Source organism: Jaculus jaculus, chromosome 7 (assembly GCF_020740685.1).
Source record: "Jaculus jaculus isolate mJacJac1 chromosome 7, mJacJac1.mat.Y.cur, whole genome shotgun sequence".
In the NCBI taxonomy this organism is placed as follows: domain Eukaryota; kingdom Metazoa; phylum Chordata; class Mammalia; order Rodentia; family Dipodidae; genus Jaculus; species Jaculus jaculus.
The window spans coordinates 29,389,075-29,510,970 of NC_059108.1; the positions used below are offsets into that span (position 1 = coordinate 29,389,075).

The 121,896-nt window shown below is 44.1% G+C and overlaps 1 protein-coding gene and 2 pseudogenes across 7 annotated transcripts; 2 read left to right on the forward strand and 1 right to left on the reverse strand.

Moving 5' to 3' along the window:
- Positions 1-32,052: 32,052 nt before the first annotated feature.
- On the forward strand, positions 32,053-32,276 carry LOC123462294 (annotated as a pseudogene).
- A 735-nt stretch (positions 32,277-33,011) lies between these two features.
- On the reverse strand, positions 33,012-33,771 carry LOC101616490 (annotated as a pseudogene).
- An 8,445-nt stretch (positions 33,772-42,216) lies between these two features.
- On the forward strand, positions 42,217-121,104 carry Lats2 (large tumor suppressor kinase 2). 7 transcript variants are annotated; one of them, XM_045154853.1, is made up of 8 exons: positions 42,217-42,340; positions 60,456-61,024; positions 108,463-108,595; positions 109,405-110,801; positions 113,519-114,101; positions 114,810-114,992; positions 117,082-117,188; positions 120,459-121,104. In XM_045154853.1, the coding sequence occupies exons 2-8, from the start codon at positions 60,662-60,664 to the stop codon at positions 120,963-120,965; spliced, it is 3,273 nt and encodes a 1,090-aa protein (XP_045010788.1). In that variant the 5' UTR covers positions 42,217-42,340; positions 60,456-60,661; the 3' UTR covers positions 120,966-121,104. The 7 variants fall into 7 exon arrangements, with proteins under 7 accessions (XP_045010788.1, XP_045010790.1, XP_045010789.1 ...); XM_045154855.1 differs by having other exon boundaries at positions 109,489-110,801; XM_045154854.1 differs by having other exon boundaries at positions 60,456-61,000.
- The last annotated feature ends 792 nt before the right edge of the window (positions 121,105-121,896 follow it).

Genomic DNA, 121,896 nt, shown 5'->3' on the forward strand with positions numbered 1-121,896 from the left:
CATTATAGGTGTGTGTGTATGTGTGTGTGTGTGTGTGTGTGTGTGTGTGTGTGTGTGTGTGTATTTTAGTTTTAGGTTTTGGTCTTTTGAGACAAGGTCTCACTATTAACCCAGGTTGGCATTGAATTTACAATCCTCTTGCTTCAGCTTCCCGAGTTCAGAGATTATAGCCTGTATGCCTGGTTTGAGTCTTCCTTCCTTCCTTCCTTCCTTCCTTCCTTCCTTCCTTCCTTCCTTCCTTCCTTCCTTCTGTTTCTTCTCTTTCTTTCTTTTCCAAGGTAGTGTCTCACTCTAACCCAGGCTCACCTAGAATTCATTATGTAGTCTCTGAAAGGCCTTGAACTCACAGCAATCCTCCTACCTCTCTGCCTTCTGAGTACTGGGACTAAAGGTGTGTACAACCATGCCTGGCTTGGATTTTTCTTAACAAAGCATAGGGATTGACTTTGATGAGCTCAGTAATTACATGATGAATGTAAAAATAAACCTATAAAAGGGCTGGAGAGACAGCTTAGTGTTTAAATTGCTTGCCTGTGAAGCCTGAGGACCCAAGATCAACTCCTCAGAACCCACGCAAGCCAGATGCACATGGTGGAACATGCATCTGGAGTTGGTTTGCAGTGGCTAGAGACCCTGGCACACCCATATTCTCTCCCTCCTACACTCTAATAAATAAATAAATAAATACATTTTTAAAAAACCTATAAGAAAGGTGAAGTAGTGACATTAACACTAACGACTTATAAGAAGTTCAAAACAGTCTTCTATGTGTTAGTCTTACCTATAAATCTTGTTTCTTTTCTCTGCATTATAGCATTAAAAGAAAATCAGGATTATCCTTGAATCAGAATCCCAAATTTCAGATTCGCCATAACACAGTGCTCAATTCTCACCAAACAAAATATTTTTCAGGCCTTAAAATGGCTTAGAATTTATTGTACAGCTAAAATTATGATGTTCAATTTGTGGTGTTCCTTCCTAAAGTTAGGGAAATTCCATTTAAAGTCCCCAAATTCTTTTAGCTTTTCTTGGCATGTGCAGCCCATGAATTTAATATGGTTGAATAGTTTTATTTAAAAAAAAATTCAATAGCTGCAAGATGTTTGCCTTACTTTAAAAAGAAATTACCCCAAGGCAGAGGTAGAAGGATCACCATGAGTTCAAGGCCACCCTGACACTACATAGTGATCAGGTCAGCCTAAGCTAGAGTGAGACCCTATCTCTAAAAACTGAAAGAGAAAAAAATTACCCAAATTACTTGTTTAAGCTGTTGTGTGCATGCAGCGGGGTGTGTAAGCGGCACACACAATACCACCATCTTCTGCGCAATTTCATTCCCCTTTTCAAATGTAATGCTAATTATCTGATTAATGAGACTGAAAATTTGTGCAAAGCTTACTGTCTTTATGTTCCCTTCTAGAATATTCTTCCCATTCCTGATATTTGGTAAGTTGTAGCTCTTCACACATTTTCCCTTAGATAAAAGGTTTACTTACTCAAAAACACCTATTCCATGACAAGAGCTTCACAAACATTGTCTTGCTTGATCTTCTTGAGCCTAGAGACACTTAAGAATCTCTGCTTTACACATTAGAACAAGATTTAAAAGTTTTAAGAGCCAGCCAGGCATGGTGGCACACGCATTTAATCCTCGCACTCTGAAGGCACAGGTAGGAGCGTAGTGAGTTCAAGGCCACTCTGAGACTACCGGGTGAATTCCAGGTCAGCCTGGGCTAGATTTGAGGCCCTACCTCAAAGAACCAACGAAACAAACAAACCAACCAACAAACAACAACAACAACAAAAAACAGTTTTAGGAAACCTGGTAAAGATCTCACTGCTGGCCATCTGGCTATGTTGGCTTCAAAGCTGGAGTCCTTTTCAGACATTTATCTGCCTTCCAAACCAGCAGTCATATGCCAACACTCCAAGGTCACAAAAAAGCTTCTTGAGCAGGGTATGGTGGCATACACTTTTAATCCCAGCACTGTTGCCATGAGTTTGAGGCCGCCCTGAGACTACATAGTGAATTCTAGCTCATCCTCAGCTAGAAAGAGACCCTGCTTTGAAAAAAACCTAAGTAAATAAATAAATAAAATATTAAAAGAAAAAAAGAGGGCAGCTAGGCATGGTGGCACATGCCTTTAATCCCAGCAGTTGGGAGGCAGAGGTAGAAGGATTGCTGTGAGTTCAAGGCCACCCTGAGACTATAGATTGAACTCTAGGTCAGCCTGGGCTAGAGCAAGACCTTACCTTGAATAACAAAAACAAAACCAAGCCGGGTGTGGTGGTGCATACCTTTAGTCCCAGCACTCAGGAGGCAGAGGTAGGAGGATCACCATGAGTCTGAGGCTACCCTGACACTACATAGTGAATTCCAGGTCAGCCTGAGCTAGAGAAATAAAAGGCTTCTTAGGACTGGAAAGATAGCTCAGTGGTTAAAAGCACTTGCTTGCAAAGCCTGATGGCCTTCGGATTTGATTCTCCAGTACACAGGTAAAGCCAGATGCACAAAATGGTACATGCATCTGGAGTTTGTTTGCAGCAGCAGGAGGTCCTGACCCAACTATTCACTCTCTTCCCTTCTCTCTTTTCTTCTCTTTCTCTCCAATAAATAAATATTTAGCTGGTGTGGCACCCCATGCCTTTAATCCCAGCACTGTGGAGGCTGAGGTAGGAGGATCACCATGAGTTCAAAGCCACCTTGAGACTACAAAGTGAATTCTAGGTCATCCTGGGCCACAGTGAGACCCTACCTTGAAATACCAAAAATAAATGAAAGAAAATTTTAAAAAGAAAAGGCTTAACAACAACAACAACAAAAAGGCTTCTGGGCTGGAGAGATGACTCAGCAATTAAGGTGCTTTTCTGCAGTGCCCAATGACCAAGGTTCGATTCTCTAGTACCCATGTAAAGCCAGAAGCACTAAATTGTGCATGCATCTGGACAAACCATTAGTGAAACTATGCAATGGCTAGAGGCTCTGGCACACCCATTTTCTCACTCTCTAATAAATAAAATAATTTTTTCAAAAGGCTTCTAGAAGCCAGGCATGGTGGCACACACCTTTAATCTCAGCACTTGGGAGGCAGAGGAAGGAGGATCACTGTGAGTTTGACGCCACCCTGAGACTACATAGTGAATTCCATGTCAGCCTGGGCTGCACCTCAAGAAAACAAAACAAACAAAAAAAGGCTGGTAGAGGGAGAGGTGTTCTAAGTGTAAGGTTCAGGAGTGACCAAGACCACACAGATCACTCTGAGGCAAAGATGGAAGCTTCTATTGGGGGAGGGGGTACAAGCTGCCAGGACTGACTTTCAAGAGCTGAGCAGTCAACTTGGGGTTACAGATAGTGGGCTTTATAGAGCTCTTCAGTTGGGGGAAAGGTGAGGAAAGTGGAAGTAAAAGAAAGGGAGATTTAAGATAACCAGGTGTGACACCAGAACAGTAACCTGGTGTCCTGAGAGATAAGGGGGCAGGACCCCTAGACCTAGGGCATTGTTAGGCAAGGAAGGGATAATAGCTGGGCAGTTTCTTGAGGAATGTGGATGACCTACTTCCTTGTATCTGTGGCCATCCTGCTATCTTTGGTGACTCCATTTTGGGGAAGCCCATCTTGTCCTAACATTCCAGCCTTCTGTTAATGATAAGAGTCACAAATTAATTTTTTTTATGTTGACCCTAAGGGCAATAAGTTCTTATGGGAGAGGTAGTTGATGGGTCCCTCTTCAGGGCAGGTGATGAGGAGGCAGTTTCATGGTGGCTAGAGGTGGCAGAGTGGTGAGATCAATAGCACCAGTGTAGCATGTTGTTATGAGTTGGTCCTGAGTGAAGCAGAGACTTCTCTCATACCATCCCTGTGCTGAGCTGGCTTCAGCACAGTCGCTGGCAGACACGTTATAGAGAGGTTGAGGGAGATGGGCTCTGTGCACCCCGTGAGAAGACACAAGGGAAAATAAAGGAGCTTGTTATTCTTGTTAAAGCGCCAGGTTGGGCTGGAGAGATGGCTTAGCGGTTAAGCGCTTGCCTGTGAAGCCTAAGGACCCCGGTTCGAGGCTCGGTTCCCCAGGTCCCACGTTAGCCAGATGCACAAGGGGGCGCACACGTCTGGAGTTCGTTTGCAGAAGCTGGAAGCCCTGGCATGCCCATTCTCTCTCCCTCTATCTGTCTTTCTCTCTGTGTCTGTCGCTCTCAAATAAATAAATAAATAAATAATTTAAAAAAAAAAGCACCAGGTAAAGGAAGGATGAGCAACTGGGGTGGTGGTGTACTTATCTCTGGATGAGCTAGGGTCAGGGCTAAGGAAGGAGGAGGCCTGAGGAATAGCAAGTGGGAGGGGCTGGGGTCAGGGTAGGTGAAGTTAATCAGGGACAGACAGAGGTAGAAGGCATGAGTTAATATTCGAGTCTAATATTTTAAGTCAGCATCAGACAGGGGAATCTATTAGTCCAAATTATTGTTTATATTGTAATTGTATTTTTCTCATTGGGTGATTAAGACCATATAGACTGTCAGAATTAAGTGTATACTTTGGAGGTCAATAATGGTGCTGTAGGAGAGACTTTCAGGGACCTGTGAGGAGTTCTGTGATTCTCAGCATTGTCATCTGCTAGGCTAAGTCAAGGCTGTGTTGACCAGGTGGCTCTCCCTCTTTTGGGAATCCTGGGGGATCGATTTTCCTCCAATGTGACTCTCCTGTTGCAGATATACTGACTTGGAATTTATTTCTGGCTCCCCACATCCTCTCTGATCAAGAAGACAGGTAACTAACCAGAGGCTAGAAGTTCAAGTGTCGCATCATCTCCTGTGGCCTTTTGACTGGGAGCAGGAACCAAAATATTGGTTATCTTTTTTTTTTTTTTTTTTTTTTGAGGCAGAGTCTCACTCTAGCTCAGGGTGACCTGGAATTCACTATGTAGTTTCAGGGTGGCCTCAAACTCACAGCGTTCCTCCTACCTCTGCCTTCGAGTGCTGGGATTAAAGGAGTGTACCACCATGCCCGGCTTGGTTATCCTTTTTTATTTTATTTTTGTTTCTTTGACTATTTTTATTTATTTATTTGAGAGCTACAGACAGAGAGAGAAAGAGGCAGAGAGAGAGAGAATGACTGCACCAGGGCCTCCAGCCATTGCAAATGAACTCCAGATGTGTGTGCCCCTTGTGCATCTGGCTAATGTGGGTCCTGGGGAATTAAGCCTCGAACCCAGGTCCTTAGGCTTCACAGGCAAGCGCTTAACCACTAAGCCATCTCTGCAGCCCTTTGGTTATCCTTTTTAACTCCATTGTTTCCAATTGATTTTGGCTTCTACATATGGTTATTAATCACTTAGAGAGACTGTACATCTGATTAGCAAAACAGATTAGTTAAAAAGGGTGCAGAACATATCTCGTTAGCAAAGCAGATCTGGTTAAAGAATGACACAATAGTTTAAAATCATTCTGATTAATATTTAAGTTTAGTTGTCAGGTGACAGTATAGCTGTATCTGGGACATAGGAAGCATACACATTTTATTTTATTTTATTTTATTTTATTTTATTTTATTTTATTTTATTTTATTTTATTTTTTTGAGGTAGGGTCTCACTCTAGCCCAGGCTGACCTGGAATTCACTATGTAATCTCAGGGTGGTCTCGAGCTCATGGTGATCCACCTACCTCTGTCTCCCGAGTGCTGGGATTAAAGGCATGTGCCACCACGCCTGGCCACCTTTTATTTTTTAAGTATCTGTCAGTTATAAGTATAGGCAGAACATTTTAGTAGCCTTGAAAATGATATTTTTATCAATAACTTTAAGTCAATTGATTTAATCTAGAATTTGTATGCCAGGAAAAAGACAAGACAGTATAAAATTTAGCATCTGTGTTTGAAAACAACTTTGGTTAGTTTGTATACCAATGTAAGTACCAATTACCTCCCAAAATGGAAGTAGAACAGCAATTTAAGATTTTTTTTTAGGGCAGGAAACATGTTTTAAGTATCAGTCTCTATAAGCAATAAACTTAAGATACTAAAAATGAGACAATTAATTAAGTGAAACCTTGACTGAGACTGATTATTCATAGCTCAAGAATAAAATAAAACTTGGAAGCTGGGCATGGTGGCACACACCTTTAATCCCAGCACTCAGGAGGCAGAGGTAGTAGGATTGCCATGAGTTCGAGTTCACTCTGAAAATACAGAGTAAATTCCAGGTCAGCCTCGACTAGAGTAAGACTTTACCTCAAAAAAACAAACAAAAAAAATAGTATGCGACAAAACTTGGTCATCCTTGAGTTACATTAGACACAATATGACAGACACAAAGCAATTTCTTAAACAAGTACTTTTTTACCATTGAACAATTTTAAGACTTAACTAAAGAAATATTTGCCAGGCCTGGTGGTGCACGCCTTTAATCCCAGCACTCGAGAGGCAGAGGTTGGAGGATTGCCATGAGTTCGAGGCCACCCTGAGACTACAGAGTGAATTCCAGGTCAGCCTGGGCTAGAGTGAGACCCTACCTTGAAAAACAAACAAACAAACAAACAAAAAATTATTTATGATGGCGATCCTCCAACCTCTGCAAATATTTCTAAATTTAGACAAACTACATTAACATTGTTTATATAAAGTGGATTTTTAGAAGACATGGGGAGCTTTTTTAGTTTATCTAAGAACAAAATCACAATAAGTCATGTTTTATAAGACTTAGATGATAACCTCAGTGATTATCATCTAGCAAAACCAGCATGAATAAGACAAGAACCACCTTAAAATTACAGAGTTTTAGGCAGGCATGGTGATGCATGCTTATTGATAACTAAACATAATGGACTTTGTATAAGCCCAATTACAATATTCTGATATCTTGAAAATTCTGATACTAATAAAAAGTAGAGTTTACATATTTGAGGCACATGAGGCTATAGAGAGTAAATTATGAACAAAAGATCTGCTGACAGAATTTAAAATAAACAAGAAATCTATATTATGTAGTAACATTTTAGGCTTAAATATAAAGACATGATATATTAGATAATTTTTTAGGCTTATCAGAATTGGGATATCTTTATATACATACTTTTTTGAGATTTAGCACTCTTAAAAACTAGACAAGATGTCCATTAAGTTAGTTTTTGAAATTAATTTAGCTATATTTAATATACCCAAAGAATAGAGGAACTGGTCTAACCTGACAGGATTTAATGAAAAAAAGAAAAAAGGAGACAATCATGGTGGCCTCAAACTCTCGGCAATCCTGCCTCTGCCTTTCCTGTGCTGGGATTAAAGACATGTGCCATCTCTTGATCCTCCAGCCTCCACCTCCTCAGAGCTGGGATGGTAGGCATGTGCCACCTGCCTGGCCCTCCGAGTTCTTTCTCTGTGGCCAAGGATTTGCACAAAGCCATTTCATCAGTTAAGATTCTTGCGGTTGCAAGTGACCAAAACTCCTAACGGGATTACATGAAAGGAGAATTTTATTGGCGTGGTGGGAGTGCGGAAGGCGGCCAGGAGTAGACTCCAGCTTTAGGCACCGCTGGCTCTCAAGGATGGAAATGATAGCATCAGGCTCAGATTTTCCCCTCCTGGCTCCTCAGTGCTCCCTCCTCATGGCAGCAAAGGGCTCATTGTCCCATCCTCTTGAGTTCAAAGCCGGGGAGAGAGACTCAGCACCAGCACCCCAGCAGAAAGCTCCCGGCCTCTCTTCTTGCCCTGACCCCCACCCATCACCACGGGTGGCCCAGAACGGCTGCAGGGATCTGGAGAGAAAGGCCCAGGCGGTACCAGACCTCTTCCACCTCCAGCCCCGGCTGGGAGGGTGACCAGTAGTTTCCACAGGGAAGCAAGCTGTGGTGCTGAAGTTAAGGCTGTCTTCTACAGTTACCCACCTCCCGCTCCAAAGTGGACAGTGAAGGTCAACTCTGCAGTCTCTCAGAACAGCATGGACTGCACTTGGACTGTGCAGCCAAGCCAACTAGTGCCAACAAAAGTTCAAAGCTGTCATCTGGGCTGGAGACATGGCCTAGCAGTTAAAGCATTTGCCTGGGAAGCCTAAGAATCCAGGTTCGATTCCCCAGGGCACACATAGGCCAGATGTCCAAGGGGCACATGTATCTGGAGTTCATTTGCAGTGGCTGGAGGCCCTAGAGTGCCCATTCTCTCTATCTGCCTCTCTCTCACTAATAAATAAATTTTTTTAAAAGCTGTCAAAAAAGAAAAAAAGGAGACAAATCTGATGGAAAAGAGAGGGCATCGGCATGCCAGAGCCATTTGCCACTGCAAACAATTTCCAAATGTATGCTACACTATGTGCATCTGGCTTTGCAAATAAGCACCTTTAACTGCTGAGCCAAAAAAAAAAAAACAAAACAAAACATTTTTAATCTCTTAACATACACAAAAGTTTTATGACACAATCTTTAGCTATTTGACCCTTAATCAACTCTATAATTCTGTCTGTGGTACTTTGGTAAACTCGTTCAGTAATGACGTAAGTTAAATCTAAAGTATTAAGACATTGTTGGAAGAATTGAGGAATTACATCTTTTTAGAATTTTTTACTGTTCACCATTAAATAAATAGTTTTTTTTTCAAGGTTTTAGAGATAATAACCTTAGGAGATAAATTAATGCGTGAATTTTAAAGTTTTCTTTCCAGTTCATCTTTTTCAGTCAGTTCATCTCATAATTGCCAACAAAAACCTTCATTGTTCTTACCATAACACTTTTTTTTTGTTTTTCTTTTCATAATTTTTATTAACATTTTCCATGACTATAAAAAATATCCCCTGCCGGGCGTGGTGGCACACGCCTTTAATCCCAGCACTCGGGAGGCAGAGGTAGGAGGATCATCTTGAGTTCGAGGCCACCCTGAGACTCCATAGTGAATTCCAAGTCAGCCTGAGCCACAGTGAGACCCTACCTCGAAAAACCAAAAAAAAAAAAATAATAATAATAATAATAAATATCCCATGGTAATACCCTCCCTCCCCCCACCAACACTTTCCCCTTTGAAATTCCATTCTCCATCTATTACCTCCCCATCTCAATCACTGTACTTACATATATACGAGACCAACCTATTAAGTACCCTCCTCCCTTCCTTTCTCTGCCTTTATATCTCTTTTTTTAAAATTTTTTTTTGGTTTATTTTTATTTATTTATTTGAGAGCAACAGACACAGAGAGAGGAAGAGAGAGAGAGAGAATGGGTGCGCCAGGGCCTCCAGCCACTGCAAATGAATTCCAGACGCGTGCGCCCCCTTGTGCATCTGGCTAACGTGGATCCTGGGGAATTGAGCCTCAAACCGGGGTCCTTAGGCTTGACAGGCAAGCGCTTAACCGCTAAACCATCTCTCCAGCCCTATATCTCCTTTTTAACTTACTGGCCTCTGCTACTGAGTTTTTTCCTTCTCATGCAGAAGCCCAATCATCTGTAGCTAGGATCCACATAGGAGGGAGAACATGTGGCGCTTGGTTTTCTGGACCTGGGTTATCTCACTTAGTATAATCCTTTCTAGATCCATCCATTTTTCTGCAAATTTCATAACTTCATTTTTCTTTACCACTGAGTAGAACTCCATTGTATAAATGTGCCACATCTTCATTATCCACTCATCAGTTGAGGGACATCTATGCTGGTTCCTTTTCCCAGCTATTATAAATTGAGCAGCAATAAACATGGTTGAGCACATACTTCTAAGGAAATGAGATGAGTCCTTTGGATATATGCCTAGGAGTGCTATAGCTGGGTCATATGGTAGATCAATCTTTAGCTGTTTTAGGAACCTCCACACTGATTTCCACAATGGCTGGGCCAGATTGCATTCCCACCAGCAGTGTAGAAGAGTTCCTCTTTTTCCACATCCCCGCCAACATTTATGATAATTTGTTTTCATGATGGTGGCCAATCTGACAGGAGTGAGATGGAATCTCAATGTAGTTTTTAATCTGCATTTCCCTGATGACTAGTGACGTAGAACATTTTTTTAGATGCTTATATGCATTTGTATTTCTTCCTTTTAGAATGCTCTATTTAGCTCCATAGCCCATTTTTTTGATTGGCTTGTTTGATTCCTTATTATTTAACTTTTTGAGTTCTTTGTATATCCTAGATATTAATTCTCTATCAGATATATAGCTGGAAAAGATTTTTTCCCATTCTGTAGGTTGCCTCTTTGCTTTTTCACTGTTTCCTTTGCAGTGCAAAGTCTTTGTAATTTCATGAGGTCCCAGTGGTTAACCTGTGGTTTTATTGTCTGAGCAATTGGGGTTGTATTCAGAAAGTCTTTGCCAAGACCAATATGTTGAAGGGTCTCCCCTACTTTTTCCTCTAGCAGTTTCAGAGTTTCAGGTCTGATGTTAAGGTCTTTAATCTATTTGGACTTAATTCTTGTGCATGGAGAGAGAGAAGAATCTATTTTCATTCCTCTACAGATATATATCCAGTTTTCCCAACACCATTTGCTGAAGAAGCTGTCTTTTCTCCAATGAGTATTTTTGGCATTTTTATTGAATATCAGGTGGCTATAGCTACCTGGACTTACATTGGGTCCTCTATTCTGTTCCAATGATTGACATGTCTGTTTCTGTGCCAGTACCATGCTGTTTTTGTTACTATGGCTCTGTAGTATAGGTTAAAATCAGGTATGGTGATACCACCAGCCTTATTTTTGTTGCTCAGTATTATTTTAGATATTTGAGGTTTTTTGTGATTCCAAATGAATTTTTGGATTGTTTTTTCTATTTCCATGAAGAATGCCTTTGGAATTTTGATAGGGATTGCATTAAATGTGTAGATTGCTTTAGGTAAGATTGCCATTTTCACAATATTGATTCTTCCAATCCAGGAACAAGGGATTTTTCTCCACTTTCTAGTGTCTTCTGCAATTTCTCATTTGAGTGTTTTAAAGTTCTCATTGTAGAGATTCTTTACTTCCTTGGTTAGGTTTATTCCAAGGTACTTTATTTATTTATTTATTTATTTATTTATTTATTTATTTATTTATTTATTTATTTATTGATGCAATTGTGAATGGGAGTGATTCTTTGATTTCAGCCTCTGTGTGTTTGTTTTAACATATATGAAGGCTACTGATTTCTGTGTATTTATTTTGTATCCTGCTACATGGCTGTAGGTTTTGATCAGCTCTAACAGTTTGCTAGTAGAGTCTTTAGGGTCCTTTATGTATAGAATCATGCCATCTACAAATAATGATAACTTCATCTCTTCCTTTCCAATTTGTATCCATTTTATGTGTGTCTCTTGCCTTATTGTTATGGCCAACACTTCTAATACTATATTAAATAAAAGTGGGGACAGTGGACACCCTTGTCTTGTTCCTGATTTTAGTGCAAAAGCTTCCAGTTTTTCCCCATTTAGTAATGTGTTGGCTGTAGGCTTGTCATAAGTAGCTTTTATTATATTGAGATATGTTCCTTCTGTTCCCAGTCTCTGTAGGACTTTTATCATGAAGGGATGTTGGATTTTGTCAAATGCTTTCTCTGTGTCTAATGAGATGATCATGTGATTTTTGTCCTTCAACCCATTTATATAATGTATTACATTTATAGATTTGTGTATGTTGAACCATCCCTGCATCTCTGGGATAAAGCCTACTTGGTCAGGGTGAATGATCTTTTTGATATATTTTTGTATTCTGTTTGCCAATATTTTGTTGAGAATTTTTGCATCTATGTTCATGAGGGAGATTGGTCTGTAATTTTCTTTTTTTGTTCTATCTTTGCCTGGTTTTGGTATCAGGGTGATGCTGGCTTCATAGAAAGAGTTTGGTAGAATTCCTTCTTTTTCTATTTCCTGGAAAAGCTTAAGAAGCAATGGTATTAGCTCTTCCTTGAAGGTCTGGTAAAATTCAGCAGTGAATCCATCTGGGCCTGGGCTTTTTTTAGTTGAGAGATTATTGATAAATGTTTGGATCTCCATGCTTGTTATAGGTCTATTTCGGTGATTAATTTCATCTTGATTTAATTTAGTTAGGTCATATAAATCAAGGAAATCATCCATTTCTTTCAGATGTTCATACTTTTTGTGGAGTATATGCTTTCATAGTATGTCCCTATGATTTTTTAAATTTCTCTGGAATCTGTTGTAATGTTACCTTTTTCATCTCTGATTTTATTAATTCGTGTCTCTTCTCTCTTTCTTTTGGTCACAATTGCTAAGGGTTTATCAATCTTGTTTATCCTTTCAAAGAACCAACTTTTTGTTTCATTAATTCTTTGGATATTTTTTTTTTTTGGTTTCTATTTCATTAATTTCTGCTCTAATCTTTATTATTTCTTCCTGTCTACTCATTTTTGGTTTGCCTTGTTCTTCTTTTTCCAAGGCTTTAAGGTGAAGCATTAGGTCGTTTACTTGTGACCTTTCTAATTTCTTAATATAGGCACTTAAGGCTACAAATTTACTTCTTAGAACTGCCTTCATTGTGTCTCAGAGATTTTGGCATGTTGTGTTGTCATCATCGTTTGACTCTATAAATTTTTTGATTTCCTTCTTGATATCTTCATTGACCCATTCATCATTTCATAGTGTATTGTTTAGTTTCCATGATTTTGTGTATGCTCTATAGCCTTCCTTGCTACTGATTTGTAGTTTAATTCCATTGTGGTCAGATAGTATGCAAGGAATTATTTCAATTTTCCTGAATTTGTTAAGATTTGCTTTGTGTCCTAATATATGGTCTATTTTAGAGAATGTTCCATGTGCTGCTGAAAAGAATGTATATTCTGCAGCCTTTGGATGAAATGTCCTGTATATATCTGTTAGGTCCATTTCTTCTATGACCTCATTTAGTCCAGATGCCTCTCTGTTTATTCTTTCCCGGGATGATCTGTCAATTGATGAGAGTGGGCTGTTAAAGTCACCCACCACCACTGTGTTTGGTGTTATCTGTGACCTTAGTTCTAATAGTGTTTGTTTGATGAATTTGGGAGCCCCCATGTCAGGTACATATATGTTTAGAATTGTAATGTCCTCCTGTTGGAGTGTGCCCTTAATCAATATAAAGTGACCTTCCTTATCTTTCTTGACTAACATTGGACTGAAGTCTACCTTGTCAGATATTAGGATAGCAACCCCTGCTTGTTTTCTAGGCCCATTTGCTTGAAACACCATTTTCCAACCTTTCACCCTAAGATAATGTCTATCCTTTGTAGATAGGTGAGTTTCTTGGAGACAACAAATTTTAGGATACTGCTTTACCCAGTCTGCAAACCTATGTCTTTTGGTTGGGGCATTGGAGCCATTGATATTAAGAGATATTATTGAAAAGTGTGTATTTATGTTTGCCTTTGGTGGTTCTGGTTGTACCTTTGCTCTCTTGTGTTAACTAGTATTTGAGTATTGCTTGTTTTTTCCAGGTTCCTTATATGTGCATTTTTCCTTTTCTTCAGCATGGAGGATTCTATCAAGTATTTTCTGTAGAGCTGGTTTTGTCTTCAAGTACTCCTTTAACCTGCTTTTGTCATGGAATGTCCTTATTTCTCTATCTATTTGAATGGATAGCTTTGCAGGATAAAGTAACCTTGGTTGACAGTGGTTATCTTTCAGAACTTGGAATACATCACTCCAAGCCCTCCTGGCTTTTAAAGTTTGTGTTGAATAATCTGCTGCAATCCTGATGGGCTGGCCTTTGTAGGTAACTTGATTTTTCTCTCTAACTGCTTTCAAGATTTTTTCTTTGGTTTGTGTGTTTGGTAGTTTGATTATAATAAGGCGAGGAGAGGTGCTTTCCAGGTTTTGTCTGGCTGGGGTTCTAAAGGCTTCCTGTATCTGCATTGGCACCTCTTTCCCAATTTGGGGGAGGTTTTCTTCTATGATTTTGTTGAAGACGCCTACTATGCCTTTGGAGTGGAATTCTTCTCCTTCTACTATGCCCTGAATTCTTACATTTGATCTTTTCATAGTGTCCCGAATATCTTGAAATTCCCACTCATACTTTTCTACAAATTTGTCTTTCTCTTTGTTGGCCTGTATTAGATCTGCCACCTGGTCTTCTAGCTTAGATATTCTGTCCTCTCTTTCATCCATTCTACTGGTGAGATTTTCTACAGAGTTTTTTATTTCATTAACTGTGTTCTTCATTGCTAGTAATTCTGACTGGTTTTTCTTTATTATTTCTATTTCCTTCTTTCTGTCTTGTATTGCCTTCTTTATTTCATTAAATTGGTGTCCTGCATCTTCTTTGATTTCCTCTTTGATTTCTTCTTTGATTCCTTTGATTTGTTCTTTGACTTCTTTGAACATATTTACAATCATTCTTTTGAAATCTTTCTCAGGCATTTCCTCTAACTTGTTCTCACTGGAGGTCATTTCTGATACATTAATACTTTTAGGTGGATTTATATTGTCTTGCTTTTTAGTGTTTCTTGTGTTATAATGAATATATTTTTGCATCTTGGATTAAGTTAATGCTTGGAATTTCTAGCTAGCTGGGTATTCTTAGCTGTATCATTTGATTTGATGTTATATATCTTCAGGGTAGGAGCTTAAGGTGTAAGGTGTAGCTCTTAAGACTCTCAGAGTATCTACAAAGGTGCTCCTAGGGGTTGAGTTTCCCTGCTATGGGAGTATTCAAGTAGGCTGAGTGGAATAAAATACAGGTAGATTCTAAAATTTAACTAAACACTGTACATATTCAATCAAAAACAGCACTGAGTATTTATGCAAGAGTAGTTAATATAACAACCAGATCCTCTATCAACAAAGAGCTTAAGATTTCTGGTCTGCTGAGGGATCTAAGTCAGCTTGTGACCAAGTGAGATCCTTCCCTGGTGCAATCCCAGTTACCTTTTGGGATGATTTTTGGTCTCAGTCAAGTCGCTGGCTGGGTCATTGGGCTGCTGTCCTGATTTCTGGAGCTGGGCACTGGCTTTTCCTGTGGGGCAAACCAAGCCTGGCAACTGTGGCCTGCAGATCGGCACCCCCGCTGCTGGAATCGCTACTGCTGTTGCTGAAGCTGCTGCTGCTGTGTCCATTGCTGCTGCTGCTGTAGCTGCCACTGCTGGATCCACTGCTACTGCCTCTGAAGCTGCCGCTGCTGCCTCTGAAGCTGCTGCTGCTGGATCTGCAGCTGCTGCGGGATTTGCCACTGCTGCCGCTACTGTATCCACCATTGCTGGGGCCGCTGTTGCTGGTGCTGGAGCCTCTGATGTTTCTGCCAGACTCTGCTCCTGCTTTGGTCCCATTGTTTGCTCAAGTTGGCATGGCTGGGTCCCGGGACCGCTACTCTGTTCACTGGAGCTGGGCACAGGCAGTGGGGGAGGGGAGGGAGCCGCAGCTGCTCTGGTTGTCTCGCTGCTCCACGTGTGCTTCTACCTCGCGGTCTGCTCCTCCGCTGCTTGCTGCCGCTCTCCCCTCACGTTTCCCGAGTTGCGGAGAGCGTGGTGTGAGGGGAAAATCCCGCACCTGGCTTTTCCTGCGGCTCGAGCCGAGCCTGGTGGCTTTCTGTTGCACTGCTGCTGCTTTGGTCGGTGGACCTGCCAGAGCCGCTTTTGCCAGCCTGTGCAGGCTCTGGATGCTCTGGATCTCTCCTACTTCTCTGCTGCCGTTTCAATTTCCTATACACCTCACTTTTTAGTAAAAGTGTGTATTTTGCTGATTTTTTTTTTGGTCTTTTTCCCCCCAGGCTTCTTTGGCATGGTACCTATGCCGCCATCTTAACTGGAAGTCTAACCCCATAACGCTTTTAATATGACCATTTTTTTTTCTCAAAAGGCCTTTTGAAATAACTGTTTTTAAAAAAGATTAGATTTGACTTATGCTATTTACCCAGAACAAACATAGATTTTGGAACTTTGTTTCTTATAACTTTCCTGAAACATATTTTTATTTTTATTTATTTATTTATTTTTATTTATTTATTTTTTTTTGGTTTTTCGAGGTAGGGTCTCACTCTGGCTCAGGCTGACCTGGAATTCACTATGTAGTCTCAGGGTGGCCTCGAACTCTCGGAGATCCTCCTACCTCTGCCTCCCGAGTGCTGGGATTAAAGGCGTGCGCCACCACGCCCAGCTCCTGAAACATATTTTTAAAATAGGAAAGCAGACTTAAACATTATTAGAAATTTTAGAATTTTTTTTTTTACAAATTCAGTATCAAGTACATCTAAATTTAAACATAAATCTTGAGACTGTTGTCTGTCAGTAATTCCATAGGAGCATGTAAAGATAAAGTAAACATAAAAGTTACAAATTTCTTATAAGTGTAAAACAGTTACAAATTTCTTAGAAGAAGTCCCCATCTTTTTAGAGCGACTTGGCATTTATTTATCATCTTGCTGGGCCAGGATCCTGAGATTCCCTGTGCTTGTGGTTCCCTGGCTCTGCAAGGCGGGGAAGCTAAGAAAGAGCCATTTTTATCCCTAAATTCCAGGGAGAGTTTTGATCTTCTCTCAGGGGTATAGGCTGCTTTTTGATCCTGCCATTTTACAACTGTAAGAGTAGGAGAATCTTGCATTTTTTTCTATGATCTTAATTACTTTTAGTGTTCCTTTTAGGGGACACTCAACAGTAAAAATTGGCTGTGCCATCTCATACAGTGGGCTTGGTGGAAAACATCCCCGCAGTGAAATGGCATTGCTCAGAACAGAACTCACTCTGCAGCCTTAGGCTGTGAACCACGTACATACTCACACGCACACATTTATTTCAAGTGCACTTTTTATATAGACTCTAGACAACCATTTCCCCTTCACACATTCATTCATTCATTTATTTATTCAGAAGTTATGCTTTCTCATTTTAAATTTGTATTCTACTTACAACTCCAGAGACTAAAAGCAAACTTTGTTACCAGGCAGGGTGTTGGGAGAGGTTGAGAGAGCTGGAGGAACAAGAGGAGATGTTGGGGTGAGGTCCTCTATGGCGTCTGGGTCAAAAGCAAAGGGTGAGGATGAATATGGGAGAAGTGCTAGAAGGACCTGATAAGAAAAGCATTTAGGGCAGAGAGAAGGCCATCCATGCAGAGTGAAACAGGGCATTTCGGACCATTTGCCTGTACATTGGCAGAAGTTGTTTTTTTTTTTTTTTTTAATCAGTGAGAATTTGGAAATCAAAAGTATCATTCTCAGGCCATTTGGACCCATTGTCCAGCCTATGTGTATGGCCAAGCAGGGTTGCAGAGGAAGATAAGATGTTGTAAGGAGACAGGAAAAGAGCAAAACAAGGGTGAGAGAAAAATAAAGCAGGGCTTAAGCTGGGTTTACACAGAACACCAGTATGACCTCCATTAGGGTGAATGGGGCCTGCACCTCCCACGTGGGCAGAGGCCACGCAGGTCACAATTGTCATCTTTTTAGCCTGTTAGTGGACGAGGAGGGTGACTGTGATCACGAAGGCAGAAGCAGTTGGCTGTGGAAGATGAGAGCTCAGGAGGGATAGCAGGGAGGGAGAGGGGTGTCCTGAGATGGTGCAACTGAACCAAAAGGTGCCCCTTAGAGTATGGTAGACCAGAGAGAAAGAGACCCGAGGTGTCCAGAGTGCGTCTTTCTGGAGACCTGGGGTTGGGCCTAGCGGCCGAGGGGTGTAGCCTGGCATGTCAGCAGGGCTTCCCTGAGACAGGCCAACCCAAGGGGACACTTACTGAGAAGGAAGAAGAGACGGAAGAACAGTGAGGCGGAATCGTGGTGGGGTGAGAGCCTGGATGGGACACAGATGGTCCAAGGCCTTCAGAGGGTCAAATGGCAGCTTGGTGGTCTGGTCAGGGGAAAAGGAGGTCTGGCCACCCAAGAGGGCAACTGGGAGCCTCCTCCGAGTCACAAGCACCAGGTGTAAGGTTCAGGAGTGACCAAGACCACACAGACCACTCTGAGGCAAAGATGGAAGCTTTTATTTGGGAAAAAAACATGAGCTGCCAGGACTAACTCTCAAGAGTGGAGCAGTGAACTTGGGGTTTCAGATAGTGGGCTTTATAGAGCTCTTCAGTTGGGGCAGGTGATGAAGCGGAAGTAAAGAAAAGGTCTCTTCAGGGGAGATCTAAGAAAGCCTGGGTGCGACACCAAAACAGTAACCTGGTATCCTGAGAGATAAGGGGGCAGGACCCCTAGACCTGGGGCATTGTTAGGCAAGGAAGGGATGATGGCTGGACTGTTTCTTGAGGAATGTGGATGACTCACTTCCTTGCATCTGTGGCCAGCCTGCTGTCTTTGGTAACTCCATTTTGGGGAAGCTCATCTTGTCCTAACACTAATATCAGGCAAGTAGAATCTTTCAGAGAAATGAGAAAATTATGAAAGATGAAAACCAAATGGTAGCCAGGAAGAGTAGTGTGTACATAAAATCCCAGTACTTAAGAGGCAGAAGGGTTGCCATAATTTTGAGGCCAGCTGGATTCTGCCTCAATAAACCCAAATCAAACAGAACAACAAAAACTCACATGGAAAAGAAATGGAAAAAATACATGCACAGAGTTCCTGGGTACCTTACCTAACCATGAACTGATGCTACTGGTCTGACTGACCCTAGAGAAAATAGTTCATTTCAATTGTTCTATCTCATTTGTTGAGAAGCTTCAACTTACCTGGCCCTGGTCTGATAAAATCATCTCTGTTGTGAAGGGTTGAGCAAAGTGAGCCTTTTCCTTCCCATCTTCATTCATTGTTTCATTTATAACCTCCTTCTAGGAGAGAAGACCCTGAGAGAAGCCTCAGAGGAGATCCTGGCTGGGTGGATAATCCCAGAGAATCAGAGGCACCCATAAGTATCAAATACCAGCAGCTGACCTTGTACCCAACCCAAGATGGGTGGCAAGTACCAGCAGGCTGGCAGAGGGAAGTGACCCACTTACACAGGTTAGCTTCCTAGTCTCTGAAGGACCAGCAATGTCTCCATTTGTCCCTTTGTTTAGAGTGTGGTTGGCTTGGCCCGTGGGCCCCAATATGCTTCACACACTGTGCAGGCCGTGCTCATCTCCTGCAAAAGGTACTGCTTCCTACTTTCCTCTCCCTAACTCAACTGCTCTGCCAAGGAGAAGCCAGCCTCTCTCCCTGCACCTTCCTAAGGTAAGGCTACAAAGGCTCGAGGGACAGAAGGACCCAAAAAAGCTCAGAGAAGATAGGAAAAGAAAGCTTAGCTGGAGAGATGGCTCAGCAGTTAAGGTGCTTGCCCGCAAAGCCTAATGACAGGGTTCAGTTCCCCAGTACCCACGTAACGCTAGATGCACAAAGTGGAGCATGTATCTGGGGTTTGTTTGCACTGGCTGGAGGCCATGGCACACCCATATTCATTCATATCCCCCCCTCTCTCCTAGCAAATAAATAAATTAAATCAAAACACAAGTATTAGAAAGCTCAAGAAGAAACACCAAGAGTATTCAGAAGGGAAGGGGAAAGTGTTGGTTAGCACCAAAGGGACAGGTGTGTCACTTTTGTGTTCTTACAACACAGTATGTAAGCCTGAGTAATTTATTTTTTATCTTTATGTTTTGGCTTTTCGAGGTAGGGTTTCACTCTAGTCCAGGCTGACCTGGAATTTACTATGTAGTCTCAGGGTAGCCTTGAACTCATGGTGATCCTCCTACCTTTGCCCCCCAAGTGCTGGAATTAAAGGCGTGTGCCACCACACCTGGCAAGCCTGAGTAATTTGAAAGAAGAGAAACCAGAGCTGGGGAGATGGCTCAATGAGTAAGCGTGCTTGCTGTACAAGCACGAGGACCTGAGTTCCCGAGTTTGATCCCCAATACCCGCATTAAAAACTAAATACAAGTACAGCAGTGAGGGATCAAAGCCTGTTCCACGCTATGGATATAAGCCATCCCCACCAAATGGCCGTGGCTCTGCATTGTTTGGTATTCATCTTCACATTGGCGTCTCTTACCTGACCAAGTGACCAAGAGACCTGCGGTAAGAGCAAGAATGACTGAGATGTGGAGTCCCAGAATTAGGATCCACCGAGAAGGACAGAAGACACTGCGCTCGCTCAAAACGTTCAGGCACGTGAAACCACGGTGGAGCTCTTGTTTGACAGTGTTAGACATCTAGGCCATGAACCGTACCTGGACAGCCAGTGAGCTGCGTGTTGGTGTCGTTATGAAGAAAAAACAGATCTTTAAACATACTGACAGCTGTTGGACAAACAAGGGCAGAAGAATATGATGTTTGCCAAAAAATAATTAATGTTTTCACAGCATAAAGCTGCCTTATTTTGGGGAAGGGTCATTTTAAGAACTTAAAAGAATGTATTTTGATTTTAAAACCTCAAGAGTCTTTTTAAAAAGTGGGGTGGGGGAGGAAAAATAGCTATTTTCCTGGATGTTGCTGTCTCAGCAGCCATGTTGAATTGACTAATCTCAAAACGGTTGTGTTAAGGGGAAGGAAAAAAAAAATTTAAGATTTATTTTTATTTTTTTATTAGAGACACACACACACAGAGAATGGGTGTGCCAGGGCCTCCAGCCACTGCAAATGAACTCCAGATGCATGTGCCACCATGTGCATCCAGCTTACATGGGACCTGGAGAATCAAACCTGGGTTCTTAAGCTTAGCAGGGCATGTGCCTTAACTGCTAAGCCATCCCGCCAGCCAGGGAAGAAAAATTTTGAGGAGTATGTAACTTAGTGCTCACAACCAGACTTTAAAAAAATGAGACCAAATATAAAATTCATTGTAAGATCTATTCAGCATTGTCTTATTTCAAAAAATAAGAAAACCTTTCTTAAGAAGAGTTTGTTTACTATGAGATTTACATTTTTGTCTGGGAGGAAGTGTGTTCTTTTTTTCCCCTTTAATTACATGGTATGTTTCTCTGCAGACCACTAGAGCTTTCAGATAAGTCAAGCTAGTTAAAAGAACAAGGCTTCCGTGTCTGTCTCTCGTGCAGTTGGATCCATCACCTGGTCCGCTTCAGGGGTAAACAAAGGACAAGAGTGAACAGCACAGCACTCCCATGGTACGAGCCACTCTGATCACACATGTCTCCTTTGCTGTAAGTTAGAGGAAAGATGGGTTTAAGGAGGCAAATGATCAGTTTAATGTAACAGAAGAGCACTGTGTGCGGTTCTGCTCTGACGTTTATTCCTAGTGCCTGTTCCTCATCCTAGTGGTAGAATGTTTTTAAGGCTACCCTTTTGCTCATTGTGATCTTAATAAAAATTAATCCTTTTTGGGGGGGAGGTTGGAGGTAAGGTTTCACTCTAGTCCAGGCTGGCCTGGAATTCACTATGTGGTCTCAAGGGTGGCCTCGAACTCACAGCGATCCTCCTACCTCTGCTTCCCGAGTGCTGGGATTAAAGGCGTGCGCCACCATGCCCGGCTAAAAATTATTCTTGATAATTAAAAAAAAAGTTGCCTGGGAATGGAGAGATGGCTTAGCAATTAAGGCACTTGCCTGCCAACCAAGCCTAAGAACTCATGTTCAAATCTCCAGGTCCCATATAGACATATGCAGTGACACAAGTGTGCAACATCACACATACGCCACAAGGGGGCTCACACATCTGGAGTTCATTTGTAGCAGGCTGAAGGGTCTGGTGAGCTCATTCTCTCCTCTCTTTGCCTCTTTCTCTCACTCTCAAAAAAAAAAAAAAAAAAAAAAAAAAGGCTGGAGAGATGGCTTAGCAGTTAAGGCACTTGCCTGCAAAGCCAAAGAATCCTGGTTCGACTCTCCAGGACCCACATAAGCCAGATGCACAAGGGGGCACACACATCTGGAGTTCGTTTGCAGTGGCTGGAGGCCCTGGGGTGCCCATTCTCTCTCTCTGTCTGCCTCTTTCTCTCAAGTAAATAAATAATATTTAAAAAAATTTAAAGCTGCCTGTATGTGGTGGCACACACTTTTAATCCCAGCACTCGGGAGGCAGAGGTAGGAGGATCACTGTGAGTTAAAAGCCACCCTGAGACTACATAGTGACTTCCAGCTCAGCGTGGGCTAGAGGGAGACCCTACCTCAAAGGCAACAGCAAAAAGTTGCCTGTAACCCCAGGTCCAGGGTGCAGGAGTATTAGAGATGGGAAAATTGTTGGGGTTCTCTGGTCACATGGTCTGATGGAACAATGGCAATTCTGGACTCAGTGAGACTTTCCAGGGAATACACTGGAAAAGCTACAGAGCAGGAGACCTGGCAACATCCTCTGGTCTTCACACACACAATGCAGAAGAAAAATGCATTTCTCAGTTCTAGAGGCCTGGGAACCCAAGCTCAAGGTGCTGACATCTGGCCTGTGCCTCTTGCTGTGCCATAACCTAGTGGAGGGCATCACCAGGTAAGCGAAGAGGGGTATAGAGATGCAGGTCTCTCCCCTCCCTTTTTTTTTCTTCTTTGAGGTAGGGTCTCACTGTAGCTCAGGCTGTCCTAGAATTCACTATGGAGTCTCAGGGTAGCCTCGAACTCATACCGATCCTCCTACCTCTACCTTCCAAGTGCTGGGTTTAAAAGCATGCGCCACCACACCTGGCTTCTCCTCCCCTTTTTATGAAGCCATCAAGACTATCATGGAGTCTCACTCTTGTTCCCTTATCTAACCCTCATCACCTCCCAGAAGCCCTTCCTCCAGGTACCATCAGCAAGTACATTGGGGATTAAGTTTAAGAACATGTGCTTTGGAGGGGAACACATTGAAACCACAGTAAGAAGTGCCCCCGGGGTTCAACTGCTATAAGGTTCCATCTTCCACCTTTAAAAGCTGAAGGGCTTCTAGGTACCAATCAAGTTTGAGTGGTGGCCCGGCAAGTAGGCCTGAATTTGATTTCCAGATATGTCCCATTTCACCTGCATAATGTTTCAACAGCAAAAGGATTTGCAAACAGTTTACAGAAGGCCTGGCTCCCTCTACTTTGTACATGAGTCCACACAAGTTAATGTTACTGGCTTATTGGTCTCTTTGGGCATGTGCACACCTTAGACTACATGGTAATGTGGGGAGGGCTGTGCTAGAAAAGCAGACGTCATTGACACCTTCCTCCCTGTCATCTTCTGCCTCCTCTATGCCACATTGTGTTGATCTGACCTTCTTAATGACTCTCCCATTCATAGATTTTTCCATGCCTGCTCACATGGCTCACATGCCTTTAATCCCAGCTGTGAGTTCAAGACCAATTTTTTTTTCCAAGGTATTTCAAGGTAGGGTTTTGCTCTAACCCAGACTGACTATGTAGGCTCAGTGTGACCACGAACTTACCGAGATCGTCCTACTTATGCCTTCCAAGTGCTGGGATCAAAGGCGAGTACCACCACACACAGCTAACCATTTTTTTTTAACCTTCCATACATATAGACAATATATCATGATCATAATTCCCTGCCACTACTTTTCTTTTTGCCTGTTCCCAAATCTCCCCCCTACTGAATCCATTCTTCCTAACTAGTCTGTCTTCTATGTTTATGTCATCATTTTTTCCTCCTTTAAAATTTTTTTTTATTTTTATTCATTCATTTGAGAGAGAGAGGGAGAGAGAGGAAGATAGAGAAAATGGGTGCTCCAGGGTTCAGGGCATCCAGCTATTACAAACAAACTCCAGACACATGCACTACTTTGTACATCTGGCTTATATGGTTCCTGGAGGAAATGAACTTGGGTCCTTTGGTTTTGCAGGCAAGTGCCTTAACTGCTAAACCATCTCTCTAGCCCCCTTTTCTTCCTATTATGCAGGTCTTGTGTAGGTAGCATCAGCCATGATGAGGTCATGAATATCAAGGCCACTTCGTGTCTGGATGACAGCATTGTTGGCAGTCCTTCCTTTTCCTTTGGCTCTTATATTCTTCCTGCTACCTCTTCCACAATGGTCCCTGAGCCCTGGAGCTTGTGATAAAGAAGTCTCAGGGCTGAACACTCCACTGTCATTTCTCAGCACTCTGGTAAGTTTTCAGTCATCCCAGTGGTCACCGCCATCTTAAAACAGCAGCTTAGGTCCGGAGAGATGGCTTTAGTAGGGAAGGTGCTTGCCTGCAAAGACTGCGGACTTAGGTTTGATTGCCCAGTGCCCATGCAGGCTGGATGCATATGGTAGTGCGTGTGTCTGTGTGTCTGGTGTTTGTTTGTAGTGGCTATATGCCCTGGTGCACCTTCTCCTCTCTCTCAAATAAATAAAAACTTTAATGAAAAAGAAAAAAGAGCCAGGTGTGGTGGTGCACACCTTTAATCCCAGCACTTGGGAGGCAGAAGTAGGAGGATCGTAGTGAGTTAGAGGCTAGCCTGAGAATACATAGTGAATTCCAGGTCAGCCTGAGCTAGAGTGAGACCCTGCCTCGAAAACAAAAAGGAAAGGGGCTGGAGAGATGGTTTAGTGGTTAAGGCACTTGCCTGCAAAGCCAAAGGACCCAGGTTCAATTCCCCAGGACCCACACTAGCCTAATGCACAAGGTGGCGCACGCATCTGGAGTTCATTTGCAGTGGCTGGAAACCCTGGCGCGCCCATTCTCTCTCTCTCTCACTCTGCCTCTTTCCCTCTCTCAAATAAAAGTAAAAATTTTTTTAAAGGAGAAAAAAAGAAGCTTCTCTAACCAAAAGTGAGAGTAGCATTCAAATATGGACATAAACCTAAGTGTTTAGGAGCAGTGTTGTGGGACATAATATATCCATTTAGACAGACAGCAGTAGCAGTTTCCCCCTAGGGCTTATCATTTCTTCAGCCACAGGGTTTTGACAAGGTTTTCAGAACCAGGTATGAATTCCCTTCTGTGGAATGAGCTTTCAAACATGTCACCATTGTACCAGTTTATACATTTGGCCTGGCTGGCCAGCTGTAAAGCTTGCAGGGTCTGCTGCTGGTCAACACTGCTAATGACTTATCCTCACAAAGGCTGCACCCTGTATCACTCTTTCTATTATCCTGACAGCTAGTTAACTGGAGGAGGCTTCCAGCTGAGCTTCAGCTTGATTTCTTAGTGACCTACAACCCAGGTATGTGAGGTCTTTAACAATAAGGTCTTACCATCTAGTTCTGGTGGGCAACCAATAGCCTTGGCAATGGCCTGTAATGTTTGGGAGGGCATCAGGGACCTTCCTGGCCACCAACTCAATAGAGGTACCCCACTCCTAGCACTAAAAATTTTCTAACAACAATCCATGGCTTCTGGGCACAACATGATCCACAGGATACTGGAAACTTCTGCACAAATTTTCTCTCTCTCTCTCGGGTTTCCAAGGTAGAGTCCTGCTGTATCTCAGGCTGACCTGGAATTCACTATGTAGTCTCAGGGTGGCCTTGAACTCACAGTGATCCTCCTACCTCTGCCTCCTGAGTGCTGGGATTAAAGGCTTCTGCCCAAATTCTCTAAATATCACTGGATAAGATTTGGCCCAGGGCCTACAATTTGCTGAGTCCTTGTTATGGGTTGACATGTGGTTTTCCAAAAATGCATATGATGGAATCCTGACTCGCAATGTCTCAGAATATTATTTAAAGATAGGGTGTGTGTAGATACAATCTAACTGAAGTGAAGTCATTAGGGTGGGCCCAACTCCAGTCGGGCTAATTCCTAATACAAAGTGGGGAATTTGCATCAGACATACAGAAAGATGATCGGCTAAGAAACAGGTAGAAGATGGCTACAGACATGTCTGGGGCTGACAGTAGCAGAGGAAAAGCTCAGGAGAGATTTGCCTTTGTGGGAACCAACCTTCATGACACATTGATCTTGGATTTTCAGCCTCCATGAGTGAGAGAGAAATCAATTTCTGTTGTTTAGGTGTTTTATGGCACAGATTTTCCTCAATTTATGATGGAGTTCTGTCCCAGTAAACACACAATGAGTTGAAAATACCATAAAGTAAGCTAGGCATGGTGGTACACGGCTTTAATCCCAGCACTCAGGAGACAGAGGTAGGAGGATTGCTGTGAGTTCAAGGCTACCCTGAGACTACATAGTGAATTCCAGGGGCTAGAGCGAGACCTGCCTCAAAAAAATAAATAAAATAAATAAAAAAGAAAAACCCGTAAGTTGAAAATACATTTAATAACTTAAATTGTCAAGCATCATCACTCAACAACAGAGCATTCTGTTTCTCCTCATGAGTGCAAGGCAGACCACTGGCCACTACTGCTGCCCAGCACAGAAAGAACATCATACAACATGTCACTAGCTCAGAAAAGATCAAACTTCTAATTTTGAAATACGGAGCCAATGTATGTGCAGCACAAGCCTTTAATCCAATCACTTAAAAGGCAGAGGTGGCAGGGTCACCATGAGTTCAAGGCCAGCCTGGGACTACAGAGTGAGTATTTTCAGGTCTGCTTAGGCTAGAATAGGACCCTGCCTCAAAAAAAAAAAAAAAAAAAAAAAATTGGGAGCTGGAAAGATGGCTTAGCAGTTAAGGTGCTTGCTGGCAAAGCCAAAGGACACAAGTTCAATTCCTCAGTACCCATGTAAAGCCAAATTCACAATGTGGTGCAGGTGTCTGGTGTTTGTTTGCAGTGGCTAGAGGCCTGGTGCATCCATTTTCTCTTTTTACCTGTCTCTCTCTCTCTCAAATAAATAAATAAATTGCCAGGTGTGGTGGTGCACACCTTTAATCCCAACACTTAAGTGGCTGAGGTAGGAGAATTGCTGTGAGTTCAAGACCAGACTGAGACTACACAGTGAACTTCAAGTCACCTGAGCTAAAGGGAGACCCTACCTTAAAAAATAAAAAAAAAATTAGAGCCAGGCGTGGTGGCACATGCCTTTAATCCCAGCACTCAGGAGGCAGAGGTAGGAGGATCGCCGAGAGTTTGAGGCCACCCTGAGACTACATAGTTAATTCCAGGTCAGCCTGGACCAGAGTGAGACCCTACCTTGAAAAAAACAAAAAGAAAAGAAAGAAATTGATTAATTAAATTAATTAATTTTTAAAAATTGCCAGGTGTGGTGGTGCATGCCTTCAATCTCAACACTTGGAAGGCAGAGGTAGGAAGATCATAGTGAGTTCAAGGCCAATCTGAGACTACACAATGAATGCCAGGTCAGTGGCTGAAGAAATGGCTTAGCAGTTAAGGTACTTGCCTACAAAGGCTAAGGACCTAGGTTCAACTCCCCAGAACCCAAGTAAGCCAGAGTACAAGGTGAGTTCCAGGTCAGCCTGAGCCAAAGTGAGATCCTACCTTGAAAAAAAAAAAAAGAAGAAGAAGAAAATTAGAAGTACGGTTTCTACTGGATGAATAATACTTTCACACCATTGTCAAGTTGATATATACTATCAATAACCATGGGAACTCTGTTAGGCACCTGCTCTGAGGAAGCTCCATCATCTTCATCTCACACTACCTCATAGCTGCTTGATCTTCCCATCTCTGCTCCATCCCTTCTCAACCAGTAAGGTTAGTTTTGGTTGTCAACTTGACTAGATTAGAAATGAGAAGGGGACTCAAAAGATGGCTCAGCAGCTAAGGCTTTTGACTGCAAAGCCTAACACCCCAAGTTCAATTCCCCAGGACCCATAAAGCCAGATGCACAAAGTGGTGTATGCATCTTGGGTTCATTGGCATGGGCTAGGGTTTCTGACATTCTGACATGTCCATTCTCCCTCTCTTTCTCTCTATGCAAATAAATAAATCATATATATATATATATATATATATATATATATATTTTTTTTTTTTTTTGGTTTTTCAAAGTAGGGTCTCAACTCTAGTCCAGGGTGGCCTTGAACTCATGGTGATCCTCCTACCTCTGCCTCCTGAGTGTTGGGATTAAAGGCATAAGCCACCATTCCTGGCAAATAAAAGATTTTAAAAAGAAAGGAAGAAATAAGAGGGGGCTGAAGAGATTGCTCAGTGGTTAAGGCACTTGCTTGCGGAGCCTGACAACCTGGGTTTGATTCCCCAGTACCCACATAAAACTAGATGTACAACGTGACACATGCATCTGGAGTTTGTTTACAGTGACAGGAGGCCCTGATGGCCCTGATGCACCCGTTCTCTCTCTCACTCTCTCTGTCTGCCTCTTTGTCTCAAATAAATGCATACTTATACACAGATGCACACACATATAAAGGTTTTTCAAGGTAGGGTCTTGCTCTAGCTCAGGCTAACCTGGATTTCACTATTACTCTCAGGCTGGCCTTGAACTCACAGTGATGATCCTTCTACCTCAGCCTCCCAAATGTTGGGATTAAAGATGTGCACCACCACACCTAACACTCACTCTCTCTCTCTCTCTCTCCATATATATATATATATATATATGTGTGTGTGTGTGTGTGTGTGTGTGTATGTATGTATAATATATATTATACATTTATAAATTTATATTTACATATAAATAAATATATTATGTATATATATATATTTTTGTTTGTTTGTTTGAGGTAGGGTCTCGCTGTAGCTCAGGCTAACCTGGAATTCACTATGGAGTCTCAGGGTGGCCTCAAACTCACGTCAACCTTCCTACCTCTGCCCCTGAATGCTGGTATGTGCCACCACCCCTGGGTCCAGTGTATTTTTTTATATACCCAAATAACCAGCTATATGTAATAGGTGAAAGAAGGACAATAAAGCCGGGCGTGGTGGCGCACGCCTTTAATCCCAGCCCTTGGGAGGCAGAGTTAGGAGGATCACCGTGAGTTCAAGGCCACCCTGAGACTCCATAGTGAATTCCAGGTCAGTCTGGGCTAGAGTGAGACCCTACTTTGAAAAACCAAAAAAGAAAACAAACAAACAAACAAAAAAAAGGACAATAAAACAGACTCAATTTCTTAAAGCAACTTATGAATTTACAACATACTAGTGAACTTGAAAAATGTAGATAGAAAGAATAAAAGGAACTAATTTTAAGTTTTTACTTATTATTACATGATTTTCTGTTGGAGAGAAGGGGGTGAGTGAACACTGCTGCAAGTAAAATCCAGATGCATTGCCACGTCATGCATCTGGCTTCACATGGGTGACTTGGGAATTAAACCAGGAGGTGAGCAGGCTTTTTACGTCAGTGTCTTTAACCAATGAACCATTGCCCCAGCCATCGGAAATTTTTATCTTTTCTGAATTTTATATTTATCTATATTTTTTTTCTTGCTTATTTGATGGAAAGACATATATGGAGAGAGACAGAGAGAGAACATGCCTAGATTAAAGGCATATGTCACCATGTTTGGCTTTTATTGTTGCTGTAGTTATTTGCAAGAAGAAAGAGAGAGAGAAAAAATGGACATGAACCCTTGCAAGCAGGCAAGATGAACATCTTCCCCCAAAATATATATATTTTAAAGAAATGTATGACCTAGGCATGGCGGCACACGCCTTTAATCCCATTGGGAGGCAGAGGTTGGAGGATTGCTGATATTTCGAGGCCACCCTGAGACTACATAGTGAATTCCAGCTCAGCCTGAGCTAGAGTGAGACCCAACCTCAAACACACACACACACACACACACACACCAAAAAAAAAAAAAAAAAAAAAAAAAAAACCCGAACAAAAACAAAAAAAGTATCTTGGTTCTGGATAGATGGCTCAATGGTTAAGATACTTACCTGAGAAGCACAAGGATCCAGGTTTGACTCCCCAGAACCAATGTCAGTCAGATGTACAATGTGGCACATGTATCTGGAGTTCATTTGCAGTGGCTAGAGGCCCTGGTGCACAAGTTCTCTCTCTCTCTTTCTTTCAAACAAGTTAATAAAATGTTTTTAAAGTATCTTGTTCTCCTTTGGAGTCATCTTTCCATGTAGACACATCCTGCACTCCACCCTTGGTGTTCTGTCAGCACTGGCCATGTGATACTATCCCCAGAGTACAGCAGGAAAGCCTCATCTCTCTACTGGAGTGCAGGTTAATTCCTCTTCCCTCCTGGAGATATATATATAAATAAATATATATACATATACATATACACATACATATACATATATATATATATATATATATATATATATATATATATATATATATACACACATACACACTTTGCTCTTCTTCACGTACCGGTTTTGTTTCATTTTGCTTTGCTTGTTTTGTTGAGATAGTCTCATATAGTCCCAAGCTGGGCTTGAACTCTTGAACTCAGTATGTAGCTGAGGATGACCTTGAACTTTTGATTTTCCTACCTCCACATTTCAAATGCTGTGATTACAGGCATGCTTACCATGTGCAGTGTTGGTGGTGGTGGTAGTTACGGTTGGTTTGTTTAGCCAGGGTGTATGTTACCCAGGCTGACCTTGAAATCTGTGCTTAAGGGATCTTCCCACATCAATCCCCTGAGTAGCTAGGATTAAAGGCACATACCATAGTTACCGTGTTGGCTTTTATTTTGATAGTACTTAATGATGGAGCTATGGTATCTCATTTGCACACTCCTGTTTACTTCAGGTCCCTGTTGCTCTAAAGTACTCCCTACTCACCCACAAATCCCATTCTCTGCATGCCTCAGATACCAGCTTTCTTCCAGACTTTGTTTCTGCCCCTCTGCCCTCTCAGGTAACTCTATTTCAAAGACTGGACCTTCATTTCACATCTGTTTTTCTGAAGGGTATCAGCTGTGGGGCGTTTTCAAACCCAGGAACTTTTGTTGGCCTGGGGTTACCTATGATCAAATAAAAGCTGCAACTGCTTCCTGGTTGGCATGCCTTTCCTTTGCTTTCTCTGGCCTGCTTACATTCTGCATGAAGAATCACCCCACTGCCTCATCACGGGTTTCACTGTCAACACCTGGTTTATCAAGCACCGGAGGGCGATAACATTCTCAGTTTTCCTCTTTCTGATGTGGTGAATAAAGCAAAAGTAGAAGGCAGAGGTAAGAGGATCTCTGTGAGTCTGAAGCCACCCTGAGACTACATAGTTAATTCCAGGTCAGCCGCTACCAGAGTGAGATCCTACCTTGAAAAACAAAAAAACAAAAACAAAAGCTCTCAGATAACAATTCAAATAGTATATATATCTTATTTTATTTTATTTAAAATTTTTTATTTTATTTATTTATTTATTTATTTTGGTTTTTGAGGTAGGGTCTCACTCTAGCCCAGGCTGACCTGGAATTCACTATGGAGTCTCAGGGTGGCCTTGAACTCATGGCAATCCTCCTACCTCTGCCTCCCAAGGGCTGGGATTAAAGGCGTGCGCCACCACGCCCGGCTCCTTAAAATTTTTTATTTTTATTAATTGAGAGGGAGAGAAAAAGGCAGAGAGAGAGAGAGAGAATGGGTGCACCAGGGCCTGCAGATGCTACAAATAAACTCCAGACAAATGCGCCACCTTGTGCATTTGGATTATGTGGGTCCTGGAGAAATCAAACCTGGGTCCTTTGGCTTTGTAGGCAAGCACCTTAGCTGCTAAGCCATCTCTCCAGCCAGATTTTATTTTTAATTTTATTTATTAGAGAGAGAGAGAGAGAGAGAGAGAGAATGGGCATGCCAGGGCCTCTAGCCTCTGCAAATGAACTCCAAAAGCATGTACCACCTTGTGTATGTGGCTTACGTGGGTTCTGGGACATGGAACCTAGGTCCTTAGGCTTGGCAGGCAAGCACCTTAACCACTAAGCCATCTCTCCAGCCCTATTTTTTTTTTTTAATATTTATTTATGAGAGAGAGAGAGAGAGAGACAGGGTGTGCCAGGGCCTCCTGCCACTGCAAACACAAACCCCAGATGTACACACCACTTTGTGCATCTGGCTTTATGTGGGTCCTGGGAAATCAAACACAAGCTATCAGGCTTTGCAAGCAGCGTTAACCACTGAGCAATCTCTCTAGCCCACTAAAAATGACCTGAATAATAGGAGGGGGAAATGTTGACATCAAAATAAGAGAGACTAGTTAGAAAAAAGAAGGGATTCAGTGGAGAGGGGATTATGATCATGGCATATTGTTTATATTTATAGAAGTTGTCAATAAAAATTGTCAATAAATTTTAAATCTTTTATTTATTTATGAGAGAGAGAGAGAGGGTCAGGGGCTGGAAAGATGGCTTAGCGGTTAAGGCATTTGCCTGTGAAGCCAATGGACCCAGGCTCAATTCCCCAGGACCCACGTAAGCCTTACGCACAAGGGGCACATGCGTCTGGTACATTTGCAGTAACTAGAGACCCTGGTGTGTCCACCCTCTCTCTGTCTGTCTCTCTTCTCTCTCTCTGCTTGCAAATAAATAAAATTTATTTAAAAAAGAAGAAGAAGAAGAAGAAGAGCTTTTCCCTCGTTGGAATTCTGAAGGCAAGATGGGTCACCAGCAGCTCTACTGGAGTCACGGGCGAAAATTCGGCCAGGGTTCCGCTCTTGCCGCGTCTGCTCCAACCACCACGGTCTGATCGGGAAGCTCGGGCTGAACACGTGCGGGCAGTGTTTCCGCCAGTACGCAAAGGACATCGGCTTCAGAAAGTTGGACCAAGCGGCCTTCCTAGAATGGAATATTCCAAGACCATCCAGTGAAAGATCGTGCTAGTCCTTGGTACATAAATAAATTTTGAAACCTTCAAAAAAATAATAATAAATAAAAAAAGAAGAAGAAAATAAAGAGCCTCGGACACATGGCAATCCTCCTACCTCTGCCTCCCGAGTGCTGGGATTAAAGGCATAATGTCACCACACCTGGCTCTGCTACCAATTTCTATTCCAATTCACATATAAGTTTAAACATTTGTAGCTAGGATCCACATATGAGAGAGAACATGTGTCATTTGGCTTTTGGACCAGGGCTACCTCACTTAGTGTAATCCTTTCCAGATCCATCCATTTCCCTGCAAATGTCATAATTTCATTTTTCTTTACTACTGAATATACTCCATTGTATAAATGTACCACATCTTCATTATCCACTCATTAGTTTAAGAGACATCTCAGCTGGTTCCATTTCCTAGCTATTGTGAATAGAGTTGCAATAAATATGGATGAGCAAGTATCTCTAAGGCAGTGAGAAGTCCTTAGGATATATGCCTATGAGTGGTATAGCTGGATCATATGGTAAATATATTTTTTTTATTTTTTTTACTGTTTAAATTGTTTTATTTGCTGTATCCAATTTACAATATCCTCTCATAAATTATTTACAAACAGCAGAGCACATGTAAGAGTTATTACAAAATTGTAAGTCAGTTGTTTTCTCACCCACACAAATTCTCACTGAAAAATATCTGTATCATAAGAGGGAGCCCAATTTAAAACAAAAAAATTTCCATTCTTACTAGGTAAAGAAATTGTTCAGTAATCATTCACTTATGCACTCACATCCTCTGTATTTTTTCATGGTCAACAAACTGATTTAAATAGTTCAAGTTATCCCACCATTTAAAGAGAAAAGTATTTACAATAATTTTAAACCATGGAGTTAACTTAATTTCACCATTGGCTGTTTTTTTCACAATTTCTTTCAGTTCTTCCTTTGACACATAGCAATAGCTTTTGATCTCATTGGGATCTGGATTCAAGGTTACATTCTTCCTCAAAAATAAAATATAATCAATTTCATGTTCACCCCAGATACCATCTGATTGTGCCTTATAGTAAATTCGCATTAAGTACTTCATTTCATCTGGATGAACCTCGTCCAAGGATATTCCCAGTTCAGCTTTTAAACACCTCTGTGTGCTCATTTTACACCAATGGTATTGTTTTCTTCAAGCTCACCTGGTTTACTTAATGGATGACTACAGCAACTGTTGGTAAAACAACCTGGAAAGGTAATTTTAGCATCTTATCTCTGCTGTAGCAAAAGCTTATTTTCAGTGTTAAATAAAAAGACGCTAAAAGCTCGATGTAATAATAATCCTTTCTCAATGTTTTCATTTAGATGACAATTCTTCTTGGTGTCAGCCCCAATTTTATCGTCATTTTCATCAATAAGAATACACATCTCTGCCAGAAGTTGAACTTGTTGCTCATCAAGATGGTTGGTATTTATTTCAGGCATTGTGACAAAATGTCTGATCTGTCCTACAACAGCATGGTCGGAGTAAAGCGCTCCATCCTGCGGAGGTGCTCCCGGTCCTGCGCAGCCCCAGGGCCTGCTCAGCCGCCTCACGCAGACCTTCCGGCCCACACGGTCCCCGTCCCTTCATTCCCATATGGTAAATATATTTTTAGCTGTCTCAAGAACCTTTACACTGATTGCCACAATGGTGAGCCATCTCTCCAGCCCCTTAAAAATGATTTTTTAAAACTTATTTATTTATTTGAGAGCGAGGGTGTGAGAAAGAGGAAGACAGAGAATGGGCATGCCAGGGCTTCTAGCCTCTGTAAACGAACTCCAGATACAACCTTGTGTATCTGGCTTACATGAGCACTGGGGAATTGAACCTGGGTCCTTAGGCTTCCTAAGGCAAGTGCCTTAACCACTAAGCCACTTCTAAAACCCCCTTAAAAAATGTTTTTAGTGCCGGGCATGGTGACGTACGCCTTTAATCCCAGCACTCGGGAGGCAGAGGTAGGAGGGTTACAGTGAGCTCAAGGCCACTCTGAGACTACATAGTGAGTTTCAGGTCAGCCTGAGCCAGAATGAGACCCTAGCAAAAAAAAAAAAAAAAGTTTTTGGTGAACCAAATGAGGTTCCTAATCTGTAGCCCCAGTACATAGGAGACTGATACAGGAGGATGGCAGGAGTTTGAGACCAGAGTGGCCAACAGAGTCACTAGTTGACTTACTTTATTATTGTAAAGTTGTGGAGTATATAGAAGTAAAACTTCACCTTTTTTTTTTTTTTTGGTTTTTCGAGGTAGGGTCTCACTCTGGTCCAGGCTGACCTGTAATTAACTCTGTCATCTCAGGGTGCCCTTGAACTCATGGCAATCCTCCTACCTCTGCCTCCCGAGTGCTGGGATTAAAGGCGTGCGCCACCACGCCCGGCTAAAACTTCACCTTTTGAGGGCATTTTTTATTTATGTTTTAATCATTTATTTATTTATTTATTTATTTATTTGATACAGAGGGGCAGAGAGAGAGAGAATGGGCATGCCAGGGGTCTAGCCATTGCAAATGAACTCCAGATATATGTGCCATGATGTGCATCTGGCTAACGTGGGACCTGGAGAGAATTGAACCTGGGTCCTTAAGCTTTGCAGGCAAGTGCCTTAACTGCTAAGCCATCTCTCTAGCCCCATTTATGTTTTGAAGTAGGGATTTGTTGTAGCCCAGGTTGACCTGAGACTATGTAGTCTCAGGGTGGCCTCAAACTCACAGTGATCCTCTTATCTCTGTTTCCCAAGTGTTCAGGAGCACTTTTCTTCCCAGTTTTATTTATTTTTTAACATTATTTATTTATCTGTCAGCAGATACACACACACACACACACACACACACAGAGAGAGAGAGAGAGAGAGAGAGAGAGAGAGAGAGAGAGAAGGAAAGGATGGGGGAGAATATGAATGAATAGATGTGCCTGGACCTCCAACTGCTGCAGACGAGCCCCAGAAGTATGCACCACTTTGTGCATATAGCTTTACATGGGCACAAGGGGATCAAACCGGGGTCACCAGGCCTTGCAAGCAAGCGCCTCAACTGCTGAACCATCACTCCAGCCCTCTGCCCAGTTTTAGACATTAACAGCATTCTTCTGTTCATGCTGCTTATGAAATAGAGGTTGTAGCAACCATGCATATCATTGGGAATATGCAAATAACCTCACTCAGCAAGGGGGGTGGTGAGATAACAGGGGACATGTTAGAAAGATTTGCTGCAGCAATTCTCAGACTAATGTGAGGTGTCAACAAAAGAAGCCTTTAAATGCAGTAGTGCTGCTTTAAGCTTTTCTGGGAACAAAATCTCTAAGTCTTAAGCAATGCTGACTTAATGCAACCCTGTACTTTATTACTCACTGGAGAAGCAGAGCAGTTATTCAGAGAATGAAAAAAACCTAACACCCTGGGAGGTTGGGGTGGGGGGGAAAGGCACATCTGAAGGGCCTTGCCAAGCACCCCTGACACCTTCCTGGATCCCGGCCTCCCCTAGTTATAGACACAGGAGGCTTCTGTCCATTTTCCAGGCTGTTCTGTCTTCTAAAATAGCTAAAACAGTTAGAAATAACTTAAAATCAGAGAAAAGTTTCCACTCTCATGATTTTAACATTGGTAAATAAATGTAATAACTGATATTTAATACTGAAGATTTACCCCTGATATCCAAGTTGGTTTTATTACTGTGAAAAATTGAAAAAAAAATGCTTAAAAATGGTTAAGGGCTAGCAGTTAAGTGCTTGCCCGTGGAGCCTAAGGACCCTGGTTTGAGGCTCAGTTACCCAGGACCCACAGTTAGCCAGGTGCACAAGTGGACACATGTGTCTGGAGTTCGTTTGCAGTGGCTGGAAGCCCTGGCATGTCCATTCTCTCTCTCTCTCTCTCTCTCTCTCTCTCTCTGCCTCTTTCTTTCTGTGTCTGTTGCTCTCAATTAAATAAAAAGAAAAAAGAAAAAAATTTTTTAAAATGGTTAAGGTCTAGGGAAATGCCTCAATGAGAGCTCTTCCAAGGTCTGGGTTCAATTCCTAGCATAACAAAACAAAGTAGAGGGCTGGAGGGAATGGCTTAGCGGTTAAGCACTTGCCTATGAAGCTTAAGGACCCAGGTTCGATTCTCCAGGTCCCATATAAACCAGATGCACATGGTGGCATATGCATCCAGAGTTCATTTCCAGTGACTAGAAGCCCTGGTGTGCCAATTCTCACTCACTCTTTCACTCTCTTTCTCTAATAAATAAATAAATAAATAAATAAAAATTTAAAAAAAACAACAAACAACAATAACAACCCCCCCCAAAAAATAAAAACAGTACTTAAGATTATTTTTTAATGTGAACCACAGGTTTGATATTGTTGTTGCTGGTTTTTTTTTTTCCTTAAGATTATTATTATTTTTACTTTTTGGTTTTGTCAAGGTAGGGCTTCACTCTAGTCCAGACTGACTTGGAATTCACTATGTAGTCTCAGAGTGGCCTCAAACTCACGGTGATCCTCTTACCTCTGCCTTCTGAGTGCTGGGAATAAAGGCATTTGCCACCACACCCAGCCTTAAAGATGATGATGATGATGATGATGGTGATTATTTTGGTTTTTCGAGGTAGGGTCTCACTCTGGCCCAGGCTGACCTGGAATTCACTATGTAGTCTCAGGGTGGCCTCGAACTCATGGCGATCCTCCTACCTCTGCCTCCTGAGTGCTGGGATTAAAGGTGTGTGCCACCATGCCCAGTTTAAAGATTATTTTAAAAGATTTATTTTTATTTATTTACTAGAGACAGAGGGAGAGAAAGATAGAGTGAGTGAGAATGAGCATGCAAGGGCCTCTAATCACTGCAAACTCCAGACATATGCAACACCATGTCCATCTGGCTTACGTGGGACCTGGAGAATTCAACTTGGGTCCTTGGCTTCACAGGCAAGCACTTTTAACTGCCAAACCATCTCTCCAGCCTGGTTGGTTGGTGTTTTGCTTTTTTTGTTTTGTTTTTGTTTTTCAGGTAGGGTCTCACTCTAGTGCAGACTGACCTGGAACTCACTACGTAGTCTCAGGGTGGCTTCAAACTCACGGCAATCCTCCTACCTCTGCCTCCCAAGTGTCAGGATTAAAGGCATGCGCCACCATGCCCGGCTGGTTGGTTTTTTTCTTTGTTTTTTTCGAGGTAGGGTCTCACTGTGGTCCAGGCTGACCTGGAATTAACTCTGTAGTCTCAGGGTGGCCTCGAACTCTCGGCGATCCTCCTACCTCTGCCTCCCGAGTGCTGGGATTAAAGGCGTGCGCCACCACGCCCAGCTGCTGGTTGGTTTTTTGAGACAGGGTTTCAGGTATCCCAGGCTGGCCTTGAACTTTCTTTCTTTCTTTCTTTAAAATATATTTTTTAAGGGCTGGAAAGATGGCTTAGTGGTTAAGGCTCATGCCTGTGAAACCTAAGGACCCAAGTTTGATTCTCCAGGTCCCACATAAACCAGATGCACATGGTGGCACATGCGTCTGGAGTTTGTTTGCAGTGGTTAGAGGCCCTGGTGTGTTCATCCCCACCCCCGCCCCGTCTCAAATAAATAAAAATAAAATCTTTTAAAAATATTTATTTTTTTACTTTTTTTTTAAATTCTTTTTGGTTTTTCAAGGTAGAGTTTCACTCTAGTCCAGGCTGACCTGGAATTCATTATGTAGTCTCAGAGTGGCCTTAAACTCATGGCAATCCTACCTCTGCTTCCTGAGGGCTGGGATTAAAGGCATGGGCCACCACGCCCGGTATTTTTTAACTTTTCAACAATTTTATTTATTTGAAAGACAGAAAGAGACAGAGAGAGAAAATGGGCGGGCCAGGGCCTCTAGCCACTGCAAATGAACTCCAAACACATGTGCTACCTTGTGTATCTGGCTTACATGGGTACTGGGGAATCAAACCTGGGTTCTCAGGCTTCATAGGCAAGCACCTTGTATATAAAAAATAGCAGTTAGCTAAGCCATCTCTCCAGCCCTCTAAAAATACATATTTTTTATGTACAAGAGAAAAGAGAGAGTGTATGGGTGCATCTGGGCCTCCTGCCACTGCAAAGGAACTCCAGACACATACGTCACTTTGCGCATCTGGCCTTACATGTGTACTTGGGAACTGAACACACAGGCCAGCAGGCTTTGCAGCCAAGAGCCTTTAACCATTGAACCATCTCTCCAGCCTTGGCCTTGAACTTTGTATGTAACAGAAGATGACATTGACGTCCTGATACTTCCTTCTCCACCTCCCAAGTGCTGAGATTACATCCTGTACTAACACACTCCAGGATCTCTTGCAAATGAACACCAGATGCTTGCACCACTTTTTTTTTTTTTTTTTTTTTTTTTTTTGGTTTTTCGTGGTAGGGTCTCACTATAGCTCAGGCTGACCTGGAATTCACTATGGAGTCTCAGGGTGGCCTTGAACTCACAGCGATCCTCCTACCTCTGCCTCCCGAGTACTGGGAATAAAGGCGTGCGCCACCATGCCCAGTGGACTAGTATTCATCTTCCTTCCTCATCCTCCTAAATACTGTGATTACAGGTGTGTACCACCATACTTGACCAGAAATGACTACTACTTTAGACTTGGATATTTGAGATGCTAAAGAGAGCCTTAGGGGCTGGGAAGATTGCTCAGTGGATAAAGCATTTGCTTTAGGAGCATGAGGACAAGAATTCAGATCCTCAGTAGTACCCAAAAAATGCCAGGTGGGGGCTGGAGAGATGGCTTAGTGGTTAAGGCACTTGCCTGCAAAGCCAAAAGACCCAGGTTTGATTTCTCAGGTTCTATGTAAACCAGAGGTACAAGGTGGCACGTACATCTGGAGTTTGTTTGCAGTGGCTGGAGGCCACTGGATCAATGAGCTCTAGGTTCAAGTGAGAGACTTTGTCTCAACAAAATGTGGGGAGCTGGACAGGCGTGGTGGCGCACACCCTTAATTCCAGTACTCTGGAGGCAGAGGTAGGAGGATCGCTGTGAGTTGGAGGCCACTCTGAGACTACATAATGAGTGCCAGGTCAGCCTGGGCTAGAGTGAAACCCTACCTCAGAAAACCAAAAAAAAAAAAAAGAACAAGTGATGAACAGAGTTTACATCATTGCCTGGCCTCCATATGTACCTTGACTTATGTGTACTCACATGTATACAGTTGGACATTTAGGGTGTCCTTTATTATTCATGAATGTAAACAATAATGGCCACACCAGCTTCAAAAAATTTTGTCTTTTTAAAAATTTTTTATTTATTTATTTGACAGCAACAAAGAAAGAGGCAGATAGAGAGAAAGAATGGGCGCTCCAGGGCCTCCAGCCACTGCAAACGAATTCCAGACTCCTGCGCCCCCTTGTGCATCTGGCTAACGTGGGTCCTGGGGGGTAGAGCCTCGAACCGGGGTCCTTAGGCTTCACAGGCAAGCACTTCACCGCGAAGCCATCTCTCCAGCCCAAAAATTTAAGTATTTTAAACTGGGTTGGGATTAAAGGCGTGCGCCACCAAGCCCAGCTTACAGGTAAATTTTAGTCTTTATATTAATTAGTCCAATTTATGTTGCTGGAACAAAATATCTTAGAAAACAACTTAAAAGAAGGTACAGTTTATTTTGATGCAGTGTCTCAGAGGTCTCAGTCTGTGGCCAGTTGGCTTTGTTTTATTTTGGCCTGTGGCGCCATAGAACATGGTAGAGTAAAGCTGCTCATCTCATAGTCCCCTGGACGCAAAAAGAGACAGGAAGGGGCAAGGTGCCAACATCCCCGGAAGAGTACATACCCAGTGATCTCCCTTCCTTCCACTAGGCTTTGCCTTCTAAAGCTTACAATAGCCTTTGGCTGGTAACCAAATATTCATTATATGTACTTTTAGGGGACATTTCAGATCCAAACCATAACACCACTAACTTCCTTTATAATCTTCTTTTTTCACATTTTTTGTTTATTTTTATTTTATTAATTTATTTACAAGTGACAGAGAGAGAAAGAGGCAGATAGAGAGAGAGAATGGGCACGCCAGGGCTTCCAGCCACTGCAAACGAACTCCAGATGCGTGCGCCCCCTTATGCATCTGGCTAACGTGGGTCCTGGGGAATCGAGCCTCGAACCCGGGTCCGTAGGCTTCACAGCCAAGCGCTTAACCGCTAAGCCATCTCTCCAGCCCCACATTTTTTTTTTATTATCTATGTATTTCATTAGAGAGAGAAAGAGAGAGAGAGAGAGAGAGAGAGGGAGGGAGAGAGAGAATGGGCATGCCAGGGTCTTCAGCTACTGCAAACTCCAGACACATGCGCCACCTTGTGCATCTGGCTTACTTGGGTACTGGGGAATGGATCCTGGGTCCTTTGGCTTTGCAGGCAAGTGCCTTAACCGCTAAGTCACCTCTCCAGCCCTACTTTATATTTTTCATTTGACCAAAGTGTCTGCGCACTACCACACCCAGGTTATGCAATGCTGGGGATGAACCCAAGATTCCACACATGCCAAGAAAACACTCTACCAACTGAGCTACATCCCAGGCCAAAAGTTTAAGGTGATGTGTATACCTTTGAAGTCAGAGCAAGAGACAGACCCTTTAAGCACACACAGAAAAGTCTGAGGGGAAAGAGCATAGTTCTTGTAAACAAATGCATGCACGTGGGGCTCAAATTTTACAGATATCAGTGGAAAATTTATTCTGTTCCCACTTTTGTGCAAGATGTCTGGAAAACATACAGGATGGGGCTGAAAAATGAAATTGAATGGGCTGGCCTTGCGGTGGCACATGCCTTTAATCCCAGCACTTGGGTGGGAGTCAGAGGTAGGAGGATCTCCGTGAGTTCGAGGCTACCCTGAGACTCCATAGTGAATTCCAGGTCAGCCAGAGCTAGAGTGAGTCCCTACCTCGAAAAACAAAAAGATGAAATTGAATGCTAAACTGTACGGCAATGGTTTAATTATTGAAGGTCAAGGGGCTTCCCTAGAAAAGCTGAGGCCTTAGAGGAATTAGAGAGAGGAAGTAGAGGCGGGTGGAGGCAGGGACTGAAGGCTGGAGAGGTGGTTAAACAGCCCAGACAGAGGTTCCCTTGGTAATAAAGGATAGCACTTGTGAGGGCCTGTGTTCCTTACCAAGCACTAAAAATAAAAAGGAAAAAAAAAAAATAGCTGGATCAAAATGATCTTCATTGATTTTTCCAAGATTGAAACTTCAGATGTCACAAGTTGGTTAATTAAACAGGAAATCAGGTTGACTTTTAAAACTATTAATCCTCACCATCACTTACCATGGATAGTCGTAGGTGGAAGTGTGATGTTGGAGGGAGAGCCAAAAGCAGATAAAGGGATCCAGTGTATTATTTATTTCTTCTCTGCACCACACGCCATATGGGAAATAATGAAGTGAAAGCACCGCTTTTACTGGTTTATATGTTACAATTCTGTCCTATAACCCTTAACACACTTTTACATAATCGGGCTGGAGAGTTGGGAGTTGTCAACATTTGATTAAACTTGGGTTGTTAGGCGGCCTGATTTATTACTTCGTCCTACGGTCTCAACAGCCATCAGCACTATCCGCGGCTCGTACCTTCCTCGGGAACCTGTGGCTTTTTCTTTTTTCTTTTCTTTTCTTTTCTTTCTCCAGCACCCCCTCCCCCGCAAGCAAGATGGTGTGAAATGCCCACGAGCCTAGCGGCTTTGACGGCTTACCGACCCGCCCCGGCAGCCGGGCCGCGGCCTGCGCGGAGGCTGGGGCAGGAAGCGGGGCGGGGTCGCCGGGGGAGCCGGCCGCGGGCGCCCCGCCCGGCCTGGTATGCGGCCAGGGTGACGCGGGCGGGGGTCACGTGACGCCCGTGGAATGCCAACAATGTAGCGAATGTCCCGCTCGGGTCAGCGCGTTGGGACGGCGGCGTGAGCGTCCGGGGAAGATGGAGCCGCCGCCGCCCGCTCCTCCTCCGCCTCCGCCGCCGCCGCCGCCGCCCGGGGCTCCACCGTCCCTGCGTGGCCAGCTGCCGTCTCCGGCGCTCGGTGTTCGGGCGCACGAGGCCCCGGAGCCGCGGGCCAGGACGCCCCTGAGGGAGTAGACGGCGGCGTCCCAGGAGGTGAGGGGCCGGGGAGCGGGCGGCGTCGCGGGGACCCCGAGCCTCGGGGCTCCGCGTCCACCCTCGGGTCGCCGGGGCTTCGGTTCCGTAAAGGGCGCGGGCGCGGGCTCGGCGGGGCGGGCGGGCGGCGGGCCGGAGCGGGCGGGCGGGCGGGCGGCCGAGGGAAGTTTGTCCGGACGGAGCCCCGCCCGCGCTCGGCCCGACGCTGGAGCCGCCCCCGCCCGGGCCGCGGCCGGTCTCGGGGCCGCCGGGGCGCGTCGGGCGGGGGCCGCGGCCGCGCCGCTTTGTCGTGCGCCGGCCGAGCGGGGCCCGGGGCGCTCGACGTCCACCTCGGCGCTGGCCTCGCACGAGCCCCGACCCCGCCGCGCCGCCGTCCCCGGGGGAGTGGGGGGAGGCTGGGGAGGGTCAGCCTCGCGTCGGCCGTCCCGGGAGGGGCGGGGGTGGCGGCGTCCGTCCCCGGCCGTTCGGTCCCGCGGGGCGCCGCCGGGACGGCCGTCCTCCCCTCTCCACGTCCCGCGGCTCCGGGCGCCGCTGCGGAGCCCAGAGACGGCCGAGCCCGAGCCGCGCCTGCCTGCTGGGGCCCGCGGCACGACACGCCCTGCCCGCGCCCCGCTGCAGCGCCCGGCTCCGGGACTTGCCTTCTCCCCGGCGCCGCTTCCCCTGCGGCGAGGCGCGAGATGCGGCCGGGACCGGGGACCGGGGACCGCGTCCGCGTGGCGCCTCTCCGCGGGGCCCGGGCTCGGGCGGCGGGCGGGACTGCGGGGCGGCCGGGCGGGCGTCCTTGCCGCGGTCTCCCCGGAAGGTCTCACACCCCTGACGCGGCTCCGGAGACACGGTCCCTCCTGGGTGACCTTGGCTGCCGAGATTCGCCGTTGAAGCCTTCGAGCGAAAACTAACGTTTGTGAGCATTGAACCTCAGAGAACTTGGGGATTTTAAGCAAAAAGAAAAAGTTTGCACGAGAACTTTTGCATCTTTGCACTTTAAAAGCATCGACGCGAGTGCCTTTAATGTATGTAATAACCTAGGCTTTTAATAACTCACTGTTTCGAAAATAACAACAAAAAAAATCAACTTCATAGGCTTTCAAAGCCCTGTTCACCAAGTATTGAGTAAATATACTAAATTTTTTTGTTTGTTTTTCCAGGTAGGGCCTCGCTCTAGCCCACGCTGACCTGGCACTCACTCTATAGTTCCAGGCCGCCTTCGAGCTCACTGCGATCCACCTACCCCTGTCTCCCGTGGGCTGGGAGTAAAGGCATGCGCTACCACGCCAGGCTACTAGTGAAAAATAAATTTTTTTTTCAAAATTTATTTGCGAGCTGAAAGAGACAAAGAAAGTAAAGAAGGGAGGAAGAAGCCGGGCGTGGTGGTGCACGCCTTTACTTCCAGCACACAGGAGGCAGAAGTAGGAGGATCTTCATGAGTTCAAGGCCACCCTGAGACTACCGAGTGAAGTCCAAGTCCAGGTCAGCGTGGGCTAGAGCGAGACCTTACCTTGGAAAACACACACACACACACACACACACACACACACACAAAAGAAGAAGGGAGGAAGACAGAGAAAAAGGGAAGAGGAAGAAAAAGAAGGGAGGGAGACAAAAAAAAAAAAGGCTCACTAGGTCTTCTTGCCGCTGCAAATGAACTGAGATGCGTGCACCACTTTGTGCCCTTGGCTTTACATGGAGACAAAAAAAAAAAAAGGCTCACTAGGTCTTCTTGCCGCTGCAAATGAACTGAGATGCGTGCACCACTTTGTGCCCTTGGCTTTACATGGATACTGGGGAATAATTGAACCCAGGCTGTCAGGCTTTGCGCCACTGAGCCATCTCTCCAGCCCCGAATATACTAATTTTTTCAAGGAAGCTTTATCTCATGTTTATAGAGAAATTTGAAAACAATGAAATTTAGACAAAAATCTCAAAATGTGCCGTCTGAAGACAAAGTGTTCTGCTTAAAATTTCACCTTTGCTCTGTTTTCACTTTCCTTTATTTATTTGAGAAAGAGAAAGTGGCAGAGAGGGGGGGGGGGAGGGAGGGAGGGAGGGAGACAGAGGGGGGGAGGGAGACAGGGTGGGGAGGGAGGAGTGGGGGGGGATAAGAAAAAGAAAGAAAGAATGGGCGTGCTGGGGCCTTCAGCCACTGTAAACTGCAGACACATGTACTACCTTGTACATCAGGCTTAGGTGGGTCCTGGGAATTGAACCTGGGTCCTTTGTCTTTGCAGGCAGACGCTTTAACCACTAAGCCATCTCTCCAGCCCTTCATTTTATTTGTTTTATTGTGTTTTTACTTTAATCTCAGCTTAATTCTGCAAATGATGCTCAGCATTTTTCAATGCTAAAGCAAGAGACTAAACTGCTTATTTCCCCCCCCCTTCTTTAGCTGCTGAAGTAATAAGGTGCTAACAAAAAATCTCCCGTTGTAGGAATGCAGATGCTACTTAGAAAGCCTGTTTTAAATTAACTGTAATTAACAAGACATTACATTATTTAGTGCCTCATAAAATTTTCTCATCCAGATATAAAAAAAAAATCCTGTTGAATGAATCTACCAGCATTCTTTTGAAATTAAATTACTGAACATTGTACACGTTTCAAAATGTCAAGCTGTTCTAAAGCGGTGCTCAAGCAGAGGCTGTCACAGAATTATTATGGCAGGGTACTAGAATCAAAGAATTTTTTTGAACTGGGACTGATTCTTCTAGTTTGTTTATTCTGGTTGGAAGTAGCTTGGTTAATGTAAATTGAGCTATTCATTTTTCTTAGCAAATCACAGCATCGATGGGAGGGACTTTGGTTAGTTTGCTGGAACACTTACAAAATGTCTTGTTATGCCCACACCTTTAATGTAACCAGCACTTGGGAGGCAGAGGTAGTTGGATCTCCATGAGTTCCAGGCCAGCCTGGGTAGCACAAGGCCTACCTCAAAAAAACTGGAAAAAAAAAAAAAAAGAAGATGCATGTTATTTTAAATGCTGTGTTGTAAATAGCCATCCCTGTGCTCTTTGTACCCACAGGAGGGCCTAAAGGGAACTTGAAGCTAGTTACTTCAATACTAACACTTAGGAAGACTCTTGAGATGCCTTGAGGGTAACATGGAAGGTTGAGGGTGTTCTATTTTGTTTTAGGAAAACCAGATCAACACAACTTTATTTTTCATGGTTATGGTAACATGAAACTTGTAAGCAATATTTTTTACTATTTAAAAATAGTAGGCTTGGGAGCTGGAGAGATGGCTTAGTGGTTAAGGCACTTGACTGCAAAGCCAAAGGACCTCAGTTGGATTCTCCAGGACCCACGTGAGCCAGATGCACAAGGTGGTGCATGTATCTGGAGTTCGTTTGCAGTGGCTGGAGGCCCTGGCGCGCCCATTCTTTCTCTTGCGCGCTCTCTCTTCCTCTGCCTAGTTCTCTCTCTCAAATAAATAAATAAAAGTAAAATATTAAAATAAAATAGTAGGCTTGGGCTGGAGAGATGGCTTAGCAGTTAAGCACTTGCCTATGAAGCTTAAGGACTCCAGTTCGAGGCTCGATTCCCCAGGACCCATGTTAGCCAGATGCACAAGGGGCTGCACACATCTGGAGTTATTAATTTCTGTGAACTGACTGAACCTCCCAGTGGTACAGGTGGGGAAGTTCATTATATTTGAAGTCTCTCTGAGGGTCTCCCTAAATTTGAAGGCAAGCCTGTTTTGGGCTCCTAGTATATAACAAATGTCAGCATTTTTAAGACAAATTTCAGTGATGCTGGAAATAAAATTAATGGTGATATTAAGATTAGGGTAGAGCTGAGCATGGTGGCGCATGCCTTTAATCCCAGCATTGGGAAGCAGAGGTAGGAAGATTGCTGTGAGTTTGAGGCCGCCCTGAGGAATTCCAGGTTGTCCTTAGCTAGAGTGTGAAAGCTTACCTCAAAAAAACAAAACAAAAAATTAGGATAGAAATTTGGCATTGCTTATTGCTGGCCATTCACAAAGACTTTGTGTTGGTTAATGTCAACTATTAGTTCTTTTTTTAGGTTAATTAATAGTTCCTTTTCTTATGCCAATTTTTGATATGTATGACATTTTTCTGAGCCAAGCATGATGGCCCACACCTGTGTTCCCAGCACTCAGGAGACAGAAGTAGGAGGATTCCCATGAGTTTAAGGCCACTTTGATTCGACATAGTGAATTACTGGTCAGCCTGGGCTAGATGGAGACCCTACCTTGAAAAACAAAACAAAACAAACCAAATTTCTGGAGGAGGAATGAGAAATGCTATATTTCATAGCAGGGGTTGGTATTTGGCATTAAGTTATAGTTACAAATCTCTTAGACACTAAATCATTTAGGGGTGTATGGATCTTAAAGAATGGAAGTTTTTTTTTTTTTTTTTTGTTTTTTGTTTTTTGAAATAGGGTCTTGCTTTAGCTCAGAGCTGACCTGAATTTCACTGTGTAGTCTCAGGATGGCCTCGAACTCATGGCTATCCTTCCACCTTGGCCTTCTGTGTACTGGGACTAAAAACGTACACCACTCCTGGACAGTTTTTTTTTAATTAATTTATTTATTACAGAGAGAAAAAGAGAGAGAGGGAGGAAGAATGGGTGTGCTGGAGCTTTTAGCCCCTGCAAAGGAACTCCAGAAGCATGCACCACCATATGCATCTGGCTTACATGGGTTCTGGGGAGTCGAACCTGGGTCCTTAGGCTTTGCAGACAAGTACCTTAACTACGAAGCCAATTTTCCAGCCCTGAAAGTAGGTTTTGAATGGAGTAAGGCCTGATTTAGGCATAAGGGAACCTCATTGCAGTTAGGCAATTATTTGGAGCAAGAATGTTGAGAGACAGCATTTTCCATTACTAATTAACTTCATCCTGCCTCCTGAGTACTGCCCGCCCCCCCCCCAGTTAAAAGTCCCCAGACAGCACCTGCCTTCTCTTCAACGTTATCTGTCTGCCTGGATACATACATGTTCTCTTCTATGTGTGTGTCAGCTTTTTTCATGAGAAGTTGGGCACTCCTAAGATTATTTTCACATTTCCTTCATCAAATCGTAGCCCTTTAGTCCTTCCAGTTTGGGTGAAGCAGTGTTTCTCTGGAGGGCTTTCTTGTCACATCCCAGAATTGTGCTCCTCTGTGGAAACAGGCACATGTCCAGATTCATTGCACAGTGCAGTCAGTTCTTACTACCTTATTATCTGGGATGTTCTGACTCCCTGGTGGGAATATCAGAAACTTGGAGGGCTTGATGCCTAGGGGGCAGCGGTTGCTCTGAGATGGAGAACAACTGCAGGCACGGTGTGTCCTCTAAGATGTCTGTCTTGTTCTGCTGCTTGCCCTTAGGAAGGAATTCTGCATAACTGATAATATGTTTGTTTACAGCCTGGCCACTGTATTGAGATATCTTGATTATATTCTTCTATGGCTTTCTTCTTCTGGTATGTTGATAGTTGCATTGCATATATCATAACAAACAACAGCTGCAAAGCTGCCTACTGGAAGCTTATTTTGACATGATTTTGTTTTGCCTGGGTGAAACCTTGCCATGTCTAGTAATCTTATGGGTATATGTCCCTGCAATATCCACCAAAGCCTTGTGATGAACTGATTATTGGACAGTGCGAAATAGCACTTTCCTGAGTTCCCAGAGGAGGCACTTGTGCTTTCTTCAAGGACCTGCTTATGTAAAGGCAGCCTTAGCTCTGGCTTCTTAGCCCTGAGTGGGGCCATGGTGGCATGTCCACATGGTGGATTAGGATTCTGCCATTTAGCATCTGGCTTGAGGCCTGGCCCTTCTCCCTGATTCAGTTTCTGCTTTGCTAGTTAATTATATTAGAGATGTAATGTGAAATTCTAGGTTCAAGAAATGCTGCTTGTTAAAATGCCCCAAAACTAAAGTAAAACAACAACAAAAAAACTATATAAATAAATAAAGAGTCCTAGAGGCGATGGGGTGGCACACACCTGTAGGTTTTTTTTTTTTTTTTTAAGGGTGTTGTTCTAGCCCAGGCTGATCTGGAATTCACTATGTAGTCTCAGGGTAGTCTCGAACTCATGGCAGTCCCCCTACCTCTGCCTCCTGAATGCTGGGATTAAAGCCGTACACCTCTATGCCCAGCCTCATATTTGCAATTGTAATGCTAAAGAGCTGAGGCAGGAGGATTGTGCATTGGTGCCCAGCTTTGCTCCATGTAGAGACCCTGTCTCCAAACAACAAGACCCCAGTGTGTGTCATTAGCGCCTTTCCACCAGCTATGGTTTGGTCAGTTCTGTGGCTGGTATTGGATGTGTTTTTGGTAGTTTGTGTGGGAATGGGAAGCAAAAAGGGAAGTTAGAAGGATTTTTGAACATCTGATAATATTCTACAGGGTTGGATTTAGGATTGAGAACTGGGTTTGGTTTGGCGCATTAGCATTTGGTCAGATGCTGTGCCCACCTTGTTAATAGCTGCATAGCAAGATTCTATATTAGGCTTTAGTTTTGGGATGAAGTATTTTTGTTTTGCGACTGACTACAGATTGTTTGTTTTGTTTGTTGTGGTGATAAGATCTCCCCTGAAGCCCTGGCTGACCTTGAACTCACTATGTAGACCAGGCTGACCTTCAACTTTTGGTAATCATCCTGTCTTCCTCCTAAATGCTGAGATACAGGTGTGAGCCACAAGGTTACAAATTTAAAATTCCAGTGTCTTGCAGTTTATTTAAGAAAATATTTTATATATTTAATTTTTTAAAGGCTAGTTAATTCAGTTGGCAATGCCAAAGAAATTTAAAAATTAGATTTAAAGCTGGCCATTGTGGCTCATACTTTTAATATCACCACTTGGTAGGCCAAGGCAGGAAAAACGAATTCAAGGTCAGGGTGGGCTACAGAGTGAGTTCCATGTCTAGCTTGAGTTTCTATTTAAAAAAAAAAAAAGTTTTTACTTTGATACTCCCAGCATTTTTATTTTTGCCTCTGTGTGTGTATACATGCATTGGCATCAGTTATCTTCTGTGACCACTTTAATTTTTTTATTGAGAGCTTTCATAATTATAGACAAACTGTGGTAGTTCCCTCCTTTTTTTTTTTTTTTTTTTTTTGAGGCCTGGTCTCACTCTGTAGTCTCAGGGTGGCCTTGAACTCATAGCAATCCTCCTACCTCTGCTGGGATTAAAGGTGTGTGCCACCACACCCCTCTCAGCTAGTCTTTTGCTGCCGTCTTGCCCTGGGGATTCAAGTCTGTGTCCAGCACTGGGATTACAAGTGTCCTGCAATGCAAATTTGGCACTTAAATGGGTGCTGGGGAGATATGAACTCCAGTGCTTACACTTGTGTGGCAAGTGCTTTGTCTACTGATAAATTCCCTGGGACCCTCGGTTTTAAAAATCAATATCCCCATGCATCATATTTATAAAACTGTTGATGGAAGAAAATTTCCCATATGTCAGGTCTTATTAAGATAGTGTGTATAAAGCTGGTCATGGTGGTGTGCGCCTTTAATCCCAGCACTCGGGAGGCAGAGGTAGGAGGATCACTGTGAGTTCAAGGCCACCCTGAGACTACATAGTGTATTCCAGGTAAGCCTGAGCTAGGGAGACTGAGACCCTACTTCAAAAAAAATAAAAAATAAAAAATAAATAAATAAAGATAGATAGTGTGTATGTATGGGTTCAAGAGATGGCTTAGCGGTCAAGGCACTTGCCTGGCAAAGCCAAAGAACCCAGGTTCAATTTCCCTAGGAAAGGGGCTTGCATGCATCTGGAGTTCGCTTGCAGCTGCCACAGGCCCTGGCGTGCCATTCTCTCAAATAAATAAATAAATAAATATATTTTTTAAAAAGATAGTGTGTAGGAGTGTGTCAGAGTAGCTTATCTCCAGCTGTAGTCTTAATTTGACTGATAAATATTTTCATGAAAAATTTTCTCTCTTTTTTTTTTTTTGGCGTGTGTGCAGTGTGGTATGGCACCTCATATGCTTGCCTGTGGGGGCCAGAATGGAACATCAGGTGTTCTGCTCAGTTGCTGTTCTGCATTGGCTTGTTTTGAGTTAAAGTCTCTTTACTGATTATGGAGTTTGCAGCTCCATTGATTTTCAGGTCTCTGCTCACCTGAGGGACTGGGCTGTTCACATGGAATCTGGAGATTTGAACTCCCTCTCATACCCACATAGGAAGCACATTTAACCAAGTGAGTCATTTCTTCAGCCTGAATTTTTTTTTTCAAGTTTTTATTTTTATTTATTTATTAGAGAGAAATGAGTGTACCAGGGTTTCTAGCCACTGCAAATGAACTCCAGACGCATGTGCCGCCACGTGTGTCTGGCTTATGTGGGACCTGGAAAATTGAACCTGGGTCTTTAGGTTTCACAGGCAAACACCTTAACTGTAAGCCATCTCTCTAGCCCTGAAAAAATTCTTCTTGAAGTCCATAATTTGAAGATGAAATGGACTCTTTCCAGAGTAAAGCTTAAAATGCAAGTTCTCAAAGTTGAGAAAATACCTTTGACTCTTTAAAGAGAAGAAGAGTTTTTTCCATTCCAGATTATTCAGGGCAAGAGACAGGAGACCTGTAGAAAAACAGAGTTCCCTGGCGTATTTCTAGGACCAATACTTCCTACAAGATAGAAAATCAGAACTGTTATTTTCCACTTTGGCTTTCTGGTCTGTTACTGAAAAATCTGGTCAGCTTTTCTGTGCTGGGAACTCACTATGTAGTCTGAGGCTGGCCTTGAACTCACAGCGATCCTCCTATCTCTGCCTTCAGGGTGCTGGGATTAAAGGCATATGCCACCACACCCGGCTTTGAATTTTTTCATATGAGAATGTTGAAGCCACCACACCCGGCTTTGAGTTTTTTTTTTTATATAAGAATGTTGAAAGAAGAGTTAAAAATAAAGACGAACCAAGACATTTGGCTCTGTTGCTCTTTCAAAGCATAGCTACCCAGTATTTCTTAGCTCATGCATGTCTTGCCTTGGTCACTTAAAACATATATTTATTATCTTTTTGACAATTTCATACACACACACATATACAATGTATTTTGAACATATTCACCCCCCACTCCCTATTACCCTGTCTTATTCCCCTTCTGCTACCCCTTCTTCCTAACTAGTTCCCTTACAATGTTCATGTCTCTTTTTTTGGTGATCCGTGGAGTTTAATTAATGAGCATAGTGTCCCAAGGCTTATTTACTGAAGCATGGGCAACTTAACAGTGGGTTTTTTTTTAGATTTATTTTTATTTATTTATTAGAGACAGAGAGAGGGAGAGATAGTGAGTGAGTGAGAATGGGCGTGCCAGGGCCTTTAGCCACTGCAGACTAACCCCAGGCCCATGTGCCACCATGTGTATCTGGTTTATATGGGTACTGGAGAATTGAACCTGGGTCTTTAGGCCTTGCAGGCAAATGCCTTAACCACTTAACCACTAAACCATCTCTCCAGCTCAACAGTTTTTTTTTTTTGTTTTTTTTTTGTGATAGTCTCATGTAGTACAGACCTTGAATTTGCTAGATAACTGAAGATGACCTTAACTCCTGATCCTCCTGCCTCTACCTTCCAAATGCTAGAGTTACAGGTAAGTGATACCATGTCCAGCTTCTTATTTTTTATTTGGTATGTGTATGAATGTATGTATGTATGTATGTATGTATGCATACATTTATTATTTTTGTGGTGCTGTAGGAGAAACTCAGGGCTTATGCATGCTCTGCTACTGATCCATATGCCTAGCCCATTGGTTGGCTTTAAAAAAATATTTTTTTAAGCCGGGCGTGGTGGCCCATGTCTTTAATCCCAGCACTGAGAGGTAGAGGTATGAGGATTGCTGTGAGTTCAAGGCCACCCTGAGACTATATAGTGAATTCTAGGTCAGCCTGGGCTAGAGTGAAACCCTACCTCAAAGAAAGAAAAAAAAAATACGTACATACATATATATATCTATCTATATATACTATATCTAGATATCTATATCTATCTATCTATCTATCTATCTATCTATCTATCTATCTATCTATCTATCTATATATATTTAAAATTTATTTGCAAACAGAGAGAGAGAGAGAAAGAGAAAGAAAATGGGCACATCAGGGCCTCTATCTGCTACAAATAAATGCCAGATGCATTGGCCACTTTGTGCATCTGGCTTTACATGGGTACTGGGGAAATGAACCCGGGTCATTAGGCTTTGCAGGCAAGTGCCTTAACTGCTGAGCTATCTCTCCATCTCTGTTTTTAAAACTTTTTAAATTTTATTTATTTATTTATTAGATATGGACATATTTTGTATGTAAACAACACATGTTGGTACCATCCTTTCCCTCCTCCCCTGCCCCTTTTCTGAAGAGGCCTTCCTCTTTGGGGATACATGTCAAGCCCATGAGGATTATGGGTCATGGCATTTTGGGGGGCTGGGGAGAGGCAATGTCTGTGCAAAAAGTCCCAACAATCTAACAATCTTTCTGCCTCCTCTTCCACAAAATTCTGAGCCATGCTGGGAGCATTTTAAGTCTACATTAAAAAAAAATTAAGGATTTATTTATTTGTTTATTTGTGAATGAGAGGCACATAGAGAGAATGGATGTACCAGGACTTCTAGCCACTACAAATGAACTCCAGGTGCATACACCATCTTGTGCATCTGGCTTACATGGGTTCTGGGGAGTCAAACCCGGGTTGTTAGGCTTTGCAGGCAGGTGCCTTGGCCCCTGGTTGGGTTTTTGTTTGTTTGGTTTTTATCTTCTTATTTTATTTTTTAATTTTTATTTTGGTTTTTCAAAGTTGGGTCTCACTCGAGCCCAGGCTGACCTAGAATTGACTATGTATTTTCAGGGTGTCCTCAAACTCATGGTGGTCCTCCTAGCTCTGTCTCCCAAGTGCTGAGATTAAAGGTGTGCAACACCACACCTGGCTTATTTTATTTTATTTTATTTTTGAGGTAGAGTTTCACTATAGCCCAGGCTGACCTAGAATTCACTATGTAGTGTCTGTGGCCTTGAACTCATGGCAATCCTCCTTCTGCCTCCCAAGTGCTGGGATTAAAGATGTGTACCACCATGCCGGGCTTAATGGTTGGGTTTTTTTTTTTTAAGTGGCAAATGGGCCACTTATTTATTTATTTTTTTAATTTTTATTTATTTATTTGAGAGCAACAGACAGAGAGAGAGGCAGAGAGAGAGGATGGGCGCGCCAGGCCCTCCAGCCACTGCAAACGAACTCCAGACACATGCGCCCCCTTGTGCATCTGGCTATCGTGGGTCCTGGGGAATCAAGCCTCTAACCGGGGTCCTTAGGCTTCACAGGCAAGCGCTTAACCGCTAAGCCATCTCTTCAGCCCAATGGTTGTGTTTTTGATTGAAGTATGTGGAACCTGAGAGCTCAGGAGTGTTTTGTGTGGCAGTTGCCTCTCGCTGTGTTTCCATGTCTGTGTGGTTGGAGTGACCACAGGGTTGGGATAGTATGTATGAGACAGTTCTGAAGTTAAACTCTATTCTGGGTGGGGACTTTGTTCCACTCTCAGGACCCAGTGCTTACATATATATAACTATATTTATTTATTTATTTATTTATTTTTGACAGACGGGGGGGGGGGAGAAAGAAAGAAAGAACATACATATGTGCCAGGACTTCTACTGTGGGGCTGCTCTCTGAACAGTCCTTGCTCTCTGGGTTCAGAGTATCACCACCGTCCAATTTCCAAACCTGAAACTTAGGTTCTGTCTTCAAACCTGTCCTGTGAACATCACCAGCTTCAGGCACTTTAGCCTACCTCCTGGTGCTAGATATCCAGCTGCTTCTCTTAAAAAAAAAAAAAAAAAAATATATATATATATATATATATATATATATATTTATTTATTTATTTGAGAGAGAGAAAAAAGGGCAGGAGGGGGAGAGAGAGAGAATGGGTGCACCAGGGCCTCCAGCCACTGCAAACAAACTCCAAATGTATGCGCCCCCTTGTGCATCTGGCTTACGTGGGTCCTGGGGAACTGAACCTATCCTTTGGCTTGGCAGGCAAGCACCTTAACTGCTAAGCCATCTTTAGGCTGGTTGTTTTTTAATGACCCCAATAGTTGGGCCATCTTGTGTGGGTGTTGTGTCTGTGCACTATTCAGGAGTCCTTCATGTAGGAGGGTGGGCCTCATATCACATACCATTCATTTGAGGACATGTTCAATGGACTTGAAGATTCTGGGCCACTTTCAGAGAACCTGGGCATCAGTAGAGTTATCTGCTCTGACAGTGTCATACACATGTTCTGGAGGGTACACATAAACTCCCTCCTCTGTGACTTGTACTGAGACCATTCCTGTGCTAGGTTATGACAGATACTGTAACAGTTTAGCTGTGAGTGAGTGAGTCTGGGCTGTGCCCACCAGCTCTGGAAAACACCCCAGGTCAAGAGTTCATGTTATATGATAACACACACATTTACATGCGTCTAGGGTACCACTTTCTTACCTCACAAAGGTACCACATCACCTTCCACAAGATGTCCCAAGAACTATAGGAAAATATTGATGTGGAAGGCAAGGTCTTGGAGCAGACCACTCACTCTTGGTCCTTATAGCAGGTCTCAAGCTTGCCCAGTAGCAGCCTAAAGGTAGTGACAACATCCTATTGGCAGTTGTCCATTGATAGGTTCTGGGAGATTCATAAAGTGGAACAGTATGTAGCAATGAGTGAATGACAGCTACTGCTTCACACAGCAGTATGGGTGAGCAAGCCTCATGCCCATCAGGAGTGAAAAAGAAGCCACAGGCTGCATAATTCCAGACGCAAAGTTCAGGAACTAGTCAAGGTGATCCTTTGTGTTAAGAGCCATGAAGTGGGTCCTCTTGAGGCATGGATCTACAAGGGGCTGTGGACTTCTGAGTGTGGTAGAGGTGATGTGCCCCTTGATGTGCATACTGCTCATGACCATGTGGGCTCCTTAGGAATGCTGGTCAGCCTTCCGAGGTATGTGTTTTGACACATGTTAAATGAAAAGATGCTCCCCAGCTCTTCCTGTTTCTCCAGAATTCAGCGACCTCCCTATTTCGGAGAAAATTTCAGGGAGAACTTGGAAGCTTTTAGAGCCCACCAAGGCCTCCTTCATAGCTCAGCATCCTGGCTTTGTTTTGGTTTATCAGGATTTTCTTATGGTGTTTTTCTTTTTAAAAAAATATTTTATATTTATTTATTTATTTGACAGAGAAAGAGGAGAGAGAGGGAGGGAGAGTGAATGAGCAAGAATGTGTGTGCCAGGGCCTCCAGCCCACTACAAATGAACTTCAGATGTGTGCGCCCCTTGTGCATCTGGCTAACGTGGGTCCTGGGGAATGAACCTGGGTCCTTTGGCCTTGTAGGCCAGTGTTTTGCTTCTTTGTCCTTGCCCTTATCTAGCTGAGTGAAACCAGCTAGTCCTTTCCTTCATTCCTCTGGGTGATAACTAAGGCTGTTGTAGACTGCCTCTCCTAAGGAATGGCCCAGGAGGTACTTCCGCTCACTCCTCTTGGTCCTATTGTGTGGGTGGATGAGTAGTTCATAAGTTGGGTAAATACCTCAGAAGCTCATGGAGACCACCTTTGCCTTTAAGCCCAGATCTCTGTAGTATGACTAGGTCCTTCAGCCTTACTCCGCTCCCTCCCCCGGGTCGCTGCTGCATACTATGACACCCCTCAGAGTGCTGTACTGCACCTCTAATTGGCCTCTGTGACTCACGAGAGGGCCCAGCTCAGCTTCTAACGGAACTTCTACACTGAGAGCAGGTTGGGATGTGTGCTTTTGTTCTCTGTCTCTGGGGAAAACCCCTGTAGCCGATAGATTCAGGTTCGCTGATAAACTTTCAGAACAGGCACAGTTATGGAGGAAGGGATTTATTGAAGCTTACAGATCCAGGGGAAGATCCATAAATGGCAGAAGAAGCTGGACTGCCTTCACAGGATCAAGCCCAGCGAGAGGTACAAGCCTAAAGGTCAAAAGCCGCAGCACACTTTGCATATCTTTAGATTGAAATCTGAAACCCAGCACCACACCTAAAGATCCACCCAGTGACCTTGCCTCCAGCCAGGTAGCCAGCAGATGCAAAGTACAAACAAATAAACAACTGAATATATTGGGGGGGGGCATCTCTTCTATTTAGACCACCACAACCTCCTTCATAGCTCTGAGCCATGTGCCACCTGCAGTTCTTACACTCTCCCCTCAGGTGCGTCTGCCCTTCAGTCTAGCTGGAATTCCATTCTTCACAGGGCCAGACAGCTATTGCTACTTCAGAGCTTTTTGACTTTCCCCTTCAATCTCTCATGGTGTGCAGGATTCCCTCCTTTTGGGCCTTTCTCTGCTGCCTTTCATTTCATTTGCCTGTCTAAACCAACACCTCTCACTTCACTGTCAACCTGCTCAAAGTGAGGGCTTTCTTATCCTCGCAGTGCTTGAGGCTTAATTTCTTCAAGTTCAGCGGTGGCTGACGTAGGAGGATCATGAGTTCAAGCCATGGACTACATAGCAAGACAACATCTTTAAAGAGAAATTTCCCCCACCCTCCAAACAAGTGAAGCATTTGCAAGACAGAGTGAGTTTATGGTTGAAAATGGAAGAGGATGGGGTGAATGCATCTTGACTATGAGGACACTTGCCTTGCAGTATGGGCATCAGGACCTGCTCTTGAACTTGTTGGCTGTGAAATAGTATGGCTTGTGTGTTCTAGTTTAATTTTTCAAAGAAAATTAAAAAATGAAATTCGAAACGAATCTATTTATGTAAATTCCTAGTGGAAAAACAAGTTCCCAGCATGCAAGTTACTCCTGAGATCTTTGTGTGTGCTCTGCAGGCTCTTAAGAACCCCTCCATTTTTGTTGGACTGTGAGCATATAGTTTTAGAAAACTAGGTCTTTCAAAACATGCTTGGAAGGAAGTAACTGGAAATGAGTATGGTTGAAGTATACCCCATTCTACAGTGGCTAAGCAGAGATCTGTCATAGTACACTGTCTGTATAACTCTCTACTGTCATTTCAGTGTCTCTAAGTACTGGAAACCATGTTTTAAAAAAAGAGATTTTGAGCTGGGCATGGTGGCACACACCTTGAATCCCAGCACTTGGGAGGCAGAGGTAGGAGAATGGCCATGAGTTCGAGGCTAACCCTGAGACTACATCGTGTATTCCAAGTCAGCCTGGGCTAGAGTGAGACCCTACCCCAAACAAACAAAATGATTTGTGTTGATAAAATTAGTTTGTTTCTTTCTAAATGAAATATTAATTACACTGAGGAAGAGGGTAGTTACAGCCTTACAGCCACTGTCACCATATGAGAAAGGAGCAATAATTTTCATTTCTTTTTCTTTAGTTTTTTTGAGGTAGGGTGTCACTCTAGCCCAGGCTGACCTGGAATTCTCTATGTAGTCTCAGGGTGGCCTTGAACTCTTGGTGAGCCTCTACCTCTGCCTCCCAAGTCTCCCAAGTGCCAGGTTTCAAGGTGTGCGTCACCAGGCCCGGCTTTAATGTCATTTCTTAGTGTTCCTTCCTATATGTAGGAGTGTAACAGAACATATAAGTTAATTCATCTAAAACCCTTCAGACAGTGCCTGGCCTATAGTGAGTGCTGGATAGTTACTCTTGTCCCGTCCCCCCTCCCCAACATAAAGATGTCTACGAAGCAGGGTTTTGTTTTACAGTTATAGGGTTCTTTTCTTTCTTTTCATCAAAGGTGCTCTTTTGGAGGTCGGTTTATTTTTATTTTTAATACTGTTCATTAAAACTCACTCAGTTCCATATAGTAAGAGGAAGGGGAAGGTGAGATGATGGCAAAAGACTAGGGGAGGAAGAATCAGGTCAGGCAGCTTTGCCGTGATTTTGGAGTGTGCAACCTGCTTTTACTGCTGACACGGGTCTCTAGGCTGAGCAGCTGAGGATTTTAATGATTTGGTAAAGAGCACTAGGATTTCACCTGGTTTGGGCATAGATATGTCTTGCTTTGTGATTGGGTTATCTCCTGATAAACCCATCGTACATTGGAAAATATTTTAAATGGAAAATGCATTCAACCCATGGAGATTATATTCCTCATATTATAGCTCAGCAACATTGCTTGCTGTGTGGAGTTTCAATTCTCCTTGTGATCATGGGGGTGGTTGGGAGCTGTGGCCATACTGCCCAGCATCACATACTGCTAGTCCAGGGAAAAGTGTAGGTTTACATCCCAAGTGTGGTTTCTACCAAGTGCCTGTTGCTTCCACATTATCATAGTTGAAGATTCATGAGCAAGCTGTGCTAAGTAAAGATCTTGTAACATAGATCCTTACGAGGTCCCATTTTACTCCAGTACTTGCCACCACCCTGCTCAAAGGGTTATCCCAGTAAGCTTGTAGTACTGGGTGAGGGCGATCAAGAAACCTAGCCAAGGTCCCCTGAACAGGGAACTAGAACTGGCTGCATGGGGTTGGATTTTGTCTTCTGAGTGAAAAGATGCCAGGATAGTCAGTGAATTAGGCCTGGGTTAGCATAGTTCTTTGCGATGGGGCCTCTGTGGATCTAGGCCTATGCATGAGCCCACGTCCGTACTGCAGCTGCAGTGGTACAGCCACTTGCTGCTGTATTGTGCATACACAGTGCACTTGAGAGACTACTCTAAGTTTTAGCCAGTCCCTCAGGAAAGACTTACTTACAAACAGAGAGAATGAGAATGAATGAATGAGTGAATGGGTACGACAGAGCCTCTAGCCATAGCAAATGAACTCCAGATGCATGTGCCACTTTGTGAATCGGGCTTTATGTCGGTACTGGGAAATCAAACTTGGGTCGTTAGGTTTTGCAGGCAAGCAACTTACCCCACTGAGCCATCTCTCCAGCCCAGGAAGGACTCTTTTGTTTATTTTTATTTATATGAGAGCGACAGACAGAAAGAGTGGGGGGGGGGGGTCGAGGCTGACCTAGAACTAACTCAGTCTCAGGCTGGTCTCAAACTCTTGGTGATCCTCCTACCTCTGTCTCCCAGGTGCTGGGATTAAACACGTGTGCCACCATGCTTCACTGAGATCACTTTTTTAAAAAATATTTTTTAATTAATTAATTTTTAATTGAGACAGGGAGAAAGAGAATGGGCACGCCAGGGCCTCTAGCTGCTGCAGATGAATTCCATGTGCATGTATCACTTTGTTCATCTGGCTTATGTGGGACCTGGAGAATTGAACCTGGGTCCTTAGGCTTCACAGGTAACCACCTTAACCACTAAACCATCTCTCTAGCCCAAGAGAACACCTTTAATGTGACAAGTATTGTACTGTTTTTAAAAAAATTAGGAGAGCTTGATTAAAAATTTTGAAAAAATTTGGAATAGGTACAGCCTCAAGTAGAGGAAGAAGTTGGGAAAAGTCACAGGCTGAGGAACAGTGGTATGGACCAGGAATTAATTGTTTACTAGAGACAAGCGAAAAATCTATTAAAAATATTAAATCCCAGCTGGAAGTGGTGGCCCACACCTTTAATCCCAGCACTGTGGGGCTGAGGTAGGAAGGTTGCTTTGAGTTCAAGGCCAGTCTGAGACTACCTAGTGAATATCAGGCCCAGCCTAGGCTAGAGTGAAACCCTACCTCAAAAAACCAAAAAAAACCCAAAAAACAAAAAAGAAACCCAATGATGAAAATGTTCTAAAACTGACTATAATGATGTGTTCCAGAATTTCACATGCCATTATAAATTGGTGGATGGTATTGATGTGTAAATTATATCCCAATAAGGCTGGGTGTGGTGGACCTGAGACTGCATAGTGAATTCCAGGTCAGCCTGGGCTAAAGCCAGACCCTACCTTGGAAAAAAAAAGTATTCCAATAAAGCTGTTTTGAAATGAATAAAAGTAAAAATAAAACAAAGAATATTTAACCCCAAATACTCAAGCTGTGGATTTCAAAATGAAGTTACATCATGGGCTATCAATTATTGAGACCATAGTTCTTGCCCCACTAGGATATTTATGAAGATACCCTTGACTACAGATGCCCTGTACTTTGGCCAGAGCCAAGTGGTGTCTGTCACGTCTAAAGTACAATGTGTTTTTTTTTTTCTTTCCAGATAGAATTTGCCCCAGATCTCTGCATTTCTGAAAAGTAGTATTAACGTTAAGTGAAAACCACAAATGAACATTTTTGTCCTATTTATTTTCTTTTTCAGAGTGATGGTGTACAAAAATGAAAACTCTGGAACATTTTAGGTTCTCTACAGGAACTATAAACATTGAAGGAAAGAAAAATTTTCGGAGGAAGTTGTTTTGAAAGCATGTTTACAACTAACTGACACTATATTGATGGTTCTTTTTTTTAAAACAATAAAACACTTTGAGAAGATTGTATTTATGGTAAAAGGAAACAGAACTAACGATGAGGCCAAAGACATTTCCTGCCACAACTTACTCTGGAAATAGTAGGCAGCGATTACAAGAGATTCGCGAAGGACTGAAGCAGCCATCCAAGTCTTTGGCCCCTGGGCTACCAGTGGGACCAAACAGTGACACTTCTCTGGATGCCAAAGTCCTGGGGAGCAAGGATACCTCCAGGCAGCAGCAGATGAGAGCTACCCCAAAGTTTGGACCTTATCAGAAAGCTCTCAGGGAAATCAGATACTCCCTATTGCCTTTTGCCAACGAATCAGGCACTTCCCCTGCTGCAGAAGTAAATCGGCAGATGCTACAGGAGTTGGTGAATGCAGGATGCGACCAGGTAGGTATAGGCCTCCAAATTCAGGTGGGTGGAGCAGAAGTAAGTAGCCTGTTTGGACCATGGCTGGACCATGGTGGGCATTTAGCATTCCTTGGCAGGTCTATGGAGGCTTTGAATTGGTTAATACTCAACAAAAGTGTTTCCCTATTAAACCTAAGGTTCTTTTGTGCCTTCCTGAATGGGTCGCTGTAACATGTAGTTTCTCCAGAAGAGTCTTAGCTGCCTTTCACCCCTTTTTTTGGTTTATTGAGGCAGGGTTTCACTGTAGCCTAGGCTGACCTGGAATTAGTCTTCAGAGTGGCCTTGAAATCACAGTAATCCTACCTCAGCCTCCTGAGTGCTGGGATTAAAGAATTGTGCTACCATGCAAGGCTTTAGCTGCCTTTCCTTTGCAGGCAAGATACAAAAGTTTTTTTTTGTTTTTCGAGGTAGGGTCTCACTCTGGCTCAGGCTGACCTGGAATTCACTATGTCGTCTCAGGGTGGCCTCGAACTCTCAGTGATCCTCCTACCTCTGCCTCCCGTGTGCTGGGATTAAAGGCGTGCGCCACCACGCCCGGCGATACAAAAGTTTTTGAACTCTTGTACCATTGTGTGTGTGCGCGCGCACGCACGCGTGTGTGTGTGTGCATGCAATGCTAAGGGAACCCAGGGCCTTGCGCATGTTTTCTGCTACTGAACTCTACACCCCCATCTTGGTTCTGTTCTTAGAAGACAAGGAAGGCTTTCTCTACGTAGCCTTTACTTTGGGACTTCTTTGGGGTTGTTTTGAGCTGCTGTGGGAAAGAGACAAACTTCTTTGATCTTAGTTTTGGTTTGTACATTTTTTTATACCTGTAGAGTTGTTTAGCATATATTGACTATTCTCTGTTTTTTTCCTAATTTACTTATTGTGTCTTTTCTCCTTCTCCTTTTTTTTTTCAATTTTTAATTTTTTTTTTTTTTTTTTTTGAAGTAGGTCTCACTCTGGCCCAGACTGACCTGGAATTCACTATGTAGTCTCAGCTCAGGGTGGTCTTGAACTCACAGTGATCCTCCTACCTCTGCCTCCTGAGTGCTGGGATTGAAGGCGTGCACCACCATGTCCAGCTGGCTGGCTTTCTCCCTCCCTCCCTCCCTTCCTTCCTTCCTTCTTTCTTCCCTCCCTCCCTTCCTCTCTCTCTTTCTTTCTTTTTTTCTTTCTGAGACAAGGTCTTAAATAGCCTAGGCCAACCTCAAAACTTAGGTAGCCAAGGCTGGTCTTGAACTCCTGAGCCTCCAACCTCTAGCCCCCAAGCTCTGGTTTTATAGGAGTACACTACCATGCCTGGCTTTTTCTGTTACAGGAAATGTAACTATGTTTAGAAAATCAGAAAAACTAAAAAGACTTGTATTGTCTGATTGAAAAATAAGTTGAAGGACAGGACAGTATTTACAGTAGAGCTAGTGGAGTTAGTAAAATGTACCTAGCAAAATGTAATTGTAAAAAAAAAAAAAAGTGCCAGATGTGGTAGCACAAGACTTTACTCCCAGCAATCTGGAGGTAGAGGTAGAAGGATTGCTGTGAGTTTAAGGCCACTTTGAGACTAGAATGAGTTACAGGTCAACCTGGACCACAGCAAGACCCCACTTTGACAAACAACAACAAAAAGTAATTATGTTATGAAATGTCTTGTGAAACCTATTTTTTATAGTTATGATTGCATTCTTCAAACTGGTGAGTGACAGGGCTACATGGAGATATAGCGGTACTGCTGGATGGCAGGCAGAGCACCTGCATATAAGGTTGTTGCTGAATTAGCAGGCAGTGCCTTCATGGAGTGCAGAAGTGTTGTCTGGCTCCCTGTGCTCAGGGTGTAGTAGTGCGTGGATCTTGAGGAGTACAGATCCCAGCGAAGGACATGGTTCCTGAATCCCTGAGAAGAGCACTCCACTTTCTCAGGTTGTGCTCCTGGAGAAAGCTTGGTTGGGAAATCTCTTTCAGATAGGAGTACTTGGAAATTTCTGCCTCCCTTGAGGAATGGGCATGTGTTTTCTCCCTGTATCCCCATATCTGACCTTGTGACCTGCCTTTGTTCTGCTAAGGCATAGGCCTAGTCTGTGTCCCCATGTTGTTTCTTGGTCTTGGATTTCTGTCAACTGTAATTTTCCTAATCCTGGTTTAATCCATCCCCTCCCTCTTTCATTGTATGTGCTTAAGTGACTTAAATCTTTAATGGAATGAGGGCAGGGAGAATGTCAACAAACGGACTTTCTTGGCAGCACAGGCCAGGTCAGGATGTGCTTCTGAGAGGCAGCTTCCTGAGAACAAAGGCCCAGCACCAAGCTAGAAAGGTTGTGTGGGAAATAAGCAAAGGAAGTCAGTTCTTGGCATTTTTAAGCCAACAAGGCAAGAAAAATGAAGTTTCTTCACCAGTCACTACACAGCAAAGGGGCAGGGCATCCTGGGCACAGGGGTTTTCCTTGGAGAGGGGAGTGTTGACAGATGCCCGCTTGCCACTGGTAATCTCATTGAGGCTGCACAGCAGTCACTGAGGTGGGTTGCAGTTACTGTCAGAGTTCTAAACTACAGCGAGATGGAAAAGTCAGACTCTGCCCCACCTGCAGAGCACTGGTCAGTGTGGCAGGCCTGGAGGAGTTTAATACAGGAACTCTGAGTGATAGCTGGGAGTTCTGGTTCAGTGTTGGACGGCTGCTGGCTTTTCACATCTATCCCCACGTACACTGGAGCCTGGGTAATCATGGTTACCTCTCCTGGCATTTCTCTGTGAGAGGACTAGACCCTCATGGGTTCACATTCTCTTGACTGCCTGAGCACTCTGCTGGTGACAAGCTCCCTGTCTGCTTGCTTCTTCGGGGGCTTTCAAAGTTTTGTTGGCTGGTCATGTTGATGCTTCCCATTTTCCTCCTGTCAGGAGCCTAATATCTACCAAGATTATTTGTTTTGCCACAGGATCTTTCTGATGCTTTCATGTGGATGTGAGCTGTTCCTGTTCAGATCTCCAGAGCAGTTGGTTTCTAATTCACAGGTCACTTGATGTGTGAAGCCTCTGCTAGCAGGCTGTGTCTCCTGAGGAATAGAGGTTGAGTCTAAAAGCACTCTTACAGTGTTTGTCTAGTTCTAACAATATACTCCATCAAGAAAGCTGTAGAGGGCTTGAGAGATGACTTAGCAGTTAAGGTGCTTGCCAGCAAAGCCAAAGGCCCAGGTTTGGTTCCCCAGTACCCATGTAAAGCCAGATGCACAAGGTGGTGCATGCATCTGCAGTTTGTTTGCAGTGGTACAGGCCCTGGCACACCCATTCTCTCTTTTTATCTGCCTCTTTCTCTCTCTCAAATACATAACAAATAAAATATTTTTAAAAAGAAAGCTACAGAGCTGGGTATGGTGGTACACTCCTTTAATCCCGGCACCATTGAGTCATAGATAGGATTGCTATAGGTTTGAGGCCAGCCTGAAACTACATAGTGAATTCCAGGTCAGTGTGGGCTACAGTGAGACCCTGCCTCAAAAAGAAAGGAGAGAGGAAGGGAGGAGAAAAGAAGGAAAAAGGAGAAACGAAGCTGTAGAGAACCAGATGAGGTGATGCCCCCCTGTAACTCAAGAGCTGAGGCAAGAGTATTATGATTTGAGGCCAGACTGGGGCAAGTGTGTGGAGTTGTAGAGAAAGACCCAAAAAAGCATTAGTGCTAAGCTGTTATTCCTTGGATTCCACTGGAAATACAGGCATTTGCTAGTGGAAAAGATAAATAATGTAGACAGCATCCATCTTCTGGATAAGGGCCTCCTTAGCACACGCCTGTCTGAACCACTGGTAACAGAAGGGAGAAAGCTGCAGCTCAGTTCAGGAACGTCAGTAACAGGAACAAGGATCACAGTGGCCTTTAGGTGTAGCCCTTTCCCCCTTCCTTTCTTGCTTTTGCTTTCTTCCTTTCTCTCTCCCTGATTTTCAAATCAGGTTTGGCCCTGCCAAAGGTGAATTGCATACTTTTTTTTCTTTCTTTTTTTTTTAATTGCCCCAAGTTGGGTCTTATTCTAGCCCAGGCTGACCTGGAATTAAGTCTCAGGCTAGTCTCGAACTCACAGCAATCCTTCTACCTCTGTCTCCCAAATGGAACTGCATACTTTTTAAAATGATTTAAAATTATTTTAGGGCTAGAGGTGTAACTCAGTGGCAGAGCACTTGCTTAGCATGGGTGAGGCCCCTGGCTCCCCCAGCACCACCAAAAGACCCTTATAAATACATTTTATTTATTTATTTTGTTTTTTTGAGGTAGGGTCTCACTAGCTCAGGCTGACCTGGAATTCACTCTGGACTCTCAGGATGGCCTTGATCTTACGGCAGTCCTACCTCTGGCTCCCAAGTGCTGGGATTAAATGTGTGCACCACAACGCCCAGCTAAATTTTATTTATTTATTTACAAGCAGAGAAGAAAGATAGAAGAGAGACAGAGAGTGGGCATTCCAGGGCCTACAGCCACTGTAAACAGACTCCAGATGCATGTGCTACTTTGTGCATCTGGCTTTATATGGGTACTAGGAAATTGAACTTGGGTCATTGGGCTTTTCAGGCAAGCACCTTAAATGCTGAGCCATCTCTCCAGCCTTGAATAAATATTTTTTAGACTATAAATATTTACTACTATTATTATTATTTAAATAAATACTTTTAAAAATAAAATTGACTCTTCTCTGTGGTTTTCTCCTTAATACTAAAATGTGCCCCTTCCACAGGTTTGGCAAATTTAAAAAAGCATGAAACGAAAATAGTCCTCAACCAGGCCTGCCTTACCCTGCTTTGCTCTGGAGATCTGAGAAGATTGGGTATAGCAAATAGCTTCAGTTTAGCTGAGATGAACTTCCAGACCAGGCACAGTTATGGAAAAAAAGGATTTATTGAAGCTTATAGATCCATGGGAAGTACCATAATGGCAGAATAAGTTGACCTGCTTTCACAGGTCCAAAGAGAGAGAGAGAGAGAAAAAACCACAAACCAAAAACCACAGCACACTTCAGGAACTCCTGGTGGAACTAGGCACTTTACATATCTTTAGATTGGAATTTCAAACCTACCACCACACCTTAAGATCCACCTAATGACACCTCCTCCAGCCAGGTGGCTGCAGATCCAAATTACAAACTAATTAATAAAAAATGAATATATTGGGGGCCATCTATTCAAACTAGTACCACATTGGACGTGTTTAAGGTTCTGGCAAATTGCTGTTGGGCCTACTCATAACATTTTAAGTTTAAAACTGGCAATCACCGGGGCGTGGTGGCGCACGCCTTTAATCCCAGCACTTGGGAGGCAGAGGTAGGAGGATCACCGTGAGTTCAAGGCCACCCTGAGACTACATAGTGAATTCCAGAGAATTCCTGAGCCAGAATGAGACCCTACCTCGAAAAGCCAAAAAAAAAAAAAAACGAAAAAACCAAAAAAAAAAAAAACTGGCAAGCATAATATGATGTATTAAGTGACTGGAGAGATGGCTTAACTGGTAGAGCTCTTGCCACATAAACATGAGGACCTGAGCTCAGATTCCTTAGCACTTACATATGTCCACCTCTAGCTTCCATGTATATGCACGTGTACACATACCACATACGTATACAAAAAGAGAAGAATGATGTATTAAGAAGTGTATAAATGTAATAGTTACACATCTTTTTCAAAACAGAATGGCCTCATATTGTACATGGTGACTAGCCCTCCCCCAGCACCCTTGGGCTTTCTCCCTTGACTGAGATCTACTTGTCTACTTTAATAGGCTCTTGAGTAGTTTTTATAAATTAGGTACTATTCAACTTCGATTTCTTATTTTTTTAGTAGTTTATTTGGAAGATTTTTTCATATTTATATAAGTGTTTTGATGTCCTTCCTGTGATGTGGCAACTTCTCTTTCATTATACTACCACTTCAGGCCCCTCAGCACTACTTCAGCACTTGGGAGTGGCTGTGTAGCAATGCTCCTAGTTCCAGAGCAGATGACTCACAGAAACTGCCTGAGCTTGCTGTCTGTGCCACTGCAGAATTGAATAGAGCTGCTGGTAGCAGATCCCCAACATAGGGCCTTAAAACCCTTAGGTAGAAGTGGACAGCTAGAGTGGGTAGGATGGGGCTGGTGTGAAGGCCTGCAGTGTCCTTAAGGACCCCTGTGACTTCTTGTCTATTCTTCACAAATGGCTTTTCTCTTTTTGTACAGCACATGGCACTTTTCCAGCCAATAATCCAGGCAGGTGATAGTGTGGGACAGCAGAACTTCACTCTGCCAGGGTTTTTTTTTTTTCTTTCCCAAGCATCTCGCTCTAGCCCAGGCTGATCTGGAATTCACTATGTAGTCTCAGGGTGGCTTCAAACTCATGGTTATCCTACCTCTGCCTCCTGAGTGCTAAGATTAAAGGTATGCGCCACCATACCTGACTCTGCCACATTTTCCTCCAACAGTTCCTTTTAGCTAAGGCCCACGGGCTAATCCTGCCTGGCATTGAGCACAAGGACACTCCTAACAAAACTGGTCTTTGTCAATAAGGAAGGAAATGAAGATTGCTCTTGTTAGGAAACCACAGCAAAACCTCAGGTTACCTAGCTATGTCACCAGGGCAAATCTGAATGTCTAGATTATTGGAATAATTACTCCTGTCTGCTTCATGAAGCTATCCTGCAGACCAGAAAGAATATGTACATGGTGGCTGATATACATGGGCGGAGCAGAGAGGATGACAAACCCCAGGGCCACCGATCATTAGTGACATAGCCAGATAGCTAAGCTCAGAACACTGTGTTGTTATATTTTACTAAATATAAGATTGTTGTCCTTGGACCAGCCTGCGGGCTACTGGCTTCCTTTCCCACAGATGTCACATGGAGAGGATTTGCTCTAACTTGAGGAATATGTGTGTAATTGTGGCTTTGATATCCATTTGGCTGGTTAAGACAGAGAATTATTAGACATTTAATAGAAACAAAGGTTGCTTTGTACAAAAATAAATGGTTAACAGCAAAAACTTTCCCAGCCAGCAAGTAAACATTCAGTGTAAATTTGATGTAACTTCATTTGGTTTATAAAAACTTTTATACAGCAAGAGAGCCTTGTAGAGCCAGTGGCATTTGACATCTAGGAGACCTAAGAATGAGTCCAAGCAGAGTAGAACAGATTGGACCCCATGCCAGCAGTCAACCTCAGAGTGACTTAGGTGAAGCTTTAGGGGCATTTCTGCCTCCAGGCTTCATTCAGCTGTGCTGTTGTATTTCCAGTTTTTCTGGTGTTTTGTTGGAGAAGTTTTATGTTGGATGTTATGGCAAGTGACCTCCCCAGTAGCAGGAACTGGCTAGTGAATCTTGGTGGGATGGTTTCCCACTCTTGGCCATATTTGCATGTCTACCTTTGGGCAGCCCTGTGCCCTGAGGTGTTAGAAGCAGAGACCATACCCTTTCTCTCAGGATCGCATCAGAAGTTTCGGGATGCTTCTTCACTTCTGGTCCTCTGGCTCTCCTTGTACCACTGTCTTCCTGTACCTCCCACATCCCTCCCTCAGGAAGGTCTTTGTGCCATTTATCATGTTATCATGTTAATAGGAACTTTGCCCAGTATCTGCTACTTTAGATCTTTTTTTTTTTTTTTTTGGTCTGGTGTAGTGGCATATGCCTTTCATCCCAGCACTCAGAGGCAGAGGTAGTAGGATCACCGTGAGTTTGAGGGCACCCTGAGACTACATTGTGCATTCCAGGTCGGCCTGAGCTAAAGCAAGACCCTACTCTGAAAAATCTAAATAAATAAAATAAATTTTATTTTATATATAATAGGATATACTCTTATATCACCTCATCCCAGCTCCAGTTATCCTGGGGTCCTTCTCAGTGGTATTATGGTATTCACTGCAGAGTTATGAAGGCCTCAGTCATTCCTTATGGGGTAGGCGGGTAGGGGGAGCATGCCTCTAGGTATTCCTACCCAGTCTGTGGCTCTTTTAGTCTTTCCACCCTCCCTTTGGCATTGTTTCCTAAGCTGTGGCAGACCTGTTGGCAGTCTAATTTAGTGTTAAATTCTTTGTAGCCTGTGGATTTCTGCTTTGATAGTTTTTTTTTCTTTATTAAATATTTATTTGAGAGAAAGAGGCAGAGAGAGAGAGAGAGAGAGAGAGAGAGAGAGAGAGAGAGAGAGAGAGGGAGAGAGAGAGAGCGCGCACACGCTTGCGCGTGCATGCATTTGCCAGGGCCTGCAGCCACTGCAAACAGAACTCCAGATACATGCGCCATCTTATGCATCTGGCTTATGTGGATCTTGGAGACTCGAACTGGGATCCTTTGGCTTTGCAGGCAAACACCTTAACTGCAAGCCAACTCTCCAGCCCCAGGTGTTGTTTTTTTTTTTTTCCCCTAATATTTTATTTATTTGAGAGAGGGAAAGTGGTGAGGTGGGGAAGGAAAGAGAATGGGTGCATCAGGGCCTGTAGCCACTGCAAGTGAATTCTAGATACATGCACCATTTTTTGCATGCTTTGATAGGTTTAATTGATCACCTTGCCTGTCACTATCATCCTGGAGCTGGTTGTTAGGCTAGCAGTAAGAGCAATGTTCATGTTGCCACTTCCTCTGCAGTTTCTCCTGGGCTCTGGCAGATATGGTAGCAGTGGCAAGACTTGTGGTGGGCAGTCAGCTATCTTTTTGTTTTAACAATGGATTTTGGCTATACTCTGTTTTTTTTTCTGCCGCATGTAAAATAAAACATTTTCCAACCAAGAATGAGAACAGCTTGGGTTAAAGGGGGTATGCAGAGTTATTTGAAAGATTTTTGGTGTGCAAGCCCACTCTTTTTTTGCAAAGAGCAATGGGTGCTTCTCTGTGAAGTATGAGTTTTCTAAACACGGGATCCTGATTTGGTTTCCAGTAACAGATGAGTTCTTTCTCACTGAGCAGGCCTCATGTCTGATCATAGAACAGTTGGTTACCTACAGAGCCTATATGCCACTGTTGCACAAGTGTGTACTTCTAGTCCAGCTGCTTGATTCTGTGGTCTGCATGGTCCCTTGCTTTTTATTTTTCTCCCCCCGCCCCCCACAGGTAGGGTCTCACTCTAGCTCAGGCTGACCTGGAATTCACTAGGTAGTCTCAAACTGGCCATCCTCACAGGGATCCTTCTAACTCTGCCTCCAAAATTCTGGAATTAAGTGTGTGCACCACTACAACTTGCCAGAACTGGTTTCTTTTTGTTTGTTTTCAAGTTTTAGAGAACTAAATTTGCATTGTTAAAGTTGGAAAGAAAGTTCTTTACAAATAACTTTTATCAAGTATGTGTTCAAAGAAAACAGTGCTGGGTGTTAGGAAAAAAGCAGGAAAGAAATGCTGAAGAAGACTGCTCTACAGCAGAGACAAGCTTTATTAGGGGAGCCTGGGAAGGGCTCTGGCCAGGCAGGGGATACTTATGGGGAAGAGCGGGGGCATTGGAATTCTGGGGTTGCTGGACAGTTCACCTTGCCTCAGGGCACAGGCCACTTCAGGAAAGCGATAGATCAACAGGTGGTTTGGGGCCATTCCAGGAAAGTGATAATGAGGATGGGTGGTCTGAGTTGCTCTTGGGAAAGAGGGTTACTATGACATTGTAGTAAAGTCTAAAAATGTAGACATTCTGGTTCTAACACTGGGATTACAAGCATGAGCCACCAAGAATTTTCAAGAAGTAGGGCTAGAGAGATGGCTCAGCTATTAAAGGTGCTTATTTGCAAAACCTGACATCCCCAGCTTAGGTTTGATTCTCCATTATCCATGTTAAGCCAGATGCACAAAGTGGCGCATATGATTGGAGTTCCTTTGCAGTGGTAGTAGGCCCTGGCATGCCCATTTTCTCTCCTTTTCTCAAGTAAATAAATATATGATTTTTTTTCTTTTTACAATTTTTATTAACATTTTCCATGATTATAAAAAATATCCCATGGATGAATTTTTTTAAATTAATTAATTAATTAATTAATTTATTTATTTGAGAGCGACAGACAGACAGAGAAAGGCAGATAGAGGGAGAGAGAGAGAATGGGTGCGCCAGGGCTTCCAGCCTCTGCAAACGAACTCCAGATGCGTGCGCCCCCTTGTGCATCTGGCTAACGTGGGACCTGGGGAACTGAGCCTCGAACCGGGGTCCTTAGGCTTCACAGGCAAGCGCTTAACTGCTAAGCCATCTCTCCAGCCCCTGGATGAATATTTTTAAACAGAAAGTGAGAAAGAAACATAGGATAGTGAAATTCCATGTATCCCTAAGCTAGGGTGAGTGTGTTGTGATCTGTGTGTAGTGAGTGTAGGCATGTGTATGCAGAGGCAGAGAACACTGACTTCCTCTTTTTGTCCATCTACCTGTTTCCTTGAGACAAGTGTTAATCCAGAGCTGCTGTAAACCCTCTCTCCTCCAAAATTGAGTAGGTATGTTCAACATAAATTCATGTTATTGCAATAGAAAGGATTGGGGCTGGAGAAGTGGCTTAGTAGTTAAGGTACTTGCCTTCAAAGCCAAAGAATACAGATTCAATTCCCCAGGACCCACGTTAGCCAGATGCACAAGGTGGCACATGCAACTGGAATTTGTTTGCAGTGGTTGGAGGTCCTGGCACACCCATTCTCTCTCTGTTTCTATATGCCCCCCCCCCTCAAATAACTAAAAGAAAAGTGTGTGTGTGTGTGTGTGTGTGTGTGTGTGTGTGTGTGTGTATGTATGTGTATATAATTTTTTTTGAGGTAAGATCTCACTCTAACCCAGGCTAACCTGGAATTCACTATGTAGACTCAGGGTGGCCTTGAACTCATGGCAGTCCTCCTATTTCTGCCTCTTGAGAGCTGGGATTAAAGGCATGTGCCACCACACCCAGCAAAATTAAATAAAAATTAAATAAAGATTCACAGTCTTGAAGCACCTTGAAGGGTGCGTTTGGAATGCTACTCTCTTCCTTTCTGGATACCACACGGCCCAAAGCAGTAGTGCCAAGCAACCACCTTTGAAACCATGAGCCAAAATTAACCTGTTGTCTTTGTAAGGTGACTGTTATTATAGTTATATATAAAGTATTTTTATGCACATATTTACCTACAAAATTTACGGGAAACAAAGCAAAGCAGAATACATAGAATGGCTTCTGAAGACTTCTTAGGAGAAGAAAGAGGGCTTTATTACCACAGGTCAAAGAACATAAGTCTGTGCATGCGAAAGCCAAGATGAACAACAGTAAGTACTAAAGTGACACTAACACTGAACAGGGATTCAATTCAAGGTTCTGGAGGTTTTCTGTCTTAACACATTCACACATAGCTGGGAGTGCAGCTCAGTGGCACAGCAGGCAAGAGGTCGTCATCACCAGACATATGCCATTTGACATCAAGCAGCTATAGTTGATGGTGCAACTACTGTCTACTTCACACATAGGCTGGTGTTGTGGCGATGCAAATATCTTATCCCAGCAATCCAAAGGCAGAGGCAGGATTGCAGGTAACGTAGAGCATCCTGGCTACATATGATTTTATTGAAAATACTTACTATTCCTTTAGATTGCAATTCTTCTCCTCTGTGCACGGATTTCTTAGATTTGGTCTCTTCATAGTGTCCCGAATGTCTTGAAATTCCCACTCGTACCTTTTAATAATTTGTCCTTCTTTCTGTTGAAATGTTTTAGATCTTGCACCTTGTCTTCAAGCTCAGATGTTCTGTCTTCGCTTTGATCTACCCTATTGGTGAGACATTATAGAATTTATATTTGAGTTACTGTGTTTTTCATTTCTAGTATTTTCAGTATTTCTATTTCTTTACTGAAGTTGATCCTGTGTTCTCTTGGGATTCATTCCTTTAGGAGACTGTTTTCTTCTCTGATTCCTTTGATTTCTCTGACCCATGAACCCACCCCCAACAATACACTCTCTCCAGGAGGTGTTAACTCCCAAATCTCCATCAGCTGGGAACCCAGCATTCAGAACACCTAAGTTTATGGGGGACACCTGAATCAAACCACTACATTCCACCCCTGGCTCCCATAACTGACAACCATCCATGATGTAAAATGCAATTCATTCAGTCCAACTTTAAAAGTCCCCATATTTTTTATTAATCTTAATGATATTCAAATATCCCAATCCAAGGTCTTTTAAAAATATTTATTTCTATTTATTTATTAGAGACAGAGTGAAGGGGAGAGAGAGAGAGAAAGAATGGGCATGCCAGGGCCTCTAGCCAATGCAGACGAACTCCAGATGCATGCACCACCATGTGCATCTGGCTTACATGGGGCTTGGGGAATCAAACCTGGGTCCTTAGGATTCACAGGCATGTGCCTTAACCACTAAGCCATCTCTCCAGCCCTATCCAAGGTCTTTTAACTGAGCCATAATACAAAAAAATCCCCCGCAACCCATATGACACAGAATAAACATTCATACTGCAAAAGATGGCATTGGGCATAGCAAAGAAATATTCAACCAAGATAAAATTTAAACAAGGCAAGCATCAAACTCTGTTGCTCCAAGTTCAACAACTCTAGTCAGTGACAACTCTCCAAGTCTGATCATTCTAACCAGCAGCAAGTCTCTGGAGTTCCAATTTTGTTCCTCCAGTTAGTCTACTCACAGTTCTGGAAAACTTCATCTAGTTCTGACAGCTTTCCTTAGCAGTCATCTCGTGGTCCCGGCATCTCCACTGGGTCTTCACTGCAACCCATGGTTCATCCTCATGGCTGTATCAGGTCTCCATGCAGGCAATACTGATTTACACTGCCATGGCCATTTTTAAAACACAAGACCATGTTGCACACTCAATGTCCCTCTCTTTCCTCCATTTTTTATACTCTGCAATACTAGGTAGGGTGCCAATTTGTTAATCCAGGGGGATATAAACAGACTTTGAAGAACAGGACACTACTTGAGTACTCCGGCCCCTTTCAAAAGAGTGTACATTCTTCCTGTTGCCCCAATGCATGTCAGCTGGCCCAGTCTCATTGGTTGTAATCTCTCATATAATTGCAGCTGAATGGGCAGCAGTTTGTCCCAAAGATTTCATTTCTGTGCCATATCCCTCATCTCACACCAGTCTGTTTCTACACATTGCAACCCTGCACAAGTTCTCAGGACACTGGCATTTACAGCAAGCCTCTCACATAAACTTCTAGCTTCTAGCCCAGTTCAGACAAAGCTCCTTTTTACCCCCAGAAGCCAAACCTCCCAGTCCATAGGTCTTACATCTCTGACCAGAATAGTCCATCAAGCTATACTTACAGCACTGCAAGGTGTGTCTTAGGCCAAGGTTTCAAATTTATCCACATTCCTCCTGAAAATCAGCTCCAAAAGGCCAAAGCCGCACAGTCAGGTATCTAGCAGCAAATGACACCACTCCTTAGTACCAACATTACTGTTGCAGTCAGGTTCACATTGCTGGGTAGAAATCACCCAACCAAGAGCAGCTTGTGGGATGAAAAGGTTGCTTTTGGCTTATAGACTAGAGGGGAAGCTCCATGATGGCAGGGGGAAATGATGGCATGAGCAGAGGGTTGGACATCACCCCCTGGCCAACATCAGATGGACAACAGGAACAGGAGATTGTGCCAAACACTGGCAAGGGGAAACTGGCTATAACACCCATAAGCCCACCCCCAATAATACACTGCCTCCAAGAGGTGTTAATTCCCAAATCTCCATCAGTTAGGAACCCAGCATTCAGAACACCTAAGTTTATGGGGAATACCTGAATCAGACCACCACAGTCCCCTTCCCAAGTAGTGTCCCTTCTATTTTTATGTCTTATATTCATATTTTTAAAGCTAGCTTTAGTATATGAGATATTTGTCTTCCTGAGTCTGACTTCTTTCTCTTTTTTTTTTTTTTTGGTTTATTTTTATTATTTGACAGCAATAGACAGAAAGAGGCAGAGAGAGAGAGAGAATGGGCACACCAGGGCTTCCAGCCACTGCAGACGAATTCCAGATGCGTGCGCCCCCTTGTGCATCTGGCTAATGTGGGTCCTGGGGAATTGAGCCTCAAACCTGGGTCCTTAGGCTTCACAGGCAAGCGCTTAACCACTAAGCCATCTCTCCAGCCCTGACTTCTTTCTCTTAATGTGGTAATCTCCAGTTTTAGCCATTTTCTTGCCAACAACATGAGTTTGTTCATCTTTTTTGGTTTTTCTTGAGGTAGAGTTTTACTGTAGTCCAGGCTGACCTGCAATTCACTATGTAGTTTCAGGGTGGCTTCAAACTCATGGTAATCCTACCTCCACCTCCTGAGTGCTGGGATTAAAGGCATGCACCACCACACCCGGCTGATTTTGTTCATCTTTATAGCTGAATAACCATTGTGTTTACCACGTTTTCTTGACCCATTCACCCACTAGTGGGCACCTAGGCTAGTTCCATAACTTGGGTATATGGATAGTGCACCTTAGCCAGCTCTCCAGTCAAACGTCTGTTTTAAAGGCAGGGTCTCACTGTAGCCCCACATTGGCCTTGAACTCATAGATCCTTCTATCTCAGCCTCCCTGGTGCTGAGGCATGTGTGCCAACATGCCTGGCTTGTGAACATTTTTAAAAATTTATGTATGTATTATTATTATTTTTTTTTTTTTTGGTTTTTCGAGGTAGGGTCTCACTCTAGCCCAGGCTGACCTGGAATTCACTATGGAGTCTCAGGGTGGCCTGGAACTCACAGCGATCCTCCTACCTCTGCCTCCCGAGTGCTGGGATTAATGGCGTGCGCCACCACGCCCGGCTTAAAATTTATTTTTATTTATTTGAGAGAGAAAGTCAGACAGAGAGAAAGAGAGAGAGAGAGAATGGGCATGCCAGGGCCTCTAGCCACTGCAAACGAACTCCAGACATGTACACCACCTTGTGTATCTGGCTAATGTGGGTCCTGGGGAACAAAGGTCCTTTGGCTTTGCAGGCAAACACCTTAGCCACTAAGCCATCTCTGCAACCCCCTTTAAAATATTTTTTTTTAATTTTTAATTTTTTTTATTTATTTGAGAGCGACAGACACAGAGAGAAAGACAGATAGAGGGAGAGAGAGAGAATGGGCGCACCAGGGCTTCCAGCCTCTGCAAACGAACTCCAGACGCGTGTGCCCCCTTGTGCATCTGGCTAACGTGCGACCTGGGGAACTGAGCCTCGAACAGGGGTCCTTAGGCTTCACAGGCAAGCGCTTAACCGCTAAGCCATCTCTCCAGCCCCCTTTAAAAATTTTTATTATTATTTATTTGTTTGGGGGAGAGAGAGAGAGGGAGAGAGGCAGGCAGAAAGAGAGAGAATGAGTGCACCAGGGCCTCCAGCCACTGCAAACAAACTCCAGATGCATGTACCACCTTGTGCATCTGGCTTACGTGGGTCCTGGGGAATTGAACCAAGGTCCTTTGGTTTTGCAGGCAAACACCTCAACCACTAAGCCATCTCTACAGTCCCCCTTTTTATTTTTATTTATGGGGGGCAGACAGAGAAAGAGGTGAGCATTTTTTATATAGCTACTGGATGTTTGTACTTTGGACAACTAGCTAAACTAGTTCATTTGCCCTTTATTGATTAGATGATTTGGATTTTTAGATACTTGATTTTGTTGTTGTTCTTTCTAGAGTCTAGATGTCAGTACCCTGTCTGAAGTATAATTGGCAGTTTTTCATTTTTCCATTTTATAGGCTGTTTCTTTGCTTTGCTGATTGTTTCTTTTACTGTGCAGAAGTTTTTGTTTTGTTTTGTTTTCTGTTTTTTGTTTTTCAAGGCAGTTTAGCTCAGACTGACCTGGAATTTACTATATAATCTCAGGGTGGCCTTGAACTCACACAGTGATCCTTCTACCTCTGCCTCCCAAGTGCTGGGATTAAAGGCGTGAGCTACCCAGCTCCTTTTTAAAAAAAAAAATATTTATTTGAGAGAGAGAGAGAAAAGAAAAATGGGTGTGCCAGGGCCTTCAGCGCCTGCAAATGAACTTCAGACATATGTGCCACCTTGTGCATTTGGCTTACATAGGTACTGGGGAATTGAGCCTAGGTTCTTAGGCTTTGTAGGCAGGTGCCTAAACAGCTAAGCCATCTATCTCTCCAGCCCTTTGTTTTTTATTTTTGAGAAGCTTTTTAAATGTCATGCAATCCCATTAGTTAATTATGCTTTCATTTCTGTACCATTGGAGCTCTGTTCAGAAAAATCTTTATTTTTTTATATATTTCTTTTATTTGAGAGAGAGAATCAGATAGGAAGAGTGAATATGGACACATCAGAGCCTCCTGCTGCTGCAAATAAACTCCAGACACATACACCACTTTGTATATCTGGCTTTATGAGGGTATTGGGGAATCAAACCCAGGTCTTCAGGTTTAAGCATGCAAGTACCTTTAACCACTGAGCCATCTCTCCAGCTCTGTACCTGTATTTTACAGTGTTTCAGCCTAGTAGTTTCTTCCTTCAATTTGTGTGTGTGTGTGTGTGTGTGTGTGTGTGTGTGTGTGTGTAAGGGGACAACCTCTGAAATGCCATCTACCTGTTTTTGAGACAGTATATCTCTTGGCCAAGAGCTTGCCAATTAGGCTAGACTGGCTGGCTAGTGAGCCTCCCAGGGCCCTCCTGTTTCTTTACATCCCCAGCCCTGGCATTACAAGCATATATCCAGCTTTTCTTTTTTTTTTTTTTTTAATTTTTATTTTCAAGGTAGGGTCTTACTCTAGCCCAGACTGACCTGGAACTCTGTAGTCTCAGGCTAGCCTCACACTTACCACGATCCTCCTACCTCTGCCTCCCAAGTGCTGGGATTAAAGAGGTGCGCCACCATGCCCAGCCCCTTAGCATTTTTTGTTTGTTTTTGTTTTTCAAGGTAGGGTCTCACTCTAGCCCAGGCTGACCTGGAACGCACTATGTAGTCTCAGGGTGGCCTTGAACTCACAGCAATCTTCCTACCTCTGCAGTGGTGGGATTAAAGGCGTGCACCACCACACTTGGCTTGTTTGTTTTTTGGAGACAGGGTCTCACTCTAGCTCAGACCGACCTGGAATTCACTCTGTAGTCTCAGGCTGGTCTCAAGTTCACAGTGATCCTCCTACCTTGACCTCTGGACTGCTGGGATTAAAAGTGTGCATCACCATGCCCTGCTCCAGTATTTTTATGTGGGTTCTGGGGATCAAACTCATGTCCTTATGTCTGTGAGGCAAACAATTTCCAATTGTGTTCTCTTCAACTCCCTTCATTGTTTAAAATTTCATCTCACCTCCTTGGTTGGATTTTCCTAGGGTGTCTTCCTTCCTCTCTTCTTCCTTTTGGCTGTTGAGAATGGGATCCCCCCCCCAATTTCTTTATATTTATTAATACAGAAAAAGTAGTGATTATTTATTAATTTATTTATTTGAGAGCGACAGACACAGAGAGAAAGACAGATAGAGGGAGAGAGAGAGAGAATGGGCGCACCAGGGCTTCCAGCCTCTGCAAACGAACTCCAGACACGTGTGCCCCCTTGTGCATCTGGCTAACGTGGGACCTGGGGAACCGAGCCTCGAACCGGGGTCCTTAGGCTTCACAGGCAAGCGCTTAACCGCTAAGCCATCTCTCCAGCCCAAAGTAGGGATTTTTATGTTGATTTTTATATCCTACTTTTCTGAAAGTGTTTTTCAGACTTAAAAATTTTCTTGTGGGGTCTTTTCTTTGGGGTCTTGTAAATATAGGATCATATCTGCAAATAGGGTTAATTTGACTATCTCCTTTCTTTTTTTAAAAAAATACTTTTTTTGTTTATTCAAGGTAGCGTCTCACTCTAGCTCAGGCTGACCTGGAACTCACTATGTAGTCTCAGGCTGGCCTCGAACTCACAGCGATCCTCCTACCGCTGCCTCCTGAGTGCTGGGACTAAAGCATGTGCCACGACACTTGGCTTTAAAAATATTTTTTAAAATTTATTTGCAAGCAGAGAAGAGAGACCGAGTATGGGTGTGCCAGGGCCTCTTGTCACTGCAAACGAACTCCAGACACATGTGCTAATTTGGGAATCCAACTCTGGTTGTTAGGCTTTGTAGGCAAGTGCTTTAACCCTTAGCCATCACTCCAACCCAGCTTTCTCCTTCTCTGTATCTCCTCATTCTTTCTCTTCCTTAATAATACTGCTCAGGCTAAGAAGTCTTAACAAGTCTTAACATTATATTGAGTAAGAACAGTGAGAGTGGCCGCTTTTGTCTTGTTCTTGATTTTAGAGGAAACGCTTTCAGCTTTTTCCCACTTAGTATGATATTGGCTATAGGTTTGTTTTTTTTTTTAAATGGATTTTATTTTATTTGCAAGGAGAGACAATGTGTATGCCAGAGCCTCTTACCACTGCAAACAAATTCCAGATACATGTGCCACTTTGTGTATCTGGCTTTATATGAGTACTAGGGAATCGAACCTGGGTTGTTAGGCTTTAACAAGTGCCATAACCGTAGAGTCATCTCTATCCCTAGGGTTTTTGTCTACTAAGGTGAACATGTGATTTCTGTTGCTGAGTTTATTTATGTACTGTATTATTTATTATATTATGTACTATATTGCATGTATTAATTTGTGTGTGTGTGTTAAACACACTCTTGAATTCTTTTTTTTTTTTTTTTTTTTTTGAGTTAGGGTTTCAGTGTAGCCCAGGCTGATCTGGAATTCACTATGTAGTCTCAGGGTGACCTCAGACTCATGGCTATCCTCTTACCTCTGCCTCCCAAGTGCTGGGGTTAAAGGTGTGTGCCACCACGCCTGGCTCACCTTAGAATTCTTGAAATGATACCAGTTTGATTATGGTTATGATCTTACTAATGTGCTGTTGACTTTGATTTGCAAATGTTTTATTGAGAATTTTTGTATCAGTGTTCTTCAGAGAAATAAGTGTAATTGTCCTTTGAACATTTTTAGTCTGGTTGGTTGTATCAGCAGATATGGAACCCATGGATGTGGAAGTCTGTCTGAAATTGTTTTTTGGGCTTCAAATAGTGTAAGTAGTTGTATCACCTTGATTTTAAGAACAATGAAAAGCCACAAAACATCAGTTCTCGATGAGAATGCTTGTTTTCTTTGGGTAGGAGAATAATGTGGCCAGACTCAGTCCATTGTCAGAGGCCATCCAAGGGCCTCTTCATGTTGTGAAGGACTGGGTGATGATCTGCCACCTATTGTAGCCTCTGTGATGCTTCTGGTTTCTGAGAAACGTGGTTTCCAGGCTTGCAGTGCTGTGTGGGACTTGGGGAGCATGTATGTTCTTAGAAGTTACTTGGTGCCATAATGGCTCTTACATCTGAGTCCAGACATGAGGCCATGTATCCTGCACAGGATTCTCCTTTCTCCTGCCTGGTTGTCCTTGGGAAGTGGATTTAATTGTGGAAGACAAGGTAAGCAGTTGTGGCTTTACCCTGGTAGATAGTGGGAGTTTTTCCTGTGCATTTCTCTCTGCAAAGCAGTTACCTTTCTGTAGGTCACATGAGAGCTGCTGTGGGTGCCAACAGCAGGTTGATGCCATTGCTAGACCTTGGATAGAGGTAAAATGTGAAGAAATGTCACGTATCTCAGAACTTTCTGGCCATTCTTGAGAGTACAAAAGAGGAAACAGCTTTTTACAAAGTGCTCATTAGAGAAAAATCAAGTTTTTGACATTCCCTCAAATCCCATTTAGAGCATCTACCTAGGGGAAATTTAAAAGTTAGATATTTGTGACACTGAAGTTATTTTGCTTGTCTCTTTTTGGCATGTTTATGAATACATTTGAGTTTTGGTGAATTGGTGTTAACCATTGGTGGTGACAGCTGTTCTCGATGGTGTGTATCTTCCTCCTGCCAGGAGGAAGTTGCAGTCTGTGTGAATCATGTGTTCAGTACCTGCCAAAGTCCTGATCTTTTCTGTGTCTGAAGGGTGGCATGTGACAGGGCAGGATCCTAAGGGCAGCCACCATACTGCCCACACCCCACACAGCTTCTCCCAGTGCTTGTTGCCATCCGGCTGCCCTTCTTTCACCTGTGCTGCCCATCAGATGAGGAATTTGATGGTGGGAGAGGAAGGAAAGCATGTGTTCCTGTCCAGTCTTAGCAGAGCACAATCTTCACTAACACCTCAGTATGTGCAAGATGTTGGCTCCAGGACCCTTTCTATGGATACCAAAGTCCATGGGTGCTCAAGTACTTTGCAGGTGGCATACTCCGTAATCCCAGCACTTGGGAGGCTGAGGCAAGAGGATTGAGAGTCTGCTTCTGTAAAACCTGTACACATCCTTCTGTCTGCTTTAATACCTCTACATGATGTGTAATACTTAGTTCAGTTTAAGTACCAAGTACATAGTTGTGATACTGAATTGTTGAGGGACTACAACAAAAAAGTGTGTGTGTTCACTACAGATGTAATTAATTTTTTTTATAGAGTGGCATCCTGTAGCTCAGGCTGGCACACCAGCTCATAATCTTCCTACCTTAACCTTCTGTCTGGCTTGTGCTCAATGCCTGGCCAGTTTTTGATCATTTTAAAAATATTTATTTATTTATTATTTGCAAGTAGATGGAGAGGGGAAGAGGGAGAGAATGGGCATGCCAGGATCTCTAGCCATTGCAAACAAACTCCAGATGTATGTGCCACTTTGTACATCTGGCTTTACGTAGGGAATTGAACTTTGGTCATTAGGTTTTGCAGGCAAGCACCTTAACTGAGCCGCCATCTCTCCAGCCCCCCCCCCTTTTGTTTTTTTTTTGTTTTTTGGTTTTCCAAAGTAGGGTCTCACTCTAGCTCAGGCTGACCTGGAATTCCATATGTAGTTTCAGGGTGGCCTCAAACTCATGGCAGTCCTCCTACCTCTGCCTCCCACGTGCTGGAATTGAAGGTGTGCACCACCACACCCTGCTCCTTGATTATTTTTTATTAGGTTGGTTGAACCAGCAGATGCCCAGCCTTCAAGCCCAAGAGTTCCAGGGGACCACTTGTGCTCCTTTCTCCCTGCCCCTAACTTTGTATTGTCATGCACAATACATGAATACAAGAATTTTCTATATCTGTTTTTCCTACATTATTTGACATTGTAATCCCATTGCCAAATTTCAGTTTTCATGACCTGAATAAGTTTGATGAGAGGGAAAGAAAAAGGACACATCAGAGGGTAAATAGACTAGTCTATCATATTACACGGGGCATCACTAAACTGAATGCTATTAGGCTCTAGCAAAGGTCTCAGCTTTACCCCTGTACAGTGTCCTTGGGAGCAGCTCTTGGGTTTAGTACTCTCTGGTACGTTGTTTCTGAGCACAACCCCCCCACCTCCCACCTGTGTGCACTGCTCTAGGTGACCTAGGCATTACCTCTCCTGCTTTTTTCAAATCATGTCAACAAAATTTGGGCCCTTTCCACACATGTTGAAATGAGTAAGCAGTAATTTTTACTTTCATTGGGCATAATCATCAGTATTCCCTTAATAATAATCAGTACTCCCTTAAGCATATTAGTCAGTTAAGAAATGGGGATAGGAACTAGAGAGATGGATCAGTGGTTAAAGGTAGCTAGCTTGCATGATTTCCCAGTACCCACATAAAGCCAGATGCACAAAGTGGACCATGTATGTATTCGTTTGCAATACCAAGAGGCCTTGGCGTGCCTCCTTCCTTTCCTCCTCCTCCATTCCCTCTTTCCCTTCCTTCTTTTCTTCCTTCCCTCTCTCTGTCCTTGCAAATATATAATTTTTTAAAATGGGAATGTCAGGCATCAAGCCAGGGCAGCTGCCTAGGTGGATTGAAATGAACGCACAAATCTCTGGTCATGTCTGAGAGTTTCTGGAGTAGGCTAGTTGAGGTGGGAAAACCTGCCCTAACTAGTCAGCACCATCCCATGGGCTAGTTCCTGCGCAGTATGAAAAGGAGAAAGCACGGTGGCACACATTTAGCCTTAGCGCTTGAGAGACTGAGGTGTAGAAGAGTCACTGTATTTCACTGAAAGAGGTTTTGCTATTTGGGAACATGAGTTGTTTGCAGTTTTTTTTTTTTTTTTCAGAGATCCCTTTAATTAGCTGTTTTAGATTGCACTTAGGAAAAGTATCAGTTCTTAGGCATGACTTGTGGAGGTCAAAAATTAGATACCTTTTGAGACCAGTCACCTAGCAAAGAACTGGAACTAACCTGGTTTGGGGGCGGGGGTTGTACAGGAGGAGTAGGCACGAGGGTAGGTTGTTAAGCAGTAAGCAAAAGTCCTCCAAGGTCCTGATACAGATGGAGCTGTGTTTGCCTGCCTTTTGTGAGCTGACTGTGCATGCCATGGGGAGTCAAGCCTGGAAGCACTGTGCTAGCACATCCTTCCCTTTCTTTCCTCTCTCCCCTTTTTCCTCTCCATCCCTCAGTTTCTGGCATAAAGAACTAATGGGTCAAGGAACAGCACTGTGGAGAAAGAGTTGAGGCTTGGGACCAGCAGCCTGGGACCTTGGTGGTTACTGTTGGACCTAATTGGTGTTGACTAATGACAATGTGCTGGTGTGCACCTTTAATCCCAACATGAGGGAAACAGTGAGTTTCTGATTAGCCTGGGCTAGAGTGAGATCTTACCTTGAAAAAAATTTTTAAAAATGAAAATATTCTAAGCATGTATGAGAGAGAGGAAGAGGGAGAAAGAGGTGGTAGCCTTTCCACACAAATGTGGGTTTTTGAAAAATGTGCTTTGTGATGTATGCTGTGCACAGGGCTTCTGTTCTTCACAGCCCTCCTCAGGTACCCCTTCCTCCCATGTAGCTCTCCTCATTATTGAGCTGGTCTGCCCCACTCACAGCTGGCATTATCACTCCAGTGGCAAACCATATCTGCTTTGTAGTGTTTTTGCAAGTTTTTTTTTTTAATAACCCTTCATGTAGTAGGATTTTGCAACTCACTTTTTTTCTTTTTTAAAAAAATATTTAGCTGGGCATGGTGAGGCACACCTTTAATCCCAGCACTCAGGAGGCAGAGAGGAAGGAGGATCGCCATGAGTTCGAGGCCACCCTGAGACTACGTAGTGAATTCCAGGTATTTGAGAGAGCACGAGACACAGAAAGTATGCATGCACCAGCACCTCCTGCCATTGCAAAAGAACTCCAGCTGCATGCATCATTTTGTGCATCTGGCATTATGTAAATACCAGGGAATTGAACCCAGACCGTCAAGCTTTACAAGCAAGCATCTTCAACCACTGAACCATCTATTACCAGTCCACAATTCACTTTTTTCTTTTTTTAAAAAATGAATAACAATTTGTACTTATTTATTTGACAGAGAAAGAGAGAGAGTGAGAACGGGTGCACCAGAGCCTCCAGCCATGGCAAACAAACTCCAGAGGTGTGTGCCCCTTTGTGCATCTGGCTTATGTGGGCCCTGAGGAATCTAACCTGGGTCCTTTGGCTTTGTAGGCAAATGCCTTAACCACTAAGCCATCTCTCCAGCCCACATTCACTTTTTTCATTACATGTTTGCAGTTTATCCGTGTTGGTAGATGAAGCTATGGTTCATTTTAGCTCCTGAACCGTGTTGGGCTGTATAATTAACTATGCCCTGCTTGTTTTTTTATTATCTTGCTGATAGACATTTTGAAAGTCTGCTGTTTTTACAGCAAATAGAGAGAGCTTTCTTTTGTTTCTTGCTTACACAGGCCCTCAGTAGAACGCAAAGTGGTATTTCAGGGATGTGGTCAAAGTTTGAACCAATTCTCAATCCTTTCCTCAATTTATCTATTCAGATATCTATCCTGCTAGTATTGGGCACTTTAAATGTTTGTCAATCTAATGAATATGAAGCACCTCTCTTTAAATTTTTTTTATTTTTATTTTTCGAGGTAGGGTCTCACTCTAGCCCAGGCTGACCTGGAATTCACTATGTACTCTCAGGGTGGCCTCGAACTCACGGCGATCCTCCTACCTCTCTGCCTCCTGAGTGCTGGGATTAAAGGTGTGCCTCACCATGCCCAGCTATATCTCTCATGTTTTACAATTCCATGGTTACTGATAACATTCAACTTCTTTTGATTATTTGAAGGTTTGATTTTGTTTGTTTTCTTTGCAGTGCTGGAGATTGAACCTAAGGCTCTGTACAGCATTGTTCCACTGAGCTACATTACCAGCCTCTATTTGGGTTTTGAATTCAGACTTTACCATTGCCTGTGATGATTACTCAATGGGCCTCAAAGATGGATAGAAGCTGAATACCCATATTTTAGGGCTAGGAGAATTGGGGAGCTGTGCACAGTTCTGGCTCTGAATCTCCGTCCTGAGTTATGCTGAGGGAATGCCACCACCCCATGAAAAATGCACCAAAGTCTGGAGCAGTGGGATCCAGGTAAAGAGGTCTGGCTGGAGCTGGAAAGACCCTTCCTCCAGGGCTCTAGCAGTAGTACCAGGATTGTCCTGTGGAACTGTGGCTCAGAAGACCTCAGTCAACAAGGTGGGAAGATTACCACCTCGTGTCTGTGACATTACACTAGCCTATCCACCTCTTCCCTCTCCTCTACTGAGCAGCTAAAATGGTTTGCTTTGGTTGCCTTAGTTGACATAAAAACACAGCTGTCACCTTAAAGGGAATAATAGTTTATTCTGGATCCAGAGATGAGTGACCATAACACAGGAATACAGATTATTTAGGTTGCCCCAAATACCATTTTCCACTGTTTCATGAAGTTTTTTCTTTTCTTTTCTTTCAGTGAACCAGTGAGTTTATTGGGGGTCAATTACAGAGCAAGAAGAAGGGTTATATATAGGAACATGGACCCCCCCCTCCAAAGCAGCCACTTTGATGGGAATTCCTGTCGGGTTTACTACTTGGATGCTCCTCCTTCAGCCTCAGGATGAGGGCTTACTTACAGAGCATGGGGACCCCAGAGCAGCTGCACCACTGAGAAGTCTCATATCACTCTTGAGGACCTCCCCATGACTATTTCCAGGAGCTCCTTGTCCCTGTCCAGGAGTATGTGACCCCCCTTCCCCAAGCAACACTTCAGTGGGGCTCACTATGCCAGGATTACCTCATGGGTGGTCCTCCCTCAGCCTCTACGTTCAGAGCATGGAAACACCACCTCAGTGGAGCTCATTGTTCTAGATCTTTCATCTTCTATATACCCTGTTTCCCTCTGACATCGCAAGACCCCATGCATGGTTATATACAGCTGGTGCAGGAGGCAGCTGAATCTCAGGTGGGGATCAGATTACCCTCACTGTGCCTTCTCTTGTGAGTTGACTCAGCTGCTTTTGATGACATTGGCAATAGTAGCTTACACTGCTTAATGGGGAGGAAATTTGCCAGGAGTATGGAGACCCCAGAGCAGCACTTCAGTGGGACTCACTATGTTGGGCTTAGATCCATGGATGCTTCTCCCTCAGACTTGGGGTAAGGGCTTACTTACAAAGCATGAGACCCCCCCCCCCAACAAACAGCAGCACTTCAGAGGGCTTTATATATATATCTAAACCCTGTGGAGGCTCCCTGCTCAGGGTGACGGCTTGCTTACAGAGCTTACAGACCCAAAAGCATACTTTGTTGGATTATTGAGATTACCTGTGTGGATGTTAACCCGTTCAGGCTCAGGGTGAGAGCTTGCTTATAGAGCATGAGTTTCACCCCCCACACACACACTCACAGAAGGAGAACTTAAGGAGCCCAATGAAAAGAGCCCAGAAGGAAACAGCCCAGCACTTTTTGCATGTGGTGAGGACAGTCCTTCCTCAGGATAATAAGAACAACAAGCCAGACAGAGTGCTAACAGGAAACTACAGGATTTTAGAGGTGGCATGACACAGTCCCTTGCAAAGAAAAACCAGTTTGAAAGCGATCTCAGTGCTTCCTTTAAAAACCCTCAGTGATAACCTTGAACATGTCCTCACGAAGCAACAACAGCAAAGGCAGGACCATCATCCCAGGTACCCTTGGGGGCTTGTGCATTTCTGTAACCAGTGCTAAGTAGATACAAGTGCAGAGAGCTAGGAACAAGAAGGAAAGCTCACTGCTATTAGCTCACCAGCAAAGGAATATTGTGCACCAAGCCCAGATGGCCAGAAAGTGACATTGGGATATGTTAAAAATTTACAAGAGATATTCTTAAAGAGAACCAAGGCTTTGGGTGAAAATTTACCTCTTGGTGGATAAAGTCACATACTGAATGAAATGAAATGGTCAACATGGAGGAAAAACTCATAAAGAATAAAGAACAAGAGCAAAATATGCCCCCCCCCCATTGGAAAGTACCTTCAATCCATGCATTCCCGAGCGCTGAAGAAAGCATGTGGTCCTGGCATCTGCAGTCAAGGCACAGCCTTTGGTGTACTAGCAGGATTTCCAGTAGAAAGCAGCTTGCCTCCTTTATCATTTGTTTGCCACATGCAAGACTCCGCCTCTCTTCTGCTGTCCTCACTCTGCCATAGGCCTCAGGGCCTTGGCCTGTGGTTCATTTTTCTATCTCCAGCTTTCTGCCGAGCCATTATTGACTGTTCCGACTGGGGGTCCATTAGCATTTTACCCATGCGTGCAAGTTATGGGTCCTCTCATGAGTTCCAGCTGTGATGTTTCAGCCAGTCAGACATATTCTCTTGTCACTGCCCATCATGTATGCTAAGTGACACCTCTGAGGATGGCGAGGTTCTGAAGGCTGTGTTGAGCACCAGGGTCTGGCCAAGTCCCAGAAAACAGTAACCATGGCACCCAAGGCAAGGAAGTCCTTAGAGCTGCCAAATGTCACCAGATGCTTGCAGATCCTACTTCCAATGACTCGAGGAGCCCAAGTGTAAAGAGCCCAGAAGGAAAAAGCCCAGCACTTTATGCATGTAGCGAAGACAGTCCTTCCTCAGGATAATATGAACAACGCGCCAAGGAGTGTGCTCACAGGATGCTACAGGATTTTAGAGGTGGCATGACACAGTCCCTTGCAAAGAAAAACCAGTTTGAAAGCGATCTCAGTGCTTTCTTTAAAAACCCTCAGTGACAACCTTGAACATGTCCTCAAGGTGCAACAACAGCAAAGGCAGGACCATCAACCCAAGAACCCTTGGGGGCTTGTGCATTTCTGTAACCAGTGCTAAGTAGATACAAGTGCAGAGAGCTAGGAACAAGAAGGAAAGCTCACTGCTATTAACTCACCAGCAAAGGAATATTGTGCACCAAGCCCAGATGGCCAGAAAGTGACATTGGGATATGTTAAAAATTTACAAGAGATATTCTTAAAGAGAACCAAGGCTTTGGGTGAAAATTTACCTCTTGGTGGATAAAGTCACATACTGAATGAAATGAAATGGTCAACTTGGAGGAAAAACTCATAACGAACAGTCAGGAGCAAAATATGGCCCCCCCCTTGGAAAGTACCTTCAATCCATGCATTCCCGAGGCGCTGAAGAAAACATGTGATCTGGGCATCTGCAGTCAAGGCACAGCCTTAGGTGTACTAGCAGGATTCCCAGTAGAAAGCAGCTTGCCTCCTTTATCATTTGTTTGCCACATGCAAGACTCCGCCTCTCTTCTGCTGTCCTCACTCTGCCATAGGCCTCAGGGCCTTGGCCTGTGGTTCATTTTTCTATCTCCAGCTTTCTGCCGAGCCATTATTGACTGTTCCGATTGGGGGTCCATTAGCATTTTACCCATGCGTGCAAGTTATGGGTCCTCTCATGAGTTCCAGCTGTGATGTTTCAGCCAGTCAGACATATTCTCTTGTCACTGCCCATCATGTATGCTAAGTGACACCTCTGAGGATGGCGAGGTTCTGAAGGCTCTGATGAGCACCAGGGTCTGGCCAAGTACCAAAAAACAGTAACCATGGCACCCAAGGCAAGGAAGTCCTTAGAGCTGCCAAATGTCAGCAGATGCTTGCAGGTCCTCCTTCCAATGACTCGAGGAGCCCAAGTGAAAAGAGCCCAGAAGGATAAAGCCCAGCACTTTATGCATGTAGCGAGGACAGTCCTTCCTCAGGATAATATGAACAACATGCCAAGGAGCGTGCTCACAGGATGCTACAGGATTTTAGAGGTGGCATGACACAGTCCCTTGCAAAGAAAAACCGGTTTGAAAGCGATCTCAGTGCTTCCTTTAAAAACCCTCAGTGACAACCTTGAACATGTCCTCAAGATGCAACAACAGCAAAGGCAGGACCATCATCCCAGGTACCCTTGGGGACTTGTGCATTTCTGTAACCAGTGCTAAGTAGATACAAGTGCAGAGAGCTAGGAACAAGAAGGAAAGCTCACTGCTATTAGCTCACCAGCAAAGGAATATTGTGCACCAAGCCCAGATGGCCAGAAAGTGACATTGGGATATGTTAAAAATTTACAAGAGATATTCTTAAAGAGAATCGAGGCCATGGGTGAAAATTTTCCTCTTGGTGGGCAAAGTCACATACTGAATGAAATGGTCAACTTGGAGGAAAAACTCATAAAGACCAGTCAGGAGCAAAATGTGGTCCCCCTTGGAAAGTACCTTCAATCCATGCATTCCCGAGGCGCTGAAGAAAGCATATGATCCTGGCATCTGCTGTCAAGGCACAGCCTTAGGTTAACTAGCAGGATTTCCAGTAGAAAGCAGCTTGCCTCCTTTATCATTTGTTTGCCACATGCAAGACTCCGCCTCTCTTCTGCTGTCCTCACTCTGCCATAGGCCTCAGGGCCTTGGCCTGTGGTTCATTTTTCTGTCTCCAGCTTTCTGCCGAGCCATTATTGACTATTCCGATTGGGGGTCCATTAGCATTTTACCCATGCGTGCAAGTTATGGGTCCTCTCATGAGTTCCAGCTGTGATGTTTCAGCCAGTCAGACATATTCTCTTGTCACTGCCCATCATGTATGCTAAGTGACACCTCTGAGGATGGCGAGGTTCTGAAGGCTGTGTTGAGCACCAGGGTCTGGCCAAGTCCCAGAAAACAGTAACCATGGCACCCAAGGCAAGGAAGTCCTTAGAGCTGCCAAATGTCACAGATGCTTGCAGGTCCTCCTTCCAATGACTCGAGGAGCCCTTGTGTAAAGAGCCCAGAAGGAAAAAGCCCAGCACTTTATGCTTGTGGCGAGGACAGTCCTTCCTCAGGATAATATGAACAACGCGCCAAGGAGTGTGCTCACAGGATGCTACAGGATTTTAGAGGTGGCATGACACAGTCCCTTGCAAAGAAAAGCCAGTTTGAAAGCGATCTCAGTGCTTCCTTTAAAAACCCTCAGTGACAACCTTGAACATGTCCTCAAGATGCAACAACAGCAAAGGCAGGACCATCATCCCAGGTACCCTTGGGGGCTTGTGCATTTCTGTAACCAGTGCTAAGTAGATACAAGTGCGGAGAGCTAGGAACAAGAAGGAAAGCTCACTGCTATTAGCTCACCAGCAAAGGAATATTGTGCACCAAGCCCAGATGGCCAGAAAGTGACATTGGGATATGTTAAAAATTTACAAGAGATATTCTTAAAGAGAATCGAGGCCATGGGTGAAAATTTTCCTCTTGGTGGGCAAAGTCACATACTGAATGAAATGGTCAACTTGGAGGAAAAACTCATAAAGACCAGTCAGGAGCAAAATGTGGTCCCCCTTGGAAAGTACCTTCAATCCATGCATTCCCGAGGCTCTGAAGAAAGCATATGATCCTGGCATCTGCTGTCAAGGCACAGCCTTAGGTTAACTAGCAGGATTTCCAGTAGAAAGCAGCTTGCCTCCTTTTTCATAATTTTTTGCCACATGCAAGACTCCGCCTCTCGTCTGCTGTCCTCACTCTGCCATAGGCCTCAGGGCCTTGGCCTGTGGTTCATTTTTCTATCTCCAGCTTACTGCTGAGCCATTATTGAATGTTCCGATTGGGGGTCCATTAGCATTTTACCCATGCGTGCAAGTTATGGGTCCTCTCATGAGTTCCAGCTGTGATGTTTCAGCCAGTCAGACATATTCTCTTGTCACTGCCCATCATGTATGCTAAGTGACACCTCTGAGGATGGCGAGGTTCTGAAGGCTCTGATGAGCACCAGGGTCTGGCCAAGTACCAGAAAACAGTAACCATGGCACCCAAGGCAAGGAAGTCCTTAGAGCTCCAAATGTCAGCAGATGCTTGCAGGTCCTCCTTCCAATGACTCGAGGAGCCCAAGTGAAAAGAGCCCAGAAGGAAAAAGCCCAGCACTTTATGCATATGGCGAGGACAGTCCTTCCTCAGGATAATATGAACAACGTGCCAAGGATTGTGCTCACAGGATGCTACAGGATTTTAGAGGTGGCATGACACAGTCCCTTGCAAAGAAAAACCAGTTTGAAAGCGATCTCAGTGCTTCCTTTAAAAACCCTCAGTGACAACCTTGAACATGTCCTCAAGATACAACAACAGCAAAGGCAGGACCATCATCCCAGGTACCCTTGGGGGCTTGTGCATTTCTGTAACCAGTGCTAAGTAGATACAAGTGCAGAGCTAGGAACAAGAAGGAAAGCTCACTGCTATTAGCTCACCAGCAAAGGAATATTGTGCACCAAGCCCAGATGGCCAGAAAGTGACATTGGGATATGTTAAAAATTTACAAGAGATATTCTTAAAGAGAATCGAGGCCGTGGGTGAAAAGTTTCCTCTTGGTGGGCAAAGTCACATACTGAATGAAATGGTCAACTTGGAGGAAAAACTCATAAAGACCAGTCAAGAGCAAAATGTGGTCCCCCTTGGAAATTACCTTCAATCCATGCATTCCCGAGGCGCTGAAGAAAGCATGTGATCCTGGCATCTGCTGTCAAGGCACAGCCTTAGGTGTACTAGCAGGATTTCCAGTAGAAAGCAGCTTGCCTCCTTTATCATTTGTTTGCCACATGCAAGACTCCGCCTCTCTTCTGCTGTCCTCACTCTGCCATAGGCCTCAGGGCCTTGGCCTGTGGTTCATTTTTCTGTCTCCAGCTTACTGCTGAGCCATTATTGAATGTTCCGATTGGGGGTCATTAGCATTTTACCCATGCGTGCAAGTTATGTGTCCCCTCATGAGTTCCAGCTGTGATGTTTCAGCCAGTCAGACATATTCTCTTGTCACTGCCCATCATGTATGCTAAGTGACACCTCTGAGGATGGCGAGGTTCTGAAGGCTCTGATGAGCACCAGGGTCTGGCCAAGTACCAGAAAACAGTAACCATGGCACCCAAGGCAAGGAAGTCCTTAGAGCTGCTAAATGTCAGCAGATGCTTGCAGGTCCTCCTTCCAATGACTCGAGGAGCCCAAGTGAAAAGAGCCCAGAAGGAAAAAGCCCAGCACTTTATGCTTGTGGCGAGGACAGTCCTTCCTCAGGATAATATGAACAATGAGCCAAGGAGAGTGCTCACAGGATGCTACAGGATTTTAGAGGTGGCATGACACAGTCCCTTGCAAAGAAAAACCGGTTTGAAAGCGATCTCAGTGCTTCCTTTAAAAACCCTCAGTGACAACCTTGAACATGTCCTCAAGATACAACAACAGCAAAGGCAGGACCATCATCCCAGGTACTCTTGGGGACTTGTGCATTTCTGTAACCAGTGCTAAGTAGATACAAGTGCAGAGAGCTAGGAACAAGTAGGAAAGCTCACTGCTATTAGCTCACCAGCAAAGGAATATTGTGCACCAAGCCCAGATGGCCAGAAAGTGACATTGGGATATGTTAAAAATTTACAAGAGATATTCTTAAAGAGAACCGAGGCCGTGGGTGAAAAATTTTCCTCTTGGTGTATAAAGTCACATACTGAATGAAATGGTCAACTTGGAGGAAAAAACTCATAAAGAACAGTCAAGAGCAAGATGTGGCCACCCTTGGAATGTACCTTCAATCCATGCATCTGCAATCCAGGTACAGCCTTAGCTGCACCAAGGGAATTCTGGTACAAAGCAGAACATCTTTATTATTTCTGTTTATACATACAAGCCTCCAACTCTGTTATGTACCATGTGATCCCTAAACAGCTTGGTGAGTAGTTTTAGTGACAGTGTTGGAAGTTTGAGACTTCCACTCTGTAGCAATTACAGAGTTGTCTTCTCTCCAACTGTGGCTATTATATTGTGCCTATAAATGCCAGTTAATTAGAGCATTGCCTCTGTGGCTTTATATAAGTTATATCTTGAAAGTTTACATTTTCTTCCTGCTATTAAATTAAAAATAAGCTGTGGCGGTTGTGTTTTAGTGTATATTCATGTTGATCTCTCAGCAGCTTCTGGATTTGTGGTTTGATATGTTTTGAGTATCCTTGGTGTCTGTCTCCATCACCATGGTACAGGTTGTCAAGCTTGCTATGGAAACTACACTCTTGCTCATTTCGCCAATTCCTCTGTTTCACCTGGGCCCTGGCTGGTGTGTGAGGGGTGGTTTATCTCCTTGGTTCTTGTTGCCTTCTGCAAAAGAAAAAGCATTCTCCAAGGGAGATTGTGGTCAACATACGTTAAATGGTATAATTGTTGTTCATCAGGAGAGATTTTTCTTGTTGTTATTGTTTGTTTTTTTGTTTTTGAGGTAGGGCTTCACTTGAGTCCAGGCTGAAATGGAATTCACTATGTAGTCTCAGGGTGGCCTTGAACTTACTGCAGTCCTCCTACCTTTGCCTCCCTAGTGCTGGGATTAAATGCATGTACCAACACACCTGGCTAAGAGAGATTTTGATGGTTGTAGCCTCTCTTTTGGCCAAAGATTAGTGGGAGCTTCTCACTGGAGTGTATGATTTTGGTTTCCATAGGATTCTGACTTGGGTTCCAGTTCCAGCTAAGGCTTCCTTTCCATTGAGAAGCTCTCTTAGCCAATCAGAGAGCCATTGGTTACCCACCTAGCCTGGGTGCCACTTTTGCACAGGTGTGTCCATTTTGTCAGACTGGTTACTTTAGGGGAAAAAAAAGATTTTAATTCTATAATTAGAGAGAGAGAGAGAGAATGGGTGCACCAAGGACTCTAGCCACTGCCAATGAACTACAGACACATGTACCACCATGTGCATCTGGCTTATGTGGGACCTAGAGAATCAAACCTGGGTCCTTCTCCAGCCCCATAGTTGCTTTTGCATATCAAAATTTTTCATTACTGTGCCTAATTCCATCTTTTTCAGGGTGAATATTTATTCTGTGCTATTATGGTTTTTTCTTTTCAGTATTATGGCTTAGTTATGAGACCTTGGGCTATGGGGATGTTTGAACATCACTGGGATAAATAAAAACTGTTGGGGGCTGGAGAGATGGCTTAGCGGTTAAGCGCTTGCCTGTGAAGCCTAAGGATCCCGGTTCGAGGCTTGTTTCCCCAGGTCCCACGTTAGCCAGATGCACAAGGGGGCGCACGCGTCTGGAGTTCGTTTGCAGAGGCTGGAAGCCCTGGCGCGCCCATTCTCTCTCTCTCCCTCTACCTGTCTTTCTCTCTGTGTCTGTCGCTCTCAAATAAATAAATAAAAAATTAAAAAAAATAAAAATAAAAATAAAAACTGTTGGTACCATCAGGTTATTCATGTTCTCATGACTATGGATCATGAGTTAATCCTCTTTCTTCCTTTCTTTTTTTTCTTCCTGTTTTTGGTTTTTCGAGGTAGGTTCTTACTCTATTCTAAGCTGACCTGGAATTCACTATGTATGCTCAGCGTGGCCTCAAACCCACAGTGATCCTCCTACTTCTGCCTCCCCGAATGCTGAGATTAAAGGCATGCACCACCACACCCAGCTGCTGTCTTTTTCTTTTTCTTTTTTATTTCGTTGTGCATACGAGGGTGAGGGGCTCCAGGGCCTCTTGTCACTGCAAAACAAACACCAGATGCTTGTCCCATATTTTGCATTTGGCTTATGTGGGTGTTTTGAGAATTGAACCTGAGCCAGCAGGCTTCTCAAGCAAGTCCTTTCTAAAGACAATTTCAACACAATACAGAACTTAGGTGGCAAACCCACTGTTTCCTACCATCCTCCCTCCTTTTTAGGGAAGTGGACAGTGGACTAGGAGACTGCAGGTGGGAAGTGGCTATTGTCAAGATCAGCTGTGTCACATGGCTCATTTTCTTCCTCTGCTCATTGATGACACATTTTCCTGACATTTCTCCTTCCAGTGTCCTAGGTAGAGCTCATAGCAGGGTGTGAATTAAACTTCAGTTAAGCCAGGCATGGTGGCATATGCTTTAACGCCAGCACATGGAAGGCAAGGGAGGAGGCTTGTGAGTTTGAGGCCAGCCTGCGACTACATAGTGAATTACAGGTCAGCCTGGTAGACCCTATATCAAAAAAAAAACAAGGGCTAGTGAGATGGCTTAATGGTTAAGGAGTTTGCCTACAAAGCCTGAGGACCCAAGTTGATTCCCCAGTACCCATGTAAGCCAGCTGCACAAGGGGACACATGCATCTGGAGTTCTTCTGCAGTGGCTAGAGGCCCTGGTGTGCCCATTGTCTCTCTTGCTATTAACTCTATCTCAAATAAAGGGAAAAAGTTATTTTTAAAAAATAGAGCAAAAGAAAAAGCTCCAGTTAATTCCCTATTTGAGACTCTCCTCACCATGTACGTTCAGACAGACAAGCGTCCAGGTAGCCTTGCCTTGGGTTAGAAAGATGACACAAACATTAAGGCCTGAGGAGGCCTAAGACTGCCCAACTTTGAATCTCCAGAAACTATGTAAACAGCTGAGCATGGCCACAAATGTCTGTAACCCCAGTCTTGGGTGGGGTTGGGGAGGAGCAGAGACCAGAGAATTGCTAGGACTCATGAACAGCAAGCTGTTACTAGTAAAAGACAACATTGCAAGGAAAAAAATAGGCTGGTGAGTGATGGAAGAGGATACTTTATGTCTCTTTCCATCCACCGCAGGTGTAGTAGACAGCCTCGCATCACTGAGATGAACTTTTTTTTGGAAAAAGGGATTTATTGAAGTTTAAAGATCCAGAGGAAGTTCCATAATGGCAGAGGAAGCTGGCCTGCTCTTACAGGACCAAACACACAGAGAGAAGCCACAAGCTAAGCCAAAAGCCACACAGCACACTTTGCATATCTGTAGATTGGAATTTCAAACTCACCACCACACCTAAAGATCTGCTCAGTGACACCTCCTCCAGCCAGGTGGCTGCAGAGCCAAACTACAGACTAATCACTGAATATATTGGGGGCCATCTATTCAAACTACCATAGCAGACAGGTGCACAAGGCACTCATCAGCACATACGTGGGCATACCCCCCACATACCACATCAAAAAAAGAAAGAAAGAAAGAAAGATGATGATGCATGGTGGGGACAGGCTTGTGAAAGTAAAGTTATGCTGTCTCAGGTGATTTGACTCTTCCCTGCGGTGGTTAGCATAGGAGACTTGCCCAAGCAGAGGTGGCCAGCAGAAGGAACAGACTGCTTTCCTCAGTCCAGAATACCAGCTATGTATATGCAGTTTTGTCATTATAAATGCGTGTTCATAGGCACCCAGTTCATTCCTACACTCATGTATTCACACACATGCTGTTTAGTAACCAGTATTGCAGAAGTTTGATTCTTCCATCCTTTTATGAAAGTATTCTTTTTTTTAATTTTTATTAGCATTTTCCATGATTATAAAAAAATCCCATGTTAATTCCCTCCCCCCCACACTTTCTCCTTTGAAATTCCATTCTCCATCATATTACCTCCCATCATAATTATCGTACTTACATATATACAATATCAACCTATTAAGTACCCTCCTCCCTTCCTTTCTCTTCTCTTTATGTCTCCTTTTTTTTTTTTTTTTTTTTGGTTTTTCAAGGTAGGGTCTCACTCTGGTCCAGGCTGACCTGGAATTAACTCTGTCATCTCAGGGTGGCCTTGAACTCATGGCAATCCTCCTACCTCTGCCTCCCGAGTGCTGGGATTAAAGGCATGCGCCACCACGCCCGGCTTTCTTTATGTCTCCTTTTTAACTTACTGGCCTCTGCTACTAAATATTTTCATTCTCACTCAGAAGCCCAGTCATCTGTAGCTAGGATCCACATATGAGAGAGAACATGTGGCGCTTGGCTTTCTGGGCCTGGGTTACCTCACTTAGTATAATCCTGAAAGTATTCTTATAAGTACTTTTGTACATTATGTTTTACTGGTTTTTTTTTAAATTAATTTATTTATTTGAGAGCGACAGACACAGAGAGAAAGACAGATAGAGGAAGAGAGAGAATGGGCACGCCAGGGCTTCCAGCCTCTGCAAACGAACTCCAGATGCGTGTGCCCCCTTGTGCATCTGGCTAACGTGGGACCTGGGGAACCGAGCCTCGAACCGGGGTCCTTAGGCTTCACAGGCAAGCACTTAATCGCTAAGCCATCTCTCCAGCCCTTTTTTTTTTTTTTAATTAGAAGTGTAAGCCAGGCTTGGTATAGAGTATGCCTTTGATCCCAGCACTTGGGAGGCTGACATAGGACTGCATGAGCTCAAGTCAGCCTGGACTAGAGTGAAACCCTGTTCCCCCCTCCCAAAAAAAAACATTGGGCTTGGAGAGATGGGTTAGTGGTTAAGTAAGGCACTTGCCTGCAAAGCCTAAGGACCCAGATTCAACTCTCCCGGTCCCATGTAAGCCAGATGCACAAGGTGGCACAAGCGCTGGAGTTTGTTTGCAGTGGCTAAAGGCCCTGGTGTGCCCATTCTTTCTCTCCATTTCTTTCCATCTCATTTAAATTAAAAAAAAATTGAAGTGAGAAGCTAGGTGTGGTGGCACACGTCTTTAATCCCAGCACTCAGGAGGCAGAAGTAGGAGGATAGCTGCGAGTTTGAGGCCACCCTGAGAATACAGAGTGAATTCCGGGTCAGCGTAGACTAGAGTGAAAGCCTCCTTTGAAAAACAAACAAAAAAAATTGAAGTGAATTTTTCTCAAAAAGAGATTGAACGTAGATAATAATACTTGTACCTAAGTTTAGCAAACCTTGAAGAAAAAATTTAAAAACACAGTGGTAATAATTTTGTAATCTAACCAAATATTTTAGAGCCTACAAAGATATAAGACTGCTGAGCGTGGTGATGCACGCCTTTAATCTCAGCACTCGGGAGGCAGAGAGAGGTAGGAGACTATATAAAGATTTACTGCTTAATATGCAGCCAAATTATGGTAAATAATATAGAGTAGCCATTTTGGGAGGGTTCTGGTTTGGTTTGGGGCTTGGTCACACCCAGCATAAATTTGAAGAAAATATTTGAGCCAGGCTTAATTCCAGCAGAGGTAGGAGGATCCTTGTGAATTCGAGGCCACCCTGAGACTACATAGTGAATTCCAACTCAGCCTGGGCTACAATGAGACCCTGCCTTCAAAAACCAAAAAAAAAAAAATGAAAAAGGAAAAAACAGTTTTTGAGTTTAGGGCTGTTGCCTGCAAAGCCTAAGGACCCAGGTTCAATTCCCCAGTGCCCATGTAAGCCCCATGCACAACATGGTGCATGCATCTGGAGTTTCTTTGCAGTGGCTAGAGGCTCTGATGCACTCATCTGTGTGCTCTCTCTCTCAAATAAATATAAAATACATTTTTTAAGTTTGAGTTTATTTGGACAAAAGCTTAGGAGATCAAAATTGAAGATAAGTGATATTTTTTTTTTCTGAATTATACAGGAGAAGTAAGGTGGCTATCAATTATATATTACTGTGTAATAAAACAACAATGATTTGGCTGGGCCTGCTAGGCAGTTCTATTTCATTCGCTGTCTTTTAGCTCCTTGAGTGCACAGTGGGGCTAGCCTTGCTCAGTGGCTTTACTTACAGGTCAGAGCGGCAGCAAACTGCCCGGGACTGGTGGGACCAATTGCCATGGACCCAAGGAGAGGAAGTGGAAGCAGCCAGGCTTGGGGACAAGGCTCAGAACTGGCACAGTGCAATTTCATGCCATTCTTTTGACCAGGCAAATCATGCAGAGAAGGAGGAATTGCTGGTGTTCTTGTCTTGGTCTAATCAAGTGAGGGACACAAGAATAGAAGTGGGATTCAGGACCTGTGAAACACTGTAGGGGTTTAAAACTCCTAGGGACTGAGGATGTATTTTCTATACCTCTATATCTATGGTGGCAAAATTTGTCTTTTACAAACAGCCTAAAGTTGAAAGAATTTTAGGATTACTTGTGCTCTCTTAATCTCATTGTATTAAGCTATAATCTGAAGAATTTTGTGGTCTGCTCATAATTTGGAAATAAGATAGTATAGAAAATTTTATTACCATGAGATTTGAAGTATGTGTTCTTCTAGCCTTTAACAACAACAACAACAAAAATCATTATTTCAACAACAAAATGAAGCCAAACTTAATTTCCCCAGGTTCTAATTAAGTTTTGTTCACAAGCATAGTTGGAAGTATATACTTAGGATACCAAGAGATATTAAATGTTGTTCACATCTGCTTACCTTATAGTTTTCTTCACTGTTAGTAATTGATGCTCAGCAGGTATTTGTGGAGCAGAATTATAGCTATGGAAAGTATCTTTTTTTGTGTGTTTGTTTGTTTTGGTTTTTTTTTGAGGTAGGCTTTCACTCTAGTTCAGGCTGACCTGGAATTCACTATGGAGTCTCAGGGTGGCCTCGAACTCATGGTGATCCTCCTACCTCTGTCTCCTGAGTTCTGGGGTTAAAGGCATGTGCCACCCTGCCCACCTAGGAAAGTATCTTTTTTAAAAAAAATAAAATTTTTTATTTATTTGAGAGAGACAGTCAGTCAGAGGGAAAGAAAGGAGAGAGAGAATGGGCACACCAGGGCATCCAGCCACTGCAAGCAAACTCCAGATGCATGTGCCATCTTGTGCATCTGACTTACGTCCTGGAGTCCTGGGGAACTGAACCTAGGTCCTCTGGCTTCGCAGGCAAATGCCTTAACCACTAAGTCATCTCTTCAGCCCTATGCAAAGTATCTTTATGGCTCTGTTAAATGTACTTGAAGAAATATATTAATTAAAATAACTTTTTCTGCTATTAGACATCTAGGCCTTTTCTAACTGCTATCCCACCACTCCTATTTGAAGAGCAAGTATTCTTTGGATTTTTTTTTTGTTTCTATTTCATTAATTTCTGCCCTAATCTTTATTATTTCTTCCTGTAGAGCAAGTATTCTTAACTCTGGCAGATATCATTGTGGAAGGAGACTTTAAAAAGAAATAATAAAGCTTGGGCTAGAGGAATGGCTTAGCAGTTAAGGCGTTTGCCTGCAGAGTCAAAGGACCCAGGTTCATTTCCCGAGGACCTACATTAGCCAGATGCACAAGGGGGTACATGCGTCTAGAGTTCGTTTGCAGTGGCTGGAGGCCCTGGCACGCTCATATTCTCTCTCTCTTTCTCCCTTCCTGTCTCCCTTCCTCTTCCTCTGTCAAATAAATATAAAGAAAATACTTAAGGGCTGGAGAGATGGCTTAGTGGTTAAGCGCTTGCCTGTGAAGCCTAAGGACCCTGGTTCGAGGCTTGATTCCCCAGGACCCATGTTAGCCAGATGCACAAAGGGCGCATGCATCTGGAGTTCGTTTGCAGTGGCTGGAGGCTCTGGTGCACCCATTCTGTTTCTTTATATCTGCCTGTTTCTCTGTCTATCTGTCACTCTCAAATAAATAAAAATAAACCAAAAAAAATGCTTAAAATAAAATAAAGCTCTTTTAATTTTTCAAAAAATATGTCTGTATACAGGATGGCTACCCAATAGGCTTTGAAAGCAAGTGCTTTTAATTGCTTTTTTTTGTTTTGTTTTTCAAGGTAAGGTATCACTCTAGCCCAGGCTGACCTAGAATTCACTATGTAATTGCCAGGTGGCCTCGAACTCATGGCAATCCACGTATCTCTGCCTCCTGAGCGCTGGTGTTAAAGGTATGTGTCACCATGCCTGGCTATTCTTTTTTTTTTCTTTTTTAATATTTTATTTATTGGAGAGAGAAAGAAAGAGACAGTTAGAATGAGTGTGCCAGGGCCTCTGGCCATAGCAAACTCCAGATACCTGTGCCACCTTGTGCATCTGAATCACATGGGTACTGAGGAAACTGAACCTGAGTCCTTAGGCTTTGCAGGCAGGCGCCCTAACTGCTAAACTATCTCTCCAGTCCTTTCTATTCTTTTGTAAAATATTTATTTGAGAGAGAAAAAGGCAGAGAGAGAATTGGGGTGCCAAGGCCTCTAGCCACTGCAAATGTACTCCAGTTGCATGTACCACTTGTACATCTAGTTTTATGTGGGTACTGAGGAATTAAATCTGGTTCCTTTAGCTTTGCAGGCAAGTGTCTCAAACAGTAAGTCATCTCTCCAGCACCCCCGCCGTTTTTTGAGGTGGGATCTCACTGTAGTCTAGGCTGACTTGGAATCACTCTGGTCCCAGGCTGTCCTTGAAATCACAATCATCTTACCTCTGCCTCCCCAAATGCTGGAGTTAAAGGCAGGCACCACCACACTTGGCTGGATTCTTTTTTTTTTTAATTAATTTTTTTTTTATTGACAACTTCCATAATTGTAAATAATATCACATGGTAATTCCCTTCCTCTTCTACTTCATTTCCCCCTTTGAAATTCCATTTTCCATCATATATCCCCCCAATCAGTCTCCCTTTTATTTTTATGTCATGATCTTTTCTTCCTATTATGATGGTCTTCTGTAGGTAGTGTCAGGCACTGTGAGGTCATGGATATCCAGGCCATTTAGTATCTGGAGGAGCACGTTGTAAGGAGTCCTATCCTTCCTTTGGCTGTTACATTCTTTCTGCCACCTCTTCTTCAATGGACCCTGAACCTGGGAAGGTGTGATAGAGATACTTTAGTGCTGAGCACGCCTTTGTCATGTCTTCTTAGCTCCATGGTGACTTCTAAGTCATCCCAAGGTCACTGCCATCTGAAAAGAGAAGCTTTTCTATACAACAGTGATAGTATCATTAACATATGGGTATGAACATTAAGAGAAGTGCTTACTGGGCAGTTTGGTGAGCATAGTATATACATTTAGCCAGACACAAGCAGACATTATACACTTTGGGCTGATGACTACCCCTGTCGTAGGTTTTCAGGATCAGGGAGGTATTCCCTCTCATGTGGCAGGCCTCTAGTCTAATTAGAGAGCAGTTGGTTTTCCCCGTAACAGACATACCACTATTGTACCCATTGGCTCATTTGGCCTGACTGGCCAAATTTAAGGCTTGCAGTGTCCACTGTTGAATATCTTCGCTTGTGATTCCTTTATCTCCCATTGAACTGCATGCAGAATGGCTTTTCCAGCTTTTTATCAGCTGGTCTACATGAAGTAGGTTTTCAGCTCAGCTCCAACAGGATCTCTCAGTGACCTTGAGCCCAATTATGTGGAATCTTTAGCAAGAGTTTTACCATCCATTCCTGGTTGGAAACCAAGGGCCTTGGCAATGGCCTGTAATGTTTTGCAGGTATCAGGGACCTCCCTGGCCAACAACTCACTGGAATGTATCCCGTCCCCAGTACTGAAAATTTTCTAGAACCAATCTATGCCTTCTGGTTTTTTTTTTTTTTAATTCATTTATTTGTGAGAGAGATAGAGCATTGGACACACTAGAGCCTATGCCACTGCAAAGACACTCTAGATGCATCTTCTACTTTGTGTGTCAGGCCTTACCTGGGTGCTAGAGGAATCAAACACAGTCTATGAGGCTTTGCAGGCAAGTGCCTTTAACCTCTGAGCTATTTCCTAGCCCCCTAATTTTTTAAAATTTTTATTAGCATTTTCCATGATTATAAAAAAATATCCCATGGTAATTCCCCCACACACACACTTTCCCCTTTGATTGATTTTTTTTTTTTAAGCTAGGGTCTCACTATAGCCCAGGCTGATCTGGAATTAAATTATGTAGTCTCAGGCTGGATTCACAGTGATCCTCCTACCTCTGCCTCCCTAGTGCTGGGATTACAGGCATGCACTGCCAAGTCTGGATAATTTTTGAGTCTTGATAAAAATTGGTTTGAAAACAGTTTATGGGGCTGGAGGGATGACTTCGTGGTTAAGGCATTTGCCTGCAAAGCCAAAGGATCCTGATTTGATTTTTCAGGACCCACGTAAGCCAGATGTACATGGAGGTGCATATGTCTGGAATTTATTTGCAGTTGCCAGAGGCCCTGGCACACCCATTCTCTCTCTCTCTCTCTCTCTTTCTCGCTCTCTCTCTCTCTCTCTCTCTCTCCCCCCCCTCCTTTTTCTTTCAAATAAATAAAAAATATTTTTTAAAATACAGTTTATGGTCCATACTGCCATGAAAAACATGGCTGTGAAGTTTTACCAGGCTACAGAGAGAGAGATTGTGTGTGTGTGTGGTGAATGCATATGTGTATGCAGATGTGTGCACTCCATGAGCATGCATTCAGAGGCCAGTGGAGAACTTTGGGTCTCTTACTGAACCTGCAGGTAGCTGTCATTTTTTTCAGTCAGAGTGGCTGGCCAATGAGCCCCCATGATACTACTGTCTTTGTCACCTATCCGCAGGCCTGGGGGTTACAGTGGGTACTAGGTATCAAACTCAGGCCCTCATGCTTGTAAAGCAAGCACTCCTACTTGTGGAACCATCTAGCCCTAGTCCATTTTTTTGTTACTAATATTTTGGTGCTAACAATGGTTAAAAGATGCTATTTTATTTTAGTGTTTCTTTGATCATTAGCAAAGCTCCCAATTTTTCATTTCGATTTAGTTTTAGGCCAAATTCCTTCAGCATTTTCTGCATATGTTACCTTTTAAAATTATTTTCCTCAGTAATGTTCAGCATGCATCCTGGACCTGAAGGAAATGGGATATGGCTTTCCCAGCAGACCTCAGAGACCGCAGTCAGGGGCTGAAGCATCTATCTGCTGCTGTGTAAGATAGTAACTCACCCTCCTTTCATGTACTCATTGAAAATGCAAAGGTCATTGCCATTTTCTCTCCTGTTTTAATAAGTTTTACTCGAGCATGTGTTGCCACACATTTATAGTCACAGCTGCTGAGGGCTCAGGCTGAACTCTCTCAGTTCTCTCCAGGAAGTATACAGGCTGGGAAAAAGGGTGGGCACCCAGTGTCTCACACATGCTATGCCGCCAAAGCTGTGTTTCTGGCAGTGGAATGGATAAAAACGCTATGTTCCATTGCATTTCCAGAAGATTCCTGGAAGCTGCTCTGGGAAGGAAAGACAGCAGCCAGCCCATGAAGGACAGTGGGCTGAGCAAGGGGCTTCACTGGTCTGAGCCTCCCCTGGAGTGGCTTCACCCCACCCTAGCTTAGAAGCAGCATCTGTGGACAGCCCAAGCTCCCTTTTTCTTTTCTTTCTCTAAGAAATCTGGCCCTTTAGCCCTGCACTCGAGGCTGAGGTGGGCTAAAGAGTAAGTTCTAGGTCATCCTGGCTATAGAGAGACCCTGCCTCATGGAAAAAAAGACGGGGAGAGGAGGAAGGGAGGGCCAACAAAGAAAAGACAAGAGAGAAATCTGTTCTTTTCGCTCCACAATAGCTGAGCCACCGTGACCTGTATGCCTTACCACTTCTGGTCATTATGTTTCTCCTGTCCATTCTCTTCCTTGCACTAAAATCACAAGTTATGTGAGAGGCTAAGAGACAGGCAGACTCGGGCTAGTGACAGGTACTGGGCGACCCAGCAAGGCCCAGCCAGAGTCCTTCATCTCTACTTTGTCAGCCAAACCTCATAGTTGGAATGTTAAGACACGGGATAATGACTTTGCTAACATTTGAAAAATGCTTCCTCACCAGAAAGGGGTGGGGGAAAATCTGCATGGGAAATTCCTTCCTTCATAGTAAACAGTCCCTGAATTTAAATGACTCTCTGCCATGGGGTGGTGCCAGTAAAACTGTCATACTCTATAGACTGTGAGCCCAGCTCCTGCTTTCCTGTGAGATTCCAGGGCTTCTTTCTGTCCACTGCCATCCTATGTGCCTTGTGTGTGGTGGTGAAGCATGCCACAGAGAAAGGGTACCATCAGCAGGCATGCCTACCATGATAGATAGAAGCCTCCCACCAGAGGTGCGGGCTAGGAAGGAAGGACAGTGGATGATGACACAGTTGTCGCAGTGGTCTGGGCTATCCCATAGAAAGCTCTGGAGCAGGTATATCCAACCTGCACCCAGGATAGCTATGAATGTGACCTAACATTTGTAGACAGGAACAAGAAACCAATGGCCAGTGGTTTTGGTTTGTACAAAGCAGTTGGACAATTAATGCCAAAAGGCTTGTAGTTAGGGACGATCTACTTTGTATGTTTTTAGTAGTGACAAAAGCTCTGAGATGTGATCCTGCAGCTGTCTTCTTCTAGGACTGTGACGAGACCTCATCACCTAGCATAGCCATGGAGCGTAGGGAAGCTCCTGGTGAGGGAGGTACTTCCCACCTGAACCTTGGCTCTTCCAGCTGGTGAACACAAGCCAAGTGCCACCTCACGAAACAATCCTGTGTTCCCTGTCATCTCCCAGCCTGCTTCTTCGGCTAGCACTTCTGTCTCTTCCTCTGTGTGGTGACACCTAAGGCCTTCTATCCTAGGCTTTTTCCTGGTTCCTTCTGGCTCTGCCATCTTGCTGGGTCCCAGCCCTGCGTCACCAGCTTACCAGCCAAATCCAGTTAGTGATTTTTGTCCTATCACTCAGTTGTCACACAGGAGCTAGGAGTAGAGCACTTTATCTAATGTTTGATGATCACATAGGTAAGCACTTGGTTTGTTGCAGACACTGTGAAATGGGCATATGTAGCTGTGAATGATGTAGAAATGTTGGCCCTGCCAGGTTTCTTCTTGTCCTAAAGGGAGCAGACAGGGATAAAAATCATAGGTCTGTAAGGCCTGTCCAAGAGCAAGGAGATAAGTGCTGTCTCCACGGAGTGCTTCTCTGTCCCATAACTATACTGCTCGCCATTAGACAATCCTCTTCAGCCCCTGCCACCTTCCTGAGGTCTTCTGTATTTCACCTGTTTGGGGCGGGGGTGGGCATGGAGTCTCGTATATGTGCAGCAGGGGTCACAAACCTATGGTAGCTAGAATGGAAGGTCAGGTCTCTCATTCCCTTGCTCTTCCACTCATTTCTTTGTTTGTCTTTTTTTTTTTTTTTCTTAGTTTTTTTCTAGGTAGTGTTTCATTCTAGTCCAGGCTGACCTGGAATTCACTATGTAGTCTCAGGGTGGCCTCAAAGGCCTCACACTCACAGCGATCCTCCTACCTCTGCCTCTCAAGTGCTGGGATTAAAGGTGTGTGCTACCAAGCTTGGCTTGTTTGCCTGTTTTGTTTTTGTTTTTGTTGTTGTTTTTTTGAAGTAGGATCTCACTCTAGCCCAGGCTGACCTGTAATTCACTATGTACTCGCAAGATTGGCCTTGAACTCACAGTGATCCTCGTTCCTCTGCATTTCAAGTGCTGGGATTAAAGATGTGTGCCACCACACCTGGCTTATTTAATTTTAACTTAGTTTAATTTATTTATTTGAGAGCGAGTGAGAGAAAGAGAGAGAGAGAATGGGCCTGCCATGACCTCTAGCCACTGCAAACAAACTCCAGGTGCATCTGGCTTGTGTGGGTACTGGGAAATCAACCTGTGTCCTTTAGGCATTGCCGGCAGACACTTGAACGGTGAGCCATATCTCCAGCCCTGTTTGTTTTACTTATTTGTAAGTGTGTGGGGTGGGGGGTGAGTGGAGGGAATGGTCTGCCAGGGCCTCCAGCCACTGCTAACAAACTCCAGATACATGTACCACCTTGTGCTTCTGGCTTTATGTTGGTACTGCGGAATCCTAACCAGGTTGTTAGGCTTTGCAGACAAGTGCCTTAACTGCTGAGCCATCTTTCCAGCCCCAGTCTTTTGAGTCTCTTCAGTGATTCCAGATCTTGAGGGACACTGACGATTCTCAGGTCCCTGCCCCCTTACGAGACTGGGCCACACACAGCTGTTTTATGTGGGGTCTGGCAATGTGTGAACTCTGGCAGTCCAAGCCCTTGTGCTTGCACAAGAAGTACAAGTTAACCAGGAATTATTTCTGTAGTATCCACTTCATCCCTTCCCTCCTGCTGACAGCCCTCTCCTGTTCCATGCTAGCACCCCTTCTGTGGAAATCTCTCTTGCTGCCTCTTACTGTCAGGTGTTACCCTCCCCATCCCAGAGAGTCAGCTTGACTTCCCAGGTCCTGCCCCTGTTGCCTTTACCTCCCCTGCCCAGTGCGTCAAGATCTGCACCCACTTCACCTTCAGACTGCACATGTTCCTGTTTGTGAGCTCCCTCTGCTTTGCAAATGGGCAGAACTTGGATAGGTTGGGCCTAGCCTGTGGCTTCCTGATACCCTTGGGTACTGTCACCATCATCCCAACTCTCCCACCTTCTCTTACTGGCCTGTCTGCCCTGAATAACTATTCTTCACCTCCCCAAAGTCCATCAGTCCCTGAAGGGCTCTGTGCTTACCCCTCCCCTTGGGTTGAAGGGAGCCATCTTCTAACCCATGACCAGTCTGCCTAACCCTCTCTCACCATGTGTTCATACTATAAGCCGTTTTAAAAATACATATGTAAATATATATTCTATTTATTTGAGAGCGAGAATGGGCACTGCAAGGCCTCTAGCCATTGCCAAAGAATTCCAGAAGTATGCTCCACCTTGTGCATCTGGCTTATGTGGGAACTGGGGAATCAAACCTGGCCTTAGGCATCACAGGCAAGTGCCTTAACTGCTAAGCCAGCCCCTATAAGCTTTTTTTTTTTTTTTTTTGGCATATGTTTGTAACCATATGGGAGACAGGTAGATGGGAGCTTACTGGCCAGCCAGTCTAGCCTAATTGGTACATTTCAGGATTGCAGACCTTTGTGGGAAGTCCCTGAGCAGGGAGGACTCCAGTTACTGGCCATGTTGATCCAGTCATCTTGGATTTAGATCCTCCTACCTGTGAGAACCACTGGCCTGTCGCCTAGGTAGACCACAGATATTCCCAACTCACAGATACTGCTGAATCACAAAGGTGGTTTATTGCTTGTATTTTTTTTTAAATATTTGATTTACTTATTTGAGAGAAAAAGAGACAGAATGGACACACCAGGGCCTCTAACCCCTGCAAACTCCAGACACATGTGCCACCTTGTGCATCTGGCTTACGTGGGTACTGGAGAATCAAACCTGGATGCTTAGGCTTTGCAGGCAAGCACCTCTACCACTAAGCCATCTCTCTAGCCCACTATAAACAGTTTTAAGGGACCTGTCTTCTGTGTGACAGAGCTCCAAGGACTCCTTGATGCCTGTTGTTTCTTCCCACCAGTCCTAAGAGCAGCACCCTAACTTCTGTAGCTAGTGGTGAGCATTGTAAACTGGAGACTGAATCAGCATTACAGTGGCTTTTCAGTAGCCTCCCACTTAGTGCACTAGGCTGATCCCAGATTTAGCCTGTAAGTGAGCTGGAATTAGAGCCAGGTTTCCTGACTGCTACAACTCTTCCTTGATGTAAATTTGTTTGGTTTTGGGTTCATCCTGGATCTGTGGCCTGACCCCAGAAGAATTTGAGTTTCTCTCAGATCTACTATCAAAATTCTCAAGTGTCCTTGACTCAAGCTCTTAATGGTCAGAATGTGGTATAGTATGTGTACATTCCAGCACACCTTGGAGGGCCCCATGCAGTCACAAAGAGGTGAAGTGTTGAGTGGGGACAGAAGTCACTGGTGGCTTTGTTTGATAATGACATGCTCTTCTGTGTCCTGCTTCCTTTCCAGGAGATGGCTGGCAGAGCCCTCAAGCAGACCGGCAGCAGGAGCATTGAAGCTGCCCTGGAGTACATTAGTAAGATGGGCTACCTGGATCCCAGGAAGGAGCAGATCGTGCGGGTCATCAAGCAGACTTCCCCTGGTGAGGCTGGCCTTGTGGTGGGCAAGGATTTGTGAGGTGTAGAGCAAAGCGTTCCATGTAAGGAAATGAGAGGAGCCTTTGTCCCTCCTTCACAGGATCTACTTTTTTCTTAATATTTTATTTTATTTATTTATTTGACAGAGAAAGTAGCGGGGCGGGGGGAGAATTGGCATTCCAGGACCTCCAGCTATTGCAAATGAACTCCAGACACGTATGCCCCCTTGTGCATCTGGCTAATGTGGGTCCTGGGGAAATGAATCAGGGTCTTTTGCTTTGCAGGCAAACGCCTTAACTGCTAAGCCAGCTCTTCACAGGATCTACTTTTAGTGAGAGATTTTCAAACTGGAAAAGTCAGGAATGAGAGCAGTAGCATCCTTCCAGATATCTTGTAGCAGGAACCCTCATGGTTTTTATTATTGTTGGTATAATATGTTGGAAACTTAAAGGAAAGCAGATATTTAGAATAATTCTGCTCTTTGTTAGAAAAACAGACTGGGAATCATAACAGTAAACTGGTTTGGTATGTTATAAAGAAAACAAATCTGGCTATCTAGGCAATATCCTATTCAGCCTGGGACTGTTCCTGGGTATTGTCTGCTCTGAGACACTGTCCTCCCTTTGGCCTGCAGTCCCATCATCCATTCCCTCCTCCCTTGATGCCATGCTAGGAGAGATGGGTTCGTGCTAGGGCAGGATGCATTCTATCAGAAGATCTTGTGCATCTATTCAGAGCCTAGAACATGGCTAGAGGTGTGGAACTCACTGAGCCCAGGCTCTCTGATGCTGACTTCCCATTCTTTCTGCTGCAGGAAAGGGTCTGGCACCCACCCCAGTAACTCGGCGGCCCAGTTTCGAGGGCACAAGTGATGTGTTCCCATCTTATCATCACATAGGTGGCACAGCCTATGATGGCCCAGGGTTTGGCGTGGACAGCCCTCCAGCACTGGATGAAGTGCCTCGGCAATATGTGGACTTCCTCTTCCCTGGGGCTGGCGTACACAGCACACCATGCCACCAACACCCTCCCAAGGGCTATGGCGCAGCTGTGGAGGTAGCGGGCACGCATTTTCCAGGTGGACACTATGGCCGTGCACACCTGCTGGTGGCTACTGAGCCACCAGGCTATGGAGTGCAGCGCAGCTCCTCCTTCCAAAGCAAGACTCAGCCTGAGGCAGCGGGTGGGTATGCAGGCCTGGCTTCCAAGGCCCAGGGAGGCCCACCCAGCACCAGCCTTGTCTTCCAGGCTCCCACTGGGGGTGTGTACCCAACACACACACACCACAAGCCAGCTGGGCCGGGGGCCCACCAACTGCACATGATGGGTGCCTGTGGCCCAGCATACACAGGGGATAGCCCTCCACAGGGCCTGATTACCCCCTCCAGAAACAGCCTCAATATGGACCTGTATGACCTGGGCAGCACCGCAGTGCCATGGCCAGCAGCCCCATTGGCTCGCCGTGACTCCCTGCAAAAGCCTGGGCTGGAGGCACCACGTCAGCATGTTGCCTTCCGGTCTACCGGCCCAGGGCCCAGTAGGACCAACTCCTTCAGCAGCCCACAGCCACGCTCCAGTGCACCAGGCCAGCCAGAGCCCTCGCTCCCTGCTCCCAACACTGTTACCACAGTGACAGCCACACACATCCTGCACCCAGTGAAGAGTGTTCGTGTGCTGAGGCCTGAGCCACAGACTGCAGTGGGGCCCTCACACCCCGCCTGGGTACCTGCACCTGCTACAGTGGCCGAGAGCCTGGAGGTAAAGGACGAACATGCCCTCAGCCTGAGTGGCACCACTGCACACCCACTGGACATGGAGTATGGCAACCCAGAACGCAGGTGCCCACCACCACCCTACCCAAAGCACCTGCTGCTGCCTAGCAAAGCAGAGCAGTATGACCGGGACCTGGACAGCCTGTGCACTGGCATGGAGCAGAGCCTGCATGGGGGTATGGCAGCTGAGCCTGACAGGAGTGACAAGAGCCACAAGAATGCCAAGGGGGACAAAGGCAGCAAGGACAAAAAACAGATTCAGACTTCTCCAGTGCCTGTCCGGAAAAGTAGCAGGGATGAAGAGAAGAGAGAGTCACGCATCAAGAGCTATTCCCCATATGCCTTTAAGTTCTTCATGGAGCAGCACGTGGAAAATGTCATCAAAACCTACCAGCAGAAGGTCAACCGGAGGCTGCAGCTGGAGCAGGAAATGGCCAGAGTAATTTTACACTTGACTCCCTAATCCTTTGCCTTGTTCTGATTCTGCTTTGTGTTCCTTTATCATTACAAGCACACCTCACAGGCCAGCTTCTTCAGGAAGCTGCATATATGAGCCTGTTCTTCCTCTAAGCTCAGGAGAATCTGTGGATAAATTGGCACAGTGATTTGTATGATGTGCTTGTGTATGTGTGTGTGTTGCATGTGTGTGTGCAAATACTTGTACATGGATGTGCACATGTGGAGGCCAGAGGACATTCACTGTCCTCGTCTATCTTCTGCCTTATCTCCATGAACAGGCTCTCATGGAACCTGGGGCTTGTGCTTTTTATTATGTTGAACCCTCCCCTCCCTGTCTCTGCTCCCCTCAGCACTGGGGCTCCAGGCATATGCAACTACACTCAGCCTTACATGGGTGCTGGGGATTGAACTCAGACCCACATGCTTGCACAGCACTAAGCCATTCCCCCTCCCCTGATATATCCTTATTCTTCAAGAAAATCCATCAAGGATTACTTAGTAATAACATTTTTTTAAAGAATAGGGAAAAAATGTTTTATAAATAGGAAGTTACAGAGAAAAAATGTAATAGTGATCCATTGATCTGAGTTAGTCAATAATGTTTGTAGGTTTTGTTTTTGTTTGTTTTGAAATGGGGTTTTACTTTGTAGCTCAGGCTGGCCTGGGACCCCCAATTTTCCTAACTCAGTCTAAGGCATTGGGATGAAAGACATGTATCACCGTGACTGGCTCAGTAAATAATGTTTTTTGGTTTTATGAGGTAGGGTCTCACGCTAGCCCAAGGCTGACCTGGAATTTACTATGTAGTCTCAGGGTGGTCTCAAACTCATGACAATCCTACCTCTGCCTCCCAAGTGCTGGGATTAAAGGCATGCGCCACCACGCCAAGCTAATATATATATGTTTTTATTTGAGAAAGGGGGAGAGAAAGAGCTAGGTAGAAAATGGGTGCACCAGGGCCTCTAGTCCTTTCAAATGAACTCCAAACACATGCACCACCTTGTTCATCTGGCTTGTATGGTTACTGGGGAATTGACCCTGCATCTTTAGGCTTAGCAGGTAAGTGCCTTAATCACTAAGCCATTCCTTCAGCCCAGTAAATAGTGTTTTAAATATTATAATTGACACTGTAAAGTACTAAAGGTATTTATTAATGAAATTATCTAAATTTAAATATAACAGTAGGGGCTGGAGAGATGGCTTACTGGTTAAGGTGTTTGCCTGCAAAGCCAAAGGACCCAGGTTCAATTCCCCAGGCCCACATAAGCGTGATGCACAAAGAGGCACATGTTTCTGGAGTTCGTTTGCAGTGGCTGGAGGCCCTGGCACGCCCATTCTCTCTCTCTCTTCCTCTCTCTGCCTCTTTCTCTCTCTCTCTGAAATAAATAAATAAATGCTAAGGTTTTAAAAAGTTTTAGATGTAACAGTAAATTAAAATTTACATAAAACCAAGCATTTAAAGCTCTAAAAAGTTGTATTCTTGGGCTGGAGAGATGGCTTAGCAGTTAAGCGCTTGCCTGTGAAGCCCAAGGATCCCGGTTCGAGGCTCGATTCCCCAGGAACCACGTTAGCCAGATGCACAAGGGGCGCACACGTCTGGAGTCTGGAGTTCGTTTACAGTGGCTAGAAGCCCTGGCGTGCCCATTCCCCCCGCCGCCATCTCTCTCAAATAAATAAAAATGAACGATTTTTTTAAAATTTTTTATTTATTTATTTGAGAGCGACAGACACAGAGAGAAAGACAGATAGAGGGAGAGAGAGAGAATGGGCGCGCCAGGGCTTCCAGCCTCTGCAAACGAACTCCAGACGCGTGTGCCCCCTTGTGCATCTGGCTAACGTGGGACCTGGGGAACTGAGCCTCGAACCGGGGTCCTTAAGCTTCACAGGCAAGCGCTTAACCGCTAAGCCATCTCTCCAGCCCAAAAATGAACAATTTTTTAAAAGTTGTATTCTCACTTTCTGTTCTGGAATATTCATTGCTTTGTTTTGTTTTCTCTCTGAACTACTACTAGGTTACTATTGAGTTCCAGGACTCTTTTCTACAGTTTTACTAGTCATGGCTTTGTGTAGTATTTAGAGCCTAAAGTAAGAATTTTCTTTGGAATGTAGATTTGCATCTGTATATGGATATAAAGAACAAAACTGAGCCGGGTGTGGTGGTGCATGCCTTTTATCCCAGCACTCGGGAGGCAGAGGCCATGAGTTTGAGGCCACCCTGAGACTACATAGTTAATTCCAGGTCAGCCTGGACCAGAATGAGACCCTACCTCAAAAAAAAAAAAAAAAATACAAAGCTGGGCTGGAGAAATGACTTTGTGGTTAAGGTGCTTGCCTGCAAAGCCAAAGAATCCAGGTTCGGTTCCCCAGGATCCACATAAACCAGATGCACTAGGGGATGCACACATCTGGAATTCATTTGCAGTGCTGGCAGCCCTAGTGTGCCCATTCTCTCTCTCTCCCAAATAAATAAAGAAAAATTAAAAAAAAATTTTAATGCCAGGCATTGTGGCACACGCCTTTGTTAGGAGGCAGAGGGAGGAGGATCGTCATAAATTTGAGGCTGCCCTGAGACTACATAGTGGATTTCAGGTCATCCTGGGCTAGAGTGAGACCCTACCTCGAAAAACCAAAGTTCCATGCACCTGCTGTCATGGTGTCCCTCTGAGGTGACTTCTTCCTGATTTCTCTCACATGCAGGCTGGACTCTGCGAGGCTGAGCAGGAACAGATGAGGAAAATCCTCTACCAAAAGGAGTCTAACTATAACAGGCTGAAGAGGGCCAAGATGGATAAATCCATGTTTGTGAAAATCAAAACCCTGGGCATTGGTGCCTTTGGAGAAGTGTGTCTTGCCTGTAAGGTGGACACTCATGCCCTTTACGCCATGAAGACACTGAGGAAGAAAGACGTCCTGAACCGGAACCAGGTGGCCCATGTCAAGGCTGAGCGGGACATCCTGGCTGAAGCAGACAATGAGTGGGTGGTCAAACTTTACTACTCCTTCCAGGACAAAGACAGCCTGTACTTTGTCATGGACTACATCCCCGGTGGGGACATGATGAGCCTGCTCATCCGGATGGAGGTCTTCCCAGAGCACCTGGCCCGCTTCTACATTGCCGAATTGACTCTGGCTATCGAGAGTGTCCACAAGATGGGCTTTATCCACCGGGACATCAAGCCTGACAACATCTTGATAGATTTGGATGGTCACATCAAGCTGACAGATTTTGGCCTCTGCACCGGATTCAGGTGGACTCACAATTCCAAGTACTATCAGAAAGGTATTGTTTCAGGCATACTGTATGCACCTCCCTCACAGAGGTCAACCACACAGGACAGGTGCTGTCCTCCCAGTGGTTCCTAATCATTTAAAAATGACCCGCCACTCTCTTAATAGTCTGCTGTGGCATACTTCCTAAAGGAGTTGCATAATATAGGTGAGATAGTGTTTTCTAAAAGCATTTATTTATTTATGTATATATTTGAGAGCAAGAAAGAGGCAGAGAGAGAGGGGCAGAATGGGCATGCCAGGGCCTCCAGCCACTGCAGATGAATTCCAGGCACATGTGCCACCTTGTGCATCTGGCTTACTTGGGTACTGGGTAATGGAACCTGGGTCCTTTGGCTTTGCAGGTAAGCACCTTAATCACCAAGCCATCTGTCCAGCCCTGGAAAGATTTTTTTTTACTGTATTTTTAGACCACTAGGCTGTCATGGAACCTTTATAAAGAACCATCACTGCCCTATTAAAAGAAACCTTGAAAAACAAGTGTCAAGGTTGGGTGTTTAGCTCAGTGGAAGAGCTATTGCTGGTATGCAGAAGGCCCTGGGTTCATCAGGTGGGAGGGATTTCATCCTGACTTGTCAGCTGACTTAAATTGTTTCTCTGGTTCAAGCTATTGATTTGTCACATTCTTGAGGATGAAAATTCGCGTTTTTCCTGCTTTCTTTTCTCCCCCTTTTCACTCGTCCCCCTTTCTTGGGCAAAGGAAACCACGTCAGACAGGACAGCATGGAGCCTGGCGACCTGTGGGATGATGCTTCTAACTGTCGCTGTGGAGACAGACTGAAGACTCTGGAGCAGAGAGCACAGAAGCAGCACCAGCGGTGCCTGGCACACTCCCTGGTTGGGACTCCAAATTACATTGCACCAGAGGTGCTTCTCCGCAAAGGTATGCTACTTGCCATCGACTGTGGCTCAGCCTGGGGAGCCAAGTGTTGTCTAAGACTCCTAAGCAGTAGGTTTCCAGCACTCAAGTATTCCTAGCATTTTTTGTGCCCAGTGAAACCTAGAGCTCAATGATTTCCTTGGTAACAGGGTTCCAGTGTCTTCTCTACTGGAAGGGTCTTTGCTTTTACCATTGTTAGGCCAGTGTTCTGTTGCCTTCTTCTGGCTGGGAAGTGTGGGGTGTGGGCTTTCCACCTAGGACCCAAGGGAACAGTCTTTGAATTGACTTTCACTGGATCAGATGATGGAAACTACTCCAGGGGCCACAGGGGCAGTGTTTAGTCTACCTACCTCATCATTTCCAGACTTCAGCTAACCTCTGAGCTCCCAGCTGAATTAGCCTGAATACAATAAACAAATATTATTTTCCTCTAATTCTCCCTGCTGGCCCCGAAGCTCCTTGTAGATAATAAGATTGCAGACCATGGAGTGCATAAAATCACCAGCTCTCAGTAAAGTTGTGTCCTGATGAATGGTCTGTTCTGTCAGACACAGTGTCTGTTTGGAGCAGGAGGAGTGTGCAGCAATCCTTTGTGGCCCGTAGCACCAGTGAGCTGTCAGCTTGACTTGAGTAGCAAATCCAGACTCGGACAGCCTCTCCTACGATGCATTGTCTGAAGACTTTAGAGCCAGCCAGACCCAGTGCCGGTCAGGGCTTTCTCTGTGAGCATGGTGGTCTGAGGCCGGTTACTGAGCCACTCAGCCCATGTGTGTAGTAGTGGTTCTCAGACTGCCAGCACTAGCCCTCATGCCCAGGAGAGGGCTCACACCCTGCCCAAAGCATTCCAGGCAAGCCATAGGCTAGGCCATTCTGTAGCCTTTAGTGCCAGGAGAGACTGATGAAGCACGGGCCTGGGGCTCTGCCAGACAGGTCCCATTCTATTTTTCCATAACAAGGATTAGGTGACATCAGGACTAACGTGGCTTGACAGACAGGCTGCTTTGAAGGAAAAGTGGAAGGAAATAAAAAATAAATGAGCCTGTTCTTTGCAGCCAGCCTAACCAGCCCAGGTGGGGACTCTGTGAGGACACTTGGCGCCACGAGGTCCTCACCCAAAGCGAGCCAACCCAAGCCTGTGTTAAAGTGAATTTCCATTTGTCCTCTTAACATCATCCTGAACTGACCCATCAGCCTCTACAGCAGCCTCTCTGTGCCCACCCATTCTCAGGCCATGGCACTTGATGGATTGGGTTTCTATTTAAGTTCGTGTGTGTGCATCTCTGTGATCTGTTCTGGTTGGTTGCTTGTATTATTGATAACAGCAACCTTTTAAAATTACAAAGTCTTGTCTTACTATAAAAGTATCCTGTGTTTAAGCCTGGCGTGGCGGTACACACCTTTAATCCCCGTACTGGGAGGCAGACGTAGGAGGATTGCTGTCACTTTGAGGCCACTCTGAGACTACATAGAGAATTCCAGGTCCTGGGCTACAGTGAAACCCTATCTCAAAAAACAAAAACAGGGGGAAGGGAGGGTATTACCATGGTGTACTTTTTATAATCATGGAAATTGTTAATAAAAATTTAGAAGAAAAAAACAAACAGAAAAAAAGTATCCCATGTTTATCACAAACCATCAATTGAAACTAAGAAAATAAAAGCGGCAGTGGGCTGGGGATATAGATCAGTTGGTAGGGTGCTTACTTAGCATGCACAAGCCCCTGGATTCAACCCTCAACATGTCATAAGCTAGTTGCATGCCTGTAATCTTAGTACTTAGGAAGTAGAGGCAGGAAGATCAGAAGTTTAAGGTCACCCTTGAATTCATAGAGAGTTCACTAGATGAGAACCTGTCTCAAAGAGACAAGAAAAAGTGGCTATGCCTTTCCCAGCCCTACCATGACAACTATTAACACCTTTGCAGAAGTCCCTTGTAGCCCCACCAGTCTGGTCCCCCAAATGAAAACATGCATTTTGCAGGTCGCTCACTAGCACAGTGCTACTTCAGTATGCTTTCCCATTCGCAGTGGAGATGCTCAAGACCTGAGGGGAATCTGTTCTTGTACTGGGGCTCAGTAGACACTGTCTTCCAGGGTACACTCAGCTCTGTGACTGGTGGAGTGTCGGCGTGATTCTCTTTGAGATGCTGGTTGGACAGCCACCCTTCTTGGCACCCACTCCTACAGAAACTCAGCTGAAGGTAAGCAAGAAGATGCATGTGGCTGAGTGCTGCACAGCGCCGTGCTTTTCTGATCTTCCAGAATCCTTAGTTAGTATTCAGCCTCTTATTTTCAAGGATTTCTTTTTGGTCCATTTTTATTTATTTTTTTAAATTTAAAAAAATTTTTTTTTTTTTTTTGAGGTAGGGTCTCACTCTAGCCCAGGCTGACCTGGAATTTACTATAGAGTTTCAGGGTGGCCTTGAACTCATGGCAATCCTCTTACCTCTGCCTCCCGAGTGCTGGGATTAAAGGCGTGCGCCACCATGCCCAGCTCTCATTTTTATTTATTTATTTGAGAGTGACAGACAGAGAAAGAGGAGGCAGATAGAGAGAGAGAACGGGCATGCCAGCGCCTCCAGCCACTGCAAACGAACTCCAGATGCATGCACCCTCTTGTGCATCTGGGTAACGTGGGTTCTGGGGAATCGAGCCTCGAACTGGGGTCATTAGGCTTCACAGGCAAGCTTAACCACTAAGCCATCTCTCCAGCCCCAGCCTCTTATTTTTAGTAGGATAGGAATGGCAGCTATTCATTGTGGGGATCTTCTTTTTTTTTCTTCTCTCACTCTTATCTCCCACTCTATCCCAGAATGACCTAGAACTTACTGTATGTAGTTGGTCTTCAACTCATAGCAGTCTTTCTGCTTCAGCTTCCCAAATGCTAGAATTATAGGTATGAGTTACCATACCTGGATTAATGGAATTTTTTTTAATGTTACATTTTATTACTTGTGTGTGTGTGTGTGTGTGTGTGTGTGTGTGTGTGTGTGTGTGTATAAGTAGCCACAAAGTTATGAGTTTTTATGCTTTTCTTGTTTGTTTTTTAGGTATTGTTTTTAATTGTTTGAATGGGCAGATAGAATGGGCCCACCAGGACATCTAGCCACTGCAAACTAACTCCAGGATTTGTCCCCCATACCTGCCATTTTTTGTTGTTGTTGTGTTTTTCTTTTGGTTTTTCAAGGTAGGGTCTCACCTGAAATTTGCTATGTAGTCTCAGGGTGGCCTCGAACTCATAGCAATCCAACTACCTCTGCCTCCCAAGTGGTGGGATTAGAGGCGTGCACCGCCATGCCCGGCTCTGCCTATTTTCATGACAGTCTCAGTATAGCTCAGGCTGGCCTCAAACTCGCTATCCTTCTGCCTCTGCCTCTCAGTTGTTGGAATTTCAGGCATGGTCTACAACCCCCAGCCTCTCCACCCTGTTTTGAAAAGTGGCTATCTTCATGGATGTGAGGTGATATGTCATTGTGATTTTTCCTTTGTATTTCTCTAACAATTAATAATATTAAGCATATTTTCATGTGCTTATTTGCTGTTTGAGGCTTTTGGTCTGTGTGTATGTTTGTGTACCTACACATGTGGGGATACATGTTGAAGTCAGAGGACAACCTCAGGTCTCATTCCTCAGGTGATGTCCACCTTTTGTGATAAGGTCTCTCAATGGTCTGGAACTAACCTAGTTGGCTGGACTGACCAGTCAACAAACCATGGACATTTTCCTGTGTTTCCATCTCCCCAGCTATGGGACTACAAATGCACACCATCCCACCTGTTTGTTTGGTTGTTGTTTTTGGTTTTTTTTGCAAGGAGAGAGAATGGACATGGCAGGGCCTCTAGCCCCTGCAAATAAACTCTAGACACACATGCCATTTTGTGCGCCTGGCTTTATGTGGGTACTAACAAATTGAACCCAGGTTGTTAGGCTTTGCAGGCAAGTGCCTTAACTGCTGAGCCATCTCTCCAGCTCCATACCTGAATTTTTTTATTCAAGTTCTGGATATTAATCTCAGGTCCTCATACTTTCAAAGCAAGCACTTTACACCAGCTTTCTCTCCAGTCCACCCTTTAAAAAAAGTCAGATTAAGCCGAGCATGGTGGCGCACGTCTTTAATCCCAGCAGATTATACTATTTTTGTTTTTGTTTTTCAAGGTAGGGTCTCACTTTGGCCCAGGCTGACCTGGAATTAACTATGTAGTCTCAGGGTGGCCTTGCACTCATGGCAATACTGTTAACTCTGCCTCCCGGAGATTATTGTTTTTTATTTTTTATTATTTTTTAAAATTACTTTAAAAATGTATTTTATTTATTTGAGAGCAACAGACAGAGAGAAGGTGTCAGAGAGAAAGAGAAAGAGAATGGGCGTGCCAGGGCTTCTAGCCACTGCAAATGAACTCCAGATGTGTGTGCCCCCTTGTGCATCTGGCTAACGTGGATCCTGGGGAATCAAGCCTGGAACCCGGGTCCTTAGGCTTCACAGGCAAGCGCTTAACCGCTAAGCCATCTCTCCAGCCCATGATTATTTTTTAAAATACTGTATTTATTTATTTATTTGAGAGAGAGAGAGTGGGCATGCCAGGGCCTCCAGCCACTGCATATGAACTCCAAGTATATGTGCCACCTTGAGCATACAGCTTTTTGTGTGGATACTAGGCAAATGAACCTGGGCCCTTTGCCTTTGCTGACAAGCACCTTAACTGCAAAGCCATCTGTCCAGCCAGATAATTTATTATTGAATTGGGTTCTTTCTATATATTAGTTGAAAAGTTTCCTTAGAGAAGATAATTTTTGAAAATCCATTGTCATAAAAATGTTATCTTATATTTTCTTCTGTAAGTTTTATAGTTTTAACTGTACTAAAACACTTATATTTAAAACAAGCCTCCCACACAGTACCTAGTTACTTTGATGCCTTAGTCCCATCCAGTCAACCCAGCCATCACTCAGTTATGCTAGTCTGGTCAGTCTGGTTCTAAGTATAATCAATGCTGATGTCCTTTGGGGTTTGCCTTCACAGTACACAGAGCTCCATAATAAGTGGAGGAATGTACATCCAGATGGCTGGTTTGTGTAGTTGGGCATCAGAAACATGAGCCCAATGCTAAAGCTCAGTCACCTCCATTTTCCTGTAAAGTTTCATTTTATTTTATTGTAATGGTAGTAGTAGGGTAGTCATCATCATCATCATCATCCTAGGGATCAAGCATCAGCCCCAATACTGAACATGCTCTGTGAAGGTTCAACAGAAATCTGTTGCAGCAGCTAAAGAAATGATGCACAGATCTGTCTCTTCACTTTTGTGGGAAACGCAAAAGCTTTTAGCCAAGCAGTATTTCTCATAGACGTCAGTATCCTTTTGTCTGTATGTGGCTGTGAGCTGCTTACTAAGACAACTGCTCAAATCCCAGCAACTGCTTCAGCAGGGCCACAGGTGAGGAAGTCACCTTGGGTTCTGTTCTGCTCGCAGGTAATCAACTGGGAGAACACGCTGCACATCCCGGCGCAGGTCCAGCTGAGCGCCGAGGCCCGGGACCTCATCGCCAGGCTGTGCTGCGCGGCCGAATGCCGCCTGGGCAGGGATGGGGCCGACGAGCTCAAGGCGCACCCGTTCTTCAGCTCCATCGACTTCTCCCGCGACATCCGGAGGCAGCCCGCCCCCTACGTCCCCACTATCAGCCACCCTATGGACACCTCAAATTTTGACCCCGTGGATGAAGAAAGCCCTTGGCATGAAGGCAGCGAGGGGAGCACCAAGGCTTGGGACACACTTGCCTCCCCCAGCAGCAAGCATCCAGAGCACGCCTTCTACGAGTTCACCTTCCGCAGGTTCTTCGACGACAATGGCTACCCCTTCCGGTGCCCGAAGCCTCCAGGCACCGACGCCCCGCGGCCTGAGAGCTCGGCCTGCGACAAGCCGAAGCCGGAGCCTGAGCCCGGGGATGCAGGCGAAGGCTGCCGCCCGGTGTATGTATAGCGGGTGCCGGGGCAGCTGGCTGCTTCAGAACTTGGGCCACACATGGGTGGCTTCCGCTGCCCGTAGTCCACTAATTACTTCTTGTGAAATTCTCCTCTCCGCAAAAAAAAAAAAAAAAGAAAGAAACTTTTTTATTAAAGGAAGGAACTCCTGTCTACCAATTCTTCATTTCTAAATTCTGCTTGATGGGCAGCAGGGAGGGTTACCATATGCCTTGCGATTCCCTTTGTGGACCTTCACTGCATTAAAACAATATTTTTAAAAATTTAGTACAGTTTAGAAAGAGCACTTATTTTATTGATACCCATTTTTTCTTACTAAATTATAAGGATTAATTTTGACAGATCATGCTGCTGTTACTTCCTACATTTGTATTTTATCCACTAGCACTTGTTCACATTTAGAAAAGACATAGGAACTGAAGAACATGTGATAAGAAATCTCTGTGCAATAAAGTTAAAGACAATGCTCTAGAGGCTCGATGTCACGGAGACCCTTTATCCACACAACGGCTTTTGTTTTGTATTATTACCCACATTTCAAAATTGTGATATGTTAAAAAGCTGCTTTTTGTGGTGGGTTGTATTTTTGTTTTTGCATATATTGTAGTATACTAGAAAGAGTGAGCAGAGATGATGTGGGTGTGACTGCAGAGTCTGGCGTGTGGAGAGTACTGCATGAGCAGTTTTCCTATTGTAGAAGTGCGTATCTTGCCGTTCACAGCCGGTCCTGTGAACACGTTTTTACTGATTGTTTTTAAATGAGGTATTCTAGACAGTGTGCTGATAGTGTATCGAGTGGGTGACTTCCGTGTTAATGATTGTATCCCTTATTGTTAAAGAAATGCAGGTGTGTATAACTGAGACATGATTTTTTTTTTATGTGTATGTCTTGGGTATGATTGGATTTTTTGGGAGCTAAATGTAAACAG

Coding starts and splice junctions, on each gene's coding strand:
- Lats2 (XM_045154853.1), top strand. CDS start 60,662: ATGAGGCCAAAGACATTTCCTGCCACAACTTACTCTGGAAATAGTAGG. Junction 61,025..108,462: donor GTATAGGCCTCCAAATTCAG/GTGGGTGGAGCA, acceptor CTTCCTTTCCAG/GAGATGGCTGGCAGAGCCCT. Junction 114,102..114,809: donor TTCCAAGTACTATCAGAAAG/GTATTGTTTCAG, acceptor TCTTGGGCAAAG/GAAACCACGTCAGACAGGAC.